Source organism: Tetrao urogallus (genome assembly GCF_951394365.1).
Source record: "Tetrao urogallus genome assembly, chromosome: 12".
NCBI lineage: Eukaryota > Metazoa > Chordata > Aves > Galliformes > Phasianidae > Tetrao > Tetrao urogallus.
In genome coordinates this window covers 13,535,788-13,678,977 of record NC_136825.1, presented here as the reverse complement: position 1 = coordinate 13,678,977, position 143,190 = coordinate 13,535,788, and the positions used below count along the sequence as shown (strand labels likewise).

The 143,190-nt window shown below is 40.4% G+C and overlaps 1 protein-coding gene across 1 annotated transcript; it reads right to left on the bottom strand.

The window, feature by feature from the left end:
* Positions 1–40,703: 40,703 nt before the first annotated feature.
* NKD1 (NKD inhibitor of WNT signaling pathway 1) lies at positions 40,704–142,783 on the bottom strand (the record flags this gene model as incomplete). The annotated part of the gene is made up of 10 exons (XM_079541392.1): positions 40,704–41,278; positions 41,999–42,129; positions 47,479–47,563; positions 48,627–48,774; positions 57,239–57,334; positions 59,871–59,977; positions 78,247–78,304; positions 142,228–142,388; positions 142,586–142,618; positions 142,759–142,783. 10 exons carry the CDS (start codon positions 142,781–142,783, stop codon positions 40,704–40,706), a joined length of 1,419 nt encoding a protein of 472 aa, XP_079397518.1.
* Between the last annotated feature and the right edge of the window lie 407 nt (positions 142,784–143,190).

The following is a 143,190-nucleotide window of genomic DNA, read 5'->3' as shown; positions in this document are numbered from 1 at the left end:
GATGAAACCTTCAGTATCTTCAAGCCAAGATCACTTTTGTGCTGCGAGCAGCATAACCTGCAGCCAGCCCTTTGCTGGTCCTGTTCCTATCTATCAGTGCTTTGTCCCAAGTGAGCATTTTCCCTGGGAAAGTGCCATGAGAGCAGCAGTCTCCTGGTTACCCTGACTATCTGCCTTCCACTGGGAAAGAAAAGCACACGAGGAACTGCAACAGAATTCTTCAAAAGGGAGATTATGCAAAAAAAGAGATGAAAGAAGAAATGAAAGAAAGAGAGGATAAAGAGAAGAGGAAAGGAAAGGAGTCAAATCTAGAGGGGTTTAAAATGATGAGGGAAGCAGGGAGGAATCCAGAAGAATTAAAAAAGTACTGACAAAGAATTGAAATTTATCAAATGAAGTGCAAATGAAAAAAAAAAAAAAAAAAAAAAGAAAAATATGAGGGCAGCTATAGGAATACCCAAAGTAAACAAAAGCAAAAAATAAGAAAACAAAGAAGAACAACTTAAGATGCATGCATCTCAGATATTGTAGAACGCTGGAGGGAAATCTGGAATGGCTTTCTCAAACTGCACTGTCAATCAAAAAGGTTATATGTTCATCTTTGCTTGTTTTCAGCAAGAAAATCATTACTCATTTCTTCAAAAAATAAGAGCAGAAACTTCCCATTTCCTCTCAAACTGCAGGGATTTTCAATTGCAAATGAAATTTTTAAGTAAAAAGAATACTGCAGCTCCATGTCAAAATATTTTAGACAGCTCTAAGAACAACACTGACTTTCCTTTGTCAAAAGAAAACAAAAAATTTCACAGGTTTGCTCAGAAATTGTTCACAGTTTATAGGGAGAGTGGGAGCTTTCCAGAGCTGCTTTCATTCTCCTCACACAGGCAGTCTGAAGGTGGCTGGATGGCTACATTTTAAGTCTGGCAGAAATTAGATCCTACATTTCTGTATATCTACCTAAATAATCTTCAAAATAATCATTACGGAACAATAATTCTTTGAGTGTGCTACAGAAACTAAAGTTATGAAGCACAGGGGCTGGAAGGATTTTTAGGTCAATGTTTCCTTTTCATCTTGGGGTAGCATTCCGGGACACACAGTGTGCACTTAAAACCATCTCCCACTCACAGAATGCTCATGAGCTAAAATGGGGTACTATCTGCAAAAGTGAAGAGACTGTGATTTTTGGGACATGGAGGCTCAGTATGTTTTTGCCGACCCTAATCTCATGCATGAAAAAAATCCACCCTTAAAACCTTTAACAAGCCTTTCTTAACTAGAGTGCCATTTAGCTGTGCTTAGCGTTGTTCAGCTCAACAGAAAATTATTACTGATTCTAACACAGCAACGACAATTCTCAGCAAGCTTTCCATAGGGATGATTTTTTTTACATTTAGTAGAACATTAGTGTCACTTGTGGGAAGGCTTACTTCTTACTCTCCATCAGCTAGACAAAAAGAACTGAAGCCTTCTGAAAACAAACTTACTGTATAGAAGCTGCAAAAAGAGACACTCAGAACAGCAAGGCAAAAGCTCGGTGTGCTAAGAAGTGCTTCTTGTCCATCTACACCTTAAACACCAATTCCTCCTGAAAAATTAATACCCTACGCATGTGGCAAAGTAGGGTGCTCTGAGCAATTTAGAGCAGAAAGGCCATTATAGCTTTAAGCTCATTTATATAAAATAGAATGTATTTTTTACATTTATAAACAAACTTAATATGCTTAGAGAAGAGAGCAAATTATTAAATATTGGGAACAGATGGGGAAATGCCAGACCATGGCTACTTGTATTTTCCACATTTTACAGCTGGTTTGCAGGTATGAAGCATGCAAAGGTTTAAGCCACTGAGATCAAATGATCACAGAGCACCAAATTCTGTGCCCTTTATTCATGCTCTTTATTCTGCATTTAATTCAAGTGGTGTTTTACCTGAAAGCTATACCTTCTTGTGCAAAGTGTTTTCACTTAGGACTGGCTTTTTCACTTAGCACCTCCTCCAGAGCTTTTTCCTCCTGTATATCAAGGAGAGGAGGACTGTCTGCAGCATTCCTGGCCCACAAAAATTTTTCATCTTCCCCTAGAGAAACTGGCATTTACAGCAGGTCCAGTCCTCTTTCCCCTCAGACTTTGATGTACCTTAGTCTCTTCAACATTTTAAGCCTTAGAAAATATGGAAGGTATCTTTACTTCTTTGAAAAAGAAAAACAGAATCTGAGCAGTAAATACAAGGAGCATTTTCTCCTTGTTTAGTCTGTTGTAAACAGTTCCTGTTTAACCCCCCACCCCACCAACAAACAGCTGGTGTCATTATATTTAAAACAAAAAAAATGAGTAGATAGATGCAGCCAAACACTATGAGAGTGTTCCTTTTAACCTGAAACTCTGCCTGTGGGCCACATCATCCTAAAAACTCTTTGATACAAGATAGGAACTAATGCTAGGGGCGGATCCAGAACTACACACAGGTACCTGCTGATTTGCCAAGTTGTGGGTTTTAAAAGTCTCCTAACCTGCTCCTGGCACCTCTTGTCAGTCACTGACAGGAAGATCTTCCTCTGTGAAGGGCGATTTGCGCAGCAGGGGACCTGCAGAGCAGCTGCCGCAGGTACTGCAAAGAAAATAGAAGAAGCAAATTATACAAAAATGAAATGGAAAAAGGAACCAGAGAGGGAGGGGAGGAATTTGCTCTTATGAAAAGCAGGGCATAGAGCAAAGGGGGCAGAAGAAAAGGAAGTCACAAAAATGTCATGATATCAGAGCACAACAGATGTAAGTGGTAAGATATTAAATGCCACACACTGAAGGAAGGTGCGATTGCATACAGAAAGCACTGGTGTGCTATGCCATCAGAGTTATGCATGAACTAGCTGCCTGGAAATCCTACTTCGTGGCCAGGCCAGGAACTCCTTGTGCCCTCAGAACAGGAGCAGAGCTCAAGTCACAGCAGATGCTGCTTTAAATTCTCATGGAGTACAGCTTAACACCTGGTGCTTCTGGCTCGATGGCAGCACCCTATGCACTGCTGTCTTGTCATCTCAAGGTACTCTGGAGGACATTTCTGTGGTAAGCAGAAGGCTTCAGAGGCAGGGCTGAACTTCTCAAAGGTGCAAGAGGGCTTACTTTAGCTTCAGCCTGTAGTATATGGAAAGGAGAAAATGAAGCAGTAAATTTAGTTTTTATAAACCATGTATCTAATATCAAACACGGATTAGCTTAGGTGTTGTGCTTTAAGGAGTGATGTTTGCTTGGCTCTGCTAGCTGGGATGCCCACAGCTATGAGCTCTAATGGGCCTGGAACTACAACCAAAGTATGTTTTCAGGAGGATAAACAGTCTTACACCAGCTCTTGGAATGATAAGAACTAGTGTGTGATCAGTGGCTGCAGCACACAGGTGCTCTTAGATAGCACAATATAACATTTTGTTTGAGATAACTGTGTTCCATAAAATGATGGAAGAGATGGGTGAAAAGACCTCCTTGGCTTATGCCTGTAGAGAAGAGGAGGAAACCAAAAGGCAGGCCAGTCTGGTACACAGAAGGCAGTCAGGGAACACAATGAAATTGTTCATTCTTGTCTTGGTCACAGTTACCTCCTTAGAATCATAGAATTGCTCAGGTTGGAAAAGACCTTAAAGATTATTAAATCCAATCACAACCTGACCAAAGTACCCTAACTCTAACAACCCTCAGCTAAATCATGTCCCCATTCCCTTCTAACTGAAAAAGCAACAAATACTGGTTTCACTTCAACCTTGCCTCCCTCCTGAAAATAACTAGAAATATAATCCATACACAGGATAACTTACATCCAAAAGCACAACTCCAGTGAGAAGCTGAAGGTAAATTAGGCCTTCAAATCCAACCAGGTATACATAGGTTTTGATACAACTAAGACCGAGACCCAACCTTAGCAACTACAGCTTTAAAACCCCTTAAATTCTGGCTCAAATCTAACAGGGCTGACAAGGCACGCACTTAAGCTCTGCAAGAAGCAATCAGAGATACAGTGTTCACCTGTTCACACATGCTTTGCAGTAAATAAGTGACCACAGAACATGCAAGAAATATGACAGACGATGCTGAGTGACTGTATTATACATTAGTAAGGGAAAGGGTGCTGGAGCTAAATTGATTCATTAAAATTAGGTTGATTGCTGAGCTCTATGTAATGCCTTAAACATAAGCAGTCAAAGCTGACTAAAAAGGAAGCAAAAAATGGAACAGGGACAGAATACAACCTTTCACTGATGGGAGGGGGGGAATAAAAGGAAAAAAAACCAAAAGCAGACACTAAGAGAGAAAAAAGGGTCCACAACAGCATGAAGTTCTGCATGCTCCCATCCCCCCACCAAAGCGTTATTCTAAAGGAGGAATTTCAGTCCTGCCAGATGCATGTTTTCTTTAGGACCAAGAGTACTTGGCTGCACGCATTTCAAACCCACTCAGACTTGTGGGTTTAAAAATGTGCTCTTGTAAGCAAGCCTTCTGCATTCCACAGAGAAGCAGGGCTCTCACATTTCCAGTACCACTACAGGTAAATCTATTCATTATCATAGCTGTGTATGTGAAGGCACACATACAACTGAACCCACCCCTCACGAATGGTACCAAATATACTAAGTTATTAAGGAGAGAAGGAAGAAGAGTCTGATACCAAAAGGCTCCCCAAGAAAAACTTCCTTTGTGAAAAACAGAGTGAGAGAATAGCTGGCATGCACTTGTATTTTTTCACTGACTTATTCTTCAGCCAAATGAATACATACGTAGGTGGTGCATCAAAGTGAGCTGTTCTGTGCCATAAAACCAAAGTTAATTTTGCTTTAGAACAGCACTCACAGAGTTCCTTTGCTGACAAAGTCACTTCAAGCAGGAACAGACCTTTTCAAGACTAAATGCAGCAAAAAGGAGAAGGATGTTGGTTGCTTTTCAGACCGGATCCTCAGTTGCTGCACATTGACACAGAGCCAGTGATTGCACTGCTTGCAGCTCTTGTTTTCATTGAGTAAAAAAACATCTGATATGATTTAGGTGAGCTATTAGAAAAACAGGTGAGCTACCACAAAAAGCAGGTGTTTGGGGTTGTTATTTTGTTTGCTCTGGGTTTTTTGTTCTTAAATGAAAGGAGGAAAGGTCAATCCAGGCCTGTTAAATTGAGAGTGTTAAATAATAGAACTCTTAACTAATCTTCTAGGATCTGATACTTGCTTTCATCAGTATTGTTATTTCTCCACATCTTAATGATTCTGAGATATTAGAAAGCATCTTCACTTTGCAAAATTGTAGAAATTTATGTATGATCTTTGAACAGTAGCTTCTGAGCTCCAGAAGTGCTGCTTTAAGAGACAGCAATTTTCACCTAAAGTGTCTGTGTGATATGGAGAAGATAATATGAAGCCATTTCTTGTCCATTTTGCTAATTGCTAATTGCATTAATTCCCCTGTCCTTACTTCATCTAATTTAGAAAAGCAGAAGTAACTAATCATAGTTCACTGTTTCAGTATGGATGGTGATTTAGGCCAAAAGTCTTCTTCCATAGTTTGTTAGCTCAGATTATGAAATGCCTAAAATTCTCCAGCTAACGTCATGTATTCCAGTTTTATATTCTACTACATTGTCATTAATTAGCATTACTGCAATAGTAAGACCAAGACACATTTCTACAACCTTCTTGTTTTTACTAGCATGGAAATCATTGGGTCTGGCCTCAGTGCCATCGCTGAATTTATGTCTCCTTCCCATCTTCTTGCAGATATTTGTATTTAGATAATGTGTGAAGTCCTGACACCTTAATTAATGACAAAATTCCCATGAACTTCAACAGGGTCTGGATTTCTCTGTATGAATGCCTGAATCAAGTTCCCTGATTTCATTCCACCCTACAAAGTATCTAAAACACAGTAATTGTCTGCTAACTAACAAATAAATCCCTGACAATGGTGAGCTGCTGTGGCACAAAGCATCCATAGCCTGCCAACCTTAACGCTATCTTTAATAGCTAGCTAAACAGTATGTTGTTTTAGCCTCTATTACTTCCTATGGATAGCCTATGGGACTACTTGTGCTCTCAAGTTAAAAGTAAGGTTACAAAATGAAATGCCAGACTCACTTTTTTATATAGCTTTTGCATTAGAGGCTGTTTGATAACTTTCTGTTGAATCAATCTAGAATGCTGTTGCCACCAATAACTCCTGCTATAAATTAATACAAATCAGTAGAATAATAAGAAGCAAACACTGTGTGATAATTCATCATTCAACCACTACAAGAAGAAAAAGAGTTGAAAAGGTCTGAACAGGCACATGAAAAATAGATCAGCATGAAGGCAGACACAAGGGATGGGGAAACAGAATAAACACAGGAAACTACTTGGAGAGGGACCGTATCGGAAGACCCCCCACCAGGTTTCAATAGTCACACACAGGTCCAACTCAATATTACAAATGGTGTCACAGGCTGTGAAGGGCCCAGACCCTTTGTGTACAAAAATCCATGGCCATGGAGCTCCACATTTCTTTCACAGGCCTTTTGAGAGCTGTGGCTGAGGCATCTCATTTGAACCACCCAGCCAGGAAGCATTAGTTCTCCCTGCTGCCATGCTGCAAGGAGTGAGACATCACCGTTTACAATTTATCCTCTCACCTTTCTGTAGATATCATAAAGCTCACATGTAAAATCACAAAGTAAAAGTTACAACAGGTATTTGTAAAATATTTTTCCTTTGCTCTGTGTTAGTCTGTATAGATTAAAAGTTCATCCAAGGGGATACTGTTCATTTTTATGGTCTGTCCAAAGCCCACAGAGCCAACTTCAAGAAGAACTTCAAGGCTTCTGCTCCTGCTAACCAGATAAATGTCCTGCAGTTGAATGCTGAAAGTGTGATTTTAGCCAAAAATCTGAAAGTGGCTGCTAAAAAAATCAGAAACATGGTTTATTTTGCTTTTGCTTTTTTGCCAGGTCAAAATGTGAGGACATACACTAAAAAGAGAACTTTTTGAAGAATGCTCTTGAGCTGAATTGTCCAAAGCAACAGTAATGCTGATGCAGTGACACTTCCAAATTCAGTGCTGTAAAAACGGGAAATCCCTCCCCCTGAAAATGTGACCAAGCAAGGCTCTCCCAGGTACTTTCATGAGTCTTTCTGCCTCCCCAGCCTCACATTCAGGAGGGCACAGGCTGCACCAAACACCCTGCAGTCTGAGCTAGACGCTATGCGTGTTGGTCTGCTCTCCAAAAATATCCCATCTGCTTTGAGGCTTTTAAATTCTTCTCTTTTTGAGAGAAAAATGCACTCTGAAAGCAGGGAAAGAGACTGAAACACAACAGGTTCCCTCAGGGCTCCACTGTGCCACTATTCAACAGCAGAATGTCCATCACCACAGCAGTGCAGAGCAAGTGAGAACTTGTCACTCCTAGAATATGATTTGGTCTCCCTTTGTATCACTGACCACAGAAAAGAATGGAAATTATTTGATGGCTCCTTCCCCACTATTCAATACTGGTTTGGATGTGAAGAACACAATTTGGCCATTTTTTAAAGAAATACCAAAAAGTGAAAGATGACTGTATAGAACAATAGCAGATTTCTTTGATTTAGGGTTGCCATATCCAGATAGTTCATCACTAGTCATATTTTATTTATTTAAAGCTTCCGTTCCTTGCTTATAGGTCTCAGCTTTCAATGAAACAACCAAGAGTTTATTCATATACCTCCTGTTTGCAAGGCAGAACAGAAACCCTAGAAGAAGAAAGCAATGGGTAATCCAATATGATCTTTCTAGTTGTCCTGATTTTAAGCCGCATGATTTCTGTGGCCTACCCATTTTTTAATGCTTAGGCTTACTGACTCTTGAAATTCACTCAGAGACTTCTAGTATCACATATGATATGTAATTGTGTGCTATGACTTATGACTGACTATACAACACATGTTCAAGTGTCATGGGTGGTATACTAATAGTGATGCAAAATAATTCTATTGTGTTCTTCATAGAATGGTTTGTGTTGGAAAGGACCTTTAAGATCATCTAGTTTCAACCCTTGCTATAGGCAGGGTCACCTCCCACTAGACCAGGTTGCTCAAAGCCCCATCCATTTCATGCATTAAGTCTCTGTTTCTGTATGTGGCGAGGCCAAGATAAATAGAGATAAACCACTAATGAGTTAAAATGTTTGTGGGTGTTTTGCATGGCAGAATAAGGAGATGTTTGTTCAGTAAATTCTGAGATGTTTCAAGACTGTCTCAAACTCTACCCTCGGGATGAAAAAAAAAAAAAGTTATTTTTAGTTAAGAAAAACAGAACAGATATGTCTTCATTGCTCCTTCTTTACTTGTAGGCTTGGAGAGATGATGAGGCAATAAATTCAGCATTAACCTCAGCTACATCAGTCTCCTCCAACTGCACACGCTTTGTCTGTATTAGTCCATATAAGATTAAGACATAGGGTCAGGTTATGACATCCTTGTGAACAATACCACTGAAATAACAGGATATTACGTGGAGCATGGACTAAGACATTGTGTAAGAGAAAATCTTCTTTATCGCATGCAAATCTTCTTTAAAGCATGGGGAATGAAGTGTTTGCAGAAGATAGTCCTTTAACCTCTCAGTGCTTATGTGCCAATCCAGTGCAGACTGAGCACATGCTGAACTTCAGGGAGTGTTCCTCAGCTGCTCACCATTTTCCTGCACTGGGAGCTTTTCCAATTTTTCTGCCCTTCACACTTCATAGGCTGCTCTCAGACTGCTGTTCCAAATTTTCTCTTATCTGCTGGTGATCACTAAAACTGCAGCAAGATGGTATTCAGGTGTTCCTTTGCAATTTTAATTACTCTAGTTTTTGCATAAATGAAGAAGTGGTAACCTGCTCTAGAATGTGTCAGTGCCATGTTGGCCTCTACTTCCCAGTACTCTGAGAACAGAACATTCTCACAGGATTCTTGACAATTTCTGCTCTTTTACAGTATTGACTATTAGTGCCCACCTTCCTTTCATTTTCTAAACCCTCCTACAGCGATTTGAGAAGTATGCTGATACAAGTGCAGGACATACGGACAAAACTTGTGGACTCCAGGAGCCTTACAGCTAACACTGAAACACCATACACACTTTGTGGCATAGTTCCCAAGAATCAAGCATCCATGGAAGTGCTGTCAGTGTCATTTTTTTCTGCCTTGCTTTATGAGTCTACAGAATGTATTCAATAATATACACCAAGTTAAGGCAGAAATTTTTGTAGGATTACTTAATTTCTGCGACCGCTGAGGACCTCAGAGAGCAGGCATGAGTTGAGCCCAAAGCACTTGCAGAAATCTCAGTGGATTCCATTACTAGTAAAACCTCAGACCAGACAGAGATAATCTTACTTGGCTTTCAGTATCCAGCCATTAGAAGTAAGTGGTGATAACACTGTTCTGACTGAGCTTTTGTCTAATAGAAATTGTACTTAACAGCACAAGGTGTATCAGACCTCACACAAATAAATGGTGCAATTCATTTCAGTCAGAATTATTGCCACAAGCACCACGCTGTGTAATTAATATCTTCTGGTATGCCTCATCTCAACAGATTTTATTCAACACTAAGGATCAGTAGGAGTTGTATCATTCTGAAGAGAACTCCACATCACAAATTCCCTGTGTGAAGCTCTAGTTTAAGAATTTCCACCATAAGAAAATCAGGTATAAAATACTCATTATGATGCTTCTAAAGATGTTAATGAATAGTGATACTTATCTCAGTGTGGCAAATACATTTTTAAAACCCCTATATTGTTGAGAGCCAGCTCTCTGAAGCAGGTACGTGATGAGCCAGTTAGACGCATTTACTCACTTTTGACACCACTGCTGCATACCAGAGTCTGCCAAGAAATGTCTCCATCTGCACTGATATAAAATTGCAGAACATAATTAAATTATCTACCATCATGTCAAAACACACACACAGATTCTCAGGTATCCTGGATTTAGTGAAGGAACATATGTAGCTTTTTCTGTAAGCTGTAACATTAATATCTGAGGAAGTTGGTGCCAGCTGAAATCAATGGAAATTGGATTTGCCACAGAGGATTTTTCCAGTGGGAAGAGCCTGTGTGAGATTTTCGGAGTTTGGTATAACACTAGGTGGCACTAGTTGTTTTAGAAGCTTCTTTTTCTTCCTGCCTTTCTTTCTTTCTCTTCTCTCTCTTTTTTTTTTTTTTTTTTTTTTTTAATTTAATTTTATTTATTTTCATCCACAAATAGAAATGAGAAAGCACACATAACAAAAGCAATGCTGATTCTACTGCCAGTCGATGAGGTGGAGAAATTTGCGAGACTCAGTACCAGACAGCAGCATCCAGCTTGGGAACCAAGACAAAGTTGCATCCAAAATGAGAGTGATGGCCAGTCCCAAGGTCTTGTTAAGAAGCCTCTGGGAAGGATACTGAAAACCTGCTAAGTGCCATGGGAACATCTCTCCTAAGGCCTTCCCAGACCTGTCATTTCTTTCCCTTCCACAGTCAGTTACAGGCTCTTTTATCACATGTGGGAAAAACACAGAAAGTTCTTTTTTCTTTTTTTTTTTCCTTTGATATTTGGAGACATTTTATCTTTGGACGTGAAGAAGTATGTATGTTAATAGTGCACTGAAAAGTCTGCTTTCTACATTGCATACCATCAGCTATTTCTTAATTAACTTTCAGAAAAGGAATATGACATGTTCCCACCACATCATTTACCTAATAAATAAATAATTAAAAAATTGTTCATCAAATAGGGTACAAATATCTCAAAACTACTGCACTGCCATTGTGCCAAGACAAAAATTTAAAATGTGCCTGCCAGGTCTAAAAACTCAGCTGTATTCTAAAAATAAAATGCATTTCATTTTCTTTTGTGCTTGATATTTCCCATTCTATAAAAATAGATATAATTAAATTTTTCTCCATACCCATTTTTATAAAACAAGGTGCTTATATGTTTGCATGAAAACTAAGATTTTCACTAAATGATTAAAATCAAGGAACTAAAATTTTTCTAAGAAGTTGTGAGGTTTGCATTCAGTTTGTAAGAGTTGGCAAGGCTGCATTTCAGGAACTGGTGGCGCAGTGCTTTCTGAGGTCATGTGTATCAGCTCTTGGGTGGACAGCGTGCAGCTCTTTAGGGCAGCAAAAGCAGCAAGTAGTGGGTAGGGCAGCAAAAGGTAATTAACAACAATACCACATGTAACAATGACCTGCTGACATCTGGTCAAGAAGCCCCTACATTTAGAAATAGAGATTTTTAATGACAAGTCATTGGGAATTAGTATTTTCATCTTAATCAAAGGCACACCACACCTTCAGCAGCCAAGTTCCTTCTGAGGTCACACAGGGACACTGGCTGAGAGCACGCACTGGCTTCGAAGTAAGGTCTTTCTCAAAGACTGAGCACTGACCCTAAATCATGAAAGTAACTGTATTCACAACACAAAATGTTCTGGCTAAAATGGGGCCCGTCTCTCCAGATTTTGCTTTTGAAACCTTTTCCATGTCCTGGGAGAAGTGAGCAGTTAGGACAGCACTGAGGATCATATCATCCCAGTAGAGAACAACAGCACTACCGGATTTCTAGTAAATGTGGAATTTCTGGCCAGAGTTCATAGAGCATTTTCAGTTTTCTGATCCCAATGTTATTTGCCATCAGACCAGATATTTGAACTAATCTATCCTAATCCAGTTTTTGCATTCTTCAGTTTCAAAAAAAAAAGAAAAGAAAGAAAAAGAAAACAGCACATTGATTTTTTTGTCTTCAGACTGACAATGACACTGTGCAGACTAATAGTGATACAGTTATGAACTCCAGCTGTCTTTAGTAAGGAAAAGCCATTAACATTGGTTTTCCCTTTATCCTTTTATTTTATATCTATTTGCTTGTTAGCTGAACTTTCTATGTACCTCTTGAAACCCACTGTAATAATTCATACTGATTGCAAAAGACACACTAGAAGAGAAGGCTGCAAAGCCACTTATTTGTAGTTATCTCAGTTGTTAATCTTAGCCAATAAACTGCTGACTGATAACTGCAAATGTTTCTGCTTATAGGAGATATGCAGTGGCCTGATACTTCATTCACTTTAGTTTCTGTTGCTGCGAGTGTTTTAGGGCAGCAGCTAAAATGGTGCACAATGCCCCAGCTCAGACAGGATGGAACACAAGTGATGTACCCTGTCTCACAAGTGGAGTAGTGCCTGAGCTGTTCTGAAGTGCTCCTGCTGCATCATGGAGCACGAGTTCCTGACATCACCTCTGAAGTGCGTGGTGACTGAGTGCTCCTCCAGCTGCTGTCTTTGCAGCTGGTAAGGGGAAATGGGCAGCCACACATCTAGCCTTTTCCCACCATAGCTAGTGTGTTTTAAAGGAGATGGTAAAAGGTGCAGAAAATGACAACTGTGTGCATGTGCACGGAGCATGGGAAAGAAATGCACCACTTAGGGACTACTCTGATTTCTGTTGACAGCTCCATTCTTTCTAAGGTAGTACCCTGGGCTCTCCTCTGTTTCATTTTTTGCCTTTTAAAGTGCTCATTGTGATGTCCTTCCTGTATCAGGATGACAACTCATGCTGTGTTCTCATACTCCAGGGGTTCAGCTGCCAGGCACAGAATGAAGCCCTGCCTGCATTTCACAAGCAGCCCTGTATGCATGCAGTATGCTGCTCCAGAATGGGCTCCGTATTCATCTTCAAGATCGCAACACACAACAATTAATAATGCTGAGCCAGCAGCATTTAGATGTTAAAACATTAACCTGTGCTCCTCACCCATTTTGAGATAGACTCTACTAGCTACCTGCAGGCACTTTTATCTCCTAAACCCCAATGGGAATGTTACCTGTCATACAGCCTTGGTTTCAAGCCGTTTGTCTCTGCACAAAGCTAAGCCAGCTGCATGAAGGTACCCTCTCCTCTCCATAGCCTTCACACACTGTGAGAGAGACAACCAAACACACCATGCAGCAGAGTGCACCATCGTACAGATCAATACTGTCACTGCTTCTCTTTACTCCCTGCCTGTCCCCATCCATCTGCTCGCTCTCGTCTTAGAAATGGCAGCTGCTGACAAACGGACTGACTTGTTGTTCTGTCTCTGAACTAGGCTTGAGGTTACTCGCCCGCAATGAGAGCTACACATGGAGCGCTGTAGGTGACAAGCAGCAGCCTGGAGAAGCACAGGCAGGCACACACACCGTGCTGCCAGCATACAGCATCTCTGGGGTGCAGGGCCCCTGCAAGGCTCACCCCATACTGCAGCTGCATCCAACAGGGGAAGGGTGCACGTAGGATGCAAGAGATGCAAGTCTACAGCGAAGGGATACATTTTGGACATGTGGGGAATGTTTAACATAAATAAAACAAACTCTATGATTCAAATATTATGTTTTTTAAATGCTAGCTGTTCCAGGAGTAGAAATCCGAACTATTATCCCTGAGATAAGCATCACAAAGTATATTTATGTTTCTCCCTAGGTTTTATTTTGTGTTCATTAATATATACAACATTTTCATTTTAAAAAATACTTTGCGAGCCACATGCTCTCTCTGTGTACTTTTATGGTATTGCTATTAGGGATGGATGAAATTGCATTTGCATTCAAGGCAGAACTCAACTCACTCATGCCTAATTTCTTGGAGAACTGAGTATTTAAATCAGATTACTATAATGTTTACAGCTCCCACAACCCCCCAAATCGCATGATAATTGTCATGTCATGCAATTTATAGCTATGCAGACTCTGCATGAAGACTGGCAGGACCATTGTGTATGGTATTAGTTGGTATGGTATGGTATTAGTTGAACATTTGTGAATCAGAAGAGGTTATGAGGAATCTGAAAGAAATTTGAGGAGCAGATTCTTAGTATTGTTTGGACTCTGTAGTTTAAAGTAAACCCACACCATTGCACTGCTGCAAATGTGCAGTCTTCTCTGCCATTTGAGGACCTGGAGGAAGGCTACAGCAGACATGTTTAGAGGTGCAGGAGGTTGGCAGCCCAAGTGAACACAGATCATTGTAAAGGTGGAACACTCTGCAAACACATATTCTTCAAACATTTGGCAGAGTTACTTCCTCAAGTTTATTCCTGTTATCAAGCAAAAAAAAAAAAAAATAAAAAATAAAAAAAAAATCTATATCTATATCTATCTATCTATATATATAAGGAATGGATTGCAAAGCATTCACCAAAGAAAAGAGCTACTAAGTACCTGGACAAGATCTTCCATGCTGCTAGCATTTCAGCTCTGTTTCCCCTATTGAAGCAGCTCTATGTGGAGCTCATCAGTCGAATAGCAGTCATGTAAGCAAAGACATTACACTGAAATAAATGCACCTGTGTGATCTTACAGTACCTAGCACTGTGTGTAATTCTTTGTAAGTTTGTAATGTCACTGTGAAATCATTAAGAATAATACTTCCTCATGAAGAGGAGGAAGGGAAAACAAAAGGCAAGACAGGGATGTTTTCTGCCTTCAAACCGTAATTCTCACCGTTTGAAAATATACAATTCCCAGAAATGGAGTGGTGTATGCCACTGCTAACATTCTCTTTGAGAAAGCTGGGAGAAACATGGCTCCATTTTCCATTTCTGACATGCAGATGGATGCCCTCCATGGTGCAATAGCTGCAGTTGCTTCCTGGCCAGTGGTAACTCCATGTTCTACTCTTTTAACTGAGTAATGGCAAATTAGTGGGAAAGAAAAATGAAGGCACTGTAATGATCAAAGAGGAATTTTTGCAAAAAAGGCATGTGTGGTTGGTTTCTAACTGAAACACAATGTCAGTGGTTCTTTTTAAACAGGAAGCAGATTCTTTTGTTGCTTATGGAAAGACTGGCAGAAATTTGCACAGCCTTTGAAAACTGTTGTTTTGGAACATCCTCTTTGTGGGACCTCAGGCACGCTGCCGGCGGGGAGAAGCAGCGGTGGGAGAAAGGACTTCCCCTGGCTTGTGAGGAAACGGGTTATGAGCAAACCCCTGGATGGAGACAGGTTCTGCAGGATGTGTGTGACACTGGAGCGACCATGTGGGCTGACGAGCTGAAAAACAGGTGGTCAGCAGCAGCTGCCAGATCACCATCTTGACCTCATCAATAGCCAATAAAGAAAGAGCAGAAACAAGTTACAGATGGCAAACAACTAAATAAAAGGACATTCGGCTGCCAAGAGGTGCTCTTCTGGGGAGCAAAATGGCCTTAATATTTTCAATTCTGACTAAGAAAAATAAAGTGAATTGTTTTCATAATTTACTACGTATTCAGAGCATAAGTATGATTCCTATGGCCTGCCCAGCAACAGAGACATAGTCTTAAGTGCATAGGTGGTCAGCAATTACCAACAAGGCAAATATGCCTAAAGTTGTAAAGATATTTTCATTTTGAGAAAACAGGGAGGCAGAAAAAGAAGTAGACCCGGTAACCAGGTTGTTCTAACACAAAATGGAGACCGAGAAGACTGTAAATTGGAAGTCTGGCTAAAATGAATGGTCAAATGTGTGAGAAAGTAAAACAATTGTACGTTTTCCTAGAATTGGAAAAAATAAAGTTCAAACATGCATGCCAAAGACTCAAAATTTAGAACAATCTGTGGGACTGTGCAGCATTGGGATATATTACAAGAAAAACAAGCAAGATAAACAAAACATAACAGCTAAAATATCCAAGGCTCTTGTGAAACATGTTAAATAACCAGCATGACCGTGGTGAACAGGGATCCAGGGAGCACAGAGGCTCCCAAGGGGGAGGATGAACCATTGGGTTAATAATTAGGTTAGCCATTCACTAAAGGGCAGAGAATGACCATGCAGGAGGCATTACTTTTATAAGAGAGAAAATTGGGAGCTAATGAAGGAGAAGGCGGCAACAACAGAGTTGTCATAGCATTGCCTCGCTAGAATTTCTTTGTAAAGCTGCTCTTTTTAATACAAGAACCCAGGCAAAAGAAGAATGGAGAGTTGTGGGATTTTGTGCATCCGCAGAGCCTTAGGGTAGCTACATCAAACAGCAAATGGAAGAGACGTCCAACAGTATTTCCAGGTGCTAAGGCACAGATACCAGATCTGGGAAAGTATCTGTAAATCTAAACTCAGTTCTGACTACAACACACAAGATAGCAGGTCTTCACAACCGCTTTACACGTAGCCATGGGGTGCTGAAAGTCTCTGGCCTGGCAGGCTTCCTGAGACACTCCTTCCTTCTGAAACGTCTCCAGTAACAAAGCTCCCTGACTCTTCTGCTAACATTGGTTCCCCTGCCACGAGGTGCCCAACTAAGCTCAGCCTCTGCAGGATCCCGTTCCTGCACTGGGCCTCCCCCAGCCCCTGTCAGACACTGCCATACTCTAAACTTCTCTGATTTTCTTAAAAAAAAAAAACAGGTAACTATTATTTAAGGTAATTATTTAAGTTTCAGCGAATATTTAAAACACAATCTGTTGTAGGAATTCAAATAAACTGCACCTGTAAGTGACATCATTGCAATACTCTCATACATAGGAGGCTCAAAGCTATTTCTTGCCAGCAGCAGTGATCCACAGACTTAGATGTTGTTAAAAAGCTTACAATATCAGCAGGGCAACTGCTGCCTCCATTAGAAACATGATACTAAGATGCTGATTAATACCAGGAGGGGGCTTTAATCAGCCAAAGCCATATGCTATTTAACTTAAGATGAAAGTGCAAATGATAATCATTATTTCAGAAAGGATGTATTTAAAAGAAGAGCAGAACAGCAAGTGGCATCTTTTTATCATTAGAGCTTCTTCATGCAGACCCCTTTTTTCTAATGCTTTATAAGCTTTTATGAACATCTGGATCATTTCTTCATTATATAGGCTTCCAATATCATTATGTTTGATGTAGCGTTTTTAGTGGAGCTATGCTAAACTTCTAAATATACAATTAATTCCTATTAATTATAGTTTTCAAACTGGAGAAATTATCCATCATTAACTTAATCACTTGTATTTTATCTTAAAATTGTATTCACTCTTTCATAATCCCCACATCTAAAGCCGTTTCTTCCCTAGGCTTTGTGTGATGTTTTGCATGCTGTTTGTATAAAGGTTTGCCAGCCATTTTCAACTGCTTGTAGAACTGAAGCTGTCAGCAGCAGGCCATTTTAAAATAGAACCTAATTCTGCTTAGTTGTTTTACCAAGGAGCGCTTCAGAGAGAAGGGGAGGAAAAAAGAGGTGAATTTAGATCTGTAACGGGCAAGACTTCATTAGACTTGATGAAAATTTAGAGCTATGTTCCCTACATCAATGAGGGGAGGAGGGGAACCTTGAAAAGGGGAGAATAAGGTGAGAGAGTTATTCACTGCCTTCCACTCCATGTGGCAGCAATTCAGCATGAATAGAGCCGGATAATTTGGAAGTCTGCATCCACTGTACTTGGAGAATTAGGAGCATTTTTAATACTCAGTTACGACACTTCTGAAGAAAAAAAGAAACTTTTTCAAAGCTTTTTCTGAACACTCTCAACTCCTCATTTTAGGCTTACTCTTACTTAACGTGGAACTTAAACTATAAGACCTTCATTGAATGCTTCCCCCAGTGTCCAAGCCCAGACTTGGATCTGTTTTCTGCTCTTTGATATGGCACCTGAGCAGACCTGCTTAGTTCTTGTCAGCCTGCTTTCAGACACTGGAAGTCAGAAATGGCGCAGGGAGCCAGGACTGCTGTTAGCACTGATGAGACCTAAGTTCCAACTTTGTGGGATGTGGAATATCCGGAGTGCGATAATCCAGTTGTTATCACCATCAGATTTTCAGTTCTCAGCACTCCTCCTCATTGCAGAAATACCTGGCGTGGGTGGTCAGGCTTAGCCATTGTTTTCACTCCAGTCAAGGTCTACTTAAGCTTCTTTAATCTTCTCACATTGCTCCAGGGCTCTTCCCCTCAGCACTGCTGACCCTCCACAGCACAGCAAAGCACAGCAAAGCACACAGCAAACTGGCGTTTTGTGTGTAATGCTGCACTGCACTCCAGCCCGCTAACCCAGCCATGCCCCACAGCCACGTGTTTGACCAGACCCACAGCCCACAGAGGCTGCCTCCTCTTGCACTGGTACCATCACAACACTGCCTGCTTGCTGGCAAAGACAGTTCACTCCAAGGCCCATCCCTCCAACCACATATTTCCTAATTCCACCATACTTCTCCACTCTCACAGCTTTTTCTCTGCTGGACCTGAAAGAACTTACATGTTCACATGTAAGGAATGTAGCATTACCCAGGTTTTATAACACCAGCTCACAGAATGTCTCCTCTGCTCAAAGAACTGTCAAATACATAGAGAGCATGAAGATCTGATTCTTACAAATAAGGCTGTCTTCCGCTCATCTTTGCTTTTACTGACATTCCATGATAACAGATACTTCCCATAACTTTAACTTAGATTTGTTTATTTGATTGTCTCCCGTAATTTCAGAGAGCTCTCGTCACAGTTCTGGATGTCCTGTTTTGTTCAGGTTATTGGCATTATTCTCTTTATTCATGATACCACGTGATACTGATCAGTCTGGGGCCATGGTTCCTCCAGTGAGTGCCTTTTACTTACAGTGCCAGCTGCCCCAGCATTACGGAACCATGCATTACCACTCTGCCCATCTCCCAGACCCCCATTTCAGGAGGCTAGCACAGTTCCCAGTACCTCAGATCACAGAGAAGTTAATTCTCCATCACTCCCCCTCTCTTCCATCACACACTGGAAAAATCTTCAGGGTTCTGCCAAAAAAAAACAATGAAACCAGCTTGATTGATACTAGAAATTCATGCTCCAAGTGAGAGACTGAGCAGGAGCTCAAGTTTGTTTTATTCCCTCTGTAGTGAGACAAGGTTGTCGTTGGTTTTGAAAACTTGAGGCAGCATGAGAGACCCAGCAGCAAAGCTGCTTCTGCTGGAGGTGGAATCCTTCGGTCTGTTTTAATCACTGCTCAATTTCCTCCTAGCTCCTGCCCCTCCCTCAGTTCTGCTCTCATTTCTGCTCCCCTTCTCTAAATGGAAATTTGCAGAAATAAGACTCAGGCACCCGACCCATGGCTCACCCCCAGGTGTGCCACAATGTGCCTGCTCGGCACAGGGCTGCCTTTGCTCCAGAGGGCAAAGCTTTTACCTTTGATCACTCCAGATGTATTTTCTCCTCATAATAAACTGAAAATTACAATCATCCCTTTTGGGTCTCCAACAGCTCATTTGCCCATTATTTTTTCAGTAAGGCATACAATGACTGCACTGGTAAAAAGCTACACAGTCTAATGCAGTTTTAAACCGAAATTCAGAAGCACTGAAAACGAACTGTCTTGGCACAAGTAAATTAGCTGCCAGGTGCTCCAAGATGAAGACTGCAACACCCAGATCCAGCAGGGCTGGAAGTTGTGCTTCATCTCAAAAGTTTCTAAATTAGGCTAACGAGGATAGCCCAACATTGATTCTCTCCAGTTCTGCATAATGCACGCACCTCTCTTTGCAAATCACTCCTGGCTGAATACAGGGAGCAGAGCACTCCTCATTGCTCCTAGGTAATACAGAAGACATACACATGGCCACTTCACAAATTTATGCTGGAAAAGCTTGCAGCTGCTTCAAGAACATAAGAACTGCTGAATTAGGCTTGTGGTGCATCCAGGCTGGTATTTTGTCTCCAGCGATGGGAAGGTAATCAACCAACCCTTTGTTTCCCATCTTTTAACCAGTTTTCAGCTCGTAAAATAATCTGGCCACCAACCTCAAGGCAAGCTGTTTTCTCCAAATCTGTCATATGGAGCCTTGTTAAAGGCTTTCTGAAAATCTCAGTGTTGATGTCCACCAGACCTCCTTTATCCAGGCACACATTGACACCTCGTTGAACCGCAGCAGGTCAGGATTTCCCTTTCCAGCAGCTCTTGCCCAATGCAGTATGTTTCTTGGTGGGCTTGCTGGCCTTCTTCTGAACAACAGTCTGCCTTCCTGCCCTGTCTTGTTTTGTATCTCACTTCCATAGCAACTGACTAAGCTCAAACAGAGGCACCGACATGGAGCATGACATTCCTTGTGTGCCATAGCCTCAGCATGCTCACTGAATGCTACACTCTGAGCTTTGGTACAATCCCTGGACTTCAATGGGTTCAGGCCATTTAGTGTTGTGAAGGGTGTCAAGAGGTTCACAGCTTCACTTAGCTGCACATTATAAACCTGGAGTCTTGTACCCTCACTGCTGCCCCAAACCAGTCCCTCCTGAAGACTGTTTTGGGTTTTTTTTCTGTCAAGTTTCTCCAGAACTAATACACAGAGCCTCTGAAAGATTAAAGTACCTGATTCCTAGCAGTCCCATTGCTTCCAGAAGGAGCTGGGGACTGCTGAGCCGGTTTGCAGGTTGGGGGGTCTCAGCAAACAAACAGAACAGCCCATTCAGCCATCAGCAGCAAGGCCCAGGGGGCCCTGTTAGTACTGAGAGCCTGCAAGCTGTGGGGCCTTGGAGAATCTTCCTGTATCCACTTCCCGTCCTCACTTATCTGTCTGTTTAGATTGTGATCTCTTCTTGACAGTAATTGACATGATACATTTGTACAGTGCCAGTAAAACAGGAGTTGTAGCAAAGCCTGGGTTAGGACCCTGAGGTGCTGCTGCAGTAACAACGTGCCCCCTTCTCTTCTGGCATTGCAATAAACTCTATCTGCATTATAACATCCACCTGCTTTGGGCCATCTGGAATGCATAAACGTCCCCTTGTCTTTCTGCATGTAAATGTAACCCTCCGAAGACTCTTCTTATTGTTACCAGTCACTGCTGGTTAAGTGCTGTCAGACTCCCAGCCCCGCAGGGGAGAGGTGGATCCAGGCACCCCGCAGCCCAGTGGAGCACAAACCACTGGGAGACATGACTTGGAGGTGGGAGGAGGAGGCTTCTGCGGGGCTTCAGGGCACTGTGAAGGGCTGGTGCCCAGCACGCAGCCAGTAGGGAGCATGCAGGGAGCTGCAGATGATGTGGTGCTCAGCAAGGAGGGAGATACAAAGACAGGAGGTGTGAGAGATGGACGCAAATAATGAGAGGAGGGACAGAACGAAACCAGAGCTATTCTCTAGAGAGGGACAAACCAGATCAAATCTCCTAAAGATGAAAAATTAAAATTGTATAAAGAGATTAAACTGGTGAAAAACAGTGGGGGTGGAAAAGTTGAGGCTTGCTAGTGTTCAGCATCCTGTATACATCAGAAAAGAGAAGGAAGATCCATCTGAAATCTCACCTCACTTCCACTCCACAGAGACACCTGGGTCCCTGCTGGAGAAAACTGCCCTGGATTTCAGAGATGCAGCACAACAGGAAAGTGATGCTGTAACACATCTGTTCTACTAAGCAGGGATTACCCTTGCACAAGATTTGTATAAAGCATCTGACACAGGTGAGGCTGAGGAGGGCTTTTAGGCCCAGTGACAATACATGATACAAGAATTCATCATCATCACTGCTGTAAATTGGAGCCGAGCAGTTCCCTGTTGAAGAACACTGGTCCATCCTGATAGAGAACACACTTTGAGCAAATTAATCTACTGCTTCTTGCGCCTTCTCAAGATTCAAATGCCAAGATCACCCCTTATCTGCCAGTCCTATTTCCATCCTGTGTCTGGAGAAACCGAACTGAGGATGATAACAAAACGAGGTGATTAAGCCTTCTAGAACAAATAACATTCCTTCTGCACAAGTGCTGAAGGGTAAAACTTTCTTGCTTCCAAAGTCTTTTGAGAGTCCTGAAATTCTTTTCTTCTGTGTTGCATTTTGAAGTTGCTCCCCACGAATTTCCTTGTCAGACAATACTAACTCTCCACCTACTGCCTGTCAATAGTTTTCACAGAGCTGACATTTAAAAGACTTGGAGCTTGAAAGATAATCTCTCTTCTCAAAAGTTATATTTCCCAGCAAATATTTAGATATCTCCCAGACAAATAAAGCAAATGTGGATGTCTCTTTGTAACAGTTCAACCACAAAGACTGCAGAAGCCTGGGATTTGACTGAAAAATACTTGAGGAAAACTGCTGTCAGTTTCAGCCTAGACTTGTACTTACTGGGTTTCTTAAATCAGAAAAATCTGAATTTAAAAATAACTTCCTTAATAAGGTGGATGCAGTTGTCTGCTAGAACTGTAATATCTGAGTAGTGGATTAAGTGCATCAGCAATTTAGTACAGTTCACAGCAAGGAAAACACCTTCAGAATGCCTTGGGAATGTTTTTGCCATCACTTTTTATCCTTTTTTAGAATCATCCCATCCCATTGCACTTTAAGCCTAGATTAAAATGGCAACAAGGCACCTTTGCTGTTTCTTTCAGATCCTAAGGAGGAAGATCTCAGATGTAGCACACCAGCTTAGCTCAAGGTGCATTACTTCAGCCGCTCCTATTGCCATGGGCAGCCTGCTCTGCCTACTGAGCCAGGTCACTACAACAGCATTTCTTAGGAGTCATAGATGGCTTTCCTTAGAAGATATAGCCTACCTCTCTCAATACTGCCTTCTCACAAGAAATCTCATTTGTAAGAATGGGAACCGGTAAGAGAGCAATATTCCCATCCATCATAACCCACAGTTTTCTTTTATGAGTTAGCATTCCAAGGTTACAAAGAGTTTTGGGCAGCTCTGAATAATATGTTTTCATAATCAGAAATGTCATTCTGTGTTTGTGTTCATTTCTTCCCCACCTTCAAAGTGCTAATAAGTATTATTTCATTACAATTACTCCCCATTAACCGATGAAAAGACCGGTAAGAATTTAAGTGTCCTGACCAAAGCTGTGACATTTTGCCTCCTGTTTCCCTGTATCCCTATGGATATTCATTCCTCATCTATCATACACCAATGATCCAGTCACCTCTATCTGACACTATTTGTCTCTAATTGACACTTTGCTTCATTTAAGTCAGTGCACGATTTCTGCTAGTTTTGAAACATGAGGCACCACAAAGCAACCACCACAAACTTCTCAGATACGCCGTGCTGCTTTGTAGTCCCCTCTGTGCTGCTTTCCCTGGCACTGACTGCGAACTTTCTGAAAATTACACATTATCACATTAAGCACAGTGGGTGGCACATTTATGACTGTTGAGTAAAAGCCTTTCTTACAAAACAACAAGGATTTTTACAGAATTCCTGTCTTGGTTGTCCTGGTTCCCCACTTTAAAAAAATCCCACTTTTTCCTTAATCTCTTAAACTTGGGTTAAGCAGAGTTTTAAGGTTTGCAGAGCTGTTCTCCAGCTGAGTGTTTCCTTTTAGATATGCACACCTCCTTGTTGGACATTCATTATCAAACCTTGTGTTTGCCTTTTATCTACAAGTCCTCTTCAGTGTTCAGCATAAACTACATGGACACCTTGCAGATTGACATTTCTTCATTCATGCTTTACCTTAAACAGCATGTGAAGACATCAAAGAAAGGAGCCGACTTTGATGTTACAAAATGAAAAACGCCTCATGATTTGCCAAGACCAGGGGAACTTGTAGTTTGCTCTTTTTCCCTTAAAGAAATACTACTGCTTTCCCCATGAATATGTGGAAATCTTTGCCTTTTTCACCAAACTTGTATAAACATTTTGTTCCCAGTGAGAAAACAAGCTTGTTTTCTTGTCTTGTTCCTGTCCATCAAATGCGGGTCCCAGTGCCTAAGTGATGGCGGTGTAAGGAGCTCATACTTTATTTAAGAGCTTGTTTCACACCTGTGAGTTGTATGTGCTCCAGGCACTATGACCCCCAGATTCACATCACTACTGCTGATTACAGTGTATGCACTGAGTTTTTCACTCCAAGGCCACAGAGAGGGACTTAGAAAAGCCTGGTCATTCCCATGATGTAGCTGAAGAAATTGTACAGCAAGAGGTGTTACTGGGGTCAGCCAGGAGAGAAAATAGCCAACACCCAAACAAGGCAGCCCCATTCTCACATGGATGCCAACCCAGCAGGTCCCTCTGGTCCCAGAATGAAAGAGAATGGTGCCCAGTACCTGAACAGACACAGAAGTGCCATCAGCCAGTCGAACCGTGTCAGAAGGCGCTGTGCTCCCCAACAGGGAAGAATTGATTTGGTTTGTTATATACATTCCTATTGTTTTGAATACTATCCAAAGAGGTTTTCTTTCTTGTTTTATTTCAGTGCTTGAAGAGCTTCTCTGTCCTTATAAGAATAGTAGAAATGTGCATAATTAGTCCAAGGCTAGAGAATAGAGACATTCAAAATGAACATTTGTTATTGATTTCCCAGACTGCAGTGGAACTGAGAAGAATATCATGAGACGGAAAGATATGTAATTAAATGTGATTTGTTAGAATGCTGCCTAGCTAGGTCATTGCATATGCATTATTTGACTGCCTTGCTTCAGTGCAAAGCTCCCGCTCCTCTCCCCAGCACAAACCCTTTGATTAACTGGGCTCCCTGCTCTGGTGGAAGGGGCCAGCCCTTCTGTTGTTTCGCTGCCGGCAGCGTTGCTGTGCTACTTCTTTAAGACTCTTCATCAGATGCGATTTGTCAGGAACATGCTCAGACTGTAAGTTAGAATTGAGCTCGTTTGCTTTGATGTGCATTTGTAATGTGCCTGCTCCAAAAGGAGGGGGATGAAAACTTTGGTCACACTGTTAATCTGCAGGAACTGCGTTTCAAGTGAGTGGCTGTGAGCACTCTGCACATGCTGTAGTGTCGGCCTCTCCTTTCAGACAGAACTTCATCAATAACTGGTGCCAACACACCAACATACGTAAGACATTTACCATTATAGATTCAGTAGAACTGTGCTTAGCCCAAACCTGCTGCAGACATGCCTTTCATTTTCAGTGTAGGGTCTGAAATTTTCCAAAACAAGATGCCTAAATACTTAATTTCCTGCCACATCGTGCTTAAAGACCAGCACAGATCATTTGACCATTTGACTCCAACATTATAGATTCTGATCTCAAGGGTTTTGTCCTTGAGCAAGTGTTTTACGTGCCAAGGAAGTGTGAAGGGGAAAGGGTTACACTTCCTTGAAGGTCCACTTGAATGACTGTGAGAAGAGAGCCAAAGTGGTAATCAGATCGCTATGAGATCATACTGAAAGCAGCCATGCCTATTTCACAGAGCCTTCTGATGTTGCAGGGGCCTGTAAAACATTTAATCACCGGAGTTCCAATAAGTTGAGATTTGTTGTGAGCACTGTAGAGAGCACTCGCCTTAGATAAAACGCTGCCTGGTAATGCTCTTACAGCTACATGAGCCAGAATGCAATCGAATATCCATGGTGATTTAGCCTTGCATCGTCATCCCAGTGAGGGGGATGCAGGATTTCCACAGCTACATAGCAGTGGATTAATGTAACCGCTCATTACAATTCATGGGAGGCCTGATCCAGCTTCTGTTGAAGGCAAAGTAAAGATTTCTTGGCAGTTGGGGCAGGGGTTTTGTGTCACACTCTGCAGATGCCCTTGCTAGCTCAGAGCTCCCCCAGGGCCTCCGGTCACCAAGGAGGAACCCACATGGCTGTCGGTGTGCTCTGGTTGCCCCACAGAGGACAGCTGATTGTAATCTTGTCAGACAGCCAGGCATAGGTACAGAAAGGTTTAATAGCTAAACCTTGTTTGCCTTGCTTTTCTTTTACTTAAACCTGTGAAGATCTGACTGACCTAGAAAACTAAGTTTGGCAGGAGCCGTGTTGTTGTCCACTTCTGAAAGAAGTGAATGAGTTGGTTTTTGAAGATGGCTCCACAAATACAGACGTGGTTGTGTGTGGATGAAACCAAAGAGGCTTAGCGTACCACATACCATCCAATCTGACTCAAAGTTTGCAGAGAGGCAAGAGAAATTCTCATTAGCCAATATCCATTAAACAGCAAACAGGTTAATCTTGCACCAAACAAACCTTTCATTAGGCCTCGCTTTTAAGAAAGCTTCACTAATGTACGGTTTGCAGCCGACTTTGAAAGATGCAGAAACCAAGCTAAAAGTGGGCCAAGATTAAAGAGCAAATTACTCCCACAGGTCAATCCAAATGACCCCTTCCAGTTTCTTGTAAACATCTAAACCTGTAGACTGTCTAAAGCCCTTGTAACACTGGAGACATCTAAAGGTTGTTTCTATCCCTCAAGTGGTTAAAAGAAAACAAACATCTGAGCCCATTTTATGCTACATTTTCTAGCTTTGCTACCACTAGCAAGCCGAAGAACAAACATGTTTATTGGTACCAAGGCTAAAAGATGGTTCAGCAAAGGGTGTGTTGTGTTATTTTTGCCCTCACAGACAAAAATATATATATACATATATTTAAAAAAATGAAAGAGACTTATAATGTTTTTAAAATATGTCTTTTTGTAGTGTAGTTGAGAACTTTTGACAACCAAATAGGAAAAGTTACCCACTGGTAATTACCTACTGGGCCACGAGAGCCAACCAAATAAAACTGACACCCCTGAGCAAAGAGCACTGAGATCTCAGAGGCGGCTCTTGAAATACTCCAGGTTTGAAAACAGTAGCCTGAGAGCGCCAGTCCTTTCCTCTTGGCTGACGAGTACTTGCTGAAGAATGGAAGAGGTTTTCCAGCAGATATTTTGAGTGTCAGGGAAAAAAAAATAACCCATGAATTAATGTGGATTTTGAGGAGAGTGATATTGCCTAAAAATACCATTGTTAGTACTGGATTTTTTTTTTTTTTTTTTTTTTGACAGATTTGACAGATTTATGCAGCACCTCTGACAGTATGAAGTTGTGTGTATGACTTAACCTTTTTATTTCTGCCTTTTGGAGTTCATTCTCTGTCACTGTTGCCCTCTGCATTCAACTCTTCTGTAGACTCAATGCTCCTGACACTCATTGTTATTCTACTCTGTGCTTTCAACATTATCCCAGTGAGATTCCCTCCCTGTCAAAGCACTGACTCAGTCTACCTCAGAGGACTTTCTGTTGATCTCTAAGACATGTATGAATCCTTCTGGTTTCACTATTGTTATTAGTTGGCTAAAAATGCCAAGATTCAAATGCTTAAAAGAAAAATGCTCACAAGCTTCTTCATATCACTTATATGACAATAATATAAATACCACAATTTAGTGCTCTGTTGTGCATTACTGAGAATTGTTTGCACTCATGCTCTCTTCCTTTCACCTCACTTGTATGCACCCCAACACCTTTTCCAGGCTGCCTATGGGATGTTGTCTAAGAGTACTGTATAGAGGCACAAGGACTAACTAGCAAAATGCTGCATGGTCGCTTTGATGTCCAGGCCAAACACTGAAAAGCACATTATCTATAAGCCATATTTGTCCTCCTTTCTTCTTGAACCCAAAACAAACCCTGGTCAAGTCACAGATCACTATAAATATTCCCACTAGGCATTAACCTATTCTTAAAGAAATAGTTGTCAGTTCCAACTTAGCTGCAGGAAACCCTTTCTAATTTTGTCACAGCTGTGTAGCAGGAGAGTAGAGATGGAAAGCAAATGGAAGCAGATCAGTTTCCCAAGCAGCAGTTATGCCCATTTAAGATGCTATACCCAGCCCAAACTATTCCTCTGGCTGCAGCAGCACATTTCTGGACCAGTATCCACATGTCCAGCAACTTGCCCAGACTGAACTAGTCTTATTTCTAGGCATGGCTTCAGCCAGCACCAGGATTTCTGGGTTGCAGCTTTTACTCCTCCTGCACCCCTGCAGCCTCTGGCAGCCAAAAGCCATGGCAGAAGCACCTCACTGCAGCACAGCCTACTGCAGCCTCCCCACAGGCCCTGAAATCCCACAGTACAGCCAAGAACAAAAGCAGAAGGCTAAATACTGTGCAGTCAATACGAGTAAACAGAATAATCAGAATTACAGCAGTCATCATCAGGCTGTCACCCAGACTGAGGATCTGGGAGTTCTGGAAGGCCAGAACCACCTGTTTGCTGAGGGCCCCAAGACAGCTCTGAGGAGTCTGGGAAAGCAACTTCTCAGTGCTGAAGACTCTATTCCATCCCTTAAATGCACACAGCACTGGCTGCTGTCAAAACTGTAATGCTACAACAAAGTACCTGCCAGCATTGCCTATCTTGGTAATATTTACTTGATGCAGATTCTGGACCTCTGTGAGGCATCACCATCTCATTTCATAAACAAATCAGTTCATTACTAGCCTACTCAGCTGTATCACAAAGCTGGAGATTCTGGTTAAGGACAGTGGCCAGTTCCCTCCATAGCAGCAGATAGCAAGCATTACACAATGGTAACCCAACTACTTCTGTCCAATCTTTTCAGCCTCCCTGAAACCTTCCAGAAAGCAATGGGTGCATTGCTCTCCTTGCTTGGCACAACAGATGTTGTACATTGCACCACTGTAACATCAAACTCATTTGTCTGCCCACAGCTGCACATATTGTTGCAGTTAAGGGAGAAAAACAATTCTTGTTCTGTTAGAGTCTTAAGATGTGCTATTGCACTTTTAACTATTACACCTCTCCATCTAAAAATATCTCCTACAGACAAGTCTCCTTACCTGAGGAGCTCAGAAGCAGAAACCAGAAGTGTAAGCACCTTCAGCAACAATTAAAAACAAAAAGAAAAATAAAAAAATAAAAAAAAAAAATCAATCTATTGCAAGTGGCCCATTCCTCATATTAGAGCTGATCATTTTACTGATAATTAAACTACCACTATATCATACAAAATGATTAAAGACTTAACTGAGTCTAACCTTCACCACTAGAGATAGGAAAGTAATAGCAAATCACAATGAAATACATGAGCAATTTAGGTTCTTACTATAAAGAATAGCTGTCATTTTATTAATCAACAACACAGCAGTTGTCTTGACAACCTATTCTGTATGTTACAGAGAGGCCTGACAGCTTACAGGGCATTGGGTCTGCTGTGCATGAAGACGAAGCTTTGTTGATTCATAATTCCCTCAAGGAGCTCATAATTGTGGATTGCAGTGTTAAACAAGTGCAGACTAAGCACTTAGATCCCAAAGAATAAAAAGTGGGACTGTTAAAAGATTAAAGCAGGAACACTTTACAAAGAAAGGTCACAATAAAAAAAGTGTATCTCATCATCATCAGATAATCAAGTTAATTACTGCTGATCAGGCATGAAATAGCTACAATTGATACTACCTTCAGAAAACTCAAGTTTTCAGCTGGAAGATTAAATCTAGAATTAAAACAGGGTTAATTTTAAATCCGAGAGTTCACAGGAAGCGGTACTGGAAGAAAAGAAAACCTGAAGTCAGCCTAGTACTTCTAATTGAAGCAGTTTAGAAATGCAAACTTAGAGCTGACTGTTACGCTTAGAGGAAAGAAAGCAGCTCTTCACACGGAGCATTTTCATCTTTCAATCTCTGAGCATAATTACAAGCAGAGAACTCACACCTGTCACAGCCCTTCAGCTTTACAGCCTGCTGCAGAGCTATAGTTGAACCAAGACTTTCTCTTGAACATCCTTGAGCAGTTTGTAGGATTGCCTCACAAAGTGCCCTCCTGCCTCCTCTCAGTGCCTGAGAGACTTTGAAACACCACAAGTTCATTTTCCTTGAGGAAGATGATTTGCAGTTGAAGCTTTTTAAATTACTGTCATCCTTAGAGTAATATTCTACTCAGACCTCTGAAAGAAGGGAGTTTTTATCTAGTCTATGTCAAAGGTTATCAGAGGAACAAACCAGGTAGGAAGTGCTCACTGACCCAACAAGAATCAGCTGGGCCTCCTGAAGGAAGATGGAAATGGCTGAAAGACATCAGAGAAGGAAAAAACAAAAACCAAGGTTCATATCACGAGGAGGTGGCTCAGAGCATGCCACCTCCATCCCCCTTAGAGTGGAAACATCTTACATCATGGCTAGCCAGAAAAAGAAGTTCAAGCTGGAACACCGTGCAGCATTTGCCATGGGGGTGGTATTAAGAGAGAGGATGTGGATGAGAGCGAGGTTCGAGGGATTCCCTGGCAGCCACGGGGAACGACAAATCATCTGGTTATTTTCATCAAAGTGACAGAAACGGAGTTGATCAAAACAAGCAGAAGGTACTGTTCTGTTTGGTCTGCACACTTTGTACGCTGCCACTTGGGAACTTAATTAGTCTGCATGCTTTCTGCTTCTGTCTTTAGTCTGATGGCATACAGCTGTTCGGCATCGCTGCCTCCTGTGCTCTCCCTGCTGTCGGGGCAGCCCTGCGGAGGGCGCTGTCCGGCCTCCCTCAGCCCGCCGCCGGGGGGAGCGCTGCTGCTGCCGCCGGACAGCTTCATTACCTGATTAATTAACCTGACTGCATCTAGGAAAGGTGGCTGAAGGCGGGGCCTTTGTTTGTTGCCTGAGATAGGTTAGGCCCAGGTGGTTTTCAAATGATGAAGTGAATTGATTTTTGCATGGATTACAGGATTACTTCGTTGTTGATTGTGGCAAGGAGGTCGGTCTGTCTGTGTTACCAGTAGGAACCGACTGCTGTGCAGGACAAACCCCGGAGCCACGTGGTGCTGCTAACACCAGGGCTCCTCTGCTGCAAAACTCAGTCAAAATGCTTAAAAAACCCCATCGTCCTGACTGCAACCATACCTGTGTGATGAGGGAAGAAGTGCGCTGCAGCAGCTCCTCCTCAGCTTGCATCACAAGGCGGTGGCAGGGCAGAGCTGCTGCTCCCTGTGGGGTCCCATAGGCTGTGCTGGAGCAAACATGGCTGAGGGCTGCACGGAACCTTCCAGAACCCGCTAGGGCTGCCCTAAGAAACCTTCCTTCCTTCTGGAACCTGCTAGGGCAGCCCAAGGAAAACTTTCCAGAAGCAAACTGTTGCACAAGACACCTCATCTTGGGGTTGGGTTTAGGTCAGAGAGATTGGAGCAGGGATCATGGCCTTTTCGGTGTCTCTGCTGCCAGCACAGTGGCTGACATCATGCCTCTGAAATGCCCTCCCTCTGCAAAGGCACTGAGGCCCACCCAGAGTGAGGAAAACCCACTGAACTGTTGGTGTGCTGAGGATTTCCACTGAGTGCAGGTTATGAAAGCTGATGAACTGGACAGACTGGAGGGGTCGTGCTGCCCTGTGAGGTGTGTGGAACAGCAATCAGGAAATGCAAAGAAGGTGCATCCAAAGGAGGAGGAGAGGCCTGGATGTGAACCACATTGCGAAGGTATGAAAGGAAAACAGACAGGAGTGGGTTTAAGACTCATCTTGAATCTTTGTGCTGCAAAGACTATCTTTGCTTTTATTTAAATTCATTTCCTCTGAAAGGTATTTGTGGCATTCATCCGGAGCAGCAATGCTAGTCCTTACTTCAAGGTATCAAGGCCTGGCACTTTCCCCAGAAAATCTCTTGCCGTGATTTATTGCTGAGTGTCTGGAGAAGCCGGTGAGCAAGATTGTGCAAGGATTTGGAAGATGGGAGAAAAAATCCAGGGCTGAGATGAGGAGGTTCCATGGCCTGCTCAGAGAGCAGAGCAGGGACCTCCTGGGGTTGCCAGCCAAAGCCCAGCTTGAGCGGTGTCTCAGCTATGGGACATGAGCTCCCACTTCTGGTTGCCTACAGCACCCAACACTCAGATCTGCTGAAGTTACAGCTCAGAGAGAAATAGAAAATGGGCTTTATAGGCTGAGGCTGACAAGAGGTGAAGGGAATGCACCTCTGCAGCATGTGCAATAATGAGATTCTTCAAAATGCCTGTGCCAGTGTGTTTCTTGCACAGAATGTAACAGCCTTGAGCATGTAGGGGCTCATTGCATATCAATGCTCATAGCATTGAAGGGGAGCATGTATATCTCCCAGCTGGAATGCAGGCCGCATCCCCAGGTCCAGCAGCAAGTCACTAGCTCAGAGAAAAAATGATTTTTTCTCTGCACTTAAAAAGTTCTACTCCCAAGATTTACCGTGCAAGTATCCTCCAACTCATGTTTCTTCCCCATTATTTTTTGTCTCTTGTAATCACTTCTCTCATATCCTAGAAATTCCTGTTTTACACGTCAGGTGCTGTGTATCATGCCTCACTCATGAGTTTTACATTCCTATGACATGGCAGACTTTGATACAATTACAGCCTGGTTACACATCTTAATTTATGTTACTATACTGCTGTAGTGATATCGGAGACAAATGTTTAATTCACAGAACCTCGGTTTCAAATTGCAGTCCCTGAATGCAAACAGCAGACTTCAATATTTTTTCATCAATTTCTTAGTTCATAAAAATCAATTTTTGTAGAGTTTTTACACTGTACATAAAAGACTGTGGCATCAATTAGCCTTAATTCTTTTTTTTTTCTTTTTTGGAAACCTCTTTGTAGAAAAATCTCATATTTCAGCAATTTGCATTATCCACACAATCTGCTTTGAAGTTCTAAGTTATGGTAAGAAAAGGATCCACTTATCTGCACATAAAAAATGTTCAAAGCTTATAAATTCCCTGAAACAGATGTACATTATCATTGGATTTGCCTTTCTCTCTTTGCTGTTGCATGGCTAATAGAGTTTCATGTGCCCCCTCACATCCTCCCCATTTAGCATCTTTTCTCTACAGAAGCATGCACCCTACTGTGCCAATCCACACTTCAAAGATTTCTGTCTATCTATTAGAAACAAAGCACAAAGTGAGAACATATGGCCCCTTTTAAATTTCCCACATTTAAGTCAATATCGTTTCTTTTCTCCTTTGGCAAAGAAACATAATAAGGTTTATCTTCTCCCTTCCTAAATCTGCTGGCTCTCTCAAACTGCTTGTGCCAATTCAGCAGTTACTTTGCAGCATCAGACTTGGCAGCACATATGAAAACAAAATCTCTAATTTTTTAAATTGCTTTTATTTCTCCAGATCAAGAAGATTCATTTAAATGATGAAAAAGGACAAAATGTAACTGCACACTTTCAGATAAGTGGATTTTAAACCCATGAAAGGGCACAGCAGAGTCTTGTTCAAGTTCCTTTCATAGTGACATCTTTCCAAGCATTTCCTAAAGGATGGAAGAGCATTTTGGAATCTGAGGCCATACTGAGTATGAGCATTCACTTCTCACATGTCCCAGAGCATCCACAGAAACCCTCTATTATGGCATTAATGGGAGTAGTTAGGCAGTAACAAGATGCTGTAGCCTCTCTTAAGGAAAAGGAACAGTTACTTGCCTCAGAATCACTTCAGTTCTTCAGTTTCCTCTGCTGAAGTCACAGGCATAGAGAAAGTAGCTCTTGTGTGCCTGGAAGCAGAAATTTCTGGCCATTTATTCCATCCTCAAGGAGATGGCTAACAGGACAAGCAAACTTAGCTCACAGTGAGTTTCTGGACATTAAAAACAGCGCCTACATAAAAAAAAGCTCCAAGTTAACTTCTTTAGCTCACATTAGAAAGATCAGCAACCACATAAGTAGTATCCTGTGAATGCTGCCTACCTAATTTGTGATTTAATTATAAAGGATTAGGTTGCAGGTATGATATTTTTAGCAGGACGAAAAATGAAAGTCTTGCCCTGCTCCTGGAAACACTGTGGTTTACTGCTTTAATTCATCGTCTCTAGCTAAGATGACTCCAAGTTTCATACTCCTAAACTGTCAACTTTGTAATCTTTAATTGATTTTAGCATCCATTTATTGGACCAGGAAAATCCTTATAAAAACCTATCCTTGATCAGTGCAAGCTGTGAGTGCCCCAGGGCCCCGATTCTAAGAAAGCATAAATTGAAGTACCTCTGTTTACGTCTGCCAATCCAGTTAAGCCGCACAAAGTTTCCATTGAAACTCACAGAAGTTACACGTGCAGAGCCATTGAGGGATATGGCCTTAACAGATGGCATGGCCAAATGGCAAGGAGTGTGATTAAAGACATCAAAAGTAAAAAATATTCCCTGAGAAGGCTGTAAAGAGAGAGGAGGAATGTGAGCCCCACAGTGCTGTTTTTTGCTTCCCTTCATACTTTTGCACTTACTGGAAACTCCAAGTCTCTTTAATTGAGCTTTTCCTCCCTTCCACTCCTTGTAGGGTGAGGGGGTTAATTGCTGCAGACTGAAACATTACAGTTTTCGTTCTCCTGCTTACTACTGGCACCATGAGTGTGCAGGAATGCCTTGGGCATGCAGTGCACAGATGTGCATGCAGCAGTTGGAGCAAGGGTGGAATAAATACCTCCAGCCTCTATGGCCATGGGTGTCCGTAAAGCACTTTATCTGTGACTTTAAATATCAGCACTGGCCAAGTGAGACCTTAATGCTAATTGCCATGGCATTTCACTGTTTATCTTAGTTGAACTAGCATTACCAGTCCTGGTTGTTAACAACCTCAAGTGGCACTTTATTCATCTATCAACAGTCTTATCCTGTGAACAAGCAAGCAAAGAACTATAAACACCCACTCCAAAGTCACTTTGCAGGTTTAAACTAAAGCCCTTGGAAAAAGGCCTTTCACAGAACTCCAGTGAGAACAGACAAAATACAAGCTTCAAAACAACATTTTAATCTACAAAGTTTTATTTGTCTTTTTAAACTTGTAAACCATAAAAAGAGCTTATCAAATATCTGAAATTAGTACAAGAAAAAATGATGACTTATATAGCAAACTGCATTTGAAGGTCCAAATTCAAAGACATGCATGGGGTTCTCCTGGTTTCCATTTGTGAAGCTAGAGACAAATTTGGCCCAGTTAATTAGGTGTTTTATTAAAAAATTCACAAAGCCTTAATGTGCTTCACTGAACAAATAGAGCAGAATGGGAACGATTAAGTGCACGAATAAGCACTCAGCACCAGAGGATCTGAACCCGGTTTTCATTTGTAAAGTACAGGCTAACCAAAATAGCACATCTCTTAGCTAGGAGCAATTACAGGCTTGCTTTGTCTACATGGACTAGGCACTCAAAGGAAGACACCAACTCCACTTCCTAAGCACTTTGCAAAACAAAACATACAAAGACTCAGAAAGCACAGTGCACATAATTATCAATACTCCTGATATTGTTAGATTAATTCCTGCCCATTTCCAAATTTATAAAGCCCCTTAACACTGTCTTCAACATTCTTGTGAAACTTCTGGAACTGTCTACTCTCCAGACCCTGAAATACCAGGCCAACGAGACAATTAGTGTGATCCAGTCTGCAGTTTCTTGTGACATCAGGATTAGACTTGGTGTCAGTAGACTTCCAAGGCAAAGTTAGTGCTTCGCAGTTAGAAAACAGGGTAGACATGGAAGCTTTGGGCAACGTTTAACCAACTTGTTTGTAATCAAGAAGAGAAGGATCTGATGCTCTAATTCAAGGTGAATACTAAAGAATATAAAAAACATCTATAGAAGAAAAACCCCAGGTAATGCAAAAACTTCCCTCGACTTGGACTGGTACTCAGGAACCCAGGGCAGCGTTTCTCATTCTGCCATGCCAATGAGCCCCAGTGACTATCCACAACTTTCCTGCTTTGCGCCTCCCACTGCACACTGGAGATGGACCTCTTCTAGAAAGTCTTTCAAGTTTCCCCTGTGAAATCTATTCTATGAGCTATTATTGCTGTTTTGTGAGCAAAAATGTACCACAAGAGATTCATAAAAGTAGTATGAATGTAGCTTCTACATACAGTATTTTTTTCCTGCCTCCTTGCTGTTTTTTCCTCCACTGGTAGACAGTCCTTTGCTATTCCCACACTTCACAAATCTTTCCATCCTTTCTTTGTCACTCCTTCTTCACAGCTCTAAACCTCACAGTAATCCATATGTATAGTCCTTAAGTCCTGCTATTTTAAAACAAAGAAATTAGAACTCATCCATATCATTTCTATCACTTTAGCTCAGTAGGATTGAATTGTCTAGAATTATATAGAAATACAGAAGTAAATTAACTCATCATTGAAAACCTCTCTATTTAATAACTAGCATCCAAACTGCAAATAAGATGCAGTATAATGCCTACTGAATAATTTCAATAGAATGTTATTTGCTTTTCTAAGTCTGCTTCTTTTAGCCCATTTTTAGCACATTTTAAATGTATACAAGTAAAAAAAGATCCTAAACATCCCTCTTCCAAGTCAAATCAACCGAAGAGTTGCTAAGTATGTGAAGAAAATAAATAATTATGTGATAAATTGTGGGTGGTTTTGCAGCTAAGTGCATTAGAGAAATCTTCTTCCAGAAGTTATGCAGAAAACATATGAAGGTCAATTTTTATTTCATGGATTGTCTAACAAGTTTCTGCTTGGTAGATTAAAAAAAAAAAAAAAGCAGTCTGATAATGAACATGATGCTGAATACAAGTTAGTTCCCACTGAAACCGTAAATCATGTTTGGAAATGTATTTTCAGATTTTGATGAATTGCATCAAGGTAATTAAAGGTGAGAGCTGATTAGCTGACATGTTTCCAAACATGAACATTCTTGCCTACACTCCAGGCAAAAATTATGTTAAATGTTTTTGCAGATTTTCTAGCACGATGAATTTTCCCAAGTGTAACTGTGCCCCAAGGGGCCTAACTTTCTTGTTAATTGGAATACAAATGAAATCTGTCACTCAATAATTGAGGTACACAACGACATGTGAAGAACAGTAAGCATTCATCATATCTATATAATTATGTGGCAACACTTAGACTGTTGAGCAAACACAGTAGTTACCCATTAGTAAGAGATCACCTCTGCCAGAGTATGTTCTGGGGCATTCACTGACTTCTGACAGAGGATACCTTTTTGTACAAACACATACATATCACTTCCTCTAAGTTACTTCTCCAGCTGTATTTGCTGTTCTGTGCTCATGGTGACTAGGGTAGGAAGGCAGCCAGAGGGGTCAAAGATAACGTGGCTTGCAGGGTTTGCCTGAGGTGGGTGGTCTGCTGCTACACCAGGAGAGCCTGTACTTCAACCATGGGCAGAACTGGGTCTTAGTTTCTGTTAGTGAATAAATGATGGGTGGATGTTTGAAAGACATTTGGAAGTGCTTTATGATACGAATATAAAGCACAGTACTTCTGCTCATTTTAATCAACTTACCAGCTTGATCTCTTATACGTCTCTATTTAATATCAGCTATTACAAAACCATCAGCAGTAAGATGCATAGAAAGTAAATACTGAAATCACTGCCTGCACATTAAACCTACAGTACTGGAATGAAATTATGGGCACCCTGAAGCCAGTGACAATCTGGTAGTTTTACCAGAGATTTCACTGGGACAGAGATTTTACTTTGCTACCCTTAGCTTTGTTCACTTTGCATGAGGTACTCTTGAAGTTGTGGGAAGAGCTTAGCAAGCCTTATTTTAGAAAGCTTGGTTTTCTCAAAATTCTAAGTAGCAGAGCAAAATTTTTCAGCTGAAATGTTCATTAGCAAGCAGTGCAAATGTGGGGATTGCCTTCATTTTGCTGAATTGTTTTACGTAAAAATAGAAAAAAGTGAGGGAAAAGGCTGCTGTTTTTGTTCGAAATCGCTTAATGCCATTCCATTTTATTTTCAAATAGTAACAACATACTAAACTCTATTTTTTTCTCCTTGGAAATTAAATGTTTTGTTTGACCAGAAACTAAACTCTTTTAATTTTAGATTTGGCCACAGTTTTAACCCCTCTTACTCAAATTATAATTTTTTAAGGTTTTCAGAATTAAAACCAACCTGAAAAATCAGTTACATGACCCAGCTCTAATAGTAGGGGACAAGAAATTTAATTTTTAAAGTTAGCACTTTAATTATAAAGCCAAAGCATACCAAGTCCATACCTCATGATCTGATCCTATTCCCAAAAACGTTAATGCAAGCTCTTTCATCAGTGAGATCTGCAAGCACTGACAGCAATTGCAATAAGCTCCTGAAATCCACAAGAAGAAGAAGGAAATATACTTTCTGAACTAGTAAAACTTTAATGAACAGGGGGTTCTCTTGGCACAGTTTTTGCTGTTAAATAAATAAAGCATTTAGTCAAAACCATCTATATTTACTATACAAAATACTGAAAAGCAAACGTTTTAAAAGATACGGAAAGTTCGGGTTCTGTGAAAAGAAACTGTGCTACATGTTACTCACACTTAATGCACATAACACAACTGCAGAACAGTATTTAGATACTGCATGTTCATACATGGCCGGTGTAAAGTTTTAGCATGGGGATGCCACGTTATTAGCAGATTGTATTTCACAGGATCTAAACAAGGCAGAATGTGTCTTTTGAATCTCCAAATATAAAACACCAACCAAATTAAAGCAAGGCTGTATTCAATGGCCAAGTTGTGTTACATTCCAAAGCTCACTTGCACAGCTAGTACTGCACACTTCTCATTCAGATGGAATTTTGTTGTTGGTGCTGTTATCTTTTCAAGCAAAATTACCTTTGAGTGAGCGGGCTTTTATGCCCCTTTGCAGCCCTTTCTTAGAAAAACCTACAGCTCTGAGAGCATTCTAGTTTTCCAGAACGTTTTCTGGTTTTCAGCAATGGTCTGCATTAGAAAAATTGACAAGGAAATAACTCCCACCTCCCAGTCTTTCTGACATATGTCCCACTGAAAAGAGAACAGCTTTAAGTATGTTTTCAAAACAAATAGCATGGCATCCCTCCTTGGATGGAATGTACACTTGTGTGTTTGCATGCGGTATAACGTAAGTCACTCGAATACATCAGACTTTGTTAACACTATAATATAAATAAGCTTATTCCTTCTACTAGACATATAAATGCCTTTTTTTTGCAGTCCATAATTATATATACATTGAAAAGAATGATATACAAGCAGCAAAAAAGGCTTAGACTAGAACAACTCAGTGGTAACTAACCAAATTTGTGGCCTTTTCACGTTTTCAATACAGAGAGTTCTGAATATAAATATTTTTGGACTTTAGGAATTTAAAAAATAAACAGAACAGTATAGTTGTCACACAGATCAAACACATTTTCAAAACATTTTTTTAGATTTAACAGAATACACTGTTGACAGCTTAAAAAAAAAAAAAAAAAAAAGCAATTTTTTTTAAAGAGGACAAGAAGCCCAAACAACTGCTGATTCAGGAAGACAAAAGATGGACTTATTTACCAAGAAGCAGCGATCCTACTCCCATTCCAAAAGAAGGCAAAGCCTTCAACTTTTTATGTAAAAGTTGACGTCTCTGCGTTCTGAGGAAGGGCGACATCCCTCTAAATGTGGTCAGCAGTTCTGGTCAGCACTCCTTTTTGGACTGATCAACTCTAGTCAGTGAAAAGATAATCATGAAGGGCTTATAACAATGTGGGATAGTTACATTTTACAATATATACTATAGACAAAATACCACAACATTTAAAATAATTAAAACCAAAAGCAAATATGTTTGATAGAACAGTTATATTTTTATGTGAGGAGTTCCCTACTTCGAAGTACCAAAAGCAATGTAGGTGATTTTCAGTCACTTTCTACCTGCAAAACAGTGAACTTTATAAAACCCAACCGAATGTATTATAAAGCTGGGCCCCACAGAAAGTAAATCTTGACTGCACTGGCCCTTTTTTCCACTTTTACAATTTGCTTTTGACTTTCAAATTTCTCAGCAGCCAGTACGGTCTTCTGAGCATGGTCTCATTCTCCCTCATAGAAAGGAAGCTCTTTGATATGAAAAAAGTAGAAGAGGCCAGAATGACTGTGAAAGATCTTTTTTTACATGTTGAATTGTCTCTAAAATGGGAGAATCACAAATTGCTGGGTGCTGCAGAAATTTAAATTGGAGGCACCTATGAAAATGCCATGTTACGTTTTATAATGTCACTGTTACTGAAAAAAATCATAATGTTAATACTCAAACCACAGATCTCTAAAACACAACAAAATGTACCTGAGAGTGTGCATATTTATATATATATATTTATATTTATATCTTATATATATTTGCCAACATTTAAAGTGAGAAAGTATATTTTCCTCAATTCTTTCTCAAAACAAAGAACTGTGGATTTAAACAAAACAAAAACCCCAAATAACCCCTCTGCTTCCCAAACCCCCATCAATTATACTTATGGCCCAAGCACTAAAGTTTAGTGATGGTTTTGAGAACACCATTTCACATCCTCCTCTTTTCAAATGGTTACCCCAGACAGAATGGAGAGTAAGCAAGAGAAAAAAAAAGTGTATTTAAATACTACTCAGTACATAACAAACTGTATTTGTGTCAGTGAAGAATCTCAAAGAAAATAAAGTGTAAGTTGTACAGATGTAGCTCTGTTGACAAGTATAGCTAATATTTCCATGTAATTAAGATAATTTGAAAGGATGTGAACACAAACAGGCTACACCAATGCAGTATATTAAAATTCCCCCTGTAGCACATTACAATCAATAAAAAGAAAATAAAATCTGAATAATACTAGAGGTAGCAGCTGTTTGTATTTTCTGTTATTCTGAGCATCTCTGGAGTCCAAAACTTCGAACATTGCTCCCCTGATAAAAGGCTTGTGTGCGATCAGCCGACATACAGCAAGCAGACTGGTAAGCTAGATGTCTGCAATAGTGTTTGAAGTATCTTTCCTTCTACAATGGAAGTAGTACTTGTAAAGAAGTGCGTTGACGACCTGCATTAAATCACAGCTCAAAAAGCTATGGCTGTTTGCTGTTTTACAAGCCACTTTAAAATAAAAATCCACAAGTTGTTTAAGTAAGCTATGCAGTTCCACAACATATAAATAGGGTGAGTTTCAAGAGTTCCATATAACCTCTAAAATAAATGCTAGCTGAATATTAATGGAGTAACAATAATATTAATCAGTAATGCCTTAGTTCTGGTGTCACAAGAACGTGCTTCCTTCATATGGGATGATTCCTGGAGGATGTTGGTGGGATCTGTTTTATGTCTGGTAGAAGTGATGGTAGTGGTGGTGGTGCTCGTGGTGGTGGTGGTGTTCATGTCTCTGTATCATTTGTCCAACTTGACCTTCATATAGAATGACTGTTGGCAGGTCTCTCACATGTTCCTTTTCTACAACTGTCCCTGGAGACTGGAAGGTTTTGCACATTTGGTGATTCTCCTTTGCTCTCTGCTTATGCTTCTTGTGAACCTGCTGAGACTGCAAGGGGAGATAAGGAAGATTCTGGCCCACCCGTGCGCTTGGGGAGGCCATTGGCATGGCCCCTGCTTGAAAAGGTTTATTTCTTACTGCCCTTCCAGAATGCACAGGAGCAACATTTTTACCCTGGGCCTTGGGAGATCTCACAAAGTGCTTGTTTGAGTCCTGGTTCCGGAGCCTCTGTTGGATTTCTGCAATCTTGGCATAAGAACTCTCAGCCAGATTGATGTGGCTTGGATCCACCACTTGAGATTTCCTATGGTGGGCATGGAAGGTTTCAGGTTCGTGGGAACGGGATCTAGTTTGACTCACAACTCTGCTTGGTGGGTCATGTTTTTGAACTGCTGGAGGAGAACCTAGAGAATAACAAGCTGAATTAGTCATCTAGTATTTCAGAGTTTTAATTAGTAACATACAGTTGGCAGGGATAGCATTATCAGCAGAGTGAATTTTTCCTAAGGAAGTAAATGCACTTATAACTGTCTAGTTTAACTGCATTTAATAATTTTGATTGGTAAATAATACACACACATATATCTTCATATGTAAACATATATTCCATTATATGTATTTAAAAGTTCTTGCATTTCATTCTCTTCCATTCATCTATTTGAAATGCACCAAAATAACTATGAGCAGAATAGTAAGAACTTGGCAGAGGGCAGGGGGAAGAGAGGAAATCCAAATTACTTTAACTGCGGAACCGAAAGCAAAATTCCAGATATGAACCCATATTCTCTGATTTTTTGGTCTGTAATGAGTACAAAAAAAACTTCCAAATATATGCTGGTATCATCTTGAGAATGACCTCTACTATCCAAAAATCAATCCTCACCTCGCCCATAGACTAAACTTAATAGTTCAGATACAAAGATTGCTCTCCTAGGCTCACCTCCAAGTTTACCTACACAAACAAGTACTTCAAAGCAGGCTTGCAGCACATTAACCACTCCATTGTGATTCCACCTTGCAGCATTCGTACAATTCTTTTCCTTCAAAATTCCTTTCCCCTGATGTGGAACATTCAACTAAAGAAAGAAAAGACCAAAAGCTTGCAACATAAACTACCAAATTACCTGGCCCAAACTTTGATGTGTAGTTTTCTATTCCTGCAAGATCCAAATAGTGGTTTCTCCTTTCAATGTTCTCATCAACACAATGACGATAGCACTCACTTTGCTCTGGATTGTTCTCACTCTGGTGATATCTGTCAGCAGAAAGCAAAATTACAATTCAGCAGAAGTTCTTTATTGTTGTTATCACCATCTGCAAATCAACAACTAATGGCCTCTTTGAAGTGACAGGAGCGGCTCACAAAGAAACAACAAATGCTTGAAATTCTGGGTGACCAGATTTGCTAAGTTGATAGGCTTGAACTGGCTGTTCTTTCCTCTAATATAAATTGACCCAGATGTTGCAAAGCAAAGGAGGCTTTCCAATTGCATCACACATACAAAACCAAATAAAAATGCTTCAGGGATTTATTACATTCTGTCTTAGAGCCAAACCATTCAACTGATTCTCTAATCTGGACATGCCTGCTGTTCGATTCACCTCTGTCCCCACCACTGTTAGGAAGTGTGAGCACTGGGGGAAGCCTTGTGTCAAATACACACTTGTGTATCTGCTTCAGAAAGACAAGCAGCAGGTGTAACTAGAGAGAATCTGGGGAGAAGAGGTGTTGGTAGGACACCTGGAGATAACTGCTGCTTTCCAAAACACAAATAATAGGGTCAGATCAGCCACTGGCTCCAGAATCTCAACTCCTTTTCCTGCTCAGCTTTGCGATTTTATTTATAGCAGAACTATTTCCTGTGAATGAATATCTGAAATACCATTCATTTCTGAGACAGAAAAAAAGTCAGCTAGAGATTTATAGTTGTCCAAAAATTTAATTTCAGCAGTTTAAGTGGATGTTTGCAGATATGAGCAATGTATCTTCAATATAACAAATAGGACAAGAACTGCCTGTCATTCAGATACTTCACTTCAAAGACCACAGGATGCTCTGCTTTTTCATATACTCCATGTGACTGCAGTGATGTCAGCCTAAGACTGGAATTTGTTCTTGTATCTTATATGAGTTGCTAAGTACAGGTTCCATTCTATGTGGTAGCAAGTACTCTGTTTGTAGTCTATTAACACATTTCCAGATTTCCAGACATTACTGGAAATTGCTCTTTGGCATGAACTGCTTTCCTGGTCTAGGGTCACACTATTCAGGACATTACAGAACTGAGTTCCTAGTTTCTGTGTCATACAGAGGTCTTCAGGTTCTTTGATGAATGTCATAAGACTTGACCTACCTGGAAAATAATTTGGTAGAGGTAGAGTCTCCTGAATGAAGGAGAGCCATCCTGGAAAGCAGCTAAGCTGTAAAGACTGAGTCAGCTCTGAATTTCAGAAGTGACATGTGGTACTGTCAAAAAAGAGGGAATGTCCAGATGCTCTTTATTTTTCTAGATAGGTTGCCAGCTAGGTACCCTACCTGCAAAGACACACCTTAAAGGTCGTTACTCTTTAGCAAATCAACTTAAGAGATCTCTGGGGTAGAACTTGGCTAACTGATGTTGCCAAGTTGTCTATAGAAACTATCAGCACAACACAATACAAGCGCTGAAGACAGTGCACAATCAACCCTCAAAAAAACACTGTTGGGTTTGATCCAGCACATTAAGTAACACTGCACACAGCACTGTCTGTTGAAAACAGAATTAACAGAGAACCTGTTTTTTTTTTCTTGTAATAAATTCCATCTCTCATCAAGATATTGAAGAAAAGCTATGCCAGCACTGCCACAGCCCTCCATTCTAATAGCTTTCTTGCATGCAAGATGGTGTTCAGCAATACAAATATACACAGCAAAGCAATTATACAGTGATGAGAGATGTGCTTCACTGTCAGAGAGAACTAAAAGTACGTCTGAGAATGGAGCCATCTGGCACCCAGCCGCACTGTGCTCTTCTGCTTGTGTATGGGAATATCCAGGCATGCATCAAGCATGCATCACACACAGTGTAACAATACAGATTTCTGCTACTGATAAAGAGGGTAGATTTCAGCTGGATATAAGGAAAGTCTTCCACAGTGAGGGTGGTGAGGCACTGGAACAAGTTGCCTGGAGATGTGGTGAAAGCCTCATCCCTGGAGACTTTCAAGGCCAAGCTGCACCAGGCTCTCAGCAACCTGATCTAACTGTGGGTGTCCCTGTTCACTGCAGGGGAGCTGGACTACATGATCTTTAAATGTCCCTTCCAACTAAGGATTCTGTGATTCTATGATATATATTTGTTTTTAATAAATAAAGGCATCTATTTAAGAATTGTGGAGTGTATGAAAGCTCTGTCTAAAATTCCCACACTGTACTGTCATTCTAATGGTAAGTATACAGCAACACAGTGGGTAAATGGAATAGAGTGGTGACAGAGTTCTGGGCAGAAAAATGCAGAGACATTTCCTGAAAGCCACACTCACAGATAACATACAGCTTAGAGCAGCCAGGGATAAATCAAGCAGGGAAGAAAGAGTGAGAGAGAATATGCATCCATAGTAAAATTAAGATGTTTAGAGGCTGGTGTGCATCGTATTTTCCATGTTGCACTAAACCAAACAAACCCGGGTGGCATCATGATATCCAACTCACAGAGCTGCCTGCCAGCTCTCTTCCACCACCATTTTCTAACCTCACATGCCAGGCAAGCTAGCTATGAATGTAGTTGCTTGATCTTAATACTTGCATCAGCCCTACGGGTGAAAACTTCTGCCTGTAGCTTCCAGCAGTTGAAAAATCTAACCCATTTATCTCCCACCTTCAGGATAAAAACATTCCTATCTTGAATATTAATCACATCTTGCCTAGAATTCCTAAGTGACTGAATTTGTGAAATGTGTGCACCTCTCACAAGTTCTCATTGCTGCTCTTGAGGGGAAGCTCCAGTGCTAATATCATGAGACAGTGATGAGGCTCAGCTTTCCTGACAGCAATTTAGCCAGAGTGCACCAATACCAATGCAGCACACACAGTGGCCAGACTCTTTGTCCTGTCGACATTTGATGAGATGGAACGAAAACTGTCAGATGTTGACAGTTGCCTGATGCTGTTCCACAAAGGTACACATTTGTGCACTCTAGGAAGCCTCCTACCAAAAGGATGAGAAAGACAAATGCAGCAGGGCCAAGCATCTACCCTAATATTTGATGCCTATGGATATGAATGAAAAGAGTGCCATTCCTAAAACATTTCCAAAAACAGGACTTTAAAGGTGGATAAGAGAGGGACTTGAAACTGAACGATGATTTTTGCAATAGATTATCAAAAAGTCCATTAAGTTTAAAGAGCAAATCTTTGTCAGTGGAAACCTAGGGATCACTTTTAGACCAGTAAGCAAAAACTTTCTGTTTACACTCAGTGCTCTTTATTTCATGAAAGATCTTGTACAGAGTTACTAACATAAGTCATCTTTAATTCTGAAATTGAATCCAGCTGCCATTCACACAATGGAATAACTCATTAACATTTTTACTCTGTCCAGAAAAGGGAGGCACATTTTTGTTGTCATTTTTTAATAAAATTGAATGCTCTTTCTTCTGATAAACTTATCAAACTCAATACATTTATTTTTTTTTTTTATAAATATCCCTAAATCTAAGGAAAGCCAGAATTGATTTTTATTTTGCAGCGGAAGAAACAAATACAAATGCAATATGATTACTATGGCATTTCTGTAAATATTCTTCTCTTCCTTAGCATGAAGTAGAAAGTCCTAAATGAAACTGATACTATACACTGAAATGACCTATTTGGAGCAACAGATCACATTAAAATGTATCAGAATCATCTGCATTTGTTTTATTTTCCTACCCATTAAAATACCCAGTTCAGAAAAGGAATAGCACACCTACATTTGACTGAGAGACAAACATTTTTCCTAGCTAAAAAATTTAACGCTTGAAAAATACATTGCAAATGACTAGCATATACTGTGAAGTTCAGTGCCAGAAAGAAGTCACAACAACAGGGAGACAGATATTCTTGCCAGCCTTGCAAAAGGCATGATTACACATTTTCAGAAGAAAAAGCCTGCTCAGGACTGGCATCCAAAATAATACTGTACATTCTGTTAGGAAAGAACTAAAAGTCCTTTTTTTGTCTGATCTCTAGATGGCTGCAAGTGTACCCACAGCTGTTCAAAAAAGAAACTACTGTGCTTGTGCTCTACTGGAAATGGATGCATTCTGGGGAAACGGCTTTAAACTAAAAGAGGTTAGATTTAAGTCAGATGTTAGAAAGACATTTTTTACTCAGAGGGTGGTGAGGAGGAATAGGCTGCTCAGAGAGGTTGTGGATACCCCATCTCTGGTGGCACTCAAGACGAGGCTGAAGGGATTTTGAGCAGCCTGAACTAGCGCTTGGCAGGGGGCTGGAACTGGATAATCTTTAAGGTCCTCTCCAACCCAAGCCATTCTGTGATTCTGTATAAGTCATGCAGGCTGGATTCCATTGAAAAACAACAAACAGACATTTTTTCAAACAGGCATTTTTTCAAGTAGTGAAATGTTTTCTGAATTTCATGAATTAAAAAAAAAAAAAAAAAAAAAAAAAAAAAAAAAAAAGGAATGAAATGAAATGGTCCTAGTTTTCCTTCAAGATTACAATAAATGTATTGGTTCTAAGTCAGCAGGCTAATTCTTACACAAGTGATACTTAATAACTAATTCCGTAAAGGAGCACCTGATATGGAAGTGGGGAAGCAGGGTTTGTGGCAAGTGGGAGTCAGCAGAGACAGCTACTCTGCTAAGAATGCTGAGATGAATTTTCTTCTACTAACTGCACAAACATACTCTGCCAGCAGGGCTGAGCCACACACAGCTGCTGTAACCAGAACTACTGCAGCAGAAGGGAGCATGAAGCTAGCAGCATGCTGGAAGCTCTGGATGTTGCATACCCAGTAGGACATGCCCTATGAAGACTGCTTTCTGCATAGCTGAGTCTGTCTGCTCTTCAGCTACGAGCTCCGTTTTCCCCGTTCCAGCTCAAAGCTGCTTCCTTCAGGAGTAAAGGCAGTAGGAGAAGTGGCTATGATCCACTGAGCAAGAATGAGTCAAAAAAGCCTGGATCTAATTGAACTGACCAGTGAAAAAGATGGGCTGAAAGGAGAACGGGGACAGGCAGGAGCTGGCATCTATGAAGATGAAAAGATTTCAGGACACTTTTAGCCAGAAGGCTGTGTTGTATTGCTTAAAATTCACTAATAGGTACAGTATCTGCAGATAGCATCTAGAGAGACATTACATGTCCTCTGCGGAGCAGACAGAAGAAAAAACAAGAAAAGAACTTCTCCAGTTAAAAGAAAGAAACCTAAAACTTTGTTGCTGCTTTTTTTGTACAAAGTATTCACATATTGAAACTATCAGCTGCCTGCTCCAGGGAGAAAAAACACTCTAATGCTGCTGCTTTAATATTTTAAAATAAATAAATAAATACAAATTAATCAATAGCTGAAGATCCCTCAAAGCCACCCAGTTCCTCTCAGAAGGCTCATTTCTTTTCCCTTACCTGAGAGAAGCTCGTTGCTTCTTTTCAGAGCTTCTTAACTCTTCATTGGCTTTGCTTTCAGCCCTATGCCTTGCACTCTGCAAATCTGCCAGCAAGAAAAAAGACATTATTCTCACATTGCTGTCCTTCCTAATCAGTATAACTAACATGCTACATGGCAAATACAATTTTTCTAGTTTGTAGATCAAGATGTGATGCATCATTTCATAAAGCCTTCTTGCAAGTGCTTTTGCCCACAGGACATATTTTAAGCAGACATAACCTTGGCTGTAGGACATTAGTCAGGGTTGGGCTGAGGGCCATTTGGTTGGTTAAATGGAGCCACATTCACACTGATAAACTTGTCCCTCAGGAGGGCTTGGTAGTTTGGATTTCAATCTTGCACTAATGCATGACAAAGCTTTCCAGCAGTGCAAATTTTCTTACGTCTGCACTTGGCTGAGTAGACGTCTATATTAAAATCAAGATATCAAGGCTCTTATCCTGGATAAGGTGCCCCACATTTTCTACTGAAGTATTACACAAAACACTGTAAGAATTTTAATTTAGTACTACTTAACCTACTGAAGCAATTACGTTCATACAGCTATTATTAGAGTGAATCTAAGGTGAACAATCCATCATAGTATAAGCCATTTTATAACAGCATGCTCCTCCAGTATTGAAAAAATGTGTGCAATTTTTACACATTGACTCACGAAGTTCGGTTACGCTTAACTGTTTATTTTTATCCAGCAACAGTGATAGGTACTTGCAAAAAGACTTTTTATACCACACCTGTTTTCACACAAACTGAACACTGTAATAATAGCACAGTTAGAGTGGCATAAATAGAAAAGGCCTTAAATCTGCCTTTCAGTACGCAAACACAATTACACAACACACACAATTTTTCCTCTTGTTGCTGCCAAGAGAAAAAACTCAATCGGAAGCAGAACCCTAATTAGCTTAGCATACATGGAAAGAAATGTAGGCAATTTTGTACCTAAGATCTTAAAACAGATTAATGGGGTTTGAAATAGCCACAGAATCATTTGCCTTAAGTATTTATTTATTTATTTGTATTAACAAAATATGAAGATGAATGTTTAAGACCCCCTTAAAGTTTTTCATCATTTTTTTCCCCGTTGTTGATCACACATCCTTACCAGTATGATTTAACAATATACTTTTCTTCTTCTGGCTGCCATCTGGTGCCACAGTAAGTTTCACTCGCAGAGTTTTACTGGAACTAGGAGAATGGTTTACTGATGCATCAACTACCTCATAGATGGTATGAAGCAAGCTGGTAATATCCTATGATGGATTGAAACACAGACAGATACAATATTGTGAATAGTGCGAAAATTGTATGAATCCAACCTCAATACTCAAGACCAGTTTAGGCCTGAGTCTTTTAAATGCTTAAATATCCTCAGAAGTCACTGAATTCAGAAGAACTGATCTTGCACAGAACCTGCATAAAAGGATAAATTTTTCTCATCTGTTAGCACCCACTTTTTCCCAACAGAGACTGTAAAGGATCTGACAGACACAGAAGGAATGATTCAAGTTGATCCATACTCTTTCTTCATCAAATGGTTAAGATTTCTGAAAGAGGGCAAACCAGATTAAAACAATAACTAAAATACAAGGTATTCAAGTTTCCAAAACATGATATGAATGAATGAAATTGTGTTCTGCCTTTATTTTCTTTTGGTTTCAGTAGAACTCAGGGATAATTATTCATTCTGCAGTAAAAACTGAGTTCACTTGACCAAAACAAATGCAGCAATTGAAGAAAAATTTGGACATTTTTACATCCCCAGTAAATCTTACTACTTGCTTTTTTCTTCTTGCATGCCTAACTGGATGATTATATAGAGGAAAACTAGTAAGAGACGTGACAGAACTGTAAACTTCAGGTTTGGAAGCAGCCTGTCTGTTACTCAACCATATCTGTACTGTGACCTAGCTTACTTTGCAAAATTTCTTCCAGTTCTGAAATTACAATTTTGAATAGCAGAGATTATCATTCCAGTCTATTACAGAACGTTCTTGTGAACACCTTTGAAGGCAATGAAGCATGAACAAATGCTGACATGTCCAGCTATATTGGAGTAAACACTAGCCATTTTCATTGTTTCAAACAGAAGAAACCCCCAGCAGAAACACCACTTTTGTAGCCAGAATATCACACAATCCTCATTATTTAACCAGGTTTGAAGGTGACACAGAAATACTAATTTCTGCTCACACAGTATTAAAGAAATACTAATTTATGGCCAGGACAAGTGGTTTTACAGTAAACGATCTTCCAGCTCAATAGCCAGATTGAATAACTGAAGTAATAAGGACTGAACAGCAGGCCTCAAACTGAAGTTGACCACTCACTACGTGAATCTCACAACCAAGCGTTATCAGTATCCAATCATTAGTGAAATATGTATCTTGAGCAAAACATCTCATTTGCGAGAGATGTAGCTTAGGTAAAGTGTTATGAAAATGTACAAACCTTTCCTTGTTTAGAAGTATAGTGTCAAGGCCTCCTAGCACAAAAACTTCCTTGGTTCCTCCTTAAGCCCTAGCCATGATAGAGGTAGAATCCAAAAAAGGAGAATGAAAGAATGAAACCAGATGTTTCTGCCTAACTGTCCCATAAACTTGTTTGTTCAAAGACAGAAGCTGGACCTTCTTGTAGCAAAGTTGGAGACCTCACCTACGAGTGGATGCACTGCGTAGGACCTCCCAATTGCCAGGAAAGGCTCTCCAAATCCTCACTGCAACCAGGGCTCCCCAAAGGCTGCGGATCTGGATGATGGTAAAGTATTAGGGCAATTGGCGATGTACCTTTTCTTAATCACTATAATTGACCTTGTAGAGTAATGGAGAGGTGCTCTACCTTGTTCTGTGTTATTCTTGCCATATCATTTCACTTGTTCTCATTGCTTTAAGCGAACGTAAAAATAAACATACTTCTTTAACTTGGTGTCTGTGACCTTTGTGCTGACCCCATCCATTGGCAGAACAATAACTAGATGCTTGGAGGTCCAGACTTTGTCTTAAGTTGTACGCTCTAGAATTTTTCTGCACTCAGAGAAGTTTCTCCAGATGTATGAGTTGAAGACAACATATTCATAGAAAGCTGTATTTTTTTTTTCACCACGAATCTCTAAATGGGCTGTTACTGCCATACCAATAGTCACTTTCCATTCCCTTGACAAGAATCACTGTCTAAAGTCTGAATGAGGAAGACTGCTCAGTGACAATCTAGCAGTCACGTCACAGCTCTTTAACACATCTCACTCCTCACACATCCACCCTACTCTGAAATGTAGCCAGACATCTAGATAGACGCAGTCATATCTGACAGCTAGCTAGAAGGGCTGAGTTTTTATTTCAGCTAAAAGAAAAATGCAGCCAGTTAGGAACAGACAAACAAAATGCATGTCTTCTATATACTCTCCATAAATTATGTTTTAGAAGCTTTTTGTTAGAATCCTACACCTCCACAAACCAAACCTCTTCTTCGGCAGAGCATTACAGCAGCACATTTATTGTTAATGGAGCCTCAGACACTTAGCACCTTGGGGAAATGGAGCTTTTCCCATACATTCCTTAACAACTGTTGGTTAGCCAACAGGGCATCTTTTTATGCAAAACTATTATCAAGAGATTATTATCAACTCTTTCATTCACAACAACCTATTTCCCTCCCTTTTTTCAGCTACACCAGGTGTTTGTACAAGCTTATCATTTACTTTGTTTTTACTTCAATAGCGAAGCTGTCTTTACTCTCCACCCTTGTTTTTTGGTGATGAGGTTTAACACGCTAATTGGCACACAGTCTGTCGCTCTTGTTCTGTGAGGGTCTGTCAAGCCACTTGACTCAGCAGTTTTAAAAGCACTCCCAAATGCTGGCAATGAAGGCCAGATGCAGTACTTGTGTGACACATACTTGGCAAATCAGAAATATATGCACACACATCATATCAGGACAATTTGCACCTCACAGCCAAAAGGACATGGGTCAATCCAAATTAATGTCCAGGCACCCAGAAGTTTAAGAGGCTGCAAAAGGGATCAGGACACCTTGTGGCCATAGAGTCTGCTGCCTTAGCATTTCATTATGTGTTTAATACTTAGATTCTTCCACAACAATCTGAACTGCTTTGCATTTTGGCACTGAATGAATGTGGTCGTTAGACTGGATATAAACCAAGATCGAGGTTAGGGATATCCATAAGTAACCACTTAATGCTTATGTTGATCTTCTGAATACCAACAATAACATTTTTATTATAGGATTCATTTACTTGTGGTCCTAGTTTGGGCTTGAGAGTCTTAGCAAACTGACAGTTCTGATTTGGTCAACAAACCTGCTTGGGTCATTCACTGTTCCACCATCTATCACAGTCCTGGCTGAGGAGGTACAAACTACAAGGCAACTTGAGCCTTGTGCTGCTTTCCAGTTGGTGCTTCACTTCCAAATTCCTTAGGTGCTGATCTGGTAGGAATGAGTTTTGATCTGTGTTTGAAACTATCTTCTAGCCTTTTTTGGACAACTAAAACGGTAATGGCATCTGCCAAATCAGAGACCATTACAGTATGTTACAATAACTGTGTTTCACAGCTATGCCTGTATTTACCTCCAAAATAATTGTAATCTTCCAGAAGCCTCATGGCAGATGGGGGAGACTTATGCTCCTCTTGAAACCTGTCCCACTAAACATCATCTATATTTACATTTCCTAAAGAACTGCTTAAACCCATGGATGAAGCTTTCACTTGTACCTGCCAGCTTGTGCATTTCACCATCGAGAAATTCAGTGCCAAGAATCAAGAATAAAACCCAGTGAAATTTCCCTCTCCTCTGGCAGGCTGATCAACATGTCCCAGGATCATCTACCAAAGAACACGCTTTTCCACACAGCGTATCACCATGCTTGCCAGTCACATGATTTTACAGCTACTTTCCTTAAGACCGTTCAGCACCTCCAGCACAAAGTTCCAGCCCACGTCTCAAACATCTGCGTTTTTTACATGAAAAATAAATATTTTTTAGCGTTTCCCAAAAATATGTTTTTTGTGCTGAAATGTGACAATTTCTACTTAAAAATCATCGTGGATTTATAATCTAGTATTTTAAACAGTAAAGAGAAATGAGAACAAGAAAGAAAGATCTCTCTTCTTTATATTTCTATATTTTCTATATTTCTTCTATTCTTTATAGCAAACCAATTGTATTTAGTGGGGCTGTGCTAATCCAAATGACTTCTGAAAGGTTGCAAGTGTGCAGTATTTCTGCTGGGATAGCTATTTTAATCAAGTAAGAAAGCTGAAACTGTGATAATTTTCCATAGAGAAAAACAAAGGCTTTTTGGGTAGTATCCAAACAACTAGCAAATGGCATATTCAGATTTAATTGTGTCTTGCTTATTGAGCACCACAGTTGGTTTTTCCAGGGCTGAAAGGTTTAACAGTGTTAAATCTTTGTTTCTCAATCTATTTTTTCAAGCAGCTACTAACAACAATGCATATTAAAGAGAGAAACTTTGATAGCTTGAAATTCTTTAGATTTCAATTAGAAATACAAAGAAACATACAGTATAGGCCACACATGTATTGGTGCACTCACACATTTTTCTGCAGAATTCTTTACTGATCTCCACTAGGAGATTAACAGGAATTTAGAAACTTCAGAGAAACTAGTGGGTCAACAGAAAGAACAAGAGCAAATTATATTTAAGTATTCTTCCTTCCTTATACAACTCAAGTTGTTTAGCAAGTCCTGATTCCCAGTTTTCTTTTTTTTACTTCTAATTGCCACTGCTAGTCCAGTGTTGCCTTTGACTCAATTCAAAATGAAAACAGAAAGCATTTTTTCTTAACATTTCTCTCTTGTGCAAATCCACCAATTTAAGGGGCTGAAATGATGACCCCTCAAATACAGATAGACATGACTCCTCTAACTGTTGGTCCAATTGTTGCTTTTTTATCATGAGTTAATGCAATGGTCACAGAGAGAAAAACAGCTAATTTCAAATGAAGGGTCAGGGTGACAAATGCTAGCCCCAGAAAAGCCAGTATCCTTCCCCAGGTCAAAGATTCGGTGCTAAGTTCTGAATGCAGAAAATACCTCATGCTTTTTCACTCATAGGAAGATACAAGCAAAAATAACAAAGAACAAAAAAAAAAAAAAAAAGCAAAAAAAAAAGGAAAGAAACAGAAGAGAAAAGAAAATGGCATTTAGTGTAAAATACAAAGAACATTTTCAGCATTAAAAATGTATGAAGAGAAACATCAATATCAGTTCATTACCTTTCCTTCAGAAAAAAGAAAAGTACAAATGTCTTATCTGTACCTTCTTTGTAGTCTGATTTTTACATACAGCAGGATGTTTTTGTTGCAACATCAGCTTTGTTTGATCATGTAAATTTTTGAATTGTCCTTATTTGGGCCTGAAAGGAGCTTCACTTGCTATCTATTGAACAACTAGTCTAGAATAAATTCACACATTTTTTTAATTTTTCTTTTTCACTCCAGACGAGCAACTTTTTTGGAGTGCTTATGGCTGCAGCTATTCACAAAGCAATGATATTTTCCAAGAAAGAACCAACTGCAAAAAAAATGCTCCATGTTTATGAAGTATAATTACACGCACAGAGCTCAGCATAAAACCTCATGGATCAAAACACATTAGTTCAATTATCCAAGTTTCAAGTCCGATTACAAATATCCATATGAAGATAATTATAGTGCAGCTGTCAGTTCTAAAAAGACCTGCGGTACATAATGAATTGTCCTCTGATGGTCTATGGAATGAAGGGAAACGTTATTAGCCAACTTTTGTCATATACATACTAGAATAGGAAAAATGATCTCTCAGTACACCAAAAGGACTGAAAAATGATCATCTTCTAAGACAGAAAAAACACTGTTTTGAGAACAGAAACTACTGCTGATTTTCTAATTTGCCGTCCCAATAATTATGCTTCCACGGCTGTGTCCCTTCAAGAAGTGTGACTAGACGTGGGTTTCTAATTAGAAAGACTAGGGAATAAATCAGAAAACTCTAGAAGGAAATTAAAGCAGTATTAAGTTCTGAAAATGTTAAGATCCAGAATAAATTTCACTAAGATGGAATTTGAATGCTCTTGTCGTGGTGTAAAACCCAAGGGAAACTTTATCCAGTAACTGAATCCATCTCTTTTTTACAATTTTCAAACGTTTTCACGAATAAGGCACGCAGTCCACTTGCAATATCGCACCCCACCTACATGTCTCTTACAAACTTCATTTTACACCATGAATCCTTTAGAAACTCTCTGGACATGAATTCCAAGGTTTTAAACAACACATCTGAATCAAATGAAGTGGATGTGGGCAGACAAGTCACTTCCTTCTCCGGTGCCTCAGTTTTCCAAGAAGAAAAACAAGGATGATAACACTGATCTCACTTTTTAAAGCACATCAAGATCTACAGATAGAAAACTAACAAGAAATTTCATCTCACTATTTAATCCCATCATAAATCCAGGAGACAGTCCAGTGAAATTTTCCAAGATGGGAGAAGGACCACACTAATCTTTTCTCAAAAGAACACTGGACCTTTGTTTAGAAAAGCTGATCAGCTTTGAAAGCGTTTTCATCAGCTCACTGAATGGCATTGCTACAACTCAGTTCTCTTCCTCAGACTGTCCGTTCTGTTGCTGATCCAGCAATGAGCCTTGCACACTTAACTCAAAGCATGTGTCCCATTCATTTTAATTGAAACTGTTCACATTTTTAGCATTCACCATTGTTAAGCCCTTTGCCGGATCAGGAGCAGAACTGTTTAACAGACCACAGGATCAAGTTCTGCTATGTTGAGTGTCGGTGTCTCAGAACCTAATAGAACAAGCAATTCTATATCACATGAAGAGACAGAAACTGCTCTTTTGTGGATGAGATGCTATCATGAGTCACTCTTGCATAAACAACTCTTAAATCACATCTGGATTCAACAAAGGAAAATCAACCAAGATCTTTTCTACAAATGACCAAAGTAGTATATAACAACTGGAAAACTGCAATGGTGCATACTATTAATTACTACCTTCAGTCACATGAAAACAATTGAAAATTATCAACCTAGTTGGACCCTTGGTTAAAGGAATTTTTTTTTGGCACAGGTTCTAGCAACCTCCAGACCTCAGCATGGTATAATTTTCAATCTCTGCACAGATTTTGTTTCAGTTAAGCTGCAGCCTGCTCTTGACCAGGGAGAAGCAGAATTTGGCTGTAACATATTCTGTAAGTACAGTCAAATTAAGCCCTTTGGTGTACCACATAATCACAAATAATTATTGTATGCATACTTAAAAGCATATTCTCATTATGTTCAGCACACGGAACTCCCACTAATGTTAATGGGAATTCCATGCCTGAATGTAAAGGACACCCATGTGTGTGGGTTTTGGCTCTGCTGTGTTTTGTGTTTCTTCTCCTTTCTTGACAGTTCAGGGAGATGACTTAGCCTTGGGTCTCAAAGGATCGCAGTTCAATCTGCCACTAGGTTCTCGTGAGACTTCAGGCAAGTTACTTAACTCCTCTGCCGACAGTTCCATACATTAACAAAGACAAAACCTTTTTTTCTTTTTTTTCCTCCTTTCTTCTCCTTGCCCCCCTCTCTCTCACTATAGCTTATGTTCTCATTGCAAACTGGAGTTGGTCTGCAACATTGTTTCTGTTTATTGTCTTGTATGAGGGGCACAGATTTTATTTGACCATTCAAACCACCATCAGAGTAGAGACAACAAAAAGCTAGAAATGATGCTCACGCACACGTTAAAAACCTTGAACCACTGTATTTAGCTATTTATTCATAAATGTCAGAAAAGATTTGCTTTAGTCTTCTAGGCTTTTAGATTTCTGCCTTTTACTTCATGATCTAATGTCAGTACACTTTCTGTATTACCCCACTCCTTTCAATCATTTCTTAGTAATTGTCATAGATTCCAGCACACATGTGCCCACAAAGACAAACTGTCAATTTTCAGCTGATTACTTAAAGGCCTGGGAGCCAGTAAACAGGTTGCAACAAAAACCAATGACAGCACAATATGGAAAATCTCAATAAAACACACTCTTCTAGAAGTTTCATTCAGCCTGGATGGGAAAAAGACCATACTCTAATCTACACAAACTTTTACGTGGCCTCTTATTTTCTCACGACATACAACTTGAAGACATCCTGATAATACAAAAATACACACAGGTCTGCTTTGATAGGCATTCATCCACTATGGAACTGCAGCAAGTATCATCAACGCTATTTATACTTGGAAAGAGAAAGCAAAGATCAGCCTAACATTCATGAAAACAACAGAACAGTATAGTCAGTCCTACTGGAAAGAATTTCAGAAAGCAACCTTGCTATTTGGTTAGCTTAACTCTGAAAAGCAGGATAGAAGCCAGAACAATATACATTTGCAGGGGTTTATTTTGACAATGTGTTTAGTTGTTCAGTTGCTTCAGATATTTTTCCCTCCAAATGCCAGCACTATTTTTAAAAAGGCTAATCCCAGATATTAAACAACAACCAGCTTCAAAAGTGGTACAGTTCATCTTAAAACAGTAAGCTACTGGTGGGATTGTTTCTAGGAGGGAAAGGTCCAAGGAAACTGCTGTTTAAGTTGGCAGGATGCTTCTGTTTCATAGAAGAAAAAATGTTCCTGTTATAAAACACTTCTCTTGCTAGCAAATGCTGCACACAAAGGGGCAGCTGTACTGTGCTTACCTCACGTGTGACTCTTCCGTTGTTATCAAAGTCATACAGTGTGAAGGTCCATTCTTGCCTGTTATCTTCCTCTACAGACACATCACATTGCAATTCCTAAGAAACATGCAAAGAGCAGCTGATTACCTGAAGCAAAAGGCCTGTTTGCAGAGGAAACTGTAGAAGGAGGCTACTTGCTTTCTTCCTCTCTCCCTCCCTCCCTCTCTCATGGGAGGAAGCTTTCAGGATATGTCCCGGAGAGTTCTCTGTCCACCACACAGAAGAAATCTCATCATAATAATATGATAATCTTAACTCCTTTAGGCTAGGCTTCCAGCAATCTGAAAGATACTACTTTCTACTTCAATGCAGAAAACACAAAGAAAGAAAACTGGTCCCTGAAGCTGTTAGAATATAATAAGGTTTCTCACTGAAAAGTGAGAAAGAAAACTCTGCTTAAAGTCAGGAAGAGAAAGACAACAGAAACAGTCACAGTATGATGTAGGACACCACAGCCCCAGGAGCGGTCATTAATACAAAAAGGCACAAATCCCCACCAGTGAGACCCGTCAGATGCCTGACACCCAAAGGCCACCACCTGGTGCAGCCCAGCACGGTGCCACGAAGCTCCTGAAGCAGAGCCTGCCCAGGGGCTGGCAGGTAGCAGCAAGCCGGGAGCCTGGCCCTTACTGAGCCGCGCTTCTGCTGGTGAGCATGACTTGGGGAAAGCCTGAACGAATCAATTTGTTCAAGGAAAATAATCCCCAAACCAAAACCAAGCCTTCAGTCAAGAACAAAGGATGCACTTTGACTGACTTCGGTCACCTGGGTGCAAAGGGTTTGCTTTCTCTCAAGACATGTGCAATTAGAATTATCCAGAGCCACAACAATACAATACAAAAAAGTTACAGTGCAATTAAAATGAAAGCCGCTGTATACAAGTAAAATAAACAGCTCCGAATAGCTTCAGCATGACAGAGCTCAAAATACCTGGTTGATCTTCTGACTTGAAACCAATTCCCTACAGCAGTTACCCGTCTCCCTGTCCCCTGCTGAGTTCAAAGGCAGTCTCCTCTCCGTTGTAACAAGCCCGGCTGAAAGCTGCCAAGTGCCCCACACTCTACTGTGGAAACACCGTTTCGTATTACACAAACATTTCCAGCAACTTTAAAAGCCAAATCGCGTTCACCTCACATTTAGACCTCTTGTCTCAGCACTCGTGTTTCAGATTCTTTTACACCTTTCAAACATTTACCAATCTCATAGCCCCCAGCTTACATAGTTAGAAAACTTTCATTTCTAGAACAAGGGGAAAAAATATCAATACTTGGTTCCTTGCCACAGATTAATCCTTCTCTGTCCCACATTGCCTAACATAACATCTTTATGTGAGGATGTGCTCTGCTTAGTTAAGAGCCATGGCAATCTTCCCTGCATTAGTCATGGAGCCTGGTACCAAGTGCTAACCTTTATGGCATGCCAAGAACTACTTGGGAACAAACACAGACTTTGCCGGAATGGTGCAGTTCCAGCTATACTGGCACCAACCATGTTGACAGGTGTCCTCCAGTGTTCAAATATCAAGGCACTGTTAATTGCAATTTATCATGCCTTTCCTGTCTGCAACTGTCTGCTGTTCAAAGGAGAATATAAAGTGTGCCTAGAAAAAAAGTTATCGCTTTGCAAAAAAAAGGCAGGAAAGTCACCTCCCCCCAGAAGGCACACCAGCACTTGCAATAGCTGAGCTGCCTCCTTTTAATCAGCCTAAAACAGTAAAAATAAATTGTACCAGACTACTAAGCCTGCTCTGGAGAAGGAAATGAGCACCCAGCCATGCTGCAAGGTGGCTGCGTGGTCTTTTAAATAACAATTGAGGAACGCAAAGCTCATTACTGTGACAGGCTGACAGCACTGAAAGGTAGAAATCTGCCATGTCTGCTGGAGCGCAGAGAGATGAAAACTCGTGCTGTTTCTTGCCAGTACCAGAGTATCTTTCTGCTCACCAAGACAGACAACCCTCTAGCTGGATGACAGCACGTTTCAATACTCATATTTATTAAATTGCTCCCTATACAAACAAAACCTGCCAACTGCTCACAATGTCTGGCAGTTTTTGTATGTCTGCAAGAAAACAGACCATCCAACTTATTGCCCCCAGGATCCTCTTCCTCCTGCCATCTGATCAGGTGGATATCCACTGGAGCATGAGGGTCTTTTCACTTCTGAGCCCAGCCACAGGAGGCTGATGGATAAGGAAGCTTTCACAAATATCTTCCACATCAACAAGATTCAACCAAGTGCAACAGTCCACACAAATAAATCTCATAAGATCTCATAACACAGGAGGTGGCATAATAAATTGCTTCTAAAAGGATTGCAGATAGAGGATCAAAATGAACACCTCTTCTTATTGTACATTTCAGAGCCTACCAAGGAATCATCATATTCCATTTAAACCTGGAAATAAAACATACTAATCTAAAAGACCAATATCACCAACAGTAAGACACTGAGAATTGTACCATTTATACTCCACCCTTTACCTATTATCATTGGAAAGAGCTATCTATATACATGCACTGTTTGATCTACAAGCTATTTTTCTACCTTAATTATGTCACTACAGTGAAACTTTAGAATACAGAAAACTTACTTCAAATTTTAGTTGCTTCTTGGAACCTGTGCGTGTGTCACTTTCTTTTTCTGCTTTCTTTTCATCTCCACTGCAAACTCCATCTGTCTTCTCTGGAGGCAAAGCCACTGCAAAAAATATATTTAAGAAAAAAACTTTTATAAGGAAATGTCAAAGCAGTCATATTTGCAAATTTGTCATCATATATAGGGTGAAATTGATTTCAGCAAACCTGTGTGAGAGGATCATTATACTTGATTTGCTTTTGTGTTCACTTCACATCTAGGATAATTTCAGCAGACAATCTAGCAACAGCTTTTGGTACACAGACAGTCCTACAAATAGCACTAGAGTCACAGGAGGTTCAAACAGAGTATTATGAAAATGTAAGTCAGCAGAACTGTTATTGTAAATAAGTTGAATCATTTTGCAAGATATTCTAAGTACGTGACATGTTGCCAGACACATTGCATTCACCAGCAGTGACTGGAGTAGTGAAGCTGAAATGAAGTCCTGTTTCCGCTCCAGTTTCCCTCTTCAAATACACATGAACCTTAAAAGGTAACTATAACCTGCCAAAATGGTTAAAGCTGTGGCTTCTTCAAAAATATGTATGAAAAAGCACATTCTGAGTTAAAACTTTCACACTTACTTGATTTGGTAGTACTCATAAAAAGCATCAAAATATTATCAGCTATCAGACACATATCACAGCGTATCAGCAGGACACATCCACTTCTCAAGCAGATTAAGAGACAAATGTCCAGGAACTTAGTAGCTGTACCTTTGCACCTACAGAGGAACTCGGCCCTGCACATGATGAAATTCAATCTGAAGAAAATTAATTCTGTATACATTAGAGTTATGAGAATATACACAGATTTTCAACCCTACTCTGGATCTTTTTAGATATATTTTTTTACATCCATATACTTCTGCCAACAATGCTATGGCCATACCTCATTAAGCACAGCAGTAATTCTTCTTTCTCCCCTCCAAACAAATTAGAGGGGACTGATAGACTTTGGACCTGCAAGTCCGTACTTTTCTCTTGCGCTGCAGCTCTTGCATGCAAAAAAACCCCCTTCAAATTAACCTTCCCTTAAGATTATACTCTCAGAAATTCCAAAAGCTAGCATTTCTGCGTCAGCAGTCAGACTGCCACACTGCAGACATGGACTGCATTATACACATACTCACATACTGATAGGCTTTTTTTTCTACTCCACGTTTGGTTTCTCTACACCAAACACAGCTAACCGGGAGGGTCAGCTGAAGAAAGAGAAAGTTCACACCATGACAGTTTGTTTCCTTGCCCACTTGATTTGGTATTATCAGATGAGCAGGGATTGTTTATTATGAGGTTTTTGTAGAGTGCTTACTGAAACGAAGGCACATATGATAAACATTATGTGCATACAGAACTCCGGAGTATATCTGAAGGACCACATGTTTTATAATCACGTTGCCCATAAATGCAATTCCAGATTCCTGGAAATTCCTAGCTATCCCCCCATCCCCCCCAAACACACACACACCAACAACATCGCAGAACAAATAAAAAAGGACGTTTGGTTATCTCTCCTATGTCAGTGTTTTTATTCTAAGAACTCTGGGAAATGAAGATGTAACACAGGCATTCATAACTAGCAGTTATGTAGCAGTGGCTCTTCCTTTCATTAAATGCGTGCCGGGATTTTGAGTGGCTGCTTTGTATCAATGACCAACTCCCCACATGGACAGATTTAACTAACCTAACCGAAACACTTGCATGGGGAACTTTTACAGTCTCTCACAATCTGGCTCTAGTGAATGTGAAATAAATGAAAGCAAGTCTGGTTTGACCCTTAGCTTTGTTGGAACACTGGACAACCAATTGAAGAAAAAAATCCACCTCATCACAATTACCTTTAAGTGTACAAGGATATACATAATGTCCAAAAGACTTCTACCGGGGTCTTTTATCTATCAAGGGACAAGCATCTGAAATCTCAGCATCTCAGACTTTGGGCTAAGAGAACTGAGGAGCAGATCCTGCACAAGGTGACTGTTCCTTGCCCCAGTGCTCTGTTTATATATGGATTTTTTTCTGTTGAAGCATCTTACAGAGCAGTCACAACTACTCTTCTGTGCTGCACTGAAAGCCACCTGCGTGTGCATGGAGCACCAGAGCTCTCCAGGCCATGGGGTTTTTCAGAGAGAAACGATGCCAAGGGCACAGAGTTACCTTCTGGCTTCAGAACAGCCCTTTCACTGGCAAGTTTAATAAACCTTCTGGATGTACAGTATGCGTGTTCAGATAGGAAGCTTTCACTTTAATGTATAATTTATGTAACAGAGGAAAAATGTGCTCTGACAAATTAGTCTTCTCAAAAAACAAGAGTTCAACTATTGGGAAAGGAAGAAGATACTTCTTGCAGTACGCTCCTTGAGAGAGTTTAAATACTGTATGCCAGAAATTATCCTCTTTGAGCTTTGCTGACCTTTGATCTGAAGAACTCATTGGCCTTGCTGCTCCAGGGAATTATCCTTTGAAATCAGTTATTCATTTTGGAGCTCAGATGAAATAGGGAAATCTGGTGATCTCATCCTGATGTCAAGTTTCATTCAGCATAGAAAAATGAAGTCTAAATGAGGAAATTTTAAAGGAGAATATGGAGGTATTAAAGTAATATTTATGAGTGATCAAATAATGTGTCTGCCTGCATATCCTTGTGTGCCGTATCCAAATCCAATGAACATATAAAAAATATATAGATTAGAATACGTCTGTTTTGTCCAAGAAGCAAAAATACTTGGTATTTTGCCTCTATACTTAGTTTCAACTATTAACATGCTCTCAGTTTCATGAAGGATACAAACACATGCTGAACCTACTTATAAATGAAATGAGAATGTCTTCCTGGGACAGTTGAAACTGGCAGTCTTTAAACAGAGATCCACCAGTGAGCTGCATGCCAAGGTTCAGCTGTATTCACAATGTGAACTTCCTTTCAGCTCTGCCAATGATATCAAATGAGACCAGACAAGATTGCTATCTCGAAGGAGCATGGAGAATTAATAGACTGGTGTTTCCAAATTCTAGGTCATCAAAAATAGGTCCACATACAAAATATCTGTGCAAAAATACCTACCTACCTCCCCACTCAGATAACAAGTCCTGACAGAAAGAACGCTCTGCATAGATTCATATGCTGAGAAGCCTACCCTTCTTGTTGTGGGAATCCACAGCCGGAGAAAAAATATATATATTTATTGCTTCTTGTGGGAATAACCATATGCTCTCAGAAACAATGTTCCCTAACAGAATGTTTCATGAATTGAAATACTGCATATGTTTTCTTTATGATGTTCTCTTTTCTTGTTCATTATTAATGGTCTTGTATTCACTTCTATAACCTTAAGACACTATAAAAATGCGTCTGGACAATATTTGAAATTGGAAAGACAATAAAGGAAAAATATTAACTTGGAAAAATTGTGAAATACCATTCTTTCATGAAAAACAAACTGACTGGCTTAAGTGTACTAGCAGATGTTTCTCTCTAAGATTGTTAATTACTACCACACAATTGCTCATAATTGAGGGAGGGAGGAAGAGAGGAAGAGAATGAGCACCAGTTTAAAGGTATAAAGGCTTATCCTTGAAGAATTAAGTCTTTTTTTTTTTCAAAGATTTATTCATTTCTATGAAAAGGAATAGGTAATAATTTCAACTAATAATAATCCCAGATTGCTGTGCTGAGTGCACTGAGTATCAAATACAAGCAGCGAAAGCTTTCCTCCCTCACTTCCACCTTACATCTTAGAATAAGAGGGGGAAAAACAGAGATCCAAAATTGGGCTGCACTCAGGTCAAAAAAGCGAGTTCAAACTTTCACTCAGGTGGATTGCCATTTCAGAGCTCTCAAAATGTCATTCAAGCAAAGCACCATGCTTTGTAGCAAATTATCTTCGTCAAAGTAAGGGCACCTTCACTCTGTTTTTCAACAGTACTGAGCATTTTAATCAGCAGGATTAGGAAGATCTTGTGGCCAGAAATAAAAAAGGATGCAACTGCGATGAATGCTCATGTCTAAGTTACAGCTACCAAGGCAAAATTTACAAAGCAGTTACGAGAACCCAGGCTAAAGACGAACTACTTCAGAGCCTACTTGGGATGACAGCCATTTAGAAAGGTATTTGATGGATCACAGGCCTTAACTCTGAAAGCAGAACTATGGGAGATGCTATGCAATTCCACAGTGATAAATTATGACTGGATGTTAGGTAACTATTATCTTAATGTCAGGGTCATTACTGTGTAATTTTTGAGAGAAAGCAGAGCAAAGGTAAAATTGGAGAATTGACAAAAATGCCACCTATGAAAGTCAGCATCTGGTATACATGAGACAAAATCTTTTGGAGTAAAATATTATTAGACTTCCCTTCAAGTTGGACAGATCGGATTCTAAGCAATTCTTTAATCTTGCAGAAACAATGGGACAGAATTATCTGTGCACGGGGGGAAACGACAAACTACTTCTAGAATCTGAGTCTTGTGAGGGAATAGACTAAAAAAAAGGAAAATTTTAAAGTGAATAAATAATATCAAGGCAAAAAAACAAAGTCAAAAGCAGTTCAGTAAGAATCCAAATGGAACCTCAGTAGCAGCATTTGACTGGTGGAACTGAATGTCAAAAAGTTGGTCCAAGTGAGCTCAGTAGTAAAATTCCTACTGACGTCAACAGGGCAAGGGTTTCACTTCCAATTTACAGATCTAGCAGACACAGCAGAACTCAGAGTCAGACAATGAGGACCAAAGAAAGAGAATTAACTGTGTTGTTGTTCCTGAAGTCTCTGATGTCTATATTACCTGGGCCTGCCAACATTTTTTTCATTGCAAATCAGGTTTGACAAACATAACTGACATTCTTCATGGGCTGCACAAGAACCAGAGGAGTAACAACTGTTTGATAGTTCTTGAGAAGTCCTGTAGTTAACAATTAAACTCACATTCAGATTTCATTTTCAGATTCTCTTGGAGGCCAGGAATTAAGAAATATCATCCCCAATAAGCACACATGTTGGTTTTATTCCATAGGAGTTGACTGAAATACATTGCTGGTGGAAATAGCTTTACTTGAGCGAAGGTCCTCTTCTCCAGTGGCTAATGCCCATAAGCAGAATTGGACCAAGCAGTGAGTAACATTCCTGTTCCACAGCCACCAGAAGAGTGAACACATAGAAAAACAGGCTTGTGCTGGGTCACTGCCAAAAGCATGTATTCAACTTTCTCTGGCTGAAAGCTGAAGCTGATGAATTAGACACACCCTTCAAAACAACAAAGATCAAGCTGCCTTCTCCGAAACTTACTGTAGGGAAATTAATTGTCCATTTTTAGTCCAGTGGGACAAATCAAAACCAATTTAGCAAGAATTGTACCAGCAGTGCTTCGTAGTAGTCAAGGATAGGTATTTTAACCTGAAAATATGGACAGAAGGCACTTTCTTCTGTTTCAGCATTACATGTTGGTCACAAAACAAATTAAGGGTTTGATTACACATCACAGAGCAGAGAAGAAAAATAAATCACAGTGTTGCTGCCAGTGCCCAACCAGAGAGAAACATTAAGCACAGCACAGAGAAATGGTGATTCAGAACATGTGATGGCTTGCATAAAAGCAACCCAAAATGTTTCAATCATTCAGGCATCAGATTCTAATTGACAAGTCACCATTAGGACATCTCAGAATTGCTATGCTGAAGTTCACTCAGATGTTATCACATGGCGTTTTGTCTTGTGAATAAGCAGTACTCAGACTCACAGGTCTGTGCAACGCCATCTCTCACAAAGCATCAGTTCACATCATCCCTGATACCTTCACATATATAAATTCACAAAGCTCAATACAGAATCATCAAACAAGATCATGCCTAGTTCTGGTGCCTTGTTTTCGTTGTCAGGCTGAAGGAAATTTTTTTATTTCCCGATCAAAAAAAGGATTTGTCCTAAGGATGCACACACAAAGGACAACATAGTCTCTCTCCTCTGCTAGCTAGCACATAACTCATACAGGCTTAAACACTAAACCCAGATTTCTCGCACTCTCTAGAGCGAGTTTGCTGAAGGGAGGCAGTTTGCTGAATTTTGCCAGGTTATGATTCCCTTTTCCAATTAGTCCCCCAACTGGCTGCATTTCATCAACAACTGCCAGATTAAATGCCTTACTTGACCATCTTCACCTAATATACTTTGATGTTCCGTTCTCAAACTTCAAAATACCTTTTGGACAAAGATCAGACAGCACTAAACAGAATTACTAATTAATTAAGCAAAGTTAAATTTTAAACACTGTTTGTTGTGTTAGCCAAAAGCCCGAACAGAACAGTCTTTTTTTCTTCCCTTCCTCACTGGAGATCAAAGAAGATAATTCTCCCACCCCTCCTCTACCTAAAAGGAGGTTGGGGCAGGGGGGGGAGGAGGGGAACTCATAAACACTGGTCAGAACAGTTCAGGATGACAACTGCAGCAGCAAGATTTGTGTTTGATCAGTGGGCATATCAAAAGCCACATTAGCAGAACTCAATCTGCTACAACTAGATGTGCTATTTAATGTGGGTAAGTACTTCTTAAGTGAAAACTGTCACTGTCACACAGACAGCTCACCACTTTCTAACAGTATTAGGTGTACCTGGAGCCCTGAATGGGCCCACAAAGTGCTGAATTCTATTGCTGAACAGTGACAGATGGGGACACCAAGTGATCATTTGTAACTTAAAGCAAAAGAAGCCAGACCTATCTTCTCTAAAAATAGTTATACAGTGGTCTTGGTTAGTAACTGGTAATAATTTTGCTTTTGAAAGTCCCTTCACAGGGTAAGCTGCAAATATGCATGTTCACATAAGATGTTCGGTCTTTAAATTCTTGTCTCTTCAGATTTTTTTCCCCTGAGATTCACAAAGGAAGAAAAAGAAGAAAAAAACAGACACTATATAACCCTTTATTCAAATGGAGACTGAGTAGGTAATGTTATTAATAATGCAGGCTTTGATATCAACTTGTTCCCATCTAACTCAGATGTTCAATGGGAAAATCCTGTTTCCACCTTGCTATGATAACAGGGCCTCTGAAAGTATTTGAGCTGTAAGATTCATTTCATCAAAAACGTTTCCCATGAAGAACATCACTCTGACTCACAAAATTAGCATTGTATAGAAAGCAGTGCTGTGGACCTGTACAGCAACATTATTTTGGCTCTGCTGAATCAGATGCACGTTTGAAAAGCTCTCTGATAATTAAAATTCAGTAGCAGGTTTGGTGTTCCCATCTGCAGAGTCCTACATTTCACTGCAAGAGGTGGGGGAAAATGGAGATTTATCCACAACAGATCATACGAATAGAAAGCAATATAGTAACTAACAGTCCAGCAAATATGCATACATGTACAAGCATGTCCTTATCATATTCAGATGTAGGTGAGGAATGGTACTGAGATGATACATCACATTCTGTAAAACATTCAGAGAAATAAAATTCTGTCTAGGCTAGACACCACCAACTTACTTAAAGTCTAGAGAGCACACAAGATCTCAAAACAAGAAATTATTTCTACACAGCAAATGCACTATTATTAATAATTATTGGACAGCTCTTTTATCAGAATTCGAGATGGAAGTCTGCTGTGCTGCACACTGCTCAAAATACAGAGGAGACAGTTTGGAGCATGCTTACTGGTGAAACAGCCCGTCATAATTGTTCTATGGAGCACAAGAGTTAGCTTCCCCCTGCAGCTACCCTTTTGGTAGAAAACTCTGCAATATCCTCCTAAACAGCATCATTGTGAATTCTTGTTCAGACAAAATGTTGTGAAATCTGGTCTGCAATCACTACTCACAGCAGGGCCCGGACAGCAGCCACCATATGGCACAGGCAGCTGGGGCCAGCAAGATGGGTGCTTGGAGCAGCTCCTGAAGGGTCCTGCTGCAGGCATGGGAAGCAGTCTCCATCTCAACAGTGCTTTGCCAAGAACATCCTTTTGCACCTGGATGGCTCCTTTCTCTGTAAGAACTCTACGGAAAACGTAGAATATCCCAAGTTGGAAGAGACCCACAAGGATCACTGAGTCCAACTCCTGGCTCCACACAGACCACCCAAAAAATAATAACATATTTCTGAGAGCCTTGGCCAAATGCTTGAGCTCCAGCAGCTTAGGGCTGTGCCCCCTGCTCTTTGGTGCTGACCCTTTCCCTAACGCCCAGCTGCCCCTCCCCTGACACAGCCCCATGCCATTCCCTCAGGCCCTGTTGCTGTCATGGAGTGCAGAGCTCCCTATGCAGAGCTGCAGCCTCCTTGAGACCCCTCCTCAGCTCCTCTGCTCTGGGCTACACAAACTGAAGAATCTCAGCTGCTCCTGCATCATGCCCTCCAGACTCTGCACCACCTTTGTAGCTCTCCTTTGTACACCCTCCAATGGTTTCATGTCCTTACACTGTAGTATCCAAACCTGCCCTCATCACATAGCGGAGCAGGACAGCCCCCTCCCTCACCAGGTTGGCAGTGCTGGACACACTTGGCCCTGCTTGCTTCCAGAACCCACTGCTGACTCATATTCCTGTTGACTCAGATGATGAAAGGGTCTGCAGTACCACACTAGTAATCCTTAAGAGGGACTACAGCTTTCCTCTAAATAAACGTTTTGTGCACACAGTTCAGGGTGCCCAGGCTCCACCGAGCACTGAGCCCCATGCCCAGCCCCAGCTGCCATGCTGCTCCAGAGCCCCATGAAAATTCCATGGGTAGCAGCTCTTCTAATTTTGGGTATCTTGTTTTACAGCTATGAGTTCTCTCTCTTTTTGTTACCCCGACAGTTCTAAATCCTTTGCAGTACAAAGTTGGGCACTTTCTATGACATCTTTTACTGGTGAAAGGACTTGGATTGTTGGATCAGATTTATAAAGAAAGAAAAATCTAATTTCTATTTTTTTGGTAGGCTGGGGGTTGGGACTTTCCATCTAACGAGAGCAGCTGGACTCTGAGCTCTTTCAAGAGCAGAAACGTTGCTTCGGGTCCATTTCCACAACCCCATAGTGCTGCATTTATTATTTGCTTTTACTCACAAACTAGTTGTGGTTACAAAAAAAAAACAACAACCACACACATACACAAAAAACAAAACAAAACAAAACAAAAAAAAAAACCCAACCCTCTTCCAAACAAATTACATTTTATCTTTTTCTCCACAGGAGAATAAGGTTGACTGCTACTTGTGCTTTGAGGTTTGGATATGATTGAGATGAAACATCTGTTGAGAAAAAAGGTGTGGGGCGGACTTTTTTCTGCTAAAAATATCATGTCTTTTTTTTTCCACCAAACTTGAAACATGTGATGAAATTCAACTTTTAAAATATAACCCTGGAGCTACTTGAAACTATAAAAGTCTCCTCAGTATATGAGGCAAGTCAGAATTTCCACTGTTCAAGCTGGGCTTTTATGAAGAGCAGACTTTAGAAAAAGCTGTAATCTGTCTAGGTAACAAAGGGCACTTGTTCTGCCTGGTGAGGTAAAACTTTGGGTTTCTGTAGCTACTGCAGCAGAAGTGGAGTTGAAGCACACAAAAGCACCCTGACTGATACACACTTTGAATTTGGAATAGCAACGGGCAAAAGCAATATGCCTTTCACTGAAATTGCCTCTGTATGTCTGCATGTAATTGCTTGTGTGTTTGTAAGGTTCAGAAGATGACAGGTTGTTGTGTCTCAGCTCTCCAGCGCTAAGGTTCAGGCAGTTCCCTAGCTTGGCAGCTATCTAGCCATCCATATAAAATGATGACTCCTGAATTAAATGCCAGCTAGATAGCTCCTACTTCTAAATGAATGACAGAAATACAAGAACTATTTAATCCTGCCATAAACCATACCCTCACATCAGGCACGCAGAGATAGGAAACCCCTCCAGGTGGGAGGGCCTTACAGGAGCATGCACACAGGACCTAAACAAAAGCCTATTGAAGAAAGCTATCAAAATCTCAGCAAAAGGAGTGCTCTGAAACTTGCTTTCCAGACTGTGTCGAGGTCAAGTCAAGCACAAGAGAATGGGCAACGTTAGGAATATCTGGGAGTTAAAGCAGGACTTGTTGCCTACTGAATACAGTATTCAAGGTTTGTAAAATGAATTTTATGTTTCATGTAAAGGCCAGAGGTTTGAAATGAATATATTATCTCCTGAAATAGCAAGGGCCAAAACTTACTTCAATTACAAGAGCAAAACCTGGAATAATTCCATGAACACCAGCATGAGAGTATTATCTGGCCCCAAATCTTTGCCTGGAAATATGCTCTAGTTTCACATGGGTAAAAAAGAGAGAGTCACAAGAGATTCAGAGAAGAATGGCATTTTGACTCACTTTTCAAAAACATGTTTAATAAAACCTCCACGATCTGTGGTCAAAGCTACAAGAAAAATAACTGGTAATAATCGTTGCTGGGAAATTAAAAGTAGAAAAGGATCTTTGTTCTTCAAGTAGAATAAATGAAACCACTGGTATTCATCATGTTTCCAAAGAAATTGTTTTCAAACTCCAAACTGACTTGTTCCCATATTTCATTCTTTGTTCTCGGTGGTGTATGTCCTGGGGCAAAGTTCAAGAACATTTTTATACTGCTGTACGCTTACAGTGACGTACCTTTACCTCTGCACCATACAAGAGATCTCTCCCAAATGCTCTTGAGATCATCAGTTTGCCATGCATACCTGATGGCATACCTGGCACCTGAGCCCCAGCTTCCCAGAGCAGTCACCACAGCTGAGGCAGGAGAGCAGGAACTGGCAGAGCTGGCTAGCTGTAACCCAGCCACCTGGGTTGGTGATAATTGTTTGACAGCCCTACCCCTGCAGTGGGCAGCCAGCTGTGCACCAGCATGCACTCCTGTAAGCACAGTGATTGCTCCCCACTCTATGTGAGAGGAACAGCTCACTTGGATATGCCTACACATGCTCCTTCTCTGAATCACAATATTGACATCTTGAGGAAAACGTCAATGTCCCAGACTGATTTGGTGAGTCCTGATTACTCAGGCCCAGTACTTTTATCCCTCATGCACAGAGCATGAGTCTCACATCACTGGTACCCATTTCTTGGCCCTATCTCAGCCCTCCTACACAGAGCTTCCCTCAGGCTTCATACACTAGTGTGAACAAGCAGCTGGATGCCACAGTCTGCTGTCTAAGCTCACTTCTGGGATGTGGAAGGTAATTGCTATAGTGTCCCTCTCTTTGATGAGATCTCCTAAGCTATTTCCTTTTGCTCTTTGTTTCTCCTCCTTCTCATATGCATCCTTGAGGAGAAGCAACCCAACTAACAGCCAGACCTAAGTTTTCATCAGTTACAGTCCCAGGAGACTTTTTGTCTCCTAGCAAACTAGTTCATGACTGCCACAGAGCTGTGAGTGAATGAATATACTTACTGTTAATTGATCATTTTTAATGACAACTCAAAAGGAGCATTAGCTTCTCTATTCAAGTAGGAAAAGTTGCAGTCTTATGTAAAAGGAAAAACTATAGAAAACTAATATTGTTATAAATGCTCAAAGAGAAATATAATGTTATTTTAAAAGCTTTCCATGTGTAAGGTGTTCACTAAGTGTCAACTTTTTGCTTCTTGAAGTACTTCTTGATTTCCCTTTTCATTACCTTGGTTTTCTACAGAAATACTTTCTATACTTCACACAAAATTAATATTAAAATCTGGCTTTCTTCAGTCACCATAAAGAACAGAGACCACTTGTAACTTAGGAAAGTTTTACTGTGTAGTATATTTTCAAATCCTCTCTCCATAACATTCTAAGGGATAGAAGAACAGGCACAGATGCAAGAAATCCTGGGCTCTGTTCTCAGCTCTGCCATTGTGTTCTTGCATTGAGGAATAAAAATCTCCCAGGACTGCTGAATGATCTGAATATAGAGATCGCTGTAGAACTATTACTTACAGCAGGTGTGATCTCCCCAGTCCAATGCAGACAATTAATAACCAGATCAAAATCCTCAAACCACAAACAAAACACACTGTTTATCAAAAGCAACCAGGCGGCACCAGCAGGAGCTGGGGGGCTGGCAGCTACACAGAGAGATACCCGTGCACAGGGAACAGAGCAGCAGGGCATGTTCCCTCTGCACAGCAGTGGCTCAGTGCGAGGGGCAGGCTCACCTCTGAGGTGACAGAACAGCCCCCCTTTCAGCACCGTTCTGTGCTCTGCTTGCCAGCATGGATAGGAGCTGTTAGACAGCACAGAGGGCTGTTTTGGAAATACCTGGAGACCACTAACTCATTGCACACAGCTACAGACAGCCATTGGATGGCAACAGCCTTTCATCACTACTGACCTGGCTGCACTTGAAACAGCAGCTCCAGAAGTAAAAGCTTCTGATCCAAATACCAACCCCCCTCAAATGGAACAGCTAATGTTAAGAAGCACTTGTACAATTAAAAAAAAATAAAAAATTAAGTGCCTTATGCCATAAGATTTTCCTCCCACTCATGGCAAACAGCCTACCTGCTTTTATAATTTCCTGGATCTGTGTATGACCACAGGAAAACTTCTGCTAATCCTACCAGTCTCATGTTCTTTGGTGACTTTTATTCTAACTGCCAAACTAAGCAGTTTTCTCTTGGCACTTTCCACTGCTCCTTTCCCCTCCTCCTTCTGTGTTCTTTGGTACTTCTTCCAGCTCACGGTCACTGGCTTATCAGCTGCCAGTCCGGCAGGGACTGGTTGTGTGTTGGACACGGGTGGCTGGTACCAGTGAGACAGCCTGAAGCTGAAGGTATCTCTCAAATTTATTTCATCTTGTTTTATGTAGTAGAAAAGAGTACATTGGAAATACTTTGACAAATGAAAAAACTTCAACCAGTGAGCAAACGATCATCAGACTGAGGCAGTCATGTAGCATACCTGTGTACAGCAAATCCATGGTAAGAGAGGAGAATTAGCAACAAGTCATTAAAATGCTGAATTCACATGCATACTAGACTGACCACAGGAGTGCTTTTATGGCAGAATTATTTGCCCTGTTTGCAATATCAGTGGTGAACAGGTATCTGGTAAAAGAGCATGACAGGAAAACAAAAGTACATCAATAGTACTGAGTAATAACAACAACGCTAAGATAAAGCAACTTCATTTGTGTACAAGATGCACTCTGTGTTTTTATAGATATACTGATGTTTTGTGAAAATAGGAAAATATTTATGCCTTAGAAAATAAATGAAAAAACGTAATAAACAGAGCATTAACTGGGAAGGTGCATGCAGCTCAAAAAAACTGCCTTTGTTACAGACTCATAGCTCAGTCTAGCAGATTACACAAAGGTGTTGCAACTAAAATGAGCAAAAAAGTAAAGTGTATTGCATGCAAATTGCATTTCCATAGCATGCTTGGTGCATTCCCAACCTTTTGTCAAGAGAAAAATAATCAAGACGTCATCCTTGACTAGCAAATGAAACAGGGCACAGATTGCTATCAGATGAAGCAGCTCCTCTGACAGGTACAGGACTAGACTGATCTGACAGATGTGTAAGATTTCTAGTTAGCAGAAACACTTAAGTCATCATTTTCAAGAGAATGGTGACATGAGAAATTACATCACCAAATACCTAATTTGAGTGATAAGTTTTGTGTCTCCTGAGCTTACAGATTTCACCTTCAACTTCAGAAGGCAGCTGATGAGGACTGATAGCTATATCCCACTGGGTTCTAAAGAGATTGCATTGCCAAAAGAAGGAAATTGCCTCTTTTCTGTGATCAGCCTCTGTCAGAGTGGGAAATTCCTGCTACTGGTTCAGAAATCACAGGCAGGGAAAAAACAGGGTTCAGATGTTCAGATGACAGTCCACTTCATACAGACACAGAGTAGTCAGATAAGAAAACTCTCTTGTCCACAGGCTTAGCTGTAACCATTTCCCAAAAGCTCAGGGGAAAGGAGGTGAAAGACGTTCTGGGGAAAGAGCAGGTCTCTCAAATGATTCATTAAGAAGCTTGCTTATACCTTGAAGAGCAGAGATACAACTGGGTGTCACAACTGAACACATTAACAACGGAAAAAAACAGATAACTTTGAGCCACCTGTGTATCATCATGACTGGAGGAGGGACTTGCTATTTGACACCATTTTCTGTTCCTGCCTGCCATTTTGGCTTCACCACTGAGATGAAATAAAAAATATCTCTTAACATCCGTGCTAGTTTTTCAACTTCTTCCAGAGTCATCCCCAGTCAATTCAGTTCCACTGAGATACTATTCTAACTAGCGATGAGGAAAATCCATGCTCTTAGTTACTCTAGCTGGGAAGACTGAAGCACAAGCTTCCTGTGCAGATACCACTGGACAGCAAATTTATATGAACAAGTGTGAGAAGTGTATACATAGCCATGGCAGAGTGCACATCACAAGTACTCTGACAAATGAAAGTCTCTGAAATAGAGAGAGCACTGGTAACGTTGGAATGAATGTTGCAAATAAATCCACTACAGAAACTATCTCTAATTGAATTATTAGTGAAAGAGGAAGAAGGGAATCAGAATATGACTGACTAACATAATAAGAGATAGAGGTTTCCATAGTCCCTTTCCTATCAAGAAGAATTACCGACCATGTCAGAGAAAATTAAAAAATTCAATTTACAGTAGTTTTGCCCACAGTGAAATCAGAGGCAGGTGCTGGATATAACAGACAATACTGGTCAAACTGTTTCTTTCTGCACAGCACTCAGTAAACAGAGTCGCCACTATTGAGTTCTAACCTCTTGTCATGCAGCAACATTGAGTCAACAATCCGCTCTCATGGCTTAATGCTTTTGATGTTTACTTTGTTCTTTCTATAGTTCAAAAGAAAGCACTAATGCACCAGTCCTCTTACCAAATACAATCTTAATCCCAGAATCCCGAGCCTTTTGCTGTTGGCCAGTTAAGTCTGTTAAGACGAAAGGATTTGATCAAGCTTTACATAACAACACAGAAGTTAAATCCAGCAAAGAGAGCTCTTTTTATCTGTACTGCTCAGACGGCTAAGAGATGAAAAAAAGAGAGGGAGAAAAAAAAGGTAATGAACTTGGCTATGTAAAACAAAATAAGGAATTCAATTATTTCTCTTATTGCCACTTTGTCTTTTCAGCGAGTCTTCTAAAGAACTTGGATTTATTCTCCAATAAGGTCTCCAAGTGTGAAGGCTATAGCTTTCCCTTCACCCAGAAGAACTGTGGCACCTGCTGTGGTTTTTTTTGCAAATCTGCAAAATGTTTCTTTTTCATCAGCAGTTTTCCTGATTTAAAAAATAAATAATTTAAAAATACATATAAAGTAAGCATTGTAGGTCAAAACACTATAAGAAGAGGAAAATGATTTTGTACTTGGGAAACAGATGGACAGCTTAGAGGAAAGGTGGGACATCAATCATTTCGAATAATTAATACTATATAATACTTCTAATGTGAAATCTTTATTTTTTTTCCCCTTAAACTAATTGTCCCCATCAAATTTTTATTTTTTTCCCCTTAAACTAATTGTCCCCATCCCTACTGTGTATTTATAAAGGCAGAACACAGTGCAGAGATGATATGTGGTAGAGCTGGGATCAAGACTTTGTTTTTCCACTCGTGTCCTTTGTGAGAGTTGCCCAATTAACCATTTCTCAGCGTGTCACATCTCCCTGTCTCTGAAGCTAGTTACCAAATCTTTTGGATTACATGAATACATAGATACAAAACATGTTGCACCTGTACATATGTAAAGATTGTGATGTCAGCTACTTCATAAGAAATGAGGTGCATCAGAAGTAAAAATGCAAAACTGCTCTTGCTGGTATTAAGCTGGAAAGCCTAAAAATAAATCTAATAAAAACAGTCCTGTTGCTGACTAGTTTAAAAATATTGTTTATTGTATATTCTGACTGCTAAGCAAGACAGTTCTTCACAACAACTAAGAAATAATTAGAGGTAAGCAAAAGAAAGAATAAGACAGAAAAAAATCAAGTTTTCACCTTGTTGGCACTTAATATCCTGTATCAAGTAACTGCTACTATAATTCTGAAAATTAGTAAGCCACCCTTTACTACAGTTACATCCTACTACAAGCAGAAGAGAAAACTGCAGTGATGCTAATAATGAAACATTTTGTTGTGGTTTAACCCAGCAGGTGGATCAGCACCACACAGTCATTCGCTCACTCCCCCCCCTTCCCAGTGGGATGAAGTAGAAAATAAATAAAAAATCCAAACAAGTAGAACTCCTGGGTTGAGATAAAACTACTTGCTAAGACAGATAAAGGGAAAAGAAAACAGTTACGACTATATATATACACATATGCATGTATATAAGAAGTGATGCAGAAGCAATTGCTCACCACCCCCAACCAATGTCCAGCTAGTTCCCCAAGAAGCAGAAGACAGACATTCGTAACATGGACAATCTTTCAAAATCTATTTCAGTGTCCTGCCTGCACCTCCATTTTCTTGTTTCTCCACATTCTGAAGTCACAGACGTGTTTTATCTGGTGTGCACAACATATCCTAAATACATACAAACACTTAATGATCTTAGCTGCAATGTAGATGATGCAGACACAATGCCTTATTCCACTGAAACCTATTATTCTGTTCAACGTGAAAAATTACTTTTGCAATGGCTGGTGATCAAAATGAGTTTCCTTCTGGCAGCTCTTTAGGCTTTTTCAGCTCAGTCTCAGCAGCCCCCAAAGAATGACATTACACCACTATTACCTTAAAAGCACTGCCATTTTGCGTCCTTTTTTGATCACAGATAAGAGCAATGTTTTTTGATCACTGGTAAGCAATTTAGAGCAATTGCTTAAGATCTCTTTGCTATGAATCAATCAGTAGTCTCTGGAAGGAACATGATAGCAGAATATTATGGAGAAGGATGCTCCAAAAACCACTCACTTATAGTCAGAGAAGGAAGCAAAAGGCAACTAATGACACAAGCTGATCACTCAAAGGAAATATAGGGAAGATGTCACTAACTTAGTACATAATAAAAATAGTAGTAACAATGAATATGAATATCTTTTGACATGAAAGAAGTGTTTTTGGTATCTGCAGTTTCACCAATAGAAACAATCCACTTATGTTGTAGAAGCAGGGTACGACTACTAGGCTATCAAAAATACATAATCTCTGTTGTGATTTGAGCTTAAATTTACAACTTGATTCTGGCAATTGGATTTTGCTGCTACACAAAAGAGGGAGGACCCAACCTAACATCCATACTTTGTAAGCATATTCAGTGCAGCAAATTCTTCCTCAGTTACTGAACAATCTGATGCTGCTAAAGAATACGCAGCACATAATTACACACAAAGTATTCCTGACCTCTCTAAGCGCTACCTCCGTCATCCTTTTATTTAGAGTAATTTATGATCTTAACAATTTAAAATTCAAATCAAAATAAAACAATTTTGTTACAACCCCAGTCATCTTTTCAACAGAAGTGTCGACCACCGGGAGCAAACAACTTGATTACAAAAGGAGTGCACTTTCCAAGTAAAGCTTGACATAGTTTGCTGCTCCAAATGAGTTAGGCAAATTGTTTCCACTAACCTATAGGAAAAATCTAGCACACAGCCTGTGCAACTACTTGTTATGCTAGAGAGAGTAACTCAGAGTTTCTGTCAACTCATTTTGTTGTTTGTTGGGAAGAATGATTAACAATGTCATCAAACTAATCTCATCCATTCATCAATCCCCAGTTGTCTAACAGAAGCTCAACTGGTGTACTCAGCAATGTGTTCTGACCTTACTGAAGGCCCTGCCCACTCAAACAGTGATTGTATCCCATTGCGAGGAGAGGCCTAGTCACAGTGGAATAGATGAGATGAGACTTGGAAACAAGAAATTATCTGAAGCAGTGATGACTCCATTCATATTCAAGAGAAGCGTATTGTGTAAGAGTTTCTGATCTTTTATAAATTAATGCAATAGTTTCCAAACTTGGCTTATGCACCACAGAAGGGGGAGCAGCATAGCACAAAACTAAATGCAAACATTTCCAGTGATCACATTCACCACTTCTGCTGGATACAGTAATATTTACTGTATTTATTTTTATTATTTATTATTTGTATTTATTATTATTATTTACTATGCTTCCAATGGAAGTACTGGACAAAAATGTTGAGCTCCTTAGCGAATATATTTGGTCTCTATGATATAACTGATTGACTTTCTTAATAACAGGAGCACGATGATATGAAATACAGAAATAATACCCTACTCCCATCACGTCAGTTTTGCCCAGAAAATGAAACATATTAAGGGCTGCACTGTTATATATGCATTCCTATACTGGACGTGTTCGTTGACTTATTCCAATATCCCTTAATATTAACCACAAAGTTTTGTTCTTTAAATACCTTCTAGATGAAAGTGCTCATCACCAATAGAGTCTCTGTAGCCTTCTCCAGACAAATCCTGTTAAAAAAAGAGAAGAAAAATTAATGACGAGTATATGACATAAAAGGTATCAAGAAGATACACTAGGATTAATTAAAAACACTAAATGCATTAATTAATGCATTAATGAGCATTAATGTCAATTTCCAGAAAAGAAGTCAATGCATCTGGTGCTATTTTAGAATGTTCTGGGCATATTCTAAGACAAAAATTGAATGGAGATAAACAGATTATGTTCATATACAAGTCCTTTTACAGAATACTTTAATACTTAGCATTTCAACATTCTGTCAATCAAGCAAGATAAAAAACAACTCTGAATGGAAATGATAAAGGAGAAATAAGCCCTTCACTACCCACAGAGGAATGTTATCACTTGGTTCCACCAACAGAAAACTTTCATGTGCCAGAGATCACCCAAGAAAAGCAGATACCAGTCTGAAGAGCTGCCTGATACTTCTGTCCTGAAATTAATGAAATTTTGTCAGCCCCAGTATATCTAGTGGAACACAGAAGCAGTGGTCACGGATACTCAGATGATTTTATCTCAAACACAAAAAACAGTTCTCTAATGGTGCTGAAGTTGTAATAAAAGGGCATCAGTTGGATTTGGAGCTAATCCCACTTATAAAGATCCTGAAGAGCATTCTTACGCTCCTATTAGCAGATCATTCCAGCTCCATCTCTCCACACCAGCTAAGCCGTAAACTATCACAGCTAGCCTTCTATTTTGCCTTCTTCCATTCATTCCAAACACTCCAAGCATTACCATAACGTCACTGATCTTACATTACAGTCCGTCTCCTTAGATTTTCTACAAACACTCTGTGCCACTGATAAATATTTATGGTGATGAACAAGGATATGGCCTTGAAAAGTTCAAGTGCTGCACTCACAGCTATTTCAACTTCACCTACAAAAACGTATCAGGAACACAGAGCCAGCATTCTCAGCATTAACCTGGGGACTGTGAGTAGACACTAGGGAGCTTTTGGCACAAGGTGAGAATAAGAGAAAAAACTGTGAAAATGAATGCCTGGTTGTGTTCATAGCTTTATCACAATGAATGCAGTTCATCTCTTTTTCCCAAGAAGCTGACAGAGGTTCTTTTCTAACTTGCACATGCCTAAATGTTATTCTTTGAGATTAGTTATCCAAAAGTAACTCAGCCACAAAAGCATGTCTTAGGAACTCTTCAGCGTTAGTTGAAACATTTTAAAAATCAAATTCCATAAACAGTGAGATTTGATTGGGGGTTAGCTAGCGCAGAAACCCTGAAAATATTGCTCTCTTCACGAGCAGATACGCTGACATTTGACCCAAAGATAAATTTGACAGCATTAGGAAATGCTGTCAACCTGGTACAGCATGCTGAAATTTAGCATAGCAAGACACTGCTACAACAGCTGTCAGAAGCAAATCACAAAAGCTAGTTTGCTTATTTGAGTTTTTCTTCTAGAAGAAAAGGCCCCTTATGAACAAGTGCTAATTAATATCTATCACTGATTTAAAAATAATGGAAGAAATGGACATAATGAACAAAAAGAGCCAGGAAATGTTGGCGTAGCACATCATGTTTCTGCAAGGAAGATGGTCTTTCCAGAAACTTGCAATAGTTATTATACTTTTGTTTAGTAAAATTCCTCCATGTCATCATTTTCCAGGAAGCTCTCAGAGCACAGCCTGATTGCTCTCCCAGACAATGAGATACATACAAGTGACTGCGGGAGCACACATGGCCCTCCTGCTCTGTCCTACAATGGCAAGTATTTAATAACTGCTTTTTTATTGAAGACAGAATTCCTGCTCCCTCCGTCTGGTTCTCTTGGGAAAATATTTCTGATTTTCTGATCAGCAACTATGCAACAAGAAGGTATGACCTTAATGGTGATGCTTCTCTAAGGAGAAAGCTATTTGGTAGTCATCTTCTTTTAATGTTTTAACAAAGCAAACGGTGCAAGTGGTTATCAAATGTTGCCTGCCGAAATGCTGTCGTTAATTCAACCTCTACAAAAATCACAAGTCATTACTTTTTATGATTTTTTCAAAAGATGCCACTTGCAAATTAGCATGTATTTGTTGATGGAAAAGGTCCCATCAAGTAACTAGTGCAGAAGAGTGGAGATGAAGGAGAGAAGCAGTAAAGCATTAATATTCTACATGCAAGCTTCCTTAGTTTCTCACTGTTAATCATTACATGGTTAATCATTACAGTATGTTTCATATTCTAGGCTAGTTTCACTCGTTCTCTAGCTCCTAGTTATTTAAGTCAAAGCTAGTTTCACTCATTCTCTAGCTCCTAGTTATTTAAGTCAAAGAGTAGTAACTTAATGCAAGCAAATTTCCAATAAAATAGGTTCCCTTAAATCAAATTATTATAAATCACTGAATTCTAGTGTTTTGATGATGATGTTGAACCACAGCAATACTGTTAAACAGCACAGACACAGACAACCCATCCCAAAATCAATGAGTGTATCATCTGAACGTTTTGGTGACTTATTTCATAGAAACGTAGAATGGACTGGGTTGGAAGAGACCTCAAGGATCATCAAATTCCAAACCCTTGCAACAGGTAGGGCTGTATTTAAGCAGAATTCCTCAACTCCCACTCACATGTGTTCTTGAGAGTACGATTGTGATCTGTGCTGCCTTTAATAAGCAGGTGAGAAAGGTGTGGGCAACTCTTACAATTCTACAGGACGGGAAAATTAAAAGAAAGAAAGAAACCTTATCACTCATCTTATTACCACTAACTCTTCTTTCGAAAAGCCCAGAAGAACAACCAGGATGTCTTTAGCACTACTGAGACACGTGTCACAGGTTGATAAACACCAAAGCAAACCTGCTTGAGAAAAGGATTCTGGGTGGTTTATGTAAAGTCACATTCAAAAATAAAGTACAAAAGCTAAGCTAGCATCAGAGAAAACAATTCTGACTGCAGCTGGTACTGTAGAAGTATTCTCCTAGTAACCTGCAACAATTCCGTTAATGTGAATAAAACAGTGCATCTACCACTAGTCTAATTCAGAAAGTGAAGGGGAACAATAGGACAGGGTAAATGTGTAAAACAACTCACAGCTCAATAAATTCTAGTGGGAAGAGAACATTATATGTCCAGGAAGAAGCGTGGCTGAGCACAGGGGAAAGGCAGGAGTGACAGGACAAAGCCACCTGTGCCAGCCCTGCCTCCTGCAGCCATGCCCAAGGGCTCCCCACAAGCTGCAGAGCTGCAGGAGCCATCCCATGGCAGGAGCGGTGCTGGGGAGAGCAAGGCAACGGCATCTGGGTCATAGGTAGCTGTACGTCACTGTCCTGACACCATGTTTTAAATCACAACGCTGCATTTTCAAACTGGAACACTGAGTCATGTAGCAACCAAAACCAGATGTACCCTGTGAAATACTATATAAGTGAGGTCAGCGAGAACTTGAAAGAAGAAAGAGAAAAAACATTTACGTAGGATTATTCCAGCATGCCACTTCTAGAGGCTGCTAAACAGGAACCCACTGAGAGTAAGCGTCTCTACCTCACCAGGAGCTTCTCTGCTAAAGAAGTTGGCCTCCGCTAGCTACCAACACAAATCACACAAAACGACTGAAATTCAGTTCTAACATCTGTTTCAAAGCTATGCAGGCAGCTGCCCGGCCCGGATGAAAAGGTCCTCATGTCCCACATGTCCTGATCTGATCGGTGCTGCTGTGCAGGGCTCAGATTGAAGAGGGTGGGGGAAGCATTAACTAATGCAACTCCCTCAGAAATGCTGAGCAGCATATTTGTACCCAAGGAATACAAACACTCATGGGAAGCTCCCACATCCCAGTGCTCCCACTCAGCTGGTTACAAGTCAGGCAGTTGTCATTCACATCCTACCTTTACTGAGCAATCAGACTCAATGAATTCTGACTCACTGGGAATTTTATCTTTTTAATCCTATCCTCAGCCCTGACCACCCCACACAGCATTTTCATCAACATGTGTTTCTGGAGACTGAAGGCCAGAAATTCACTCTGGTGCATTAACATTTGACATCCTTCTCCTGAGCTCTCTAAAAAGGCTGCCAGCCAAAGCCTCACCCACCATTCCGCTCATAATACTGTATTCTTTCCTTGCCTTTGCTCCCTTTCTGTTTCATGCTGAGATCAGGTTCCCTGTCTTCACCTTCCAGGCTCTGCATGGCTGTACTTGCATTCACATCTACCAGCCCCCATGCCCACTGATTCCTTTAATCTTCATCACCACCTGACTCTTCCTGCTTGTCCTGGCTCTGTCTTTCCTTGTTGCTTTCTGCAATACCCAACACCAAGAATACAAGGGCCAAAGCGACAGAGTGAAAATAGAGCGTGTGTTTTAGCAAACACATTTGGACTAACACAGTGATTAACAGTTACACTTTTAGTGTAACTAGGTAGAGCTTCATCCACAGGTTTATCAGATATATTAAAGGCTAACCCTTAATTTGGGTAGGTTATTGTGACAGCCAGCACATTTCTGAAGTTTGCAACTCCCTACTTCCTGAATTACATCACAGTTAATATTGTGTTAATTCGTATTTTTCAAAAAGCTGTCGCTTTTCTCCAGTATAAAAATGTTGCTCTACCTCTCCTTCTTCAAACATCTCACTGAAATCCTTTGATTTAGCCTAAGATAAGCAATTTTCAACATTTTTGGCAAGAAATATGCACACATTTCCTGTTTTAGTGAAATTCTTATCAAAGTGTCATACTCACCACTTTCCCCAAGTAAAACACGTATAAAGACAAGTTGTCCAGCCAGAAAACTTTACTCCCTACTTTTGCCTATCTGAAGGAAACATGTATTGTGTCCCTTCTTTAATCTTTTACTGATGCAATAAAATCCCAGGACGTTTTGGGAGAGCAAAGTTGAAGAAAGATGTTTCACAACAAGGCTGCAAGGGATAAGATATGTGGTAACTCTTGCTGGAGTAGATTTTAGAGCAGTTTTAAAGGAGCTGCCAATGAGAACGTTATGTCACCTAATATAAACTTCAATTCCTGATGGAAAAATGATCCTGAGAAACAGAGGTCCAAGCGAACAAGGATGGCCTTTGGTCTTTCACGCAAACAACATAAAGGCAATTCACTGAGATTCTGCTTTCTGTAAAGAAAATGTAAAGCGGCTCATCCCTGGAGAAGACAAGGAGACTTCAAAACAGACCAACATTAAAATACACACAACAACTGCAATAATGCCTTTTTTTAAGCAGAAGCAGCATGCTCAACTTCTGCAATGTTTTCTTCCTCTGAAATATGAACCTGGTGTTCTGTGATCCATTACAGCAGGGTTTTTCTTCCTCTATCAAGCATGGAAGCTTCTCTCAGATAAAATTTCTTCATTATATGATCACAGCAGGTACAGATGTTAAGAAAACAGATTTCTCCTCTAACATCTCCGATAAGTGATCTTGAGTGAGTTAAGCTGCCATGGTTTAGCATTTTACTGCCTCATCTGTCAATATGGCCTCTTGTGCTTGAATTCATTGTCTTCTTAGTAGAGACAGTGGAACACAATGAGTGTACCACTAAGCTATGGAAATTCCCCCATTAGAACCCTAGCACAAGGTCCAAGCTAAGAAGCCAGCCCCAAAACTGCAATGGTGAAGCACACAGATGCATTCAATTTGGCTGCCTCTGCTCTAGTAGCAGTAACTCCCAGCCACAATAATGCAGAGGTAATGGTTGAAATCAATATCCCTATATCCACTGATTTGCCAGAATTAGAGCTTCCCAGGCTCATCTCACAGATGGTGACTAAAGAGCAATTCCAGTTTATGGCCCAGTAGTGTGAAGACAAAGACCAAAAGAACACCTAATCTCCAGTCACAAAGGATAATGGACTACTAGAGACTTCTTATGCAAGAAATACCCCTAATATCTTTCAGATCCTGTTACAGACTCTCCAATAGGTACAAGGAGTAGCTGCACCATACACTTTTAAGGATACCCCATAGTTAGGAACATGAGGCTGGCAAGGAAGTGGAAGCAGTAGGATACTCACACAAAAGCCTTCAAGAAGGATGCCTGACTAAGAAGGTGAATGTGATACTTTCTGCTCCAGACTTGCAACTGCAAACAGTTGCAACCTCTTTTGCTGAGTCCAACACCTGGACAAGGCTTTTGTCAGGATGAAACACAACTTTTTTTGTATTCTTTTATTTGTTTTTTAATCTATGAAAATCAGGTAGTACCAGTACTGAAACATGCTGTTTGCAGGTAGCTTTTTTGTCTCTGTTGCAGCGGGTAAATGGACATCCTCTTTTAGCGGCCAGTCGCTTGATGTGCATGCAACACCACCAACCAGCACATTTAACTTGAACCATAAGATTCCTGTGCTCTATGCAAGGCAAGTGAGAAGTGAGTATGCATCCTGTTCAATGGATGGAAAACAAAGAAGCCAACAGATAAAATTATCCACTATTAAAACCTGTAGATATCCAGAAGATCCACCTAGGGGGCAGTCTGCTTTAGATGGCTCCAGTTTCATGGCAGAACGTGAATGTTCCTGTATGCTTTGAGCTTGTATTTCATGATGTTTAGAAACTCTTGCTAGCTGTTGGATAGTGGCATCTTCCATTAACATGATTACTACAGTTTTAGAACCATTACGGCTTCTTTTCAAGGTGATAGGGTGAGGCCTGGTTTTTCAAGAACTTCTGCCAGATTACATATTATATAATAGAAAGCAATTATATGAGTGAACTGATCTAAGAATTCAGCAGTTACTTTCCAAATGAAGGGTCCAGCCATTTCCAGCCAGAAAAGATCATGAGTCTTTGAGATGAAATGGACTGAAACAAGAAATGACTACTTTCTGCTATATTTAAATTCACTTTGAAGCTACTTCAGAAGGATAAATGAACTCAACTCTACAGATTCAGCTATTTACTTTGATTTATTCTTCTAGCTATCCTCTGGCCTCCTTCCTGATTGCAAAATCAATTGTCCCATTTCCCCCAAGATCACTTCTTCAATATTGATTACAGTGATGTACAAGTCTAAGGACATGAAGGAAAGAAGACAAATCTTCATCTAACTTCCAGCCTGGAGAACCACAGTAACTTCTCCAAATTACTTATTCTGAGCTTCTTTCTCCTTTATGGCAGACAGATGGACATGGCTATGTATCAAATCTGGTTTTCTGTTCAACTTTTTTTGCAATAGATTCAGTTACCAAGAAACTCTTTAATAAATAGACTTCAGTGCATTGAGGTGATTTTACCCAGGCACATGCTGAGAAAAAAGTTTGCAGAACATAGCTGCAGAGCTTGACTACAGAATAACTCACTAATTTAAGATGCAGTAACTGAAAACTCTTTCCACTGACTACAATGGTCATTACAAAACCAACACACTGCATTTTGAGCTTTCTTGTGATAATAGCCTGTGTCTTCCTATATGGCAGGTTTTCATAGCACAAGGGCTTAAAGCTCCCCTAGAATGACAATCAATGCTCCTCTATTATGTTTATGACTCTAAGTCCTTTCCTGCTAATGGATGACGTATATTTATGCAGCTGGAGGAAACCTGGTTTCAATAACTGCTCCACCACAGACTCACTGTGTGGTGTAGGGTAAGTCACTTAAATCTCCCTGTGCCTTCATTTTTCAACTGTAGAACGGAATTCTTGATGCCCACCTTTGCAGAGAGCTCTGAATCCTCTGGACGAAAACATACCCTGCTATTATTATATTATTATATATTATATTACCTTGTTAGGAAGCACAGGTGTGTGACCCTGGACACATATGCTAATGTTGATCCATAAATCTGTCAACAGGAGGTGCTGGCAAAACAGATGGTTCACATTCCTTCTCAAACCACCTCTTTGTCCCCAAAACCCAGGTATGTCAACTAATCATTTTATAACAGGTCAGGGTTTTAACGGGCCAGGAAGCCACAGTGAAGCACAATGCCACAAGCATTATGGCTAAAACTGGAGCCAAAAAGAGCAAAGGAGAGACAACAGAGGTTTCTCCTCTCCTCCCTGGCACGCAGGACAAGCACTGAGAGGCTCTGCAGAAAAAGATAAAAGAGAAAGCAGAACCCATTCCCACACATTCCTGTAAGTAGCACAGCATCGGTATTCATGCCTGAATGCAGATTGATGCTGCGTACATGGAAACAGACCCTTGTTCTTTAATTACAGGCAATAAAAAAAACAGACACACACCATGTGAAAACCTGAGTCAGATGAACAGTTCCATGTTGACTTACAGGGTCATGAGAATTACAAGCAAATAAAAAGTTTGCTCGTAAATATTTCTTACAAGTTACCTTTATTATTAAGAATTTTGACTCCCCATCCCACCAGTTGAAAATCGGGCAGGCTGCGTTTTCCTTGAAAACATTTCAGCAGCACCAAAGGCTGCAGCGGGGCTGCTGGTGTGGCTGGGAGCACCAGGCAGGGCCCCCGGACAGACCAACGGCCGTGCAGGACCGTCTGCCACGCACATTCCCCTAAAAGGAATCCCAGGGCCAGAGCACCACATCAAAGCAGCAGAGCTGAGCAGATTTCCCCTTCCCCTCCCCCTGAGTCTTTGAGACGGAGACTTCATACTCCAGAATTTAATATCTTTTTCCTCCCTCCCCCCCACCAGCCCCTTTGTCTGCATCTCTGTTCTCTAAGAGCTAACAGATGTTGATGCCATATAGTTTCAAAGAAAACTTTTGATGCCCACATAACTCATTACAACTAATATATTCCAAGAATGTTTGTAGCTCAGGAAACACTGGGGTGAAAAAACAGAGAAGAGGGGGCAAATGGCTACACTGAATAACCCTTGAGAGAAAATAAATAGTTCACTTCAAAGTCATCGGGGAATTCTTTAACAAGCTCTTTCTTCCGCAAAACACAGAACAAATTCAGCCGAGCCTAGAATTCCCAAAGGAAAAAAAAATAAAGCCAAACCCCACATAAATGGCAAAGCAAAGGAAGCAGCACAGAGGTCGCTCGGCTCACCAGCAACAAAGGACAGCATTCTCCAGGTTCCATATTCCCAAGCAACCTGCACTGTGCCAGGGCACAAAGGCACTGCTGAAAACAGACTGTCAACAACAACAATACAGAGAGCCCTAAAAAAAGCTCCCCCTGTCCCTCTGCACTGAATGAATGCAGGCAGTGATGACATCGTTCAATTCACAGAGCACTTTGAATTCAGCCTTACAAAATATGCACTAGGACATGTCACGTATGGCTAAATTACAGAGAGGTAGCGTTTGTTCGTTCAACAAAAGCAGGTGATGGGATTTTTTTGGCACAGGCAGATCCGTGTCCTTGGCCATTTTCTAGGGTTACATCTAGGAGGCAACTCCCAATAAATTTTTTGAGCAGGTCTCCTCCCCTCTCCTGCTGCTCCGGCACACAGCTGCATCCTTCCTGTTGGGTGAGAAGCCCCCCAGGAGTCACCATGGGCTGGTGGAGAGAGGGCTTGCAAAAAAGGGGGGAGGGCGAGAATGCGATTACATCAATTTCCACAGCAGGAGGATCAGATTGCATCATTGTACACAACTTGGGGCCCGCTCTTTTATCCCTGATGCAGGCAAATTCCCCATTGAAATCGGTGGGAGATTTGTCTGTGCAAGGACTGCAGAATCGAGCATTCTGTGATCACAGAATTAGAAAGCAGTAGGAAGCCACACCTGGCAGCACCTCTCAGTGGTGCTCTCCCCTCTGATGGGATGGATATAAAATCAAAACAAACACAAGTACAATAGCAATGCTAAACTCCTTCTCCCTTTCATACACACTCCTACAATCCACCACCACACTTAACGTATAGAAGTCTGAAGAAAGTTCCTATCGGTGAGCTGGAGACTCCCCACAGAATAAATAACAAGAAAGGATTTTTATAGGGGAAAAAAGGTGTAGAGGAGGGAAGTGTAGGGGTCTCTAATCTAATAATCAAACTGCTTCAAACAAGCAGGTGTGTTCTACTTGTATTTTTCAGAGTGTTCAATGGACGAGAGAAACCACACATGAAAACCTCAGAGCCAGTCAGCTCAACTTGTGCAGCACAACAATGTGAGGTCTCTTTTCTCAAAAGAGAGATTTTCACATAGAAGCCATGGTACCACAGCACAACATACAGAATTACTGGTTTTTCTCTGCTGCTCATTTCCACAAACCACACTTTCATCTGCATAACAGTGTTCCATGTAGTAGCTCAGTAGTTTCCCCATTTCAGCTGCTGCTACCCCCTGCACACATTCTTGCCAGAATCATTATTCCCCAAAACACACTAGTAAACAGCTTAGGAAAACCAGAAGTAAAATCTTGTATCAGATTTGCTCAGGATAAAACATGGCTCTTGGTAAAATGCCTCTTTGTTACCTCTCCTGCCTCACTGTTTAGGGATGGCTAATTTCCTCCAGGGAGTAACAAGGAAGGCATCCTCAAGCTTTGTGGCTTTGCAAATAAAATACCTTACTGCTGAGTTCATTCACCACATTTTGGGGTAGCAGGAAGCTTCAGCAGGAGAGCAGACAGCAGAGGTGCTTAGGTAGCTCAAATCTACTCTGTAGACATGGAGATTTCCACAGTGCCAGAGTGGGCTCTGGTGGGTAGAGTCAGAAGAGACAGGACAACAAAAGAACAGAACAGAGAACATCGAGTGCTAAAAGCATGGAAACTGAAGTCTAAAAATACGAGTACGTCAAAGATATCACCCATGCATTTTCAATGGTGTTCTTACGTACTTCAGAAGTCTAGACAGAATTCTTTCAGATGTGTGTTTCTTCCTCAGACACACAGAAACCAAGCTACAGACGGGAGAAAAACCACCTTCAGACTGCCAGGATGAAGCAGATCCTCATTTTGAAGAGCCTCTTGACATTCCAGGCATCCAAATGCTGGATGTAAATACAAATATCAGGCCATTGGTATGGCTTTTCTCCTCAGCTGGGCAGAATTATGCCCAAGGGACATCCAAAGACCTTAGAAGAGCTTTTATGTCTATTTTTTACAATTTCAGGGAAAGTGTTTGGCTTTCTGGTTTTGGAATGTGCTTGTTTGTTTTCACATTGCAAGAACAGAAACTTTAAGAAAAAAACACAAATTTTGCTAGAGATCAAGTTTCCTTTCAAGAAAGTGATTAAAAAAAAAAAACAAAAATACACAAATCTCACAGCTCCTTAATCTAAACACAGAAACTTATCTTGCAAAGACATCAGCCCTGGGTTTCTGATTCATTATGGGTGAAAATACTCTTCCAGTATTCCACTATTTCCACTAAGAAGTATTACTGTTACCCATCACTCTTGTGCAGAGTACCCGAGCAGAGGCCACTGCTGGTGGCATAGGAAACGCAGCTTCCCACCTAGCAACAGCTGATGTGACAAACTTGACATCACCAGTCCTTCTTTTCCCACAAAGAAAGGGACAAAGCTGAAAGTGAAACATATTCAGTACATACCATAATCTCAGGACCACACGAAGTATTCCTCCTTGGGAAGAGACCAGTAAGTGACACAACCCAAACCTTACCAGGTTACCATCCTGTCTGGCTTTTTTTTTAAACCAACTTAACTCCATCTTGGTGGCAAGGTTTTGTACTCATCTGCTATGATTCATGACAACTTATTTAAACAGAAAGGCCAGTTGAAATCCTTTAAATGATGTTTATACAATCTTTAATATTTTCCACGACGATCAGACACATTCAGGAGGGAGGAAGACGAATGACAGCCAAATGCAGATTAAATGCACAGCAGCAGGCTGGACTGGCCCCATGCAGTTATTAAGAAGGACAGCAGCATTTGAAATTCACATTTGCCTGGAAAAGTTTTACCTACTCTTACACAAACACCTGAAGGGCATTAAAGAAGAAAGAAAACCTCAGCATTTCCAGTCAGCTTACTTTGCTCACTTCACAGCAGATCATTTCCTTCATTTTCTCCTTCAAGCCCGTTGGTTGCTTAGTGTGCTCCAATATGGAAGGTGCACAGAGGAGTGGTGCAAATAATTATTAAAATAAAGGCAAACAAGGAAGATTTATTACCCTAAGCTACTTCATTTTAATTTTTAAGTACATACTGTCATTACTGGCACCGCAGTTAACATTGTTATTTTAATGTCAAATGTCTTTAATGCCATTAATTTTTAATTGCTTCATTAAAGAATGAGAGAAAATTAACACAAACAGACTAGATATCTTCTCCCTCTTAACTTCAGTCAGAAGAGTCTGTCGGGCAGCCCAGATTGCATCAACAAGTTCACAAGCTCACGACACACCAGCAGCGCAGTACAAACACGGCTGTTCAAGCCATCCTGGCAGGACATGTAAGCCTTGATTTGGATCCCAGTTTTAGCCTAGTTTCACATTTCTGTAACTGCAGTGGAACAAAATCAGAGAGGCTGGAATGAGAACTGTGTGTTCGCCTCTCACTGGAGCACTGAGGACCAGCTCAGTTCATAGTTAGCTAAAGCATCAGTATCGATATCAAAGTAGATATTTTAACTTATGTTGAAAACTGTTAAGATTTCTTCCACAAGCAAAATATTAGGAACCTGCCCCAGAGAAAGATGAAAGGAACCAATCTCCCCTTTAAATTACCAAGCAAGCCTGGGCCTTGACTCCCTTTTCAATGGGAAGTCAAAACGTCTGACTTCAATCAGTTTGTATAAACCAGCTTTTGTTTTTCCTTTTGCCCAAATGACTCCACTCCTAAGGATTTATTGTAACTGGATTGCCTTTCTACCCAGCAGGGAGCTGTAGCACTAGCAAAGCTGTTCCACACAGTAGGTTTTCCGCTGATTGAATTTCTAGACTTTCAGCTCTTCGGAAATGTTTGCTCTTGTACAAGCTGTCAGAGGGAAATTGTGTGCAGTCGATTTTGTCTCAGCTAAAGCCAAGGGGGGTTCCATATGCAGCCAGCCAATGTGGAATTGAAAGAAGGAGGATCAATCAAATTGTGAAGGAAAAAATGTCTCAGTCACAAATGAAATAAAACAAAACAACAACAACAAAATAACAAAAAAAAAGGGCAGGGAAGAACAGATGAAAACGAAAACCATTTCTGTAGATAGGAAAACTCAAAAAAAAACCCCACCACAACCCAATACCATGCAACACACAGAAAAACCTTCCTTTGAAGACCATTAAAGCAAGGGTTAGGAACCAAATGAAGAAGCTATTCTATTTAAACATACACAAAGCCAAAACCACGACGCACTCCAAAATGAAACTGACGTATAAACCTTCATCCTTTGGAGCAGCCCATCTTACTGGTCCTGTTGGAACTGCTGGTACCATGATCCTGGCACTGCTTCACGTCTGTGGTCACAGCACAACACATCTGCTGCACCCAGCACCAGACCAGCCAGGCCCTTATGCTACCTGCTGTGTCTCTCCCCACTTATACTCAGCCAGAGACACTACATACATGGCCCAGTGGCTCAAGTCCTTGCCTGCACTTGAGATTTTGTTATTTAGTAATCTAATAAATCATAACACCTGAAGTGCACGTAGGAGCCAACACAACCCAAACAATCAGATGAAAGCAAGCGCAGATTAGTACAGCTGTTTTAAAGATCCCATAAAAAGAATTTAGTATAAGCTACACTTGACCATGATCTGGTTTGGAAGAGCACACATTTCTAACTCAAGCGCAAGCACAAATTTTGGTTCCAACTGCATTGCATGAAACAGATGCACTTTGAGGAATAAGCCAATACCTCCAAATGACATAGCAACCCATGAATGTGGCAGCACAGGTGAATACCAGATTGGGAGTTTCTGCCCTGCCGGCCATGGTAGATAAGCCTTACTGTCTTTAAGTACAGCATCATACAGCCAGGAACAATTGCTGTGACAGCAAGCATCCCACTTGGACTCAATACTGAGGTTTGCATTTTGATGACCCTGTTTTAGGAAAAAAATTGACAACAGTTTTAAGAAATAATTGCAGCTAGTGGGTCATTCATTTCTGACACACAGTGAAAAATGTAAATGCCACACAATAGATTTTTTGTTTTTAAATAAGGGTCTTTTAAGGTCAAAACTGGTTGAGTCCTACTACCTTGTATTACTTGGACTTATCTTCATTGGTAATTATATTGAGGAGCCAGATAGTGAGAATATTATAGATAATGCTGTACTAATTGTCTGCAAAGACATTAATTCTACCAGCTAAATGTGTAATGAAGAAAAATAACCTTGCAAAAATGCTTTTGTTGTGCACCCCACTGTCTGTAAATGTGATTAGTGCAGAGCAGAGTAGCAGTGAAGGTGTGAGAAGTGAACTTTTAGTTTACAGTGCACTGCCTTTCCTCAGAAGAGGCTTACTATGCAGTGAGAAAAGATGACATCTATCATGAAGCAAATAATAATAATGAGGATTTTTGCCAGCATTCTTCCTCAGTCAACTGCCTTCTATTCACAGTGGTTTTCTCTCTCAGTTCCCACCTTATTTCACCTGCTAAGAGTAGCTCAGTGATTTTCCTGCTGAGAGTCTGTTCAGACAGGCTTTCCCAACTCAGCACACTGACAATCTGACATTCGTGTTCCTAATCAACAGTGCACCTCAGCAAAGCCCCAGTGATGAAAGGAAATATCCTGGATCCAAAGTCTTCTAAAAGGTCCACTTGACTGACAAAGGCATTTGCACTGCTATGTGCACCATATTTAATGAACCTCATTATCTAAATAGTTGTCTGCTCATGCTACTCAGTAAAAACTGAAGACTTTTTCTATTTTTTTCTTGCATCTCTTGAGGGGTGCAGTTCCTCTTTCACCATAGAGAGAAATCAAAAAGAAAAGAAGGCAGAGAGCAAGAAATTGCTCATACGCAAGAAAGAAACTCAAGGCTGAAAAAGACCTGAAGCTCTGATCAGTCTTTTCCCACTGATGGTATTGAGACTTACTACACTTGTCCCAGCTATTAGTGTTAGGCTAATTTTTACCAAGGCTGTTATCATATACAATAGCTAAATAAAATACTACCTTAAGATAGAAATTCATTCATAAATCTCAACAAAGGTTACTTAACCTTACTGAAAGGTTACTGCATTCCAATTAAAGATATCCACCATTTTCAACCAAATGCAGATTTGATTTAGGTGGACACAAAATATAAATTCAATATTGCAAATGCATAACCTTCAGTGTTTTATGGGAAATGAAGAACAAAGACCAGACAATTTTCCCCACAGGGGCTGAAGGAGTTTAAATTGCCTCAAACACTTCTTATCTCATTACCTATTTCAGTCATTTCACTGTGCAAAACACCTCCCTCCCTCGCAAAGTCGAAACAGAAGTCTGAACATCTGACTTACACGCATTTATTCTGATGCATGTAATTATAAAACGTACACATTGTGGATTTACTACAAGGTAAATCAAAGTGTTACAATTGATTTTAGTTCAAGGAATCCTTATTTCCATTGCCTAGCATAGGCCATCTTCAGATTAACATCCTCAACCATATGCCACACTTTGCAGGTCTCATTTTAGAGCTCAACTGCCTTTATCACAAAGAAACTACTGTTTATATACTTTATTTGGTTTAACAGTTACCTTACGGCTCTTATGGGAAACTACCAACTGTCTCCATTTGAAGGAACAATGTGGTTTCACACAGAACCAGAGTGGTGATAACAAGACAATTACAAGAGTAAGAAATCTTGTGAAGGTTTTGTTGCTTTTGAGGGCTTTTTGGTTGTTGTTTGCTTACTTGCTTGTTTCTTTTTTAATGCATAAAGATGTTCCATTTGGGAGAAGTTATAGGCGAGGCTTAACTATATCAGAAAAACTAGAAGAGAAACACAGAAGAAAATAAAGGCATTCAGTCATGGAAATATTTGCAAAAACACAACCTAACTCAAGTGAACAGTTCTTCAGGAACCAACACGAATACTTAAATGAGCACATTCAACATTTGCAGGATCAAACATTTAAAAAGAATCTTTAAAAGCGAATTAGAAAGACACAAGGAATATGCATCTGAATAACAGCATATGAAACACAGCATCTGACTAAAACTAATGTTAATTGTATCTCATTAAAAACAAACCTCAAATTGGGACAAAAAATCTGAATGCTAATACAGGCAAGAGTTAAAAGTGATGATAAAAAGTTGGCTAGGGAATGTACTAGGAAATGCAGCAAGAATAGAGTAATGAAAAGCTGAAGTAAAAACAAGGCAAAAAAACAAGAACTACATCAGGAAAGAAAATGGGATGAGTGTAGACAGAGAACATGCCCACATGTCTTTACCTCTTACCTATTTAGGACCATAACACTTAATCAAAATACTAATGTGCCATGCCCACTGTCATGAATTTCAATGACTTGGGTCTAACTCCTAAGGACACTTTGCAATTTGGAGTTGCAGGAGCTGCTCATCTGGATGAGCACACCCAGGACACACAGGCATCTGCAGCACGCAGTCATTAGCTCACAATTCCTGGTAGGGCAGCATTTTTCTTACTGCATGTCTCCAACAGCCACAGCTTTCTCCACGCAAGAATTAATTGCTGAAAGTGTGACTGGATGGGGAGCAATGCAGAGACAGACACCCAGTGGAAATTGGGATTTCTGGGAAATAATAGGCAAATTCTACTGCTTACCTGACAGACATGAACAGGGCTGCTGGCTGACACTTCAGAGAACACTAACACTGCTTTCGTGAGAAAATTTTCTTTAGCATGTAAATGAGCTTTACTCAGATAGTATGTAAAGATGAAGCTAGGTATCAACACCAGCATACACCTAGAGCTGCACTGAAAAAAAACATCCAGAATTCAAAAGAAATGGGGTATAAAGTACATAATTTTGTGGACGATGTCTGTAAGTGAAGCTCTTCTACAACACCACACTACTGTGAAGGGATGTAGATTAATCTCAGCACCTCCCCTGCTACCAAAGCACTGTCTGCACAACCTGAGCGAGCACTGTAAAGCAATCTTCAAAGTTCTTACGTGACCTGCTCTTCAATCAGTGTTTATAGCACTGACGCTCCTCTCAGAAGCGTGGCCTCAAACAACACGCGTCAAAGGCAACGGTCCGTACAGAGATGTTAAAGCCCACACAGAGATGCTTTCCCACCCTGTTCTGCACTGTGGCGGCCTCAAGTCAAGACTGGTGGCAGCGTTGAGCTCTGCTCTCTGTGACATGACAGGGAATGGCATGGAGCTGTGTCAGGAGAGGGGCAGCTGGGGGTGAGGGAAAGGGTCTGCACCAGAGGGCAGCAGGCATGGAACAGCCTGCTCAGGGCAGTGGGCATGGCCCCAAGCTGCTGGAGCCCAAGAAGCTCTCGGATACAGAGTTTGAATTTTGGGTGGTCCTGTGTGGAGCCAGGAGTTGGACTTGATGATATTTGAGTCCCTTCCAACTTGGGGGGTTTTATGATTCTAGAAACAAAACTAAAAAACACAAACTTGAGAGGTGGAAAAGCACATAGAAGTAGGCTAGGAAAATACATATACAGACACAAGCAAAAGTCCTTAAAGTTGCACCATGTTTACAGAAAATTGTAATGCTCAAACGTTGACTGTAAACCTCACTTGTGCAACTATTTCTGGGTCTGCAGAGCCAAGACAGACAGCACAGCATGCCTAGCCAGAGGACAGTGTCATCCCTGAAAGGCCACCTGCTGCAGAGCGGTGCGCTCTGCAAACAGGGCCCAGGAGAGTCCCCAGATCTGTGGATCAGAGCTGTGCACAGGTTTCTGGCTCATTTCAACTGGTGCGTCTTGTAGACTCAAATACTGGAAGGCAGCATGGTGGGACAGCGTCCAGTACTATGTGACAGGATTTTGTCTTCAGGAAACCCGAGTACAACCTGGTTTAGATCATAAAACACAACAGTGGTGGTAGCGTTAGCATACACTGCAGTGCAAAACCTGGTAGTCCCTGCCTTAAGATGGAGTAAGGTTGCACATATGACTCCAGTACATAGATTTCGCATTGGACTGTAAAGCAGTCTCTATTTGCTCGCACTGTACTATTTCTAGGTATTTTATTTCACCATTCTCAGCTTCTATGGCAAACATGTATATCCAATATTTACCAATTGTAATGTGGTAGCAAAATCCCAATTAACAGCTTAATTTTGTGAACACACAGAATTTCTCTCACACAATGCCTGCAAAGCAAACACTGTCCTTGCTACATTTGCTAGGAATTGGGTACTCCTTTGCATCCTGACTGAATCTTAAATGTGCTCTGTTTATTTTAGCTAGGGATCTTTTCGTAGGCCTGTTTTGATGGGCAGAGGTCCTCCTGCTCTGCTTTGGTGTCTTTTCCTTTTAAATGTAACAAACTTAGAAGATTTTAAAATAAATAAATAAATGGAACAGAAACCATCATAGCTTCAAGATCTCACTTTCTGGATAAAATTTAGGACAAGAGGCAATACTAACAAATACAATTTGTACCAGATTTTAAAGACTACGTGCTGAAGCCAACGATCACACACATACACAAATTCATGCTGTGAATTCTCTTATAAAGCTTGCTGGAGATAACACACAAAAGCTTGTTTAGAGACCTCTGCTTTTTTTTTTTTTTTTCTAGTGTACTATTGTTGAATTCATTTTTGTTATGCCCCTCCACACAGAGACTTAGCTCTCCATTTACAGTGTGCACTCTGCTCCTCTCACTGAAGCAGCACAGGAACGGGAGAGAACACAAGGTTCCTAATTATACACAGGGCCAATCACTGCACTGGGGCTTTAGAAGCAGTTGTGTAGCCCTCTGTGATCAGGGCTGCATTTAAACCTTCTGATAACAGAGTGGGTCAGGTAGGTACGTCACTGGACATATTATACCACACTGACAGAAAACAGTAGCTCCTTTGAAGAGGGTTTTTGCACGCTGACATAGGAAGGCTGGCTGTGTTGTTAGGTACAGGCAGCTGTCACTGGCCCTTCCCTGGCTCAAGCCAGTGACAAGCATAATGCAGCTGAGAACGCAGTTCAAAGGCCCAAGTCTGACAGTAAACACTAAAAGAAAAGGAAAAAATAAGAACAAAGAAGTCTTGAACTGGTTGTCTGTTTTTAAATTTACACAACTGCAAACAAATCCAGCGGTTTATTAGTTTATAATGCTTTTTGTGGGCATGTAATTCAAGTGCGAGCTTTGATTTAAGAAATGGAATTTGGCGAAGAAAGAAGTTTCAGGGCAGCCTACTCACTTTCCCATTAAGAAGATTAAAAAAAGAATCCAAAATATTTAACTTTGAGTAATAAGGTCTGTACTTGTGTAGCAACTAATCTGGTGCTCATGAACATCCCAAGTCAGTACTGCACTTGCTTAACTTTAAGCATCCAAGTAATCTCACTGACTTCCCACATGCTTCAGCACACGCTAAGAGCTTTGCTGAAATGGGGCCATGATCACATTTAAGCAGTGTCCCTTAATGAGGATTTACACATTAGAATAAAAAATCTGCAGGAAAACCACTCAGTCTGTAAAATGCTCACCATGCACCTTAACAAGCAACTTCTCCTCTAACTTGGCCTTTAAAAAAAGCCTATCCTACATACAAGGAAAGAAATTCCTTGTATAAAATATATTCCTTGTATAAAATAACAAAAAGTTATTTTAAACACAATGCTTTAAGTTTGGTTAAATGCATGGCCTGGATTCTCAGCCATATCCAGACTTGCTGCACCTGTATGCAGGATGCAGCAGCAAGTAATCCCTCCGTACACCACAGCCACTTGTGCGTTCAGCCTTAGCTCTGAATGTACTACCTCGCTTTTGTAATCCAAATGGCAACTCAATATTTTCTGGCCAAATGCTTTTCAGCTATGATGTTCTCCAGATTCTAATCATGTTACTTGGATACAAAAGGAGCTGAATCTGTACCCTTAGGCTACAATAGGCTTTAATTGCATATATTGGATACTTTTACACACCTACCACTCTCAGGAGCGGTAGCTGAGAAATACTCTTAAAATTACATGGTACTGTTAGGCATAAAGATAAAGAATGACCATCAAGCACTCCACTGACAGTTCAAAAGTAAGGTCAATAATTTACACTATGAAAACAATAATGCCTTCCTTTAAAACCAGTTTAGGTCTTCGCCCCAACTGCAGTTCTGCTACTGCCTTAACAGTCTTCCTGTATCCACACATAGCAGTGACCACTCACATTTACCTGTTACACATTTACCTAAACTCTGAGAAAAGCCACAAAAGATGCAGCTTTTTTAGCAAGAACAGATCAAAACATCCCTGTGGGAGCAGTGGAGAGCTTTGCCAGAGCTGGTGCATCTGCAACTGGCTCAGCAGGGCTTACCAGCATTACTTCCACAGAGCTACAGGTGGCATGGGCCTACGCAAAAGCAAGCTCTGTTGCACTGAAACTGGAGGCTTGCTTTTAAATTGACTTAGAGTGCAAAAACCTACATGGACATTTATTTTTGTGTGGTTTGTTTTTATGTAGCTTAATCAATTCAGAATCACTTTAAGCCAGACAAAACAGAAGACAGCCAGAATCCTTAATAGCCACAATGGAGTCTTCACCATTCAGTTCAAATTCAAGAAGCAATTTATTTAAACTGAAGGCATGCCACTCCTGTGTGTGGACAAGGCCAAAGCTAATCAGGAGTTGTCTCATTGCAAACCCAGCGAGCAGTCTGAGCCGAAACAATGGAAGGCCCTGCTTCCTGCCATAACAACTGGGAGGGAGATGGTAGGGAAAGGGAGACGGAGGGAGAGGCTCCCTGCTAGACAAGGCTGGCAAATCTATTTCTGCACCAAAGAAACAATCCCCTCAATGTCCCTTCAGTGTGCTGTCGAAACTGACCTGTGTGAAATTTGAGAATGGATATAAATCAAAAGGAGAAAAAGTAATAAAAAGCTCCCGGCAGACTTGATGACATGTTGATAATGTTCTCGTCCTGGAGTCAGGGTGACACCAGCCCAAAGAAGATATATAGAACTAAGCCCACATACCGACGATTTACTGGCCTAACGACAGTTTTCATTGATCAGAGGCCAACAATTACTGGATTCCTTCCCACTGCCTATTTCAGTATCAGGCTCTGGCGTACAATCAAAACACTAGCCCTGCTTCTCCACAGTTCATGTGCCAACTTTGCAGTGGATGCTCAAGCCAAGCAAGAATGATATGCAAATCTGGCAGGTGTTTGGGGCATACCAGTGCTGCTTAGAAGCCCAACCATAAAAAAGGAAACAGCAGAAAGGCTAGGGGAGTCCCACTCCACTGCAGAAAGGCTGCAGGCTCTGTACAGTACACAGTAAACAGGTCCCAGAAACAGAAGATGTGGCTTTCAGGCAGCAACAGAAAAGCTCAATTATTTTTGCTCAGTTTAAACAAAGCACATTCTTTATATCCCCTCCAGATTATCTAAAGGCCTCTCTTGCCACTGAAGCTTATTTCAAAAAAGAACAAGAACTTACAAACAAATAAAGCAACTGGTACTGGTACCAACCACATAACATTTCTTTGTGGTTATTTTATTTTACTTTGCTTTGTGCTTTAATGTAGGGAATGAGTAGAAAGAGATTTCCTTCCCAAGTGTATGGAAAATGGATGTGTCAAACTGAATTAATATCTGCAATGGCACGTTCAAATGGCTATGATTAAGCTGCTGGAACAAGATGAATCAATGTGGGAAAGGTGCTGGCAGAGAAGTATTTTTCCAGTTTATTACTGTCTCTTACAGACAGGCAAGTGCATGTAATTTGTCTTGGTCTATCAGGATTTACCTATCTGTTCCACATAGTATGGGGGAATGCTGCAAATTTCCAAAAGCTTCTAAGTTTCTTCTTCGGGCTCCAAGGAAATAAACAACTGCTAAAGGAAGTAATTAACAGATTCTGTACCATACATTCATGAGAGATACATTTAGAAGATGCACAGGAGCACAGCCCATGCAGACTGATGGGGCTTCTTCAAGAAAAAAACCAACAAAAACACTCTTAAAGCCAGTGACACCATTATGTTTTCCTTATCTCTTCAACTTCTATCCTTTTATTTCTGTTAATCTTTCTCTAAAATCTGATCTTGGCTCAAGCATTCAGGAAAATATTGTTTGTAGGAGCACAGACAACTGAAAAGGTCTTCATATTAGATGCCATTTGAAAAATAACTTCCTGCTACTCCAGAAGACTTCAGAGTTGGGTAACTATTTTTGAGGAAAACACAATAGAAGAACACAGAAGAACAACCTTTTTTTGAGGGAACTCAAAAGACAGTTTTGTTTTTTTTGTTTTTAAATAATTTCTGTATACAAACTATGACAGCATCAGAAAGGCTGTCAGGGTCTTGGAAGAATAACAACCACCCAGGCCCATGTGAAATTTACACAGTCATTACTTCCAACCATATTCTCTTTCTTTCCTTACAAACAAGAATCAACGCAAGACACAAAAATACATAACCCACTTCCACAAAAGAAGAAAGGTTGTGACTACCAAAGAAAAAAGACCAAGTAGCCAAGATGTCACTGGCAAACACTCTGAAAAGAAAGGACCTTTTCCTCTATACAAGCATCCTGTCAGTGACATTGACTGTGCTCCTGGCTGTCTCCCTGAATAGGACTCACTCCTTGTCATCCCATCCAAACAGCATTCCCCTGGGAATCAGCACTACCCTGCCTTAACTGGATCAGATTGTCTGAGAGAGAAGCAGCTCTTCATGAGGCTGTTCTTTGGAGCACAGACACTGCCAAGGCAGTGGAAATTCTAGAAATACATTTACTTTTCACTTATATAGGATTGTTGGAAAGAGTAATTTTCCCATACTAAAGGAATTAATAGAAAATGGACTGATGGCAGCAGAGGCTGGGGAGTGCTTCTATGTTCTTCTTATAGAGGAGTGAGGGTTGTTTGATGGGTTCCCAAGGTCTTTCAGCCTCTTCTCCACTCAGTTGCTGAACTCATCCATCCCCTAAGCCTCTCTGGGAAATGGCTGAAATCATCCATCTTTAGTGACAACACTGATAAAACAATATTAACTCCATATCATTTATATTAATTTTTACTTTTTTAATATTACTAAGAAGATATCAGATCAACAACAGCATCTCTGTGTGGAGGGAGAAGATGACATTGGTGAACGCCTCCCATCAGGAACCAACACTGCCATTTGTTAATCTGAGATCAGAAATAAAAGCAGGGAAATTTTGTCTCTCAGCCTCACCCACAAGGTTGGATCTGCCTGCCCGTATCACATATCCACTGAATGGAAATACAGGACAGCTCATTAGGAGGACTGCCACCTTCGTTTTATTCCTGTTTGAGTAATTCTCAGTATATTTTGACCACGTATAGACAGTTTTTCGGAGCGCTTTTTCCCTGCTCTCTTTTTCCCAGTCTCAAATGACTGTTCTTTCCCTCTTTGGCTGGTATTTAAAGAGTCTGGTGTTCATCAGCATGCCCTCTTGGTCAGACACCTGTTTCAGCTTCAACTAGTCTGCAGACAAAACAAATAAAAAATGCTCTTATGCTCAAAGAGGCCAAATTATTACCTAAAGAGGGTCCCCAGATCAGAACATCTGCAGACAGTAGGAAGATGTTTCTAAATATCAGATTTTTGGAGAAGAGATGAAATAATCTACAAATATAAGGTGAAAGATTTATTCATACTAAATACTTTAAGTGCCAAGTCTATCAAACGAGGTTAAAAATTTCCTTTTCAGATATAGCTCTTTCCCAAAGAACTAGCTTTAGCATTTGAGGTAGTACATGGCAACCGCATGCTCTTCACTGTACACTGAGTGTAATTATAGCACCGAATGATGCTGTATGAACATATTTCTAGTGGGTCTTTTCACCAAGATTAACAAGAGAAAAATAACACAATCCTATTATTCACAAATCAAGTAATAACTGCTGAATAATATACTTGGCAAAGTAAATGAAGATTGACTACAGAATTGATCCAAAGTGCAGGTATTTCAGAGAACTTATTAAGGAAACAGTCATGCAATCTGTTGGATACTATATCAGGCAAAAAGTACCCCAAAGCTCCAGATCTTCTTGCTGTTTTGCTCCTCCTTCTCTAAACACACCCTGCTTTCTTTTTGCTGTTACAGGCCATGACGTGCCTCCATGCGATAGCTCTTCAGTCTCCTCCTCTGGTAAACTCTTCTAGTCTTTCTAAATTCATTCATGTTTCTGCCTGTGATGGACTGAAAATTTATTTTGGGTACCAAAAGTACCATCTTTCAGACGTACCATAGTAAATAGCCAACCCTCTCTTTCTCAGTTATGTAAGGCACCAGACTGCCAGGGCTGCACTGTCTCTGGCCGTTTTTTCAGGGTCTCCTGTTCGTTATGTTGGCTTTGATTGATTTTAGATTAATCTAAGGTGCTGAAGTAAATTATAGCATTGCATTATGTGTCAGAATCTGATCAACATTAAATTTACTTTGTATCTTTAGTGACTTATAAAGAATTTACACAGTTCTCTTAGGCAGAAAACTGTTCAATGCTGTTCCAAATGGTACTGGACGCTTACTGTTCACATTTCCAAAATGTAAAAACACTGTAGCAGCAACAAGAAGCTCTGGTGTTGCCCGCAGACTGTGGCAGATTTTAAGATGTTACACTCAGCAGTACTCACAATGCTACACTCCCAACACTGCCCCTTTCAGTTTCTGCAAGGGAAATCTTTCAGGCTTTCTTTCAGAGGATGGATGGATTACAGAGAGCATCACTGTGTGGAGTACAAGCACTCTAAAAGTTTGCAGCCTTCATGCTTTGTTTCTGCATCTTTAATTTGTGTGCATTCTCCCCTTTCCACTCTTACTCAGTGTGCCCATTTCTCAGTTCAGATCTTTGTCTTTTCACAGGTTTATTTTCTCCTATTTTGTGCAGTTAGTGGTTTGTGCTCATATGTAGAAGTCAACATATATCAAAACCTTCCAACCTGCCATATCTTACAGATTTAAGACACATGCCTAAACTGGGCAACACAAGAGAAAGAACTGCATTATTAAACTTTAGATTGAGTAATTTATCAATCCAGCTTCTTTAACTTCACAGCCACTTCTAGTTGATGTCAATAATTTATAATTCAAACAAGACCAAAAAAATGGGTCTGCATGAAACAGAAATTAATGTTAAAGTGAAATAAAGGACAGTTGAAACATGGAGTCAAGGTACACTTCACTTTCTTGTAATTTCACTAAGAAAAGGCTATATGAAGGGTGGATCTCTGCAAGTGGCTGCGAAGTAAAAAGGCAATTTTCAAGTATTTCTGTTCTGTCCAAGTAGTAACTGAATAAAAAGCATTTAAAATCCTCCTACTTGTTTGAAACTTCATAGCATCTCACAAAGCAAGTTCCCCTGCACCACTAAATATCAAAAACTAGAAATTAAAGCAATTTTCCTCTTATTAAGAACCCAGGCCACTAAACAGTATAGATGGGAGTTCTGCTGGATCTGCTGTACCCTACCTGCCCAAATGGAATTTCTTCTCTTTATTAAACTCTCCAGCAAGTGGAGAGGCTATTACTATATTTAGCTAGCTCATGCAGAACTCGTTCCCATTGTCTTCAAAAGGCATATCAGGTGCTGATGCCTATTTTTACACAGGACATCTAGACTTCCCAAGTGTGGTGACCCTTGAGTTTGAACATTCTGCTTTTAATCAAGTGAGATAACTAACTACAGGTCTCTAAAGAAAAAAAAAAAAAAGGCATCAAAGAGCAAGATCAGGATACAACAAAGCAACTCAAGATCCGAGTGATAGGAGCTCCCCCTCCCTCAAGCACAAATATTCAGGGAGGGATTTTTTTCCCCTTATCTATGCCACTAATACACAGACAAGTCTTCTTCCTTCCTGCAGGGTGACATCACCTTTTGTTCAAGAAAGTCTCAAGCACTGGTATGGCTGACTTATAAGAGAAAGGTTATTTTAGCATACGGTTATTGTCCTTAAGTATTGTGCACTGATATTAAGAAAATAATGAAATCTATGATAAAAAAATAAGTACAAATTGCTTTACAGAACATTAACAGATCCTTGTAAGGTATTACAACTAGTTGTGGTAGGAAGAAGTGACAGCAGGTGATAGGTTGGGATGGGATGCAATGGTTGAAAAATTTTAAAGATATTTTCCAGGCCAACAAAACACAGTATGCAAAAGTTGAAGAGCTTGAGAAGACTCTATGAGAAGACCAAGAACTTCTTCTAACCTCACCTAGTTTGCTGCCATGTGCCAACAACCCTTACAAAGCAGTGATGGGGTTATTGTTTGTTCCTTATGCTAGATATACACATGGTGAAAAAAGAGCCATTCTGAAAAGATCAGAGTTTAAAGCTGTTCACGTTATACCCTCCCTCCAACCCTGTTTTACTGGCATAAATCTCACCTTTAACAGAATGGAGCTCTTACTCTGTGCTACTGGGGAAGAAGGATTTTCTCAGTCTGTTCAATCTTTTAAAAAGATACAAGGAGATGGGAATCGAGTCGTAGCCGTTGCACAAGGCTGAGAAGTACTGCGAATGTTTATCCAGTTTTGTGACACGCAGGCATACAATGAAGATGTGCAGAATAAGATGGCCAATGGACAGAAATCCTCTATGTATAAAGGAGATGTACCCACTGTTGATAGTGGGTGTCATGTTCTGGTTCTGCAAAGATAAGTCTTTCTGTCTGTTTTCTCTCCCTCTGATGCGTGCAGGCACAGTCACACTCTCCCTTAGTCACGCACATTCAAACAAGCGCAATAGAGACCAAGTTCAGCAGTCAAGGGTTCCTAAATCTACCCTTTCTCAGATATACATGACTGATGCTTGGTGTCACTGCTGACATGCCAATTTGCTCTCTGTCTTAGTGGCTTTCCTTAAAGCAGCAATGAATAAAGGGGAGTCAGCAGCTTTCCCTTCTCCTTTTTCTGTCATCTGCTCCTTTTTTAAACTTATCCTCTCGCATGCCTTTTTTTTTTCCTCCTCTCTCTCTCCTTTTCCTTGAGAGAGTGACAGCTTTGGACACAGCAGCAACTTCCAGCACATACAAAGGACAAGAGTCTATCCGCAGAAACCCAATACTCTCCTCTGGTTAAAATAGCACAACTAACTGTAAAATTTCAAAGCAGCTAGACTCTGAGCAGCTAATCCTACTTTACTTACCTCCTGCTATACATTCAAAAATAACAACGTTCTCAATGCTATAAGAAAATTCTCACCCAGGGTCTATATATATCAGTGCCACCCAGAGACGAGGCCTCATGTTGCTCTGTGCAACACAAGTAGCAAAACAGACATTCCTGTTCATGTGGCTTACCAGAATCAGTCACAAGTGCTAAAACTGACCTCACTTAAGTTTCTGTTTCTTTCCAGTGTTGATGGGAGACTACACGACCAGCTCAGATGTCAACATCTACCTTGCAGACATCTAAAGTTAGCTGAGATGCAAGCACAGAACCCTCGCAGTGCTCAGCAGCTGTGTGAAGGGGCACCAGGAAGACAAATGACAAACACAAATTAAATGCAGGCTGTGCATGGCAATATCAAGTACAAGATCCTGAAGATTTCCTACGGCCATTTTATATAAGATGACAAAAAACATTACTAAGTCAGTAATGTACTTCCAATTTGTAGAAGCTGGAAGCCTTAGAAAAAGGCTGCAGTGTCAGTCTATCAGAGTAGTCACTGCAGATTTGACACCACTTTTACCAAGTTAAGCATTTGAAAGCTTAATGTTACAATTCGCAAAATCGTTCATCCCTCAAGTAATTCATGATTACAAAATCATTTTCTGTATTATGTTACATGCAGCACGTTTGTCTTTCACTGTTATTCACTGCCCTTCATTCTAAAATCCAGTACCTCCCTTGTTGGGTCCACTGTTTTCTCCAGCTTATTTTCATTCCTGACTTCTTCCAGTAGCTTTTCAGGCTTACCATTCACAACATCACATCGCTATTGCTTAACCCAACATGTTTATTTGCTCAAAAACAAAAGAAACTTCTACCCTTCCCAGGAAAGCTGTACAAAGAGCCATGAATCTCCCAGAGAGCATTTACTGATATTATTGTGTGGTTAGCTTTTTTAGTAGTCTGCTCCTAAGGTACAGGTCATCAACTCACCTTGGCCACCCTCACTTCAGAGCAGCAAGTTAACTACTTAAGCAATATATTTCCACGCTTCACCTTCCAGGTAAATTACCTTATAGGGAAGCAGAGCATGGTTTGCAGCATCTGCTGTGGTTAAATTAAAGGCAGGAGTCAAATTATCTCTCACTGTTTCAGAAACGTTGAACAATTTTTTGCTTAGAAAACTGTTATATAATTTAGGAAGATAAATTGTTTATTAAAACAAAAAAGGAAAAGGAAGTCTCAGCCTTCTTTGGAAAGATGTATACTCAGGCAGTATTTGTTTTCCTGGCACGTGCAGCAAGGTAACAGAATTTAGAGCCTAACTCACCACAGAAACTACAAACAAGACTGATTTGTACATAACATTCCTCAAACTGGTTTGAACGGTCATCTTCACCCGTCACACAAAACAGATAATCAAAATTTTAAAATTAGCATGAACTCACATCTGGGAGCCTGCAGAACCCTGCAGAAGTTTTAGAACTCAATTTTCATTTGGCCAACAGTTCTTCTCAACAATCACGATACCCATTCACAAATCTGATTTAAAAGAGAACTGCTGTCTCCAGCAAATTAGATCATGGAAGAAAGCAGTAACAAATCTGTGCCCCTATTCAGCAAAATAGCTTCTTAAATGAAAATTCATTTAAAAAACAAAAATGTTAATTCATTTTATAATCCACTCATTTATCAACTTGCATGTGTGCTTTTGTATTTCTGTTTTGAGTTTTGGTTTTGCTGTGTCAATGACACAAACAATCAATTGTCCTCAGTAGAAATTTAAAAGCAGAGCAACGACAGGGGCAAATTCAGGAAAACACAAAGAAAAGAGTTGTTTTTTTTTAATGTATTTATAAAAGTTTAGGCACATTCATATCAAATTTAAGGGAAACAACAGTTGCAAAAGAACTGTTCCAAGTGAGCGCAATCGCGCAGACCTCAGCTTGGGTGTACATAGGATAAGGACTCTTGGCAGACATTTCACTTTGGATAAGTCTGTGGCCTCTCCCATTGTAGTTTTGATTCTGCCACATGATATCAAATTGTATATGAGCAGATTTGGACAAACAGCCTTAGCTAAACCTTAGGAAAGGGTTCTGAAGCGAGGGCCTGACTGTATTCGGTTAGCAGGTTTTTAAAAGCATGTATGTAAAAGGATACTGCTGGCAAAGGAAGCAGCCCTGCTTCGAATCCCATTAACCCTTGACAGGTATGACTTAAAGCTGAAATCTCACACCTTCCCTGGTTTAGCTCTAATTACTCAGATTTGTAGATAATTCTCGGATTCCTGAGTTTACAGTTCTCAGCCCTTTCTAATGAAGAAACTTCCTCACAGTGTTTATTTTTTGAGCACACCAGCAAGCCTTTCCCTCTATTAAGCTCCCGAATGCCCATTTCAGCAAGCTACCAGTTCATGTCACACTGTAATAGGCGTGAAATCTAACTATAAACCACACTCGGCCAAATTCTTATTAACAGAGACATGGGAAGTAAGACAGGCATAAGGAAAACCCAGTTCACAGCTGTGAAGATCATAACTGAAGTGCTACATACAAGAACAAGATTACATTTCCTATCAAATTCCATAGGGATTAAGTCATCAAAATCATTCTGGTAAGGAGGACAGTTAATTCCATTAAACAAATCTGATATATACAAAAGGGAATCTACTTCTTCTAAAATTAATAAAATACGTGAGAGATTTGAGAGTACTTTCAATGACTAAGACAACAGAAATTTATGATAGCAGAAATGCAGCTGAATATACAACTAAGCAAACTTTGAAAACATCAGTTGCATTTTGAGAGTGTCAAAAAATTCTAGAAAACCTTCAGGTCCTAAATACAGCAGTTCAGCAGAAGACCCCAACTAGCGTGAAAGTCCCTCCATCCCACCTTCTGAACAGTGATCCGAAGCTGTATACAACAATTACAGAAGTATAATAAAATGCTCTGCATAAAAAACATTGCAGTTTTATCATTATTCAAATAAAAGTAAAATATTTATTCTTCCTTGTATTGGCATTTTATGCCACTAAGGCAGACAGAGGAAAAGAGACTCAGGTCTAGCTATTGGCTGTGCTGGAACAGAGATCTAACATGGAGGGGAGATCTAACTCAGAGGCTGAAGTTAGAGGCTAAGCTGGAAAAAAAGTTAGAAAATGAGGGAAGAGATAGTTACCAGTTTGAAGACCTTAAACTGCCAGAAGTATTATCCCATTACTTTAGGAAAACTCCTCGGTATTAGGCTCACAGTTCACTGTCAGCAAGGTGTTTTCATCTTTGTAGCACAATTTTTAATGCAATTCATTAAGTTCTATTGGTTATGAAAACTTGCTCCACAAAAAGAAAAGAAAAAAAAGGAAACAGACAATGCAACAGCAAAGAAAAGACTCTACAGGGCAAACTAAATCAATAAACCATTATCCTCTTTTTAGATGCTTAACTTAGGCTGTGTGAAAAGAAATATTAATACCAGGTGAAATACATAAATCTCATCCGTGCAATTGTTTCTCAGTGCTTTCAATTCAGAGGAAACAAAGAGCAAAGCCAGCCCAGTCTGACCCAGCTGAGCTGCCCTCTTACAGCCTCAGGAGCAGCGATCATCCCCTACACATCCCACTAAGGTTAACAACCTGAGCAGCAGCAGAGCCTCACACTGCTAATTCACCACAGTGGGCTGCCAAGCCAGCTGAGGGAATGGTGTGGTTTCTCCCTGGTATAAAGAAAACCAGAACTTCAGTAAAACATGCCGCAGTCTTGGGAAGGGCTGCCAGAGAAACACATGAAGAAGGAGCTGGAATCTGACATGATGCCGGTGCTCAGGCTGAGGTGCTGCTACCAAGAAGCTGAGAGCCTGGTCTGTGAGTCAGGTCTAAGAGCAAACGCTGTACTTGAACGTGACTGAAGGGCTCGCTGAGGTCTGAGCACTGCAAGTTCTTGCTGAAATAAACCCAGACCAGGGCTACAGCTTGCCGAGAGAGCACTTTCTGAAGTTCGTTTGGAGTTTGAGATGGGCCCAATCCAGGAACTCCGAGCCAAACGCACCACAAGCAAAATTCTCTCACCACACACACACACACACACACACACACATACCTCTAAACACAATAGCAACGCCATATCCAGGAAAGATAACGATCTGTCAGCATGTCGACGGGCTCTCCCTGCAGAGGTGCCGGGAGGCACTCGTGTGTGGCAAACCAGACACATTCCTGGCTTCCCTCAGTGCTCCCAGGTGGCCAGCAGCTCCACCAGGCAACGAGGCGCTGCAGGGACCGGCTGCAGCCTGGCACGAGTGGGGGGCTGCAGCTCCTCACTGAGGGAAGAGACAGGGACACCCAGCCCTCCCCCAGCACACAGCACTAAGGCCAGGGAGCAGGCTGTGGCTGCCAGCTAGAAGTGATGCACTGCAGGCCAATGCTGGCTTTGGCTCTTAGAAAGGGATTTTTCACCTGGTAGCACAGTAGGAAATGTAACAGTCTATCACACAGATCTCAGATACAACAATACACTGTATTCATTTCTATTCTACACAAATTGCCATGTGCGTTTGGACATGCCTGTTAAGTCTTAAGAAAAAATACATTTGAACAACTGCCAGTTTTAAAGCCTCATGTTTGATAATAATTATTTTTCCCCAAGTAACATAATGGGCCTAATCCATATTGTGGGCAAATATCCTGTAAAATTTAATTAAAAACCCAAAGCTGCCAAACAACGTGATACTATGACACTCGAAATACAACAGCAAGGTTTCACGTCACAGGTGGTCAGAGTGTGATCCCACAGCCAACGAAGACCTACCTACGTGTCGCTCAGCAGGCTCAAGCCCTGCATGAATTCCAGGGGTGGAGATGAAACCATTCTCTTGGTATATCCTAACCTTCACTGAACAAAAAAGTATTTCCATTTCCATCCTTTGGGATTTCATATACCCTGAAGTTTGATGGTTGAGAGTACCATACTAAGTACTAAGCCAGATCACATAAAAGGTTCACAGTTTTTCTCAAGGGAAATGCTATGCTGTGATCTCACTGTTTTTCCAGATAAATTTCATTGCATTGTTTCTTTTGCAGCAGTTTTAGACTCCTGTGAATGCCATAGCCAATACCAGATGTGCCTCCATGCACTTGGAAGAGAGCTCTGAACAAAGAAAATTCAGGAAAGCTGGAGTTCTGTTTAATGAGAACAGCCCTGGGACAAAGCTTTAATAGTTTAACTAAAATTACATTCAAAACTTAATTAGCAGACGCTCTGAACTCACAAGCCGTGGCCCATGAGCTCTAATACACTAATTAGCTAAGACACCCTTTAAAGCCAAGTATAGCTAAACCTTCTTGAAGAGCTGTCACGTGAATCCTTGGATTTGAGACAACATTTGTGCTGCACATGGGAAGTTCGGTTATTCCACTATAATGTGGTTGCATATACAATCATTGCAGGTCCCAATTATTTTGGGTAACAAGCTATAAAATGTTCATGGCATACAGTTCTATATATAAAGCAAGATCAAAGCAGGCTTTAAACACAGACTTCCACACAATAACTTGAGCCAAAAACCTTGGAGGAGTGGACAAGTAATGATTTCCAAAACTTCAGAAAATTTATATAGCTCAAGGCAGGATTAAAAAGGTCACGAGTGACATTTTTATTTGTTTATTTTAAATCTTCCTCCATCATTCAAAATACACAGATACTATTCAGAGATAGTTTTCAAATCATTTCGTTTCAATTTCAATCTACTTCCTTACTTGCTATTATGAAATACGTGAGCAAAAAGTTGCTTAAATCTGGAAAACAATGATTCATTTCAAACAAGTAAAAACAGATATTCTAGCAACTTGGACACATCAGAAAAAAATAAGGAAAACGTGTCATTTTTTTAAATAAAACTTCACGAGTGCTTCTATTTTGACAAATGATATTGTCTGGGAAGTAAAATTCTCAGTAGGCTTCCAAATCAGCTTTAGCGCTGCCCCACTTCCTTTACTGCTATTATTTCAGCATAATTACCTGTTTCAGTCGGCAATTTAGTTAAATCTGTACTTCAGGAAATGAACCTATACTGCAAGGATTGCAGTGCCTCACAAATTATACATATGGATTTTCACTGTATATTTTTTCCTTTCAAACAAACCCTGGGAAAAGTTCAAAATACTTTCTTGTCATGTCAACACACACATACATGCACGTACTTTCAGCTGCTAAAACAGATATACATGCACATTGCCCTTGAGTTCCATCAGCATATAAGCATTGTATCTTGGGTGTTTTTAATATGCTGTTATCTGACATCCAGCATTTGCTGAATTGATTAAATTAGTTTAGTGTTTTGCACATACAATTGAGAATGGGAAAGAAAATTTAAATAAGGGACATCAGAACAAATCATATTAAATAAGGAGTATGTCCTATTGCCTTAAAAAAAAAAAAAAACAACTAAAAGGAAATGTTACTCTTTCACAACAGAGCACTCCATGTTGCTTAACTCATCTACTTTTTAAGGACAAGCACACACTGCTAGGAGTCAGACCTGTAGCACCAGGGCATTTCAGTAACCTGATACCATTACGATTTCCTACACTGAATCTTTGCTTCTAAAGCTAAAAAATGTATCTCTGTATTTCAAGGTAACTAATTTAGGATGAAATTAGATGTAGATTCTTACCTATCTATGGTAGCAAGAAAATGGAACATCTCTAATGGAAGAAGAGGTCAATTTCTCTCAACCCCCAAAATAAAACAATCAGAAACCCTGGAGATTTGTTGGGTTATTTTATTTTAATGGATCTTGGATAGTTCATAAACACGCTTATATGCCATGGCTGTTTGTAACCATAGGAGACAACCCTGACAGCCCAGTTGATCATTACACCCATTGGCTTTTTTTCAAAGTACATGAGACACCTCAGACGAAAGGAGAATGCTTTTACTTTTAAATACCTGGCAAGATTGTCACCCCCTGGCTGCTACTCGCCTTATATAGTGAACCCTCTGGTAGAGCTTAAGCACCTTGTCCTCACTGTGCTCTTAGCTTCAGATAGTTCATGAAATGGATTTTAAAAACAAACACTAGCAGGAGGGAAGTCTCCTGAATCCCAGCAGATGACTTGCACATTTACCTGAGGAGAACATACCAAAGAACAGCAGAGCACAACATGTAACTAACCACCCATACAGTCTGAAAACTGGAGCCCCGACACTTTTTATGTGATCAGAGACTGCTGAGCATGATTCAGCCCACGGAGCATCAGCTCAGCCCTACCATATGAACACTGGGCTCTGCTTTCATCTAACACAGGAAGGAGTGCCAAGCACAAAATATTCCACTCCATACTGCAATAATGCTGTCACATGAAGAACACTGTTTTACACATGGAATTGTGCAAAACTCACATTGACACAAATCCCAACTACAAGTTACCAATTACAAATAAACGTCCTTACCAGTTTTATACAGAATACACAAGATCCACACAACATCAAGGGAAATCTTAACCAGAAGTACAGAGAAACTTACTCCCAACAGGTTGAAAGTAATAACAATAAAAAAAAAAAGTACATCAAAGTATAGTATTTAGTTCTGCTTGTATGTGTAAAGCACTAAGTCTTCCCTTGAGGATACAGAGTTGTGATATGTGCTCCAGTACTGTGCGGCTGCCATTAAACCCATAGAAAGAGTTCAGGCCTCATGATAACTTTGCGACTGCTGATCCAGTAAGCTGCTTAAAGGACTCTTGATCTCTCAAAGCAAATTTTTTGCTTCCAGTTTCAAGTTACATCCCCTATTTCAAATGACTGAAAAAAGGAAGAATTGAGGGAATGGAAATACGAAAAATGAAGAAAAATTAAAATGAGACATGCAGGCTCTCCACAGGAATCAACCAGCAAGAATTCAACAGCACACTATTCAGATTTCAGTCCATCTTGTTCAAGGTAATATGCAGGCAGAAAAATGAGGTTAATCTTCCCCCTTTCTGCTGTAAGTAAGTGTAGAAAGGAGCCTAGCAGTATCTGCAACACAAAAATGAGTTTCAGTTGCATCCACAGGACTGATGGCTGCTCTGCAGTCCTAAGGAAATGGTTCGCATCACACAGGCAGCAAGAGATCAAAGAAAACCCATGAGGTTCATCACCTCAGCCTTTTTCCAAATCTCCTTTAGCCCAAAAGAAGAGAGAATGCAATCTGAAGTTGGTTTAGATTTTCCATCCACTGTCTCGGAGGGCTGGCTGAGGCAAGAGGACTCTGCTAAAGAGAAGCAGATCAGCCATAGAATCACAGAATTGCTCAGGTTGGAAAAGACCTTAAAGATCACCAAGTCCAACCACAACCTAACCAAACAACCCTAACAACCCCTTGCTAACTCATGTCCCTGAGCAAATCACGTCCCCATTGGCAGCATCCTAGCACTGCTATGGTCACAACTTGATCCTACTTTTGTTCTGCCTTAGAAACTAAATTGCATAAACCAAGAAGTTTACCAGAAAGTTATCTATGATTTTTTCTTCTTCCCATGTTCAATTTCCAATAGATTTCAAATAGATAGAAACCAGGTTTTGTGCTCCTGTTCATTTGCAGTATTGTTTTCTTTTGCAGATTTTAATGAACAACACCCTTTCCTGGTTAAATGCAAAGTTGATTGATTAGTGTTTTTTACTGTAAACATCTGGTAGAAAACTAAAGCACTATTAGAGGTTGATTAAGATACTAGAAATGAATACCTAAACAAGTAGAACAGCCCTCAGTAGAAAAGCCTCTAACACATCAAGAAGCATTTCACTCACTTATCACAGAACAAGAATGGTGATTGCAAGGTGAACAGTTGAACTAGCAAGAACTTACTCCAAAAACGCTTTAAAAATCAGATACTGTGAAATCCTGAGAAGTCACTGGAATGCTACTCTTTAAAAACAAAGTAATAAATGTGAAGGGTTTAGGGACAGCTTCTGAATCCTCCTGACTGCAAATTTCACAGGTGCAGTGTTGATCCTAGTCTTCACTGTAGGAGCTCTGACCACAGGCACCAGCTGGAACACAAGCTTTGGTCTATGCAGGGGATCCCCAGGAACCAATATGACCATTCACCTACTGGTTTCCATAGTAAACCATAGTCTGCAACCTGCTGGGAATTCATGGACTGCTTCTGGAGGATCTGTACCTGCATATCAGATTCAGGCTTCAATTCACTGTATCTGGTCTCAACTCCCAGCAGAAAAAATGACTCATCCACACATTAAAACACATGGAAAGTCACGGGCATGAGGCAAAAGTTACCAGTGAGCTTTCTTTTAGAAACCATAACAGAAACCACAACTCATCTCATTAAGAAGCTACCAATCCATTAGCTGAATTGGTTATCCACAGGCTTATTTAGCAATATCCAGAGACCCTGCAGACATTGGTATCGAGTCTCTGAGGATGAGCTTGCTGTTACAGAGGTTCATTCCAACTGCTTACAATTGCACTGGAAGTTAGATGGGCAATTCTCCTCCCAAATTCCATTCCCACTTACTTTCAATCACTGTAAATCTGCCAAGGGAAATGACAAAAACACAATACTAAGCAAGAATGGTGAGTAACACATAACGAGCTGTCAGTAAAAGCACACTGCCTTCCCATGCAGACCTCCTGTGACAATCAGGAGCCTGAAGGCATCAATACAGAACGGCCCTGCCTCACCCTAGGCCCTCCCAGAACCAGGTCATTCCTTCCTTTTCCATCTCTTCATGCATTTGCAGAGCTTGAAAAAGCAGCCAAGATCCTGTATTTGCAATACTTCAGTGGAAGCTGACTATATTGTATTTCCACCCACAAAGGAGAGCTTGTGGGTGGAGCACGTGCCCTCTCAAATTCAAGTCTACCTTTATTTCCCAGACACTTTGTAAAAATGACACCCTTAAAGCTCCAAACCCAATTTCCTAAGGTAATTCACATTTCCATTCACTAATTTTCAGAAAGAGTTGAAACAATACCAGTCATTACTATCAGCTGTTTCATTTCTGCAGATGATGTGACCAACAACACTGTTCCCTAATAATCAAATTTGCTTTGCCATTAATGTAGCTACTTCACAAAAATTGAACAAGTCGTATGAAGAGATGCTACATAAAAGCTTCATGCATACTGAAACAGATGTCTCATTTTCACACACTCACTCCCAAAGTGAGGCACAATGTTTGTGCAAATGTGAAAAGAATTTGGCTCATTTTGAGTTTATTTAGGCCACAGAAGATTAGGAGATGGCATCGTTTGGACATTACTGTCATGTTAAAACATTGAGTGTCAGAAGAAGAAAAAAGGGCAATAAATAAAACACACAGATAATTGAAATCAATGGGAACTGCACACATGCATTCAAGGACTTTATTTGGCCCAAAAAATGGAAAACCAGCATCAGCTATAACCACAACACTAATGGATACAATTTGTCATGTCCAGATGCAAGACTGTAAATGGAAGTGACAGGGCCAGAACACTCCAACCTCAAAGCAGATCTGCAATAGATATCAAAACTTTTTCAGAAGTTACAGAGACAAATCCTTGAAGATAAAGAACTGAGTATAAGCCTTTTAACATGATGAACTCCTCCAGTAAAGGGAAGGTAAAATAGAACACAGAAGCGAGGATGTGATTTTTTTTTCCTACAAGTAGTATGTTTCTCCTTAGGGAATCAATCTACGTTCTAACTAATGGCAACCACTGTCTGCCACTTCTTTCCACCAGCATCTGCCTACACCAGAAACAATTTCATACATCTGCAGGCACCAAGCCAATTGAATCTACACTGCAGGTTATTGTGCCAACTAGATTAACTAGCGATGGCCCCTTGATTGCAGCATCCTAACACCACCTGCTTTTATGCAAAATAGGACTTAAAAAGAATGCAATGTGTGAAGTGAATCACAATTGAGCAAATCTGTTCTCTCATGAATAGTTTTCAATTTTCAGTGAGGCAAGGAGTACACACAGTCCTGGGCACTCGGAACAATACCCTGCTGAACGTTATGCAGCCAGGGGTAGAAGTATTTACGCTGTAATGTGGGGAGAGCTATATCTTTTTCCTTCATATTGGGTCTTTAAAGTGAGGCTTGACCCTGGATTACACTTTTGAAAGCAGTGGTTGGTAGAAACAAAAGTTGTCTCACTTGATGAGCTCCTATTGGAATAAGGATATATTTGTGCAAAAAAATCCAGAACTCGTAGTCTCTTCTGGGAAGCAGAGCACAGGGCGCTCCCTAGATCTCATGCTTCCAAGTGCTGTATCCACACTAAATTTGGAAGATAAATACTATTTCACATTAGTAATGTCTGTTAGCTGTTTTTCCTTCAGACTTCATAGCATCTGTTGACACAGAAGAACTGTCCACCAGTAACCATTAGCCTGCTGAATAGCAAAGACACCGTTATAAGCCTTTCTGCTTTGACACGCACAATCTTTTGGCTTCAATTCTTTTTTAAGATGACATTCTTACAGGTATCAGCTCTCTTCTTCATTATTTAAAAGATTTGAATTTAGAAAGAAAAGAATTTTCTGGGATTTATATTCCCTTCCCGCTTTACCGAAACTTTCAGTATTTTGTCTTTTTCTTTCAAGTCTGATGATTTCTGACAGATGCATCGTTTCTCCCACTTAAAAAACTTTCTATTATGACTTATACTTAGAACTGATCTTTCTTATTTAAATGCAGTGTTTCAACTAACAAGTTGTCTAAAAAGACAATCAAGACTCCTTTTCCTACGCTTTCCTGTCACTTGGTAGGCTGTAATACTCAAGGGCTTCTCTTCCAAAATCTCTTTGAATTACAGCTCATCATTCACTTCTGGAAGGCTCAGAGTTGGATTAAACTCCTTATATTGCCTCCTGTTATAACCTTAAAAGGAACCTTTTTGTTTTCTTACTTGTATTAATAGCTTTCTATCTATCATATTCTTATTTACCACTTGCATTTCAGTAGCACGTGGAGGTCCCAATGAAACAGTAGATAAGAGTCTGCACACCAGAACAGAGGGACTGCCCCAGGAGTTAGAAGTAACAAAAAGATAATTATCTTCATGGGAAAGAAGAGCAACACATGAAATATGGAAACAAGATGTGTAAGCCTGGACTCTGGAAGATCCAGAAAGCAAGGCCAGGTCTCCTAGATCTGAAAGGTTACCTATATTCTCTTTCTGATGGCATTTGCTCTCACTTGGTCTCTTCAGTCACATAAGGACAACAAATAAATGGCAGTCATTTGCCTTCACAGTCTCCAAAACCTGTTTTCCCAAATGCCAGTGATGGAGATGCAGTATACCAAAAGCACTCCATTTTAACAAATGAGTGAACAAAGCTAACTGGAGTGTATTTCCTCCATTTTAATACAGTAGCACCCCAAGGTACTGAATGGGCTAAAAAGACAGAACAAGATATTTGATACTAAATATTAAAACATGAAAACATGTGTTCTGAAGCACGGAACATCACTTCTAAGCAAGGATGAGATACTATTTTCCACCAAAATACATTCACTGCTGCATGTCTTATATTAAAAAAAAAATCTCCAAGAACCCCAGCCTGGAGCATAAAATGGTTTATGCAACAAATACTTGTGAAATGCCTACTTAAAAAGTTAAACCCCCTGGAGGGCTTGTGAATCTTTTAGTTGTAATGTACCCCTGGAGGATTTTATTTTGTATCCGCCTAGCCTGAAGTTAAAGAATACTTTTTGAACATGTTTGCTTTACTTGAAGCTAAAATCTGGGTTACTTGGGGGAGGGCAATGGAGAGTCCAATAAATCCCACAATATACTTCTTGGCAAGAGAACTACTTACTGGTGTCACGAAGAAACAACTTAACTGCTCTCTAAAGAAATATTGGATTCAGAAGTTACTATTGTGTTCAAGATGCATGGAAGCTGCATTAAATCAAGTTGTGAAAAGTACTGGAGTTATACTTTTTTTTTTTTTTTTATAAAGTTAAATCCTGAAACAGACCCTAACATTTAAAAAAAAAAAAAAAAAAAAAAAAAAAAAAAAAAAAAAAAAAAGAATAAAGGAAAAAAGGAAAAAAGGAAAGTTTCTGAGGCTTCCATAAATTCTGAAGGGAGGAAGTTTAAAACTTGGGTGTTCCACTCCTTAAGTCACATTCCACAAGGAAACAGCTTGATTTTATGTATACCCTATTGCTATTCAAACTTCGGTGTTTTAAAACTTTTACTTTCACTGTTTAAAAGTATGTGTGTGTGTGCACAGCAAGCAAAAGCAGAGCTCAGTGAATGCCAGAAGTTTTTGTTAAGAGGGAGCATGCTTGCTCTGAGAATATCAGTTAGGGTACATTTTCTTATTCACATCTGGGCAAGAGCCTAAGAGTTGGCTCACAGTGCTTCCAGTTCCTTCCTCTCCTTCTCCCCAACACTGCATAAACAAACACATCAGTTGATTAATCTAGACACAATTAACTAAGGCCACCAGCAGAACAAATCTGCCCTACCAACTGCCTGTGCTTTTGAACCTCCCCACACAAGCCACTCCATCTCTATGGAGAATCAACTGTAAAGATAATAAGGTGAATCTAGAGTCTTTGGAAAAGAAGTAAATTGAGTAGGCAGTTTATCCTCAAAACAGACAGCTCAGATGACAGCAAGGTTATGTTCTTCCATGCTGCCACACTCAAGTCTGTACTTGAGAGACAGGCCATCCATACAAAGAAAACAAGGTGATTGCAAAGTTCCTCTGGTTTCTGTTTGAAGATGCCTAGGACAAAAAGTGAGAGCAAGTGCCACAACTGTACTTCTTTGGAATGTTTGGTAGACTCAAAAAATGTTTTCCTGGAAATGATACTTGTGGATATGAACCAGAGAATTCTAATTCTCTTCCCTCACTTGATTTATTCCAACATAAAGAAGTCAGCTCAGTAAAATCAGGATATTTAAAATAAAAATACATAAATGTAATTAATAGTTAAGACTTTGTAGCTTGCATTTTATACTCCCTCAATTCCAGTAGTATACCATCTTCTCCCACACATGGATAGAGAAAACGCAACCCAATCTACACTGTCACAACTTTTGTCTTGTTACTCCTTCGTGAATTCAGAGTATGTTGCCAAAATTATGGTTAACAAGGCCAAGTTCACATTATTTCTCCCCCAGAATTTGATTCTAATGGTAGAGAAATTACTACTAGTAGTGTTAAAATCTACCTGCTTTAAGCCAGGACCAGAACCAACAGCTCTTCAAAGGTGCACAATAATACTGTGAATCAGGCGTTGTGTCCAGAAAAAAAAAAAAAAAAAAAAAAAAGGAAAAAGAAAGGAAAAAAAAAAAAAAGAGCAAATACACACACACACAAAAACCAACACTAAAAACCAGTAAAAAACAAAACAAAACAAAACAATGTTGGCCTTTCAGTTCACCCCATTGTTTCATGTGAATGGCCCTGAAGGTTTTTCCTCAAGTGTTGCAAAATATCTCCAATCCCAAAGCATGTGAGCTGTAAACTCACTTTCTGGCTTTTCATTCTAGAATGAAATCAAGAAAGCCACATTTTTAAAACTCCATAATCCAAAGTAAGGCTTATCAGGCACAATGTAATTGTTTCAGCTCTGAAGATTAGGATGAATATTCAATGCTACAGTGTTACCATCAGAAAAGGACTACTTCTTTTGAGAAAGAAGTTGATTTACCTCAGGGTCCTGGAAGGGCCAGGCTGAAAAATCGCAGAAGAGAAACTGGCTTGGATTTAGGTTTCAAAAATGACAAAAAAAATTATCAGCCCTCAGTTCTTAACTGCCTTACATTAGCCTTCAAAGTAAAAAGGGGGATTAAAAACATAACCAAATAGAGCAAGAAAATACCAGACATACTGGATTTCAAACACAGTCCAATTTTATCTCCTAATTACTTAAAATACAAGCTGCCAAGTGCACCAACCATTATGACAACAAAAATCTGATCCAACTTTGCAACAGCAACAAAAATGTTTATCGGAGAGGTCTGAGCCACAGACTCACTTTGTAAACTTGGAAGCAATTCCAGAGCCAGTGCCATACATCTCAAAGGAGAAGATAAACCCTCACTCGGATTTTTATACAACCACCATAAATGGACCAACAGCCTCCACGCAAAAAAAACTTGCAAGCTTTCACAGTCAAAGCCACAAAACTTCAGTAACGAGTGCTTATCAGGGACATTTCTACTAATTCAATTGCAAGTACAGCCCTTGGCAAAAATGTCCTAACTTGTGTGTCAAGAGAGGAGAGGAACCAGGCTGGATGTCAGGGCTCAGGGCACGCACTTGCTCCACACAAAGAAAACTGCCTGCATTGGGAAGAGTCTTACAGGACAAGGGCTTCAACCCCTTCTGAGTCATCTCTGGTTTCCAAGAATTTTACATGGAAATTGAAGCCAAATGGCATCAAAGTAGTAAAGACTGAAATGTCTTGGCTTAAACAGTGTGTGTGAGAACGAGACACAGAAAAACACATTTAAAAAGACAGGAAAAATTTGTGCTTTTACCCTCCGCTCACATTTTTTCAAATGCTCCTGGAGAACTAGCTGGCTCAGCAGATCAGAGAGGAAAATGGAGCTTTCCAGTACAACAAGCTGCTGTTTAAATCCAATCCAGTCTTACGGGGACTAAAAGCTCTAATCCAATAGGTGGCCAATGTTAAACAACACAGATTTCACTTCCAGGTTCTGTTAAATAGGTGTCTGCAACAACTGGCAGCCTACCCAGACAGGTCAGGCTCTGTCTGGCTCTCAGAGCAGTGACTGGAGCCATGCACCTGCTATGTGGCGAGGATATTCATTTGTTGGTGCTACCATACATGAACCAGGAATGAGTGTGCTTTTGAAATAAAGACGGAGAGAAGTCTACATACATGGCTTTTTCTTAATTCCAGCAACAGAACCCATATCTGGCAAATTTACACTAAATGAATTATTACTAAATCAAATTAAACTCGATTAAAAAAACTCTTATGCTTTGTTCCAAGCGATACGTGAAGAGTTGTAGGATTCCTCCACCTGATAAGCTGTTATCATGCAAGTAGCTTAAGGAGAAAATGACTTAAGAGCTACAAAATTTTACTGAATAACCTGACCAAAGTGATTTGGACCACTTTCTGTACATTATGAGATCTGAGAGTATTGCTACATCATGGGCATTCCACAGCAATAGCTCATGTCAACTTTTTCTTGGGGTAAAAAGATGCATAAGCTGCTTCACGTGGCTTTGTATGTACTACTGTGTGTAAGGAAATGCAGACAGCGCTCCGTAGAGCAGCCACTGACTGGTGTGTTCACAGCCTTTGCTAACCCAGAAACCACCTACCACAATCTGCAACCAAACCCTCGTACCAGCCTTTGAGGTACATAATGCTGACATCTCCACTCTCAGCAGACAAGTTTGCTACACGGCTGAGGTGGGACGAGGCTGGTTTCAACTCTCTCAGTACTTCACCATCGCATGCTTTGCCTGGTTGCCCACACACCCTCAGTACAATCTATTTTAAGGCTCCTCTGGCATCTGACTGTCCTACATGCTTAAAGGGAAAGGCAACCCTCCCCAACTCCCTGACAAATAAAACAGCCCCCAGATGAAACAGAATAACTAGCAACACATGTTTTCATATAGAAAGGTCTCCCCAGTGTGTGTAAAGGAAATATCTTAGTGGAGCAGGGAACAAACATTTCAGCAATATTTAATCTAACTTAGTTCCTACTTCTGCACTGAAAGAAGTGCATTTTGCAAGCTTGCGAAGTGTTTTTTTGTTCTTATCCAATATCTTCTCTCAAGAGTACTCAAAGCTGAGAAAGGGCAGCATTTCTCATCAGGTCACCTTACAAAAGCATTTATCTGCTGAGACACAGGAGTGAGAATCAGACTCCGCTATTTCCAAAGCCATGTTTCCATCTATGCGTTATTGATGACAACTTAACTGAAGTCCCAGTAACAAACCCTACATTGTCACCACTCTATCTTTTGAGAAGCTACAATTCCTCTCTCTCATATGACCAGTCCTGTGGAGTTCTGGAGAACACTGCAAGAAAACTGTCAGATAGCTTAATAAACAAGCAAGCCTATGAATCTCATCCTTATAAACATATGTAAATTCATTCATTCAGGAAAGAGAAGGTAAATTTAAAGCAAGTATTTCAATAGCAAGCGAGTGTTACAAAATAATATTTTTTCTCCTAAATGTGTGGATAAAGAACCTTTTGCTAGTCTCTGAATTTGGCTTTCACAGCTACATCATCAAGCAATGTCCTACCCAATAAAAATATTTCTGTAGAATTTAATAACTACATCTATAGCACCTTGTCTGAGATTCAAAAGTCTTGGAAATTAAAATATGGCAAGAACAGAATTTATGACAACTCTGTGAAGTAATGTCTGTACATACATTGCCTCTTAATGTCATGATTAATTTAGTGCTAGGCTTATACTGTAACAAACTTAAAAGTAAGTTGCTGGTTCTCCCCCAAAACAATGTCCACCCACAAAAGACTGGCTTTTGGCTCCTGTGTCTGCTCAGCTGCTCTCTGCCTACTGAATGATGGCAACCCGTGTAAAAGCCAATAATGCTCAGATGTGTTAACAGCTACAAGCTCTTTGCAACACTCCCTATAAGCCATACCCAAATGTGAAATTGCAAACTGGCTTGTCATCACCCTCTTCCTGCTCTCCCAAGCACATATATATTCCTCATGAAATGATCTTTTCTCTTCAATAGCACGTGCTCTAGTATTTTATGTTACTTCTATTATATGGAATAGCAGCAGCACATGTCTGCTGTTAGAAAAACAATTCTATTTATGAATTGAAAATTACTTCTAGGCTTTGCATTTCCAATATATTTGTAATTTCAAGGATCATTGATCTTTATAAAGAACAGAACTTTGAGCTACAACAAACTGCTGTCAGCGTAATCTGCTAAAGTAATGCATAAAGTAAGAGCATTTCTTTGTTGGCTGCTATATCAAGTAAAAGACATTTGCAAAAGAGGATTAAAAAAAATTATAAATGTTAATTTCGCTGATACAGATGCATGTGACTTTTCTATGTTTTCATTAGATGAATGATAGTTCAATGGACTCAACTTCGAAGACATTTTCCTATCATGTACCTGAAGAGATCTAAACTGTGTAGTTTCAACAGTTCTTAGACAAAATGAAACCTGTACCATTTTCCAAGAATAATATAGAATCACTGAATATTTTGAGTCACAAGGTACCCTCAAAGGTCATTTGGTCCTGCAGATGAACAGGGACATCTACAGCAAGATCAGGTTACTCAGATCTCCATCCTGCCTGACCTCGAATGCCTCCAAGGACGGGGCTTCCACCACCTCTCTGGGCAACCTATGCCAGCACCTCACCACCCTTATGGTAAAAAAAAATTCTTATATTCAATTTAAATCTCTTCTTTTATCTAAAACCATTTCCTCTTGTTCTATCACAGCAGACCCCAAAGAATCTGTTCCTTTCATTCTTACAGTCCTCCTTTAGATGCTGAGAGGCCACTATCAGGTCTCCCCATAGCCTTCTCTTCTCCAGCCTGAACAGCCCCAGCTCTCAGCATGTCCTCATAGGAGAGGAGTTTCATTCCTTGGATCATTTCTGTGGCCTTCCTCTGGATGTGTTCTAACAGGTCCACATACATAATAATTTCACACTGGAACAAATCTTCATTACCATGCCTTTACACCCCAAATTTTTAAAGACTTTATTCTCAATCACACTCCTTTACTCTAAATAACCTTCTTAAGACTCAAACGATATAAATCCTCATTTGTTCATTCTTTCATTAGCATCTGCTGGCATGTTTTCATATGGAAACAGATTGCAGTAAGTGTTCCAGAATAGCTGCTGTGCAAACAAAACACTCCGTATCACAATAGAAGTTTGTATAAATAAGCACATAAATTCTGATAAATTACTTTACTCTTTGATTCAATAGCAAGAGCTCTTCTTATCAGTTTCTCAATGTAGACAAGAAACAAATAGTCTGTTCTTTCAGTCTTCTTAGTTCAATCACCCTTAGTTCCTCAGTTATTTTTTCAAGCTTGCCCATTATCTACTGAGTATCTTTCTCAGGGAACAAAAGCATATTCTTAATAGTAATAGAGAGCAACAGATGCACTGCATTCTACCTGCGTGATGAAATCTCTGTATGAATGCTGAACCTGGATTGGCTTCAGCACCTACACTGAACCACGCTAGTGTTCACCAGCTGTTCTTACTGACAGGTTTAAGAAGTCTAACAAAGAAGTACCTGCAAAGTCAATAAGGTATGAAGAACAAGGAAGAACAACAATACTGTAGGTGTGTAATAGCTTCTGAAGAAGCGATGCCTCCTGCAATGTTGCAAAAGGAACAGCAATTGACAATCTGTTTAAGTTATAGGCTGTACTCACTGAAATTTCCTATTGACTTTCAGTAACACCCTAATGAGCAGTTAAAAAAAAAAAAATCAGCAAAAGGAAAGAGCATTTGTCTAAAGGTCACATTCAAATGCTTCTAAACAAGTGATTATTCTCAATTCTGACCTCCTTTGTATCAACGGGAACTTTGAGAAAATGGTTTCAGGCCCCTGTCCGCTAGTTTGTACAGCAGTACAGGAATTTTGTAAATAGATTCAATTTATGATGAAGTGAGAAGCATGTGAGAATGACCATATACCTATTTCTGTAATACTCTTTGCCTAAAATTATGACTGCCGGAGTTTAACTCTAAAGAAGGTGGAACTAAAATTCCCTCTGAAAACAGATACCATGCAGCATCTGATGGGTCACTCACCATCACCTCAGGACCATTACGCACCCACAGATGAACAGACTTCACTAAAAATGAAGCCAGCCTGGAGCTACATGCAGTGCTACACACCAGGCTGCAGGAGAAAGCCTGCTCAGTGATAAGCTTATTTGTTCTGGATGCATTAGGGCAATCATTTCTCACGGCCATTCATACATTATCGTGTCTCACGATGAGCATTCAGATTTAGTGCCCTCACCTTCCGCTCCACAAACATACTGCCCAGACAGTCCTAGCCAAACAGATCTGGACAGACAGCTCTTAGCAAAAATATGACCTGTTCTTCCAACTGCATTTAGGCTCAAATTAAATAAATAAACAAACAAACAAGAGTCCAGCTCGCCCCAGGACCTAATTCTTGGCATTCATCATTCTTACCTTATGTTCAGTTTTTCAAAAACCAAGGCTGCCCATTGTTCAGCTTAAACCTTTTCCACCAATCAATTAACTTCCACTCAGAGACAAAAATCTAACAAGTCAAGTTGAATCACTAGTTAAAAAATAAACGCCTCCCTAAAAAGATAACATTATGTATTTCTTCTCTGTTAAAAACATAATGGATTGTTTTCATTTTGAGAGAATTATGACAGAAATATTATTTTTCATGAACAACTCATACTTGACAGCTGTACTAGGGCTGGTCAAACTGCCTTTCCCTGCCAGGGTACTCATGGTTTGTTCACAAGAAGAAAGGATTCAACCACAGCAGAAAGAAGTATTTTCCAAACTACAGACACACTGAAAAAGGAAGGCTTACTGTGAACACAGCACAGTTCTAAAGCCACATGAGAGAATGTTAATATTTATGATGCTGCTAACTATGGACAGGCTCAAAACAAAACCACAAATACAGAGAAAGTCTGAACCCAGATCAAAATTTTGTAGCTCACACCCCAACTCTTCTCTTAACAATAGTTGGAAAATGCTTTTCAAAACTTCTACAATACTTGCTCCATACACAGGAAATGAGTTTAATAATACATCTTTGGGGATTCACTTTGTTTAGCCATCCAAGCCTTTGATTCAAAGTCTGTAGATAGTATTGCTTCAGTTGTTATGCAGAAACAGACACATTCCCTGGAGGGGTGCCCCACTTGCTCAGATGGTCATTCCCCTAAATCCCAGTTAACTTTGCAGGATATATACTGCACATATAATTGGCTGTAAAGGAAGTCCTTTATACATGTTTCTTGGCCTTCCTCTATTCACAGGATAAAAGTTGTGGAGATAAATATGTTGCTGAAGCACTGGAATGAGGAAGCTAGATAAAATTAAAAAAAAGAAAAAACATTCTTACAGATGAATTCTTCATTTCTAGAGAACATTCCCGATGATGAATTTACTTCTTTTCTGTTTGGGCATACATGCCTGTATTGTGGCCCCATTTTCCACTGCAAGCAAGGCAGGAACTAGGATATGCACTGCCCCTGCAGCTGCCTGGGAGATGATCACAACTCCTTGAATCACAGCTTCCTTCCCCATTTCCCAGTCACCTGAAGGAAGGCAGCAAATAGTGCTGCTGCACTGTCCTCTCCCCAGAATGCTTCTGCTCCTTCATGAGGAGCTGGGCCATGCCCCACAGGATCTTTAATCACCAACAGTCAAGGAACAGAACTGTGAAGAAATTCTTTAAGCTTCAAAAGATACACAGATTATATGCAATCTTATGTGTTGTCAGTGCATACAAGTATGGTGTGCTTAGGCTGTACTCATGCTGTATGCTTGCTTCCAATGTTAGGTGCAAGGCAGCAAAAGGATTGCTCATGTCTCACACCCAGATGTTCACCCTACTTGTCAGGCCACTACATGGCCTTCCCCCCCCTCAAGGGCTTAAGTTCCTGAACAATGTAGCACTTAAATCTAATTAAAGCGATGGTAGTAGCTGTTAGAATGCAAGAAACACATCAGGAGTTGACTTCTAGGGAACCGAAAGGAAAAGAAATAAACACAGAACAACCGCTGACAAAGTGTGATCTGCTGGCATTATATGGCAAAGAAAACTAACAGAAATACATCCCCAATCTAACGCACAAACAAATGAACTGTGATCCCAGCCAGACTGCACCAACTCTCCCAGTCCCTGAGCCACTAGATTAAAAACATTCTTCAAATTTAATGTGCAGAGAAGTCATCCTTAAATACAAAATAATGTGTTGTAACATACTATTAAGTTCTCCTCAGACAGGCAGAAGTCATCTGAATCTTACCACATTTATAAGGAGCAGGGAAGCTGCAGCTGGGATGCTTTGGGCTGCCAGCAGCCAGCTGTGCCAGCGGGGCACCCAGAGCCTCCCCAGCACCTGGCTGCCCCACTCTGCTGCCCACTGCACAGGACAAGCGGTATACCCAGCAGAGACTTCGGTGGCAGCAACCAAAACGCTTGGCAGAATCCACTACAAAACACTGGCTACAATTTCTAAACACAAGCATAGATGATACCTTACTGCCAGCACCACAAGGAGGGGAGAGGTGTTAATTAACCTGGAAACCTGCTCCACTTTGTGCTCCCAGAGCACAAAGGCCCGGCAGAATGGGAGGCATAGTTCACTCTCATTATAAGGCTCTCCATTACAAAGCCAGTGCAAACAAAAGGCTGCTGCTTTGACTCAGCACTCCACTTCAGCTCACTGTAAACATTTTGACATGCATTTCACTCATGTACAAATTCTGTGCTCTGAAGAATAACCTTCATGAGAGGGTGATTTCATTATTCAAGCGAACACCAGGGGAAAACAACAAAAATAAACTACTATCACCTTACAAAGCCTCAGGTCTAGCTGGACAGAAGATGAGAGCTGATCAGAACTCATCCTCAGTCACATCTCTTTTTTCTCTCTTCAGTTACATCTGTGTAATCCATTTTATCCAGTAACACTAGTAAAAGTCTATGTTGTTTACCTGCTCTATATGCAGTCCAGTCTCTACAGGATTTTCATAAGCCCTATCTCAGCAGAGAGAAAAATCCCTCACTTCAGTCATCCTCTACTCATGTCAGAGCTTTTCAGCAGTACGTATATTTGTGAACAACTGTATCCAAGGATGAAGCACAGGAAAAATGGAATTTCATTTAAAAAAAAAAAATCTGATGAACACCTTGAGAGTCACTAAGAACTGAACCCACTGTCATCAAACCAGACCGATACATCAGTCTCACAAAAACAAGGCCACATACCCCACTCACTTTATGGTTTTATTGCTCTTCGTGTTTTAATAAAAATATTAAAAATTAAAATGTTTTGTTACTTATATACAATAATTATGTTATATATTTTATGAAGGCTGCTCCAAAAGTAATGTCTTCTATTTTATTATGTTGGCCTACAACATCAGAGGTGGATGTTGGTAGTATGGCAGTAAAGGCTGAATCTTCTCATCATTCTTCTACACGTTGTTCTGTGAGACAGGTGGCAGCAGAGCAGCACCCTGACAGAATGATGTCTTACATGGAAGTGCAAACGAAGAACAGGAGTGGAACTAAACTCCTCTGAGCAGAAAAGCATGGCACCTGTTGATATTCATCAGCATTTGCCAAACCTTTATAGAAACCAAACAGTGGATGTGAGCACAGTGAGGTGGTGCGTTTGAGCACTGGTAACAGTAGGTCACCTCCACCGGGGCAGGCTTCTGCAGCCATGGCACATGCTGGCTTCTGTTCATTGCTGACAAAAATGCAGAGCTAATGGTGGTGACTATGTTGAAAAACGACGTTTTGTAGCCAAGTATCTGCTCTATCAAAAGTGCTACTGTGCTAATTGTATTTCTTGTTGTTGTTTTTTCCATGGAAATAAATAGGAGGCATTACTTTTGGAGTGACTTATATATATGCAGCCCAAGACAATTCCTCTTCACTCACTGCGGCACAGGCAACCTAAGAGGTTGGACATCCATGGCCTGTAGTCATCATCACTTATACACACACATCTTCGCACAGGGGCCTCCACAAGCAGTGAAGATTACTCTCATGCATTAACGGTACATCCCGTCTGCCACCTTCTAACCTTATGCAATCTCTTGTTCAGATGAGTGGCAAGAAAAAGGTCATCTTTTTGTCTCTCCATATTTTAAAACCGCTTTGGTTAATGCAGCTTTTCTAGAGCAAGATGTCTTGAGCTACTGGACTGTGTTGAGGGCTGGACATTTCAAGAAGGCCCCCTTCCAAGAGCATTTAAAAAAAAAAAAATTACTGTAGAGCAGAAGAAGAAACAATTAGTTTGCTTTACTATTTGTTCTGGTTTGCTTGCACAATGGGGAATTGCACAAATCCCAAGGAAAATTCAGATATTCTTTGTCATCCTTATTTTTTTTGTATTTTACTCAGGAGAATATGTAGCAAATACCTGACTTATTCATAGCAGTATATCAACAAATAGCATGAAATGGTATACGTGCAGTTGACATCAAAGTTCTTTATGAACTTGAATGTTTCTTTGCCTACCTCAACAACTTAGCCTTTATCTTTTTACCTAGCTATCTTCAATTCCCTGCTGAGGATACAGGAAAGAGTGGGTAAAATTGGTAGTTCCAAAGAAAAGATAAATGACTAAATGTGTGGTACCTTGGGTCACTGAAAAGATTCATGCTTGAGCGATTTGAAAAAGGATATACAGTAAATGCCAGGGTCTAGACCAGAATACACAGCTCCCGTATCCCACTCTTATGCCATAAATTCAGTTATCCCAAAAAAAATCCTCCTCAGGAATTATTTAATACCAACAAGAGATTCTTGGATTAATTCTGTCTCTAATACTGCTATTAATTTTTAATACCACCAGATTCCATTGACTCAAATCACAGAAGAACTCTTTAAGTATTTACAATCATTAGTCAAACAAGGAACCTTTCCAGCTCCTTGCCCTTATAATCACAAGGTATAAACTTTCAACTTTCATACAGAAGATATTTTTAAAATGAAGAGAGCATTTCCCAGAATAATGATGCTCTAATACCAAACAGCAGCTTGGTTATTTTGTGTTAAGAAACCAAAGCCCTTCTTACACAATTTCAAAGCAGCAGCTGTGACTTTGAAACTAAGAATTCGCCCTGGCCAACTGCTTCAAAACTAGCCAAAATAAACGTGGTTGGATGACTCCTGTCGATAGACATGGGATGGCAGAGTAGCACAGATTGTTTGCTCTTAAGGATTCAGGTCCTAGAGTTGGATGACTTCTCTTGCATCTTATCCTGATGACAACTTTGGGACCAAGCTGCATCTGAAATGTGGATTAATAATTAAGTGCTATATTGTGGTATCATTACTCTGGAATGAAACCTCATTGCACAGCTGAAACATATTGATCACAGTGTGCCACTCACAGTAAGATGTTTTATTTCCATAATAAAATGATCCTTTTCTATCATTCATCATGCAGGAAGTATTATGGTCTGACTTGTAAGATATTCCTTTTCTTTTAAGTAAGGGTTTTTTTGTTTTGGTTTGGTTTTTTTTTGTTTGTTTTATGAACTCAGAAGTATCCACAGTGGTAATAACAGTAAACTAAAAACTGATGACATGAAAACCTCACACTAGACCACTTTTCTAGCCCTGATGAATGCAAAAACATTGGAGAAAACAGAGCTGATCAATGGAGGAATGCAACATCTTCTGAGATCCACAACCAAATGCATCCATAATGCACCTCAGGAGATATTTCAGTGTCTAATCTTGCTACTGGAATTCATAAGCTTCAACAGTGAAAGGGTTTGGCCCATAAAGACTCAATCACATCTAACTCAACATTAAGGAGAAAGCACGTTTTTGTATTAACCTGAAAACAATCTCCTTCAGAAAACTACAAAGTACTAAAGAAGAAAAAGAAACCCTTAATATTTAAAAACATTCAGACATGCCCAAGAGAAAACCAAACCACACAGGAGTTTACTGAGATGCATCCCACCTCCTTTCCCCCGCTGCTCCTTGATGCCTTGCCTTCCCCGCCGCCCCCTGAGGGGCGCACTGAGCCCAGCACCCAGCTGCAGCACTGAGGGGCAGCTGCCCTTCTCTCACAGCCCACACTCCCACCCTCAGGGAAAGGCCCCAGGATGGCAGCCCTCAGAAGACTGCTGCAAGTTTATTTCTTGCTGCTTCTTTTCCTATAAATTACTCCCCCTTTTGATGTCTATTCTTGCTTTTAAGAAGAAACAAAAACACGCAGACACACAGAAACAACTCACTTGTCAGGTTCAGATGAAAACTGCCCACACGACAAGTTTGTGTTTACAAGCTTAAGAGCAAGTTTCATTTGAACGCAGGTCAATGCCGCTTTAAGAAAACATTGCATACCAAAAAAATCACACATGGTTAGAGAACACATCACGAGCAGAGAGGGATTGTGGACTCAGCCTGTGAGGCACTGAGCCAGCCCGAGGAGCCCTTTGAAGTTAGAAAAACATCCTCTGGTCAGAGCACATTTGTGAAGCCGTGGGACAGGCGCTTTAAACAACATTCGCTTGAGATCACCTGCGGTGTGCCAGGGGATTGGCGCCTGTGTAACTTCAGCAGCGTAACCCTTTGCATCCCGCAGCGAGCCCCCGCTCCGGCTCGTCCCGCCAACTGCATGCATGCAGCCCAGCGACGGCACGGCAAAGCCTGCAGAGCCGGGGACCGGAGCGGCTTCCCCGCAGCCTGTGCCGTCAGACCCAGCACCGGCAGCAGGGCGTGCTGCCACAGCTCCTGGCCCACCGCACAGCACAGCCTCCGCCCTCGTTCCAGCTGAAGCGCTTGCCCATTCCTGGTGCCACTCGATACTGAAACTGATACAGGCTAACTGCAATTCAGAGGGACCAAAGGCATGTCTGCTGGGCTGGGGAAGGAGGAAACCTCACCCTGTCCTTGGGTAGGGCTCCTGCTGATAATAGGAGACGCTCTGACTGTACAGCAGGGCAAGACTCTCTCCTCACTTCAAACATCTCCCTAGAGGCGTGACATTCATATTTTTCTTGTCTAACTGTTCTGTTCTTCTCTGTTTTATGAGCTTTCCTATTTCTGTGTTGTATTTCTTCACCCACTGCACGGGCTTCTACAATGGTTGGTGCTGCTGTCAGAAATGCACCTGAGGAGGTCAGATAGCTGCTGTAGAGATGTAAGGGACCTCACAGACTGTCCGCACAGGCCATCACCATTACCCATTACTCATTCATTGGCAAATCTAGGGGACTTCTTGTTGCTGCATCTTCAGATCCTGTCTTTCAGAACAGAGAAAAACCAGCAGAGGCCACAGATTAATTTGCTACAGGATAAGTTGGATTTAGCAGAGGTGTGTTTAGACACCAAAATATGCTCACACGCCAGCAACACTTGCACGACACAGTCTAGCCAGTCCTTTCTGAGTAACTGCATGTTTTGAAGGACACAGAGCAACACTGGCTTGCCTTACTTAAAACTTTCATCACACGGTTTTCGAAAAAACAATTTTCATTTGGATTTTTTTTTACATAACAATTACATAAAAAAGACAACCAACCAACAACAGCCAGTTAAGCAGCACATCTGGAAAAAAGTGCTGCATTAAGGCCAGTTACCAAACTGAAATCCATGTAGCGTCAACAAATGTAGTATTCCCAAATACTGGTGTAACGGGGAAGAAGGGGAAAAAAAGCCACGTTGCCATGTCTTAATCCAATAATGGCTGCCTTTCTAAGAGAAGCTCTGTACAACAGGCTAAGGTAGCAACCCAACTCATCACTGCGTTAGTTCACACAAACATTTTTGTAGGCTTTCTGCTGAACTATATAGGCTATTAAAACTATGTAAGCTATTAAAAACAGACTTAGAGTAGAAAAACTTAGAATGAAACCATGGTGTAGTTACAACCACCTGTGTTCTGTAACAAACCAACCTAATAAGATAAAGAATGCCTTCACACAATAAAGATGTACCATTTTAATGGGCATTAAGCTGTGATCTGAAAGTTTCTCAAAATCTAGTTTTTAATCCTTTCTGCAAAATTACACTGCTAATTACCAGTAGGAATTTAAGTGGCAATATAATGGTGAAAAACTTTTGCAAACCTATCATAAAATGATCAGCTAAATTGCATCTGCAGGGGAAAATACATTACCATTGCACTAGCAACGAAGCTTCAGGAAAGAGACAAGCAGTCTTACCACTTGAGCCTTCTTTGCTCTTCCACAGATGTGGCAATGAATACAGTTCAAAACCACTAAAAGCAACAAGAAGTTTCCCATCTATTAAAGCAGGGCTTTCACATCAAAACCTAAGCGCTCCAAGAAACATTGCAGAAGTTTTCAAGATGATCTAAACAGACCTACCCAACTGCACGGAGTTACAAACATACCTTTAAAAGAAATGTATTTATAGTATTCTGAAACACTTCTTTTACATACATATCCACATCAGCACATCAGGAACAAGACCTCGCACATAAGCTTTGCCTAAATAAAAATAGCTTTAGCTGAGATAACCTGTGAAGTTTATCCTCAAAATAAAATTAAATATTCAGGATGGCTAAATGAGGCACAGTTTTTCCATGGGAAAATATCAAAGTATTATTTATTTTTCTGTAAGTACTTGTTTTGAAAAGCCTTTCCTCCCCACCTGGGCTTCGGCTAAAAGCCACAATCTACATTTAAACAGTGTGTATGCTTTAGAAAACTATCAACCTTTTTTCTTCTTCCCCCCCCCCCCCCTTTTTTTTTTTTTTTAAAGCAGAAGCATATAAAATTATTTGATCCACTTTTCATATAGAAAGTCTAGGGCTGACCATAAAGAAATAGGCAGGCTCCCAGTATAAACTTACCAGGATTACATCAAAGACCTTCCTCCAGGATCTGACGATTGATTTCTTCAATGCTTTTTAGAATTTCTTCCAGGATATTTTGGGTTATTGCCTTAGACCTTGCTCAGCTGGAATGACAGATATTCTGTTTGCTAGACTATGATGTTCTCACTTTATAGGCGAATGAGTGTCTGTAGTTTATACACTATGTGAACAGAGAGAGATTGGAAAGTTCACAAGCAAAATTATTATTTATTGTTTCAAAAAGAGTGGTTTATTACTGAAACACTGATACAGGCTTAACCGCAGCATCTTATGCACTACAGAGACTGCTTGTTACTCTGAAGCTTGAGACTGGGGCACTCTAAACTCTGAGAAAATTCCTGCTCCCCAAAACAGGCACTTGTTCTTTATATTTACTTAACACACACAACTTAAGTAAAGAAGATAAAATAGCTGTAAAGCTATCTTTTGAAACTAACCTTCTAAGAATTATAAAAGATTTGTAAGATAGGACAACAGGAAGCAGCTTAGCCCTTATCAGTATCAAATCTTTGGGGAATCAGCCAGAAAAGTCTCTCTGAGGGCAGTGCGACACATTACCCACCATTCTCCTTCCTCCCCCAAGACAAACCTGTCACCTCTGCACCATTCATCATTTGCAACAGAGCACGTATCAAAAGATCCAAGGCTGCTCCCAAATCCCATTTCTCCTGCAAGACAGTACTTTGTTCTGTCACTTCCCTACTGAGTCTATCCCCTTATTTTATGCCTCACAGCATGTGTGGCTGCACCCCAAGATCAAACACCCATGCATGATTTTCTTTCACAGATCTTGAATCACAACGTTATACTTTAATAGGAGCCTCAATGTACTTAATCCTTTTAAAGCTGCCACAGTAATGCCCCCAAATGCATTAAATTCCACCCTACTCACAAAACACAAAGTATTTCTCTGGATGGACAGTGCAGAGAATATTCCGACTACATGACAATCTATCTCTGAGCTAAAGTTACATACACTGCCAGCATTTGTCAGTCTGAAGCCCAAGGATACATGGCTGAAAAATCAAGGCATGTTAAAAGCTCTCTACTACAATTTTTGCTCAAAACCTTACTGATCTCTTCCCATATTTTAGGAGAAGGTCTCTCATTCTCAGACACCAGTAATACTGAGCCCGTATTTAAATCCAAATTCCATTACAACCAAACACAGGACTGGTAGATGACACTCTGAAGGTATAAGCAGGATATCCTTTCACCATCAGACAAATGAATTTCAGAGTTCCACTGAATTTTCAGAGCGACAAGAGATATCAAAGAACATCAAGCTTTCAGAGCTCGGAGAAAAAGCAGAAAAGCTACTTCCCTGAGGAGAGGTATTAATCAACAGCTTCAGATTTAAGCAGCAATTCTTTTACATGTACTTTTGGCAAAAACCTTGAATCAGGGAAGAGGAGGTGTTCCCTAGCCCTGCTCAGTAGTCTCATATGATCCTTTAGATGCATTTCTACTAGCCTTTACTGACCACTGAGGAGCTCTTGGGCAAGATACAGCACATCAGCCTCTCTGGCATGGTCTTCACAGAAGCAAAAGGATTTACTCCACTGGAAGTTTTAGTAGCCTGAAACAACAGGGATGTTGACCGGGCTGTAATACACAATAGGTCACACCACCCGAACAAGATCAGTGGAACTCAACTTCACAGCTGTTACAGGACCTCTCAAGTACCACATCATTCCCTTCCCAAACTGTATATGACTAAGACAGAATTATTTCTCATGTATGACAGGCCCACCAGGTCACACGAGAAGCACACGGCAGGTATTAGGGAGTGTGCCTGGACACTTAGCTGCAGATATAAGCCTCTTTGAACGTCAAGTCCCATGCAAAGCCAATGGACCAATTCTTATTAAACAATGGACATCAGCTTATGTGACTGTAGTCTAATTGTAAGATGGGATTTCCCTGCTTAAGGAGATACACAGGGCTCTCCAGCGTGAAAAAGAATCTCACGCATTCAAAACTGTTATTTCTATTCAGCAAATTATGGGATACGAGATTTGCCAAATGACTGATGGCAATAAAATCGCATGTTTGCAAACAGCAGATACAATGTATAGCCACATGCCTGGAAGAGAAAGGAGGACAGCAGCAGCTGAACACATACAGGCCTCCGCACTTAGGTTGTGTGTTAGCGATAGTATCCAGCTCCGCACAGAGCTTTCAGCACAGCTAACGCCCCTGGTGTTCCACCACTGCAAGACAAGCATCATGAGATACTCCAATACAAACATGCTTTGCTCAGAAATCAGACACAATGAAGATTTTGCATTTGGAACCTGGCTAATAATTCTTGAATGGAGTACAGTCCAGCTCAATCTCCCATAGCAGTAGTTACTCTGCAGGAATAAATATAAGCTTAGTTCTGCTGCCAGTGTTGGCAGATATGACTAAATAAATGCCTGGGGAAAATTCTGCTTGACCATTTCTTCCCATTATTATTTTTTTTTTTTAAACTAAACCTATACCTCATTTTCCATAGAAGATATCTATAAATATCACATAGTCTGAAAATTCCCATCTGACTCCTCAGACCAGTATAATAACAAACTAGAAAAGGTTTAGTTACCAAGAAGTACTGCAAATATTTTACACATTTCGACATCTAGTATTTACTCTCAATTATGCTATGATACTGACATTCACAAAGCAAAACTCATCCAGGAGGATTTCTATAAAGGCCAACATCTGCAGCAGGGAAAAGAATGTTCCATTTTGATTTAAATACAATCACTGAACAATTATCTTCCCAACTTTGGAAAATGCTATCTTTGTTACAAAGTTTCAATACTCAAGAGACTTCTCTCTAGTCTGTTCCCACCCCAACCCAAAAGGAACCATGATCGTCAACTAAGACGCTCTTCTGAAGGGTGCCTACAAACACCCACTTACAGAACTCCTCCTGGGTTTTATTACAGATCTCACAAAGCTTACTGAAAAACCTTACGTTAATGAACGCTGCTGTAAGGAACATTGCCATATGTCAACAATCGTGCTACAAATTTCTCCTTGTTGTAAGTAAAATTTTAATACAACGTCTGGATTAAATTACTTACATTTAAGTCACTAAATAATGTATCATTGTTACTTTTTGTCCTAATTTACCAAAAATTTACTCCATGATGAAGGTCTTCCCATTCAGAGAGATTCAAGTTTCACTGAACCCGGAGGGACTACCAGCAGCCCAACAGACCGCCATGGCGCATCATCGAGGTGAGGACTTCACCCAGCTTCTAGATAAAGCTGCTTTAATCAGATTGTTTGCAGAAGCTTCACGAGTTATTCAGCTTTCCAATCAACATCTCAAAGATGCACCGCGTTAAATCTAAAATATCTATAAAACAAGCCCTGATGATATACACTGCCTTCCATGCAGTTCTTCCATATGGCTCAAGCAAAGTCAACTTTTAATTTCATAACACAAAATATTTAATTTATCCTTTTCTTCATATGTCAATTTAACCTCCAGCACGTAACTTTGAAACCGCGAAAGGATGTCTAACACTTTCCATATGGCAACTGAATTGTGGCTTTTAATTGCACCAACTGGTATCATTCAAGGATAATTCCCTTGGAATCCAGCTTTCTGCTACAATATTGGCCAATTCACTAATCTCATCACCATGGCACTAATACTTTCAGAGCTGTCAAGATAGACTATGTGCACCACTAATTAAATTATCTGGGTTTGTTGGCACCAAATTATAACACTAAATAAGATTTTGCCTCTGTATCTTCCAATACCAAGTTTGGCAATTTTATTTTAAATACCATACATATAACATTTTATGTATCAAAATATTTTTTCTGTCATGTAAATACATAGCTTGGCTGAGTTCTAAACCTCTCAGCCCATACAAGTAATTATTTATACAATACTGCCACTAGTGTACTTGAAAGTATTTCAGTTTAAAAGATCGCCTCAAGCCATCACACAAGGTAGCACCTTAGGAAATTTGTAACTGATCTTATTACCATACTAGCAAGAAGAGAGTTCTTCAAATGTCATTCTATCCATAAAATGAACCCAAAAGCAGTGCTACAATTAAATCTTGCACTTCAGCAGCCTTTAAGACCATAGAGTTTTTTTAGTGGCCTGTATAGTCTCATTTCTGCTTATTATTTTCACTTTGGATGCGTACTCTATCCATCTGCGCTTCTCATAAGGCTATCCATTTTTACATACACAAACACATACTATCTAACAGTGGGGAATTAGGAAGAACTTTTTTTCTAAAATTAATGAAGGACCATGCAAGAACAGTAAAGCTGAGACTGGCCCCTAGTCCCCCGTTAGTCACGCAAGGAACATCCATTAATGTCAGTGGCAGTTAGAGGCATAGAACAAATGGAGAACAAGCCCCAACTAAGAAACAGCGATATGCCTCAGCATTTCCCACTGCATCAACCCCAGACCAGATACTCAACTCTAATATCAATAAAGTTAGAACGTGAGGATCACTAGCACCAAGCAGTCCTTTACTGCAGAAATGGTAAGCCAAAGGCTTTCCTATTTCACCTGAAATGGTTACTTGCTACTTGGCTCACTGTGAGCTGGTTTGAAATTTAATTAAAAACAAGTTTTTTTTTCCAGTCCCAAATACTGATTTCAATGAGATGCACAACCAAAAAACTGCAAAATGTCATATGGCTTTGAAGATAAAAATAAATTGAACTAAGCAATGTCATATTCAACATTTTCCCCTCTAGCACAGAACTACTTCTCAGTTAAATAAATAAATACATGTATATTTGCAAACAATGTTGATCTCCAGAAATGGTTTGCAAAAATAAACATGCTGAATAAATTTAAACTTAAGAATTATACAGGATAATCCACAGTGCCAGAAAACCTCTCAATATCCAGGCACAAGTTAACTCATTCATAAAGCAGCAAAAGAAGTGCATTTACTTGCTCTAACAGATCTACAACTCCAGTGGTTTTAATTAGCTTTGAAAATAGAATCTGACTCTCTTCATGGATGCAACAAAATTCCTCTTTAATTCTCTGTGATGGAGAATGAAAAGGGTGTGGCCAGCTCTCAGCCTCCTCAGTAATTAAAACACTTAGAACAGAGCAGCCCCTGCTGGGCGGGTGGCAATGGCTTAATTAGCCCAGAGCAGAAAGTTGTTTACACACCAGAAGTGCGCATGTTAAATACACTCCCCTCTCTGGATTCATGCCTTCACCCAATAATTTACCACTGTGAGATCAATCTCAGATGACAGATGCAGTTTGCAATAGCTGGACACTGATTACTCATATCCCAGTGAATTCGTGCTGGGGAGAAATATATCAGATGAGGGAAGTCTTCTCCAACCAAGAAAACTCAAACCTGCAGTTCAGGAAGGTAACAAGTACTGCATGCTGAAGCCCCTACTTGTGTCAAACACTCTGTGACCAAACTGACAAAGACTTGCCCTCCACAAATTTTTCATGAGAGTCATCCATGCAAATTAAATCGGACTAGAGAGGAGCACAAATGAAATTTCATTGCTTTCCTATGTTAGTCATTCATTCCTCTTTTAAAAGGCTACATGAATCTTCCTGTACTTCAGTGTCATCTCCTCTGGATGACGAATTTAAGTGAAACAATTCAGTGTCTCTGTTCTTGAGGGAACCAGTCTTTCAACTCCAACCAACACAGAATTTTTGGCCTATATGGGGTAACATACATCGAATTTCACTATCATATTCAAGCTCTAATCAAAATGAGCCAAATCATCAGTTTCAGATATGGAAGCAACTCAGCATTGTGTTTTCCATCAACAGCTCTTTAGAACTACACTGGATTTCACCAAATAGGTGAAATGCTCACGAAATGTTCATCAACAAACATCTGGTTAAGGACTCCTAAAAGGAAAATTATTTCCAGGACCACTGTTGGTTTTCTTGTTGGTTTTTGTTTGTTTGTTGTTTAAACTCAAGTCAATGTTTCTCTTGCTGCAAATATTTTCATTGGTGTTTGATCTAATTCTTTCTGCCATAAATCACAGAAGTGGCAATTAAGATCTATTTCAGGGGAAAGAAGTTCTAAAGAGAAACCAAGTTTTCCAGTCATGACAATAGAGCTGTTCCATTCCACAGAGTCTTACAAGCTAATTGAACATTTTTAAGAGGAGTTTTGAAGCAGTAAGCAGAAGAACCCTTGGCTGATTCAAGAGCAACTACACTATGTTACTGGGGGAACACACAGTGCCACTAGAAGTGACTAGTAGCCTTCCTACACCTAGAGGTGAATGGAGAACCAAGAAGTTAGGCAACAATCCACTTTGAATCTTGGTATAATTATATAAGAGATCAAAGACATCTTAGAAGAGAAACAGTTGTGCAGTCTCATTTACGGAGTCAACAGCTCCATAATCCTTGTCAAAGACTGTACATATGGCACATCTGTTTCCAATGTAGGATTAGAAATGCATCCTTCCATATTACCAAAAGTTCGTATTTTAAAAGAACTTCAGTGAAGCTGTCATAGTGTGACTGTGATAGGATGACAAATGAACTGAATCAATTAGCAGGCCATATATGCATGCAGATAGAATCAAATATATTAGCCAATAAATTCCCAATATTTTCAAACATCCTGAAACAGCTTTATCAGGATGACAGTAAAAAGCCTCATGGGAACAGAGCTTTTAAACCTATTTACAGTTTTATAATGTAGTAAAAAATACAGGCTAATTTTTAGTTAATGGCCTGCTAATTGCTGAGCTATCCTGAGGACATCTCAGGATACTTCGCTCTACTGTCATTCCAGCTGAGCAGACTTCACAGAACTAAAGTTTTCTAAATACCAAAGTATACTTATTATCAAAGATTTTTTTTTTTTTTTTTCCAGAAAGCAAACTACTCTCATGAAATACATTCTCATTCCCAAAGCTGAAGTCAGCAATTCAGACGTTCATATTTTAAAACCGTGTTTAGTTTGGTGAGTTCAACTTTCTTTCCAAGAAAATGAGCATGTGAGTGGTAGAACACATCTGAAAAACCTGACTTTCAAAAATGAGGATAATGAAAGATAACTTAAAAGCACATTTTAACTCTTTGCAGCTGTATCACATATGTATGTACCATTACTAATGTCAACATACAGTCTCCAAGTAAAATACAATAGAAATCACTAAAACCAGACAGCTGCACGGTGAACACCAAGCAAAGCGATCAAGTTCATCATCTACAAGCACTTATTGATATAAGGGCTATCCTACCCTCCTCACCTCACTTCCAGTGATTCCCAAACAATTTAGCCTCCTCTATATACAATACTGAAGAAATCTAAAGAGTTATCAGCTTTTTCCACTCTACGCATCATCCATGCAATTCAAGACCACACCTAACATGAAGTCTGCCTCATCTCTTCTCCAGTTCACAAGTTATTTTTTACCTCTCTCTCCTTACCCCAGAAAGAAGAAATGCAGACTTCTGACATTAAAAGTAGCGGCTAACAATGTAGTGAGTCTGCTGGAGGTCTGGTGGCCCTGCTCTACTTGTCCTATCAAAGCCACATTCCTTGCTGAGAAGCACAGATTCCAATCTCCCCATCTCTCAGGTTACTTTTCCATTGATGCATCTTTCAGTGTTTGATCCAGATCTCATGGAAGTCAATGGGAGTCTTTCAGTAAACATCAATAAATTCTGGATCATACCCTGAAATCATACTATGAGGACCATACTGAGCACAACTGCCTTTGTTCATCTGTTCATCTCCCATCATGCCTTTTTGTTTAAAGGGACAAGCAAACAAAAAGATCAACAAATAGCTTAAACATTTCCTCCAGTGCAGCTTTACATAAGAGAACTGGAGGAAAGAGAAAGGCTGGATAACAACCAGGACAAGTGACGTGTGCCCCACACTAACAGCACAGAGCAAGTAAATAACAATAAACTCGTAGGGAACATCTCCTTTCCAGAAGTGCTCTGCCAAATCGTGGCAAACTTGTGCATCAATCCGGGTACACAAGCTTGCACACACTGGGTACTGGCTTCTCTCCAGCGACTCTCTGTTCATTCCCGTTTGTGATGGGTTTTGTTCCAATCGTGCCACCCAGACACTGGCAGACAGGTCCCCACCTACTCCCCTGGCTTTTGTACCAGCACCAAGTTTGCTCCGCAGCTCCCAACTTCATCAAAGGACAGATGGAAACCACCCACGAGGCAGCCCCTGGAGCAGCACTATGGTAAAGCAACCCCTGCGTTCGCACAACCGGCCCTCGGGAAGGAGAGAGAGATGGAGAAAGAGCTTTTGGTTTCCCCCGTTTCAGAAAGAAGAAAGGAGGGGGCGCAGCCAGGAAGCTGACATACCCTGCCGCTGGAGAGCCCGCAAGCAGCCCGGTGCTGGCAGCCTTGAAGTCCCGAGCTGCTGCCTCCGCTGCTGCTGCCGCTGCCCCCGGAGTATTTCTGCTTCACCATCCAGTCCTCCAGCCCTTTGCGAGCCAGAGAGGCGTTCACCGCAAAACTATCACCTAGAAAAGAGGAGACAATGCCGCTGCTGAGCCGCCCGCACAGCCCGGCCGGCCCGGGGAGCCCGCAGCGGGAGCGGGACCGGGGCGGGCGGGCACAGCGCGGCGGAAAGTTGGGGAGAGGGCAGCGGCCGGGGGCAGCCGCGGGGACGGGCACGGAAAGGCGGTGAAAGTTACTAGCAGCGAGCAGCCATCCCTACCTTCCGGACTTTCCCTGGGTTTACAAACGGCGGCTAGGCAGATCCAGAGGAAAGTGTGTGAGGGAAATAATAAAGGGAGATCGTTAGACACCAGTATAAAATCACAGCAACAAACCAAGTAAAATCCGAATAAGGGGAAAGGACTGAGGAAGTAGCAAGTGAAAGGAACTAACCATGCTTCGAGTGAAGTTTCCCCATTTCTCTGCATTGATCTGCAATTACGATTCATTTGACTGCTTTCGGTAGGGTCAGGTTCTGTTGTCGTTCTTATTTTTGTAGCTGTATAAAATCCCAGCGTGTTTAGAAATCCATGTGCTCCGCTTCTCCCTGCTAAAGCACAAGCAAGAGCAAATCTCAGCTCCCTCCTGCAACACGGTCCGGCGTCCCCCTCTCAGCTCCAGCCTTCCTCCTCTCTCCTCTCTTTCCCAAAGACAGAGGCGGTTACAAAAGACCTTACTTCACCCACCGGGGAACATGATTGACACCTCATTGAGATTAGACCACTTGCAGGCAGCCTCCGCCTTCCCATTGGGCCGCGGCGGTACATGAAAGGGACGAGCGAGCCTTTTGGAGGCTCCCAAAAAAAAAAAAAAAAAAAAAAAAAA